This window comes from Vigna unguiculata, chromosome 2, assembly GCF_004118075.2.
Source record: "Vigna unguiculata cultivar IT97K-499-35 chromosome 2, ASM411807v1, whole genome shotgun sequence".
In the NCBI taxonomy this organism is placed as follows: domain Eukaryota; kingdom Viridiplantae; phylum Streptophyta; class Magnoliopsida; order Fabales; family Fabaceae; genus Vigna; species Vigna unguiculata.
Window position 1 is genome coordinate 24,464,710 of NC_040280.1, and position 106,247 is coordinate 24,570,956.

General features: G+C 30.9%; 10 protein-coding genes and 1 pseudogene across 28 annotated transcripts in view; 9 read left to right on the forward strand and 2 right to left on the reverse strand.

The window, feature by feature from the left end:
- The window catches only part of LOC114174245 (phosphoenolpyruvate carboxykinase (ATP)-like), a 6,079-nt gene extending 4,617 nt beyond the window's left edge, over positions 1-1,462 (forward strand). Inside the window, exons 9-13 of the mRNA XM_028059044.1 lie at positions 1-7; positions 369-547; positions 639-808; positions 925-1,093; positions 1,178-1,462. The exon at positions 1-7 is cut by the window's left edge and continues 59 nt beyond it. Coding sequence (XP_027914845.1) covers positions 1-7; positions 369-547; positions 639-808; positions 925-1,093; positions 1,178-1,324 — 672 coding nt within the window. The 3' untranslated portion in view covers positions 1,325-1,462. The remainder of the gene's footprint in view (positions 8-368; positions 548-638; positions 809-924; positions 1,094-1,177) is intronic.
- A 3,337-nt stretch (positions 1,463-4,799) lies between these two features.
- LOC114173838 (protein spt2-like) lies at positions 4,800-10,422 on the forward strand. Of its 4 annotated transcripts, none has more exons than XM_028058482.1 (10): positions 4,800-5,107; positions 5,455-5,479; positions 5,593-5,816; positions 6,412-6,529; positions 7,456-7,533; positions 7,620-7,746; positions 7,847-8,343; positions 8,458-8,594; positions 9,133-9,219; positions 10,182-10,422. In XM_028058482.1, the coding sequence occupies exons 1-10, from the start codon at positions 4,821-4,823 to the stop codon at positions 10,288-10,290; spliced, it is 1,689 nt and encodes a 562-aa protein (XP_027914283.1). In that variant the 5' UTR covers positions 4,800-4,820; the 3' UTR covers positions 10,291-10,422. The 4 variants fall into 4 exon arrangements, with proteins under 4 accessions (XP_027914283.1, XP_027914284.1, XP_027914285.1 ...); XM_028058483.1 differs by having other exon boundaries at positions 7,623-7,746; XM_028058484.1 differs by having other exon boundaries at positions 4,800-4,966.
- An 8,473-nt stretch (positions 10,423-18,895) lies between these two features.
- On the forward strand, positions 18,896-26,950 carry LOC114167654 (probable starch synthase 4, chloroplastic/amyloplastic). 2 transcript variants are annotated; one of them, XM_028052769.1, is made up of 20 exons: positions 18,896-19,103; positions 19,315-19,350; positions 19,469-19,502; positions 19,625-19,694; positions 19,775-19,903; positions 20,661-20,865; positions 21,312-21,446; positions 21,642-21,746; positions 21,920-22,018; positions 23,269-23,398; positions 23,846-23,896; positions 24,060-24,170; positions 24,336-24,439; positions 24,671-24,839; positions 25,250-25,336; positions 25,651-25,722; positions 25,969-26,082; positions 26,256-26,317; positions 26,402-26,516; positions 26,619-26,950. In XM_028052769.1, exons 1-20 carry the CDS (start codon positions 19,009-19,011, stop codon positions 26,736-26,738), a joined length of 2,043 nt encoding a protein of 680 aa, XP_027908570.1. In that variant the 5' UTR covers positions 18,896-19,008; the 3' UTR covers positions 26,739-26,950. The 2 variants fall into 2 exon arrangements, with proteins under 2 accessions (XP_027908570.1, XP_027908578.1); XM_028052777.1 differs by lacking the exons at positions 18,896-19,103; positions 19,315-19,350; positions 19,469-19,502; positions 19,625-19,694 and having other exon boundaries at positions 19,775-19,910.
- Positions 26,951-28,704: 1,754 nt separating this feature from the next.
- LOC114173342 (probable sphingolipid transporter spinster homolog 2) lies at positions 28,705-40,513 on the forward strand. 3 transcript variants are annotated; one of them, XM_028057660.1, is made up of 16 exons: positions 28,706-29,000; positions 29,187-29,318; positions 29,403-29,504; positions 30,402-30,506; positions 30,615-30,690; positions 30,794-30,868; positions 32,265-32,367; positions 32,458-32,523; positions 33,646-33,706; positions 34,721-34,812; positions 35,018-35,094; positions 36,850-36,963; positions 37,597-37,716; positions 38,365-38,493; positions 39,462-39,540; positions 40,150-40,513. In XM_028057660.1, the coding sequence occupies exons 1-16, from the start codon at positions 28,948-28,950 to the stop codon at positions 40,269-40,271; spliced, it is 1,506 nt and encodes a 501-aa protein (XP_027913461.1). In that variant the 5' UTR covers positions 28,706-28,947; the 3' UTR covers positions 40,272-40,513. The 3 variants fall into 3 exon arrangements, with proteins under 3 accessions (XP_027913463.1, XP_027913461.1, XP_027913462.1); XM_028057661.1 differs by having other exon boundaries at positions 33,661-33,706; XM_028057662.1 differs by lacking the exons at positions 39,462-39,540; positions 40,150-40,513 and adding an exon at positions 38,864-39,442 and having other exon boundaries at positions 28,705-29,000.
- A 3,894-nt stretch (positions 40,514-44,407) lies between these two features.
- On the forward strand, positions 44,408-48,079 carry LOC114168759 (mitochondrial carnitine/acylcarnitine carrier-like protein). Of its 3 annotated transcripts, none has more exons than XM_028053683.1 (3): positions 44,408-44,494; positions 46,641-47,032; positions 47,393-48,079. In XM_028053683.1, the coding sequence occupies exons 2-3, from the start codon at positions 46,641-46,643 to the stop codon at positions 47,892-47,894; spliced, it is 894 nt and encodes a 297-aa protein (XP_027909484.1). In that variant the 5' UTR covers positions 44,408-44,494; the 3' UTR covers positions 47,895-48,079. The 3 variants fall into 3 exon arrangements, with proteins under 3 accessions (XP_027909484.1, XP_027909493.1, XP_027909502.1); XM_028053692.1 differs by lacking the exon at positions 44,408-44,494 and adding an exon at positions 44,519-44,812; XM_028053701.1 differs by lacking the exon at positions 44,408-44,494 and adding an exon at positions 44,636-44,823.
- A 1,160-nt stretch (positions 48,080-49,239) lies between these two features.
- Positions 49,240-53,955, forward strand: LOC114174663. Of its 2 annotated transcripts, XM_028059490.1 has the most exons (4): positions 49,240-49,629; positions 50,004-50,192; positions 50,960-51,138; positions 53,151-53,955. In XM_028059490.1, the coding sequence occupies exons 1-3, from the start codon at positions 49,483-49,485 to the stop codon at positions 51,122-51,124; spliced, it is 501 nt and encodes a 166-aa protein (XP_027915291.1). In that variant the 5' UTR covers positions 49,240-49,482; the 3' UTR covers positions 51,125-51,138; positions 53,151-53,955. The 2 variants fall into 2 exon arrangements, 1 of the variants encoding a protein (XP_027915291.1); XR_003602694.1 differs by lacking the exons at positions 49,240-49,629; positions 50,004-50,192 and adding an exon at positions 50,727-50,874.
- A 364-nt stretch (positions 53,956-54,319) lies between these two features.
- On the forward strand, positions 54,320-54,645 carry LOC114169760 (annotated as a pseudogene).
- A 7,826-nt stretch (positions 54,646-62,471) lies between these two features.
- Positions 62,472-63,828, forward strand: LOC114167390 (abscisic acid receptor PYR1). Its single transcript, XM_028052483.1, has one exon. It carries the CDS (start codon positions 62,635-62,637, stop codon positions 63,292-63,294), a length of 660 nt encoding a protein of 219 aa, XP_027908284.1. The 5' UTR covers positions 62,472-62,634; the 3' UTR covers positions 63,295-63,828.
- An 11,950-nt stretch (positions 63,829-75,778) lies between these two features.
- Positions 75,779-77,789, reverse strand: LOC114173948 (protein HAIKU1-like). The gene has a single exon (XM_028058647.1). The coding sequence runs from the start codon at positions 77,205-77,207 to the stop codon at positions 76,242-76,244; it is 966 nt and encodes a 321-aa protein (XP_027914448.1). The 5' UTR covers positions 77,208-77,789; the 3' UTR covers positions 75,779-76,241.
- Positions 77,790-82,008: 4,219 nt separating this feature from the next.
- LOC114173690 lies at positions 82,009-85,893 on the forward strand. Of its 10 annotated transcripts, none has more exons than XM_028058220.1 (5): positions 82,015-82,149; positions 82,596-82,709; positions 82,829-82,941; positions 84,105-84,324; positions 84,943-85,893. In XM_028058220.1, exon 5 carries the CDS (start codon positions 84,963-84,965, stop codon positions 85,455-85,457), a length of 495 nt encoding a protein of 164 aa, XP_027914021.1. In that variant the 5' UTR covers positions 82,015-82,149; positions 82,596-82,709; positions 82,829-82,941; positions 84,105-84,324; positions 84,943-84,962; the 3' UTR covers positions 85,458-85,893. The 10 variants fall into 10 exon arrangements, with proteins under 10 accessions (XP_027914024.1, XP_027914026.1, XP_027914019.1 ...); XM_028058222.1 differs by having other exon boundaries at positions 84,135-84,324; XM_028058219.1 differs by lacking the exon at positions 82,829-82,941.
- A 1,504-nt stretch (positions 85,894-87,397) lies between these two features.
- Positions 87,398-88,158, reverse strand: LOC114166390. Its single transcript, XM_028051118.1, has one exon. The coding sequence runs from the start codon at positions 88,024-88,026 to the stop codon at positions 87,637-87,639; it is 390 nt and encodes a 129-aa protein (XP_027906919.1). The 5' UTR covers positions 88,027-88,158; the 3' UTR covers positions 87,398-87,636.
- Positions 88,159-106,247: the final 18,089 nt, after the last annotated feature.

The following is a 106,247-nucleotide window of genomic DNA, read 5'->3' on the forward strand; positions in this document are numbered from 1 at the left end:
GTTACCGGTAAGATATTCTCTTTTTCTTGAGGTTGACTCCAATTAAATTATTTGCTGGATAGTTGACAGCAATAGCTGACAGCAATAGGACTCGCAAGATGTAATTGAGAAGCAACATCTATTCCTATTATATATAAGACCAGGTCACTTCTTAAAATTAACCTCCTCAAACACGGAACTGATATGGAAGAAGTTGAATAATGAAGTGACAAGCATATGACAGATATAAACAATTAAACATGAAAATTATTGCCTTTAATCAAGCAAGAGGACAAAACTTGATGGGGATTTTTGGGTGCTGCGTGTAGATTTATCTTATAATCATCCATTACAACACATAATCTCATTGCATTACAATTATTCTGCAGAAAATACTCGTGCTGCTTATCCCATTGAGTACATTCCAAATGCAAAGTTACCTTGTGTTGGTCCTCACCCAAAGAATGTCATTCTTTTGGCGTGTGATGCATTTGGTGTACTACCACCTGTGAGCAAACTGAACCTGGCCCAGACCATGTACCATTTCATCAGCGGATATACTGCTTTGGTAATGTTTCAAATAACTACCTATTCCTCCTACCATGTTGTTTCTTCTGTAACTCTAATTTCTAACCATGTTTTACTTGCGACAACCTCAGGTGGCTGGTACAGAGGACGGTATAAAGGAGCCACAGGCCACTTTCTCTGCTTGTTTTGGTGCAGCATTTATTATGCTGCACCCTACAAAATATGCAGCAATGCTTGCTGAAAAGATGCAGAAACATGGTGCTACTGGGTGGCTTGTTAACACTGGTTGGTCTGCTGGCAGGTGTGTAGTTATATTATAGCATTGAAATTGAATTTCTATCTGATCCTAAATAGTATTGCAATTTATACCCTACGAAATCTAGAACTCACCAAGCTTTTGAATACATCAAACTGCAGCTATGGTCAAGGGAGTCGTATTAAGCTCCAATACACAAGGAAAATCATTGATGCTATTCACTCCGGAAGTCTCCTGGATGCAGAGTACAAGAAGACTGAAATCTTTGGGCTTGAGATCCCCACCGAGGTGGAGGGTGTCCCTTCTGAAATCCTGGACCCAGTGAACACAGTTAGTGATCCTAGACCTATGTACCTTTTTATTCTATCCTTTGACACGGTCTTTTTCTAACGTTGGAGTCCTTTGTTATTGCAGTGGTCAAACAAAAAGGCGTACAAGGAGACTCTGCTGAAGCTGGCTGGATTGTTCAAGAACAATTTTGAAACCTTCACTAACCACAAGATTGGCAAGGGCAACAACAATCTGACAGAAGAGATTCTCGCAGCTGGTCCAATCTTTTGAGACAATTATGTGTGGATGGGAATGTAGGATGGTAGGAAAAAAAAATGTCGCTTTAGAATATTATGGTAGTTTCGGTTGGTTCAGATGAACATTTCATTCCAGTCTTTCTAAAAAATGCAGTTTACATTCAAGTCTTCATTCGCAATTTTCTTCATTTTTCCACCTCCTTAAGCTTTTAACATACTCTGTTGCAAACTGTTTCCTTCTTCATCACACCACCATACTCGTCGCCACTAGAATTATAATGCCTACCGGGCCTCGTCAACTTCGATCGATTCTGATGTCAATTAATTAACAATGGCTCAATTTTGGAATCTTAGAATCTAAATGGTTTTGGTTCAAGAACAAAGTGAAAGGAAAATGTTTATTCTGTTACACCTTCTCAACAAGCAAAAGATAAGGAACCAATGATGTCTTGTTTGAGGTAATACATCTCTGCTTGTGAACAAGATAACCCCATTTAACTGACTCAGACCACCACCACCAGGAAATTATATGTGAAAATCTGTTTACACAACTCAGTTAAAGTAATTTGCAAGATACCCTGCTTCGAAAGTTTTTTTTTTCTTTTAATTTTGAAATTAAATTTTCCGTTTCAGAGACTTATAAAATTGAACTTGATTAGTTTAACCTTTGTAGAAGCGTTTAGTAATGTATTTTAAAATAGTTTATTTTTATTAACACTTAACTAATAACTTACGTGCTGCTTTAACGAGTTTGTTTTTGTGAGTTTCTTACTTATTTATTTTTTTATTTTAATATCCTTCTGTATAGTTCTTCATTTATTATTATTATTATTATTATTATAATTATTATTATCTATTTTTAATTTTTCAATTACTGATATTGAATATTATTCTAATTTTGTAATAATTTTACTATTTGTTAGATATCTATCTATATATATATATAATTATTTAAATTTAAAAAGATTTAACATTATAAATTAAACTGATTGATGTTTTGTTACAATAAAGTTATATCCCATGAAAATTGTGAAAAAGAAATGCAATATAAGTATTTTAAACTAAGAAATAAAATAAATGTAAAATTATGAAAATAAATAAAAATTAAATGCAATTAATATTCATTGAATTCACTTATCTAAAAAAATGGCTTTCTCAATAGAAAATAGAAATACAAATTTTAAAATACAAATTAAAAGTATTAAAAGTTCAATAATAATTTACTTATTGTTGAAAAGAATTAAGATTATAATTACATAATATATTTTTTCCTATAAAACATAACTATTATTTATATAATAAAACTTATGTAGCTATGCTATTTTGTGTTATTTATATTTACTAGTTACCAAACATTTATAATTAATAAATTATCTTATTAATTCAAAACTTTTTAAGTTAAGAATTTATTTTAACTTATAATGTAGAAATTGACTAATAATTAGGAAGTACCTTTTTGGGCGAGGGAAATGTGAGATTCCAGGCATTTTGATAATTAGGAAAATATTCAAATATGGTTAAATATTTTAACTAAACGATGAAAGTGTTTATCAGTTACAATTTAAAATAAATATTTTATTTTAATGATTTTTTAAAATAATAAGACTTGATGAATAATTATTGAATTGGAAAAAAATTATTAGAAATTAATTTATATTTTTAGATATTTTCAAATTATTACAAATTAAAAGATATCTTGAGATATTGTTAGATATTTTTATATACGATTAGATATCTTGAGATATTAATATATATTTTTGTTATATAACAATAAGTATGAAGAAAATATTGTATTCTCTTAGAAATAGTATGCTTATAAACATAGGGGAAAAGGTATTCAAAGAGAGTTTTACTAGAATTGACAACAAGTGAAGGAAGAAACGAGGAAGTTTTAAAAGTTGAATTTTGAAAGGGATGATAGGAAAAGTGAAATGTAAAAGATAAGTGGAGCTTACATTATTTTTTTTAATGTTTTTTTGTTTGTATGTGATGTGGTATTTTATATGAGACTAAATTGTAGAATATGTGTTATTTAGAGTAATGAGAAGTGATACATGTATTGGTAAGTTACGTGTGAAAACTACAACCCAATTTCCTCACACTCCGTTCATGGGTGGTTGTATTATTTGTCACGATAGTATGTTTTGTGTGGTTGTGTGAAATGATCGATGTATTATATGGTGTTGTGAGACACATGACTATACAAGGTTTGTTATATTATGATTGATACTTTGATGTTTGTATGTTAGCTCACTTTTTTATTTTTGTAATTTTGGTTTCCACCCAAAATTATTGTATTTTATATGGGAGCATATGATAGTACATATTGGGGATGACAAAAATACCCGTGTTAGTGGGTATTCGTGGATAAAATCTACTACAGGTAGTCAGTGGATACTTCAAATATGGACCCGCAAGAATTGAATAACAAATAATTTAACACCTGTTTATAAACAATTCAGGTACGGTATCATACTACACTTTGTAGGTATCCATTATTCGTAAAAACTTAAAATTAGAATTTATTTTATATTTAATTTATATTATATTATATATATATATATATATATATATATATATATTGTAATTGATTTTAGATTTTATTTTAAAAATGTATAAATGATCTATTTTTAGACATGTGCATGTCATAGTCCGCAGAGTTTAATAACTAGTCTAAAATTTTTTGTTGTGGACCGGGGTAGTGGGTAGATACAATTTGTATTTGGCCGTTGAGATATTTTTGGACAGTCTTTTAATCTTAACTTTTTCCTTTTTATTAAAATTTATATTTGTAAAATAGTTTTTTTTGTAAGATTTCAAATAAGATATGAATAAAAATTTATTTTAATTATATTAATTTATCTATAACAGTATATAAAGGGGATTTCTCTTTTTTGTACACATTTCAAAATATCAATTTTACCCTTTAAATATAATAATTTATTAAATTTTTAAAAATTAACAGTTACTTTTACAAGGTTTTTATAAAATTGACCATCTCTGTTTTTTCTCTTCTTCTTTATTTATCAATGGTTATTCTTTTATCTGTTCTGATATATTTCACTTTATTTTTAATAAATATAATTTTAGTTTATATATTAACTTAATAACATTATAATATTATTATCTACTAATATAATATCACACATATTTAAAAAATATATACACATAGCATATGTTAATTATAGATTTTAGTAAGTGAAAACTTGGGATGTTACGCTCCTTTACATATTTCTTTATAGTTTTTCCTTCTTATTTTTAGATAGTCTATTATGCAATTCTATAAATGCTCTACCATTTATATTTTCAGAGAAATATTTTATGACTCTCTAAACTAATAAATAATTTTTAAATTAATTTTATTTAAAATTTAATTATAAATTTTAAAATATTTATATATTTTTTAATATAATATATATTTACTAAAAAAATACACAAAAAAAGTGCTTATCCACCCTAGATATTAAGCAAAAATAATTTCTGTTTACATAATTTGTTTCGTTATGGGTGGGCCAAGGTGGTGCGATGCGATGAGGATGGATGGGGGCGTGGAAGGAAATAGAAATTTCTGGAACCACAATGTGGAAGACCTTCCCCTCGCTTTCCCTCCCTTTCAAAATCGTCTGCATTTTGCGCTAATCAACAATTATCACAACACTCACCACTGCACAACAAGGCATGCTCCTTCTATTCCCTTCTCTTTTTCAAGTCTTCACCATTCAATTCCCTCTCTTACATCCATAACCTCAGTTTTTCATTCAACTATTCCAATTTATGCTTATGTTGCTTACCATCTCCCACCCAAATTCATATCAACGTAAGAATTGTTTTCGTTCATGCTTTTTTGGCTGCGTGAGTGTTCATATTGGTCAGTTGATCCTCCTCGTGTGTGCCAAGTTGGGGGGAACAATCAAGCGTATACTTTTTTGTTTATTGGGTTCTGGCAAATAATTTTTTCGTAACCCTAATTTCTGTAATTTTTGACGTTAAAGTACTGGGTTCGTTCATTTTGCTTATTATGTCCCTATTTTAACACTGTCACTTGCAGTGGCTGAGTATTTCAGTTTCGAATATTATCTCAATTTACATTCCTTCAATCATTCAATTTATGATTTTGATGTCGAATTGTTTTGTTGCACTTGGTTCTCACCCTTTTCATTAAAGTGCGATGAGGGGCTACGATAGAGATGTAAGTGCCTTTCTGGTTTGAGATTCCCACTATTCTGTTCCTCAGTTGAATCGGCGTGCTAGCTGTTTTATGAAGCGTTTTTATCTCCTAATTATTCTCTGCAAGAACCACAGGGTTACGATGATTACGAGGACGATGGACTGGAGGAAGGGGACGAATATGAAGAGGATGGCGAGGAAGAATACGTAGAGGAAGAGCCTCGTAAGCCAACAAAGGAAGAACAGGATTACCTTGAACTGAGGAAGAAGTTGAAAGAATCGATTAGAAAGCAGATGAAAAAGGAGAATAGTAATTCCCTTTTAGATTCTGCTAGAAAGAACAAACTTCCTTATGATAAGTGAGTACTCTTAACATCTGTTAGGCATATACATAGTCATAAATGCATAAGCAACATTAAATGAGAAGTTTTATGAGTTTCAATTCTGATAAATTACCCCATATTAATATTGATTAGAGATCTAGTTGAAAGAGTGCAATTTTTTGTGATAGCAAGTTTATTTGCAACCTTAATGTACCATAGTGTACGATTGCATTGGGGCATGCTAACATTTAGGTTCTTTTTTCTTGGTGGCAATTATACAAAGTTGGTTTCAAGAATATAAACCCCGATATCTTATGTGCCACATTTTTGAAACCTACTTTTGAGACAAATTTGTAAGCACTTATTTTTAATTTGTTTTATGAATATTTGCCTTTGTCTTTTTCTGCCTAGTTTTATTCTGTTCTATTAATATATGCATGTTATTTTCAAACCTGTAGCTTATAATTTTAAGGTGTTGTGTTAATCTTCTTACTCGCGTGGCAATTTGGCAAATAACTGTGCATGCTTGGTACTCTTCATCAATATGGCTGTGGTTGCTTAGCATTGATAACATTGTAAAAACAGGAGCACTTTCAAAATATTGTCTTCAATGTTCTTGTTGTTGCTGCAGTTATGGGTCCTTCTTTGGTCCTTCTCAACCAGTTATTGCTCAGAGAGTAATCCAAGAGAGCAAGTCATTGCTAGAAAACCAGCATTTATCATCTAGGCTTTCTAACTCGTCCGACATTGTATGTATTCAGTGCCTTTGATTTTTGTATTCCGTTTTAGTATTTTTTATGAAGTTCTGTATTACAGAGGCAATCTTCATTTTGAGCTGTTATGATTATTATATGTCAAGTGTTTTTAATGTGATTTCATGCATTGGCATATTGATTGTTTGGGGTCATTTGGCAACTGCACTTGTTTCCCATTCAGTAATGTAACCAAAAATTAAACCAATAAATAAAAAGAAATAAACAGTAACACTAAAAACTGCTAAGTTGAAATATAGCATTTGATTCTTACCTGCTCTTTCCTGCCATCACATGGTTAGACGAAGGTCTGAATGAGTTCTTGATGGGTCCTAAAAAAACAGCAAGAGAGGGAATGAAAAGGTAAAAAAGGTTCCTTCAAACAACTGAAATACATTTCTCATACAACATTTCTTAAATTCCCCTCACTTGCCTATTCATTTCTATCTAAAGGACCCCACTCATAATTGTTGTAATGTAACAACCGTAATAGTCACTTGCCCTTTTAACTGACTAATACAGGTCTTCTTCGGTATACTTCTAATATATGAGCCTCTTGGTTTCTAACAGTTTGGATGTTTTCAATATGTGTGTGTGTATTTTATTTCTTTTGACGTATATATTTATAACTCTGTTGATAAGCTCTTAGCCATTGTCATCCAATTGTGGAACTCCCCTAGAAGTTACTAGTGAAATGTGAGAATGGTCAAGAACTGGCATACTCTCCTTCTGTGAACGTAAAACTCAGTTTTTCTTTTTCTAATTTGTCCTGTATGTTCTTAGCGTTATTCGAATTGTAGCAGTGATGTGTTTGTTTGCTTAAAGCTTTTAGCTTCTTGTTTTTCCAATTACTGGGAATAAGTAGCTGCTAGGTGTTCTTTGATGTCTTTATTGTAGCTTTCTGATATTAATTCTGTTTTCAGAACAAAAGCTCAAATAAAGTATCTAATGGTGTATTGAACTCCTCAGTTCGTCATAATATTCGACCCAAAGTCAGTGAGGTATTGTGGCTGCTGTATAAAGCTTCTCTTGTAGCTTTTAATCTTATGATCTTCTGAAATGGTTGTGATGAATTGTTGTGTTCTAGCAGAAACAGGCTAAAGCCCAGAAACTCAAGGTTACTAGAGATTACTCATTTCTTTTGTCTGATGATGTGGAGCTTCCTGCTCCTAAGAAAGAGACCCCATCTCATAAAACACTTGTACATAATTCTGGTAATTTATTGCTTGATTATAATTTTATGTGGTATTAGGGGTGTTAGAACATACTATACTGTAATTGGGGAAACTTACAGGGTTTTTTCTGATGTTGAAGAACGGTCGGGTCAAGTTACTGGGAAGAGTGTCAGTGGTGGCAAGATTGTCCGTGGCAGTGATGAAAATCGAAAACATGTTTCTGGGCCTGGTCATTTGGCTCCGAAATCAGGATCCAATTATAAGATAAGTTCTATCAACAGGAACAGTAAGGCATCTGTGGATTCTAGAAAACAACTTAGTAGTAACAGTGGGAATGGACTGGGTCGGCCTTTAAAGATGCCTGTTAGTACCATTGGGAATAAATCATTAGCACCTGATATGAAAAATCCGGTAAATGGTGTCCACAAAGCACTCTCCTCAAAGTTGCATTCTGCAAGTGGTGCACAGAAGCCACTCTCTTCAAAGCTGCACTCTGTAAATGGTGTGCAGAAACCACTCTCTTCGAAGTTGCATTCGGTTTTGCCAAAGCAGAGTGTGGAACAAAGAAACAGCCTACGAGAACAGAATAAACCTAAAATGATATCAAAACAACCAGTAGCATCAACCAAAGTACAGGTGTAGTGTTATTATATAAATATTAACACACTCATAATGTTAAGGATTTTTGTTTCCTTTGAATTTGTTTCATAATTTTGCTTGTTAACATATTTATGTTCACTTGCTTGATAGATAAATAAGCCGCTTAAACAAATCCCCAAGCAATCTAATTTGCAAGATCAACGTCCTAAGAATAAGGTGAGGAAACGATTCGATGATGAGACAGAGGATGAAATGGATGTTAGTAGAATGATCAGATCAATGTTCAAGTAAGCTTTCTAAATTTTCTATTTATATTTAGATGTTAGCAACTTGTGTCTTCATTTCTATTACATGAGAAACAGTGAACTTATTTTCTCACATGCCTAAAGCTCGCTAGTTGCTGATGTAGGAATTCATAGGCAATATGCATGTTTCAATTGTTTGACTGGGGGGGGGGGGGACTGACCCAGATCGGAACAATGGGTTAGATCTATAGCTATAAAATAGTATCGTAAGATAAGAAGTTGCAGAGTCAAGTTTGTCTGAAACTTTTTGATTCACCTCGTTTTGACATGCTATTGACTCTTATTTGGGAATGTTTAAATGCCAATACCGAATGCTGTTTGACTAAATGGACTTGCTTGGGAATGTTTGTGCAATGTTTCTAATGTGTTGGTGATTTCTTTGGTTGTTGATGGTTGTTTTTCTATCACTTATTATTGGATTATTTCTTATCTAGTTGCTTGTTTTAATTACTGATAATGTTCCATTCTCAGTACTTATGATTTAGAATAGTGGATAATCATTTTGTTGCATTTTTTGCAGTTACAACCCCAATAAATTTGTTGATGAGGACGATGACGCTGATATGGAGGTGGGCTTTGATGAAATCATGAAGGAGGAAAAGAGGAGGTTGGTTTCTCTAAGACTAAACTTGAAGTCGGATAATTGCTACCATATTCAAATCATACTTTCAGTTGTTTATTTAGTTGAACGACCTAACTTGAAAAGAAAAACCTTTGGGGTGTTTTGAGTTGTCAAAACTGAAGCACAAACTTAAGTATTTAAATTTTCTACTCAATACGCCAGACAACTTTTTATGCAACATCGAACACCATCCAAAAAGAGAAAAAATATCCATTCTTTTCTTTTTCTTCTTGATAGTTTTTTTTTTTTCGGAAGTAATTTCTTTACCTCTTACCTCATCTTTTATTCTCTCCCAAAACTGTCGTGTTAGGCAATGAACATTAAACCACATCAGAAGTTGCGTTGGCTTAACTGCCTGAATGCGTAATTGTACTGCATGGTTCTGTTTTTTCCGCATTTCAATGTGAATTAAAGTTATTCTTCAATTTGCATTTTACTTTTTCTCTGTTGCTCGTCGCTCTACTTCGTAAGTATCTTTAATCCTTTTATACTTAATAAAAAGTCTTGAATGAGAAAAATATAGTTAAAATAACGGGAATGAAAAATATTCAGCACATTCGTTAGTAGTAGTTATTTGATCGGGACAATTATAGGACTTATTAATTAGGATATACCAACGAATACCCTTAAATATTAAGCAATACGTACTATCAAATATTTCCTTGCACACAAACGATGAATGGTTGTTGTGTTTTCAGGGTAATAAAATATTATTTTCTTTAAATACCTTTTTACTCTTGTTTCTTTAACTAATGTTCTGAAGTCACTTGTTAGGATTCTTATAATCTGCTGCAGCGTAGAACTGTCTTTTCATAGTTTTGTTTTGTTGCCTTATAAGTGCCGGTGATGTGATTATTTGTGTTTAGTTAAATTTCTGGTTGTCATTTTTTGGTTTAGGAAGGTTATCTTTTAGAGGGTTAATGAGTTTGTGTAATATGCTGTCGCAGTGCCAAAATCGCCAGAGAGGAGGATGAGGAGCAACTTAGGTTGATACAAGAGGAAGAGGAAAGAGAGCGGAGACGACTATTGGCCAAGAGGCGTAAGCTTGGCCATTAGCTTTCTATTATCACTAGCGTAAACACAGGCGCTATCGTATTTGTATGTACGCAATTTTTGAATTATATTAATAATTGATGATATTGTAATGTTATTAAGTTAATGAACAAAATAAAAGTATATTTATAAAAATTAAAGTGAAATATATGGAGAAAATATGAGAAAAATAAATGTTGATGGATAGTAGGAGAAAAAAGAAAGAGATAAGTAAATAGTTTTATAAAAACTTGTAAAAGTAACCATTAATTTTTAAAAATTTAATAAATAATTAAATTATAAAGGGTAAAATTGAAATTATGAAATGTGAACACAAAAGAGAGAATTCCCTTTATATATAGTTATATAGTTATAGATAATCAAATTTCCATCATTAGATTTTCATGTAGTCAATGCTTCCATGTTGATTAAATAATTTTTCTTTTGGAAGTGATGTTATCAAAAGGATTATGCTAATTGTATAATTTTTTTTAATGATATTAATCATACAAATTACAGGGAATTTTCTAAAGCGATGATTAAAAATGAGAGCAGCTCGAATTGAATTTGTTCTTGATTTAAATTTTCACAATTTTCTGGTATAAATGATAGTGCGACATGTGGTATACTACATAAGAAAACCCAAGTTACTTTTACACAGATGGGTTTGATTTGAAGCAATTTAAATCAGTGTTCATACGTAGAATGACATTCAAATTTAATTGTCATATTGAAAAAAAAAATTATACATATTTAAATTTATCTATAACTTCTCTATTATATAAATATATCTTCTCTTTTAGTTTACATATTCTATTTTCAACTTTATTTTTTAAATATATTTTTAAATCAAAAAAATTATTTTAACAAATTTATTTAATCTTAAGAAGTAGAATAACGAAAATCAGTAGGAAGCCATTTTATTATATTAAAATAAATATTTTTTAATGGGCATAATATGGGTGACAAATCTCTAACGTGTCATCCAGACAACATTTATGCTGCGTTTGATTCAAGAGACAGATTTGTATATACGGATGCAAAACTAAGAAATGGAGAAAAAACACGAAAAACGATAAATAAAAAAGTAGTTAAAAAAATGAAAACTGTTATAAAATAAAGGTAATAAGAGAGACAAAGGAGAGGAAGAATAGAGAATGAGAGAGTAGGGAGCAACTTCTGTTTTTATGTGTGTCTCATTACTGATAGGACGAGTCCTATTTATAGGTACAATATGGTAACCCAGAAAGGATATAAAATCAAATAGTAAATACAAAATATTACATCATAAAGAGTAATGAATAATATGATTATCAATCATATGAGTAATTGTATAAATCAATGGACGACCATTAATTCATAACACTCCCCCTTGGGTGTCCATTGATAAAAGAATGTGCCTCGTTAAAACCTTACTAGGAAAAACCCTTTGGGATAAAAACCTAGTGAAGGAAAAAGAGTACATCATTCTATATAATATTGTTCTTTGCATCTTCTAATTTCTCCCCCTCATGTAAACTTACATCATTAAGATGGCGGAGTCCAATCCTATGAACCAATTGCTCAAAAGTTCTCCTTGGCAAAGACTTTGTAAATAAATCTGCTAGATTTTCACATGAGCGAATCTTTTGGATCTCTACATCACCATTTCTTTGAAGATCATGAGTGAAAAAGAATTTTGGAAGAATATGTTTTGTTCTGTCTCCTTTAATATATCCTTCTTTCAATTGAGCAATGCATGCACTATTGTCTTCATATATCGTTGTTGGTTTCATTTTTCCCAAGGATAAACCACAAGTTTGTCGCACATGTTGAATTATAGACCTTAACCAAACACATTCACGACTTGCCTCATGTAATGCTAAAATTTCTGCATGATTTGACGATGTTGCTGTTATTGTTTGTTTCACAGATCGCCATGAAATCGCTGTGCCACCACATGTGAACAAATATCCTGTTTGTGATCGACCATTATGAGGATCTGATAAATAACCTGCATCTGCATAACCCATTAGATCTAATTTTGAATCATTTGGGTAAAACAAGCCCATATTCATAGTGCCTTTAAGGTAACGGAGTATTTGTTTTACTCCATTCCAATGTCTTCTTGTAGGTGAAGAACTATATCTTGCTAACAAATTTACAGCAAATGCTATATCGGGTCGAGTATAATTAGCAAGATACATTAGTGCTCCTATAGCACTAAGATATGGTACTTCAGGACCAAGTAGTTCTTCATCTTTTTCTTGAGGTCTAAAAGGGTCTTTATCAACATCTAATGACCTCACCACCATTGGAGTGCATAGTGAATGTGATTTGTCCATATAGAACTTTTTAAGCACTTTCGTTATATAAGCTTCTTGATGTACAAGAACACCTTTGTTTAAATACTCAATTTGTAATCCCAAACAAAACTTTGTCCTTCCAAGATCCTTCATCTCAAATTCTTTCTTTAAACAATCAATTGCCTTTGTGAGCTCATTAGGAGTTCCAACTATGTTTATGTCATCTACATAAACAGCAATTATGGCAAATTCATTCTCGGATCTTTTCATATAAATACAAGGACAAATAGGGTCATTTTTATACCCTTCCTTTAATAAGTACTCACTTAGACGGTTATACCACATACGTCCTGATTGTTTCAATCCATAAAGGGACTTATTCAATTTTATTGAATAATCCTTTTTAGAATTTGCTTTGTTGGGCACATTAAATCCTTCAGGGAGTTTCATATAAATATCATTTTCCAAAGAGCCATACAAATAGGCTGTAACAACATCCATGAGGTGCAAATTCAAACCTTCTTGTGCAACAAGGCTAATTAAATATCTAAATGTTGTTGCATCCAATACTGGAGAATATGTCTCCTCAAAATCAATACCAGGTCTTTGTGAAAAACCTTGAGCAACTAACCGTGCTTTGTATCTAACAATTTCACCATTCTCATTTCGTTTTTGTACAAAAACCCATCTGTACCCAATAGGTTTTACACCCTCAGGTGTGCGAACTACAGGTCCAAAAACCTTTCGTTTAGCAAGCGAATCTAATTCTGCTTGGATTGCATCTTTCCATTTTGGCCAATCATTTCTTTGCCGACAATCTTCAATTGTCATTGGTTCTTGATCATCATTGTCACTTATGACATCCTTTGCTACATTATATGCAAAAACCTCGTCAATATTGACTTTATTTCGATTCCATATTTTATGATTCATGACATAATTTATTGAGATCTCATCATTTTCAACAATTTCAGGTACCTGAGGTTCTTCTGGAACCGAATCATTGATTATGTCAAAAGAATCTTTTGGGACTTTTACCCCCTCGATTAGGCCATCTTGCCTTTTTTCCCTTTTTCTCACACGAGGATTTTTATCTTTGGAACCCAAAGGCCTACCACGCTTTAGGCGTGTTTGAGATTCATTTGCTATATTAGATTGTCCAACAGGAATATCAATTCTGATTGGAGTATTAGCAGCGGGTATATGCGACTTAGTTACCCTTTTTGTGTCAGTAAAAGCATCTGGTAATTGGTTGGCCAATTTTTGTAAATGAATTATCCGTTGAACTTCTAGTTCACACTCTTTTGTACGAGGATCAAGATGAGATAATGATAATTCATTCCAACCAATATCTTTTTCCAGTTTCTTTCTTTCTCCCCCTAACGTTGGAAAAATTGATTCATCAAAATGACTATCAGCAAATCGAGCTGTAAATAAGTCACCTGTTGATGGTTCAAGATATTTTATTATCGATGGAGAATCATATCCAACATATATTCCCAAACGTCTTTGAGGACCCATCATAGTCCTTTTTGGTGGGGAAATTGGGACATATACAGCACACCCAAAAATTCTTAAATGAGAAATATTTGGTTGTTGACCAAAAACCAACTGTAAAGGAGAGTATTTGTGATAACTTGTTGGTCTGATGCGAATCAATACTGCAGCATGCAGAATTGCATATCCCCAAGTAGTCATTGGAAGATTAGCTTTCATAAGTAAAGGTCGTGCAATCAATTTTAGACGTTTTATCAATGATTCTGCAAGTCCATTTTGAGTATGAACATGTGCTACTGGATGTTCAACTTCAATTCCAATTGACATACAATACTCATTAAAAGCATGAGATGTAAATTCACCAGCATTATCAAGACGAATTTTCTTAATTGGATAATCTGGGAAGTGGGCTCTTAACTTGATCAATTGTGCTAATAACTTAGCAAATGCTTGATTTCGAGTTGATAGTAAACAAATATGTGACCATCTAGTGGACGCATCAATTAATACCATGAAATATCTAAATGATCCACATGGTGGGTGTATTGGACCACAAATATCACCTTGTATTCGTTCTAAAAATGAGATTGACTCATTTCTAATTTTTTCTGGTGATGGTCTTATTATCAATTTTCCCTGCGAACATGCAGTACATGAGAAATCATTGGACTGAAGAAGCTTTTGACTTTTAAGTGGATGTCCACATGAGTTTTTCAGCTATTTTTCGCATCATGATATATCTAGGATGACCCAACCGATCATGCCAAACAAGAAATTCATTCTTATTTGTAAGCTTCTGGCTTACAATAACATGCGTCTCAATCGCATTAATATATGTGTAGTACAAGCCATAAGAGAAGGCTGATAATTTCTCCAATACACATTTTTTATTTGACTCAATTTGAGTGATATAAAGATATTCAACATCTCCTTCATTATTTGTCTCAATATGATATCCATTTAGACGAATATCCTTGAAACTTAATAAGTTTCTATTGGACTTAGGAGAATAAAATGCATTTTTAATATGCAATCTTGTACCTCTTGGCAGAAGTACTGTAGCTCTTCCAGAGCCTTCAATTATATTTGTAGTACCAGAAATAGTACTAACATTGACTTCTCGCATTACCAAAGTAGAGAAAAATTTATTACTCTTGAGAATTGTATGAGTTGTTGCACTATCAGCAAGGCACAGATCCTCATCATTGGTGTTAATGCCAATATTCATTCTTCATATAAACATAAATATCAATATTAGAGATTACTTTGTAAGAGGAGAGAAAGAAAAAAAAAATAAAATAGAGGATTTTATTCATAAAAACATAAAAACTTGTACATATAAAAGCAACATGAATTAAATATAAAACATTGTCTTAAAAATTAATCATAAAATAAAACTATTTTCTAACACTCCCATCACCAATAAGGTGATCAATGCTTCCATCGGGTTTAGAAAAGAAATCACCAATATCAAGATGAGTAGTATCCATATGACCATAATCAGAATCACCATCTTCATAAGCAAAGTGTGTTTCTACATTCTTCTTTTTAAGTGATTCTTGGTAGAGTTCAACAAGATGCTTTGGTGTATAACAGGCACGGGTCCAATGACCTTTACTACCACAACGGTAACATATATTTTCAGCCTTTTTGCCATTATTTTCACCCCTTTCTTTTTCCTTTTTCGCATTCTTGTTCCACTTCTGTTGATGAAGTTTCTCTTTGAAAATTTCCTTTATAACCATGTCAACGACCATGATTAATAGCACGACCACGACCACGACCATGGCTACGACCACGGCCAAAATTACGACCACGATTATTATTATGGTCTTGACCTCGTCCATGATTATATGGATCAGATGTTGCTGCATTCACTTCTGGGAATGGAGCAGAACCAGTTGGTCGGGCCTCATGATTTTTCATCAAGAGCTCATTATTTTGTTCAGCCACAAGAAGGCATGAAATCAATTCATAATATTGATTGCTCCATTCACTTCTGGGAATGGAGCAGATTAGGCGGATCTCATGATTTTTCATCAAAAGCTTTATTGCTTTGTCCAGCCAGCCATGCATAGGCATGAAATAAATTCACAATATTTGTGAAGTCTCTTTTCACAATATTTTTGTTATGAGCAAATTAGTTGCTTTATTTCTTTATTTAATGGTATCCCAATATCCATTGCATCTAAATATATTTCAACATTTAAAATCCAATATAAGGAATTCTTCCTTACAATATCAAGGGTCACAAATCCAAATTTTGCAACGTTTCGCGTGTTTAAAACTAACACATAAAATAATAATATTAATAATAATCATCATCATCAAAATAATAATATTAATAATAATCATCGTCATAATAAAAATATTATGACAGAGAATTTTGCAACGTTTCGCGTGTTTAAAACTAGCACATAAAATATTAATATAATCAAATTTCATGTATGAAATTATTAAAATCAAATAATAATAATAATAATAATATGACAGAGAAAAATAAATCAAACAATTATCATTACACAAAAAAAAGAAAATGAGATAAAGTTTGTGAATGAGAAAAAGATTAGAAAGAACCTCGGTTAAGGAATATAGAGCGTTGTTCTTAGGGAGAAAAAAAAAAAATATGCCTTCACGCTCAGTTGGATAACCCTCGTGCTGATAACGTGTTATAAAATAAAGGTAATAAGAGAGACAAAGGAGAGGAAGAATAGAGAATGAGAGAGTAGGGAGCAACTTCTGTTTTTATGTGTGTCTCATTACTGATAGGACGAGTCCTATTTATAGGTACAATATGGTAACCCAGAAAGGATATAAAATCAAATAGTAAATACAAAATATTACATCATAAAGAGTAATGAATAATATGATTATCAATCATATGAGTAATTGTATAAATCAATGGACGACCATTAATTCATAACAAAAACAATGTAGAACTTATTTTGTTAATTTTTTTCACAAAATAACAAAGATTTGCAAAGAAAATTACTGAAATATAATAAAATATTAATGAAAAATTTTTAATTACCATATTTCTTCTTTATACACAATTCAATAAATTTAATTCATATAATATCAATAAATATAAATAATAATATAATATAATATAATAAAATATAAAATAATTATTATTATTTACATAATAATAATAATAATAATATAATTAAAAGAACAACAAAATAGAAATAACCAATTACAATTTTATAAATTTAAATAATAACTTAAATATTATTGTAACATAATATATATAAAAAACGAATCAAACTAATTGATTCATTTAATATTTATATATATAACATTAATTCGTTTCTTATATATTATTCAGTTATTATATATATATATACAATTTTTATTTTTTAATTAATAATAATAATATTATTATTATTAGTATTAGTAAGAAACACAAAATAAAATATTATGGTTTTGTAATATGTTATATGTAATTTTTTAAAATGAATTAATTATATAAAAAGAAATAAATTTAAATAAAAGTAGAGATATTTTTGTTTGTTAAATTAAATAGTATATTATAAATTATTTCAAGTTATTATTGAAAATATTAATAAATTATTTCAAGTTATTAATGATGTTATTAATAAGCTATATTATTTTAAATAATAATTTTATTTTTATTTTAACATTATTTTTCTTATTTACATTATATTTATTATTATTGGTAAAGTAGTAATCATATAATTTAGTTTAGTAAAAATAAAAATTTATTAAATTTTATTAATCAAATCATATACAACTTCTCACAAACTTTCCACTTAAATCATAATGTATTTCTTTTAGTCCAAACACACTCATCTTTATCTACAAATCAATTCAAATCAACGCAAATCCATTTCGTCAAATCCACACCACAATCCAAACACAACATCATGTGTGTGTTTTTGAATAAATTGATTTGGGAAAGAGGGAGGGGAAGAGATTGAAAGAATTAGAGAATAAAATTAGTGTTGTTTTTTTAAAAGATTTGTAGATGATCTTTGAGTGGATTAAGGAGTGAAATTTGCGAGTGGTTTAATTGAAGTGATAGATAACAAAATTTAATAGATAAAAAATAAAATTAACTGAATTGTCCTTTGTTGTTAAAATATGAAATAAATTTTAGATGAGTTAATTTTTGTAACATTATTATTTATTAAATTTGAAAAAAAAATAATTTTAAATAATTCCTTTATTTTTTGAAAAGAAAAATTAAATATTTAGATATTAATGATTATTGTAAAGAAAAAGTTATTTTTTATTGACATAATTAATATTTAATTTAAAAATATTTTTTATCTTTTAAATCAGTGTATCTTTTTAAAAGCATAACCTTCAACCGCTATTCTCTTTACATGATGGAACATGCAAAAGAATTGATCTACATTTCCACTCCTTTTCTCACCCGAAAATCAATTAAAAAAAGAGGAGAAAGCCTTTAAATTCGCTTATTTCTTTCAAGCATTAAATCTGTTTAAATCTGTTTAAAAGAATATGATCTTAGTTAAAATATATCATCAAACTTTAACTTTATGATGAATTATTAATACATATTTAATAATTAAAAATAATTTTAAATAAATAACTAATACTAATTCACAAATAGATATGATAACATTGTCCAAAATTTAGCAGAAGAATTTCCATTGACATAGCAAATTGAGAGAGAGGTAAGTGATGCTGTACCAGTCAGTTCACTCTTTAGTTCAGACTTGATGATTGAATTGTACTTTAAGTAATTAGTCTTTATGTTAAGCGACACATTAAGGGGCGATCAAATTCAAAGGCGGTACATGAGTGGACACGTGTTTCCTAGTTGGCACATTGTCTTTGTGTCTACGGTTGTAGTTTCAAAATGCAACAATGATTTGGATGAGAGACACAGTTACATTATCATGGACACGGGTGTGAGTGGCGCAATATCACTCATTGCCTCCATCTCTGAACCTCAATCTCGAATCAGAATATGGGGACATTGTTTTTCTTCCATCCACCGATTCCTCGTCTTCCACTCCCTTCCGTGTCAAAACCCATTGCATTCCCTCCTATTTCTTGCCTCAGGTCAGACTTTTACTCCACTTTCCCACCCTCTCTATCTTCGCAATATTTTATGTTTTACTATGATTTTCTTACTAGGGTGTCCTCAAAATCCAACTTTGATGCTTCAAACACTGAAAACTTGTCCCTTTTGCTTTGATAATTCATAAATTTATATAATTCATCTCAGGGATTATTCATGCTTAACCTCTTTGCACGGCTTATGTGTTTTCAGGAATAATGGAGATGTCACTGGCTTTCATGAGCACAAGTAACATCTTTTATTCTTTAAAGTTTTTTTTTTCAATTTTAAATAAACATTTTACCATGTTTGTTAGCCGATTCATATACCAGTGTAGTCGGAACTGACTTGAGAATTTGTATCTTAGGTCAGAGGGTAATAAAAATGTGGACATGTCCCAGGTATATTGCTTTTGTTTCAAAATTGTTGTGTTTTTCACGTGTACCCTTTAATCTTCGTTATCTGTTTCTGCATAGATTTCATTGCCTTCTTAGTTCTTACTGTTTTCCCCACTTTATGTTAGACAATATCCAATGATGGCCGGAATGTGAAACAAGATAATATTTGGCAATTGTTCAAGGAAGCTCAACATAGTTAGTTCTTTCACCTTATTCACCCTGGGGCTCTGTACAAGAGAGTTAAATAACTTCTGGTTTATTTTCCCGTTATGTAGACATACTGTACTTGAACGAACAACGTCTTGGGGCCATTGAGGAACTTGAGAAAACCAACAGAGAAAAGCACTCGCTACTCAAAAAGATAAAGAAATTGGAAGCAGAAAAGCAGGCTGGTGCTGGTAAAGGTAAAAGGTGATGGTTTAAATGTTTAATAGCATCACCATGTGCTTCTGTAGTACCTCATAATGCATACTTTTGGTTAAATAAATGCATGTCATTTGTTGTTGGCAGCCTCTAGGTTATCTTCTGTCGTACTACTGAAACATGATTCCACCACACACACATGTTTGATTGCATTTGGTTTCTTCCCTTTGCTTAAAGGACTAGTTTTTTTCACCTATCCCGTAGGTCTACTATATATAATGTAGTTGGAAAGTCAAGATCTTATAAAACCCATTCGAAATTCCCATTCTTTTCATTGTGGGAGAAATTCCCATACTTTGCAATTGAATCCTTTCTTCTTACCGTGCTCTGCAGCCCTGGCGTCCATGCAAAACTCTCATTCCCTTTGACTAGTTCTAGTGGAATGCCGGTGACCACCTGTGTCACTCCTTTGCAGCTAAGGGATGCAATGGATGGCTTTGATACCAAATGGTAAGAGCCTTTGGAGAACCACACCACAAAATCTATCTGTCATAGTTCGGGAACACAAGGCCTTGTAAACCCACACTAGAATCCCTTAATAATGAGACTCAAGTGCTCAGCTTGCTGTTGAATCTTAACATTTTGGCTTGCAGATATTTGTGCTAACATTGTTGAATTGTATACAGTTTTTCAAATCTATGATAAAAATATCTATTATTGATACAATTTATCAACAATAGATTTGTCTTTGAAGCTCTGGATGATTAATTGAACTTTATGTTTCTGTTTGTAACCCAGATAACTTATCAACTTGTTCAGAGTTGCTGCTTCGGATAGATGCCATGGTCCTTAGCAGCATGATTAGCCCTGGAGAAGCATCTGAATTAAGAGGTTTGGTGATTAACCACAAAGTGAGTCTGGCGGATGTTTTTAATGTCATCTCACGCAAAAAAGATCCCGAACTTCTAGGACAACTTCGTCACTTTTCACATGGACACAAAAAGTAAATCCTGGCTGCATTTGGTTATCTTCCTCCTTCATAATTACAGCAGTCAATGGGTTATCCTATTTTTGTTGCCTTATCTGCCAACTGAAACATCTGGAAACATTTCAAAATTCTCAGCAATTTTATTTTACTGTGGTAATGGCACACAGCGTGTAGCATACCCAAATTACTGAGAGAAGTAACAGAGCATGAAGAGAGGCATAAGCCTATAAATGAGCAAATGTATAAGTACTTAAACATGTATTTAATAGGATATTGAGTCAACTAGGGTTTTTGCTGGAATTATAATTGATCATTAAAATATTCTGGATCTTTTTCATGTTAGTTTTTTTTGTTTTGTTTAATAAGGCTAATAATTAGGTACTATTTCCCTTTTTTACTTTTCCTTTCTCAGGTGAAGTTTTTAAAATCTGATTGTCCTTTATTGTATCAATTTCATTCAGGAATGGTTTTCATATTGTTCACATTTGCACAGAAATGACGCCAATGGTCCCTAGAGGATCGGTAGCTTCATATGTGACTGGCATATCTCGTGCACTTCAAAGAAAGGGTCACTTGGTGGAGGTTATATTGCCAAAGTAAGATACATACTTCCTTCTATTTTGTTTGCTATTTATGTTATTCATCCAATTAATATGAGCATGGAACTTTGGAGTCTATTTTGTGCTTTGTATCTATACATTTGATGTCTATTTTATATGGCTAAATTAGTCTAGTTAATAGTTCCTTGATGTTTATAATTTCTGAATTTGGCTGTATCTAATTCCATGTAGGTATGCAAGTTTAAACCTCAATGAAGTGCAAGGATTGCGTGAAGTTAATGTAGAGGCTTACTCATATTTTAATGGTCAATTGCATGGAAATAGAATTTGGACTGGGTTAGTTTGGCTTTCTTTGTCTATTTATTTACTGCAAGTCTCCATATAAAATGAATGTCAAATAATTTTACTGCTTCTTATTAAGTATAGTAGAAGTACTATTTCAAAAAATTTTCCTTGTTTAAAATCTGCTGATTTTCGTGTATTCTATACTTACTCTTAGCATGTGACAGTGTTGTTTATGGCATTGGAGTCACTTTGATTGAGCCAAAGTACTTTTCATCATTTTTCAATCGCGAGATGATATATGGCTATCCAGATGATTTTGAAAGGTGAGTGAAATGATATTTGTATTGATTGGTTCATCTAGTTTCCATTTGTTATTGTTTAAAAGCAAAGAAAAATTTGCACTTTGAAGTTCATATAAGAAGCCCATCAGATAATTTTGAAGTGTTTTGTTTCATGGGGAAATTGATAATGAAAAATCCAGACTAGAAAGCTGGATGTATTTTTTGCATGCAAGTTTTTCGGTTTGACTATATAGTTCAAGTGCCACTACTGTTGCAAGAGAACCACAGATGAGTTAATTCACAAACTGTAAAGCTCAAAAGAATAGAATAGAACTCCAGTAGTGTTTTGATGGATGATTTTTAGAGGGTAATTCACTTTCACAGAAAATTTGAAATGTTTTATGACAAAATATATTGTTTGGATAGGAAATTATAGAAGAAATTGAAGTTCTAGGAATTTATAAGACTAATTTGATTACTTAAAAGTAGAGTATTTCAAATTCTACCTAAAGAAAGTAAGAATTTGAAATTCGCAATACTCTTTCTTCTTTGAAATCCATGTCTCTTTTTTTCATGTTCTTTCTTCGACTCAATTGGAGCATTGTCAAGTTGACATGGTTTTTTCGTCGACGATGGGTTTATTTAGGTTAAATGGGTTTATAGTTATTTTTTGGTCATCATTGCCAAAGGTTTATTTTTTTTTTTTTTCATATGGTCATTGTTGTTTTTCAATTAGAGTCAAACAATCTGAAATAAAAGCAATACAAATTCAGTGTTTTTGAATTTCCTGGAAATTGTAAATTTTCCTATCCAAATAAAGGGTAAAGGAGAAGTGTTTTATAGTTTTTGCATACCAACATACTCCCTTTATAACTTGTCATGACTGACTCTTTGTGCACTCAAACTATCTTCAAAGAGTGAAATAAAAGAGATACTCTGATAATTGCTATCTCATATGCGTCTTAGTTTCTTGTTATAGGTGACAGGAAAGTAAAATCTGATCTAATTAAGTTTTCTCTTGAAAGAGAACTGAATTGTGTGTTATTTTTATGAAAAATGTACAGCAGTCGGTATAACACACATATAGCTATGAAAATCAGATGGAATAAATGCTACTCTGAAGATTTTAAGCTGCAAATTTGTGCATAATAATAAAAGAGGAATTAAGAAAACTAATCCCGATTAAAACTAGGGAATACTCTAATCTACACGTAATTGCATGCGACAACATTTTCCTTTTACTCTGGTATACTTAATTGTCAATAATCTTAATATGATTTCTTCACCATCAGGTTCTCCTACTTTTGTCGAGCATCATTGGATTATATTGTAAAATGTGGGAAGCAGCCTGATGTATTACATCTTCATAATTGGGAGACTGCCATAGTTGGGCCCCTTTTCTGGGATATATTTGTTCAACAGGTGTCTATTCTTAATTTTGTGCTCTTTTGAACTACAGTAATTCTGTGATTTAGTGTAAATTAGGACAGATTTTCAGGAAAACAATTAATGTAGTGGAGCCTTGTAAAATTCAATGATGAGCAAACTTTTGTAGTTTTGTTTCAAGTGATCCCTTTCTTTTTCCCTTAGGAAGTGGAGAGCATATCTCTACTTCCTCTATCCTGTGGCTGATTGGAAACTGCACTGTGTCTTGTGTTATAATCATCTTTATCCTTTCTGACCCTTAAATTGTTTTCTCTTTTTAAAAAAATGTGCATAGGTTTTCTTGCTATGTACGAGAGTGATTTAATTATGGAATAATATATTGCTTTGTTGCATAATCTTTTATGGAGACTTATTCATTTTGTTTCTGGTTCTTTACATAGAAAAGGATCCTCTGTAATGTTCTTAATGATTTGTTTTGTTTAGGGACTTGGAGGAACCAAAATATTATTTACATGCCATGGCTTCAATTCACAGGTTAGTCACCGATCTTGGCCTGCTGGATATGCACTTTGTGTTGAATTTCTGAGCTTGACATTTCTTTCAGCAGAAATTTTCAAGAAAAATTACATATCGTTTGTTATGGATATTACATTTGGTCTTGTCAGTCTTGCAATTATTGGATGTGCTGTGTACGTAGGGTATTGAGCAACCAGATAAATTAGCCTTATGCGGGCTTGATCCTTTAAGACTTCATCGCCCTGATCGTTTACAAGACAACACTAACACACAACTTGTCAATATTTTAAAGGTGTGCTAGTCATATAAACACTTGACTTCGTTTTTTGTGTTATATCCCTCAAACTGTGATATTTAATCATTGAATAACATATTGTGTGCCACAATCTCTCTTTTCTTTTTGAAGACTGTATTTTCTTATGACCGAACAACATTGAGTTTTCTATGAAATTTACAGGGTGGAATTATCTATTCAAATAAAGTTGTAATAATGTCTTCTATCTATCCAAAGCACATAGTTATTCGTAATCTGAGTCTGGAACCTACTTTAAATGAGCATAGGTAAGTATGCTGTCATAGCATAATTTCAATCTTGTTTAGTGTTTGATGAGGTGTTATTTTTTCTTCCTTGCAAATCAATATTATCTTGAAATAGTTAACATAGTGAATGATCTGGTTGATAAATATATTGGTTAGTTTTTTAAAATTAGTGCCCCTTCTGTAGTTTGATAATGTGTTTTCACCTCTGTCTTTCTCATTGTATTCAACAAGGAAAATTACATTTGGTTGCAGGGACAAGTTGGTCATTGCTCCTTATGGATTAGACAGATCAACTTGGGATCCTTCAATAGACTATCTTCTTCCAGAAAATTTCAATGCTGAAAATATCAATGGAAAAGCTGTTTGCAAAGTTTCATTGCTGCAGCAGCTGGGGTTATCTGAACATTCTTCTAGTATTCTTGTAAGTGGGTCACCCCTTCTTATTTATTTATGTGCCACTGTAAATATATCCAAGGAGAAAAATTTGTGACATAGTACAAACAGTGTGAATGTGATAACTCTGTAATAGAGATTAAATGATGTTCAAGACAAGCTTAATGACAAACAAATTTGAAATACTACCGGGGTTAAGTGAACTGCAAACATCTTTTTATTTTGTTAAAAAGAAGTACTTCAACAATATGGAAAAGTGAACAGCTTTTGCCTGTCCCTTCCCTTTGCTTGTTCTTGGAGATTTCTTCATCATTCTTGTTGAAATTATTCGTTTATTTACTTAATTTATTTTGATTTGGTGAAAACTGGTATACAATGTTACAAATTAGGTACATGTGGTTTTTCTTGGTTTTTCTGCTCACAGTTTAAATTTAACAGGTTGGATTCATTTTTCCGGAAGGACGAGACCCGGATGTGAAAAGGCTGAAGGAAGTTATCTTGAATGCCAAGCAACAGGATGTCCAGGTTGCCATCTCCGTGGACTTTATACTTTTCATGTTTTTTTTATTTTTTATTTTTCAAAAAAGTACATTCTCATTGTTTCTAAGATTTTTTCATTAACTGATATTGAAAAGGAAGCTCCAAACATAGCAGTATGCCTATGAATTTTTGTCTGTTTCTTACAGGAGAAACAATCTCTGTTGTTCCTTGTGTTTTCATATTGAAGATAAACTAATAAACCTTATGCAATTCAACCTTCTATGAAACGAATCAGGCTATGGAAAATTCTTGTTTCAGAATTTGCTGTTTTAATTAGTTTGGAATAATTATTCTTGCAGTTCGTATTTTTGGGGACCAGTGAAAGATCAGTCGTGAATCAGACCCTTGAATCACTTCAGAAGGAACTCAAGGTAGTTCCCCACGCTGTCTTGTTTTTATTTTTTATAATTCCTTGTAGCTAATTGCTTTTTATTGCAAGTTTACAAATATAGTAAATCAATGTTTGTGTGTGGAACATAAAAAAGTAATGCATTTATTGGGAATGATATTATTTTAGGAAAATTGTTTCAGTAACATGTTTATCTATGTGATAAAGTTAATAATACTTTTTTCCTTTTCTGCTACTAATGATTTGCCATTCCATTCAAAATGTTCAGGATGATAATCTTAAACTTTTTCCTACTTACGATGAAGCTCTGTTGCATTTAGTCTTTGCTGGATCCGACATCATCTTGTGCCAATCTTTGGTTGATCCTACTGACGAAATCCCTGTAAGACCACCATCAACTTTAGTGGTGATTTTTTTTTTCTCCACTGCTGTAGCACCTCAAGTAAAACATGCAGTATGAAATTAAATAATGCAATCTGTAAGCAAATTTGGTTTCGGGTGGAGAGTGTTTTGTATAAACTGATTCTTACAATTTTTTGTAACCTGAATGTGTAGCTCATAGCATTAAGGTATGGAGCAGCTCCAATAGCACTTACCTCTGATGCAAGCACAAACAGGTAATCCATAAATATAACCTGTGATAGATGAAATCTTTTCTCCATTCTTGTTTAACACTCATTTCATTTGTATCTATCTGCAAGGGTGATACCTTTTGAAAGGAACTTCATAAACCAAGACCATGAGGCTACCATGTACTCAAAATTGATCAACTCTAGCTTTATAAACATGTCTCTCAGCCTTGCTGTTGATGAAATTGTATGTAGTTTCTAGTGGTTTCTCCTTAGTAAGTTTTACTATTTCTGGAAAATAACAATCCATGTAGTTATGATCCATTAAATTGCTTTCATTTTTCTGTAGAGGACTAATCCTGCAGTGTGGAAACGAAAAATAATGCAAGCAATGGCACATGACTTATCATGGGATGGTGAATGCTACGATCTTCATTTTGCAGCTTACTCTGCTATAAAGAATATGTGAAGTATATGTAAACATTTTTTTTTGTTTAGTAACTTGAGATATGGCAGAATAGTATTCATTATTGTAGGTCAATAATGAATTAGGGTATAGGGTGAGAAAAGAAAATCCGTCACAATGAGAGTGATGAAGGGGTTGGAATGGAAGCATAATATTACCCTGTTAAGGGGCAGAATAATGAAATCTGGGTTGAATAAATTGAGTGAGTTTTGAAATTGTGTTCTTGTATTTGTTTTCTTGTTATTCCTGAAAAGTCTCAATAATTATTCTGATATGATACTTTTATCTGTGTTAAAATAGAAGTCAATGAATCTTGTGTGGTTGAGAAAAACGACTTCTCTAAAACTTAGAAGTTAGGTTTTTGCATAAATGCTAAATGGTAATTAAGTTGATGGATACTAAAATGACATTATTAAAGTGAGTTAATTTTATAGTTAAATAAAAAATTTTATATTATAAATAAATTTTTTATTATTTAATTTTCATTTTTGAAGCTTTTAATTTATGGTTAACCTTTTTTTATTTTTATTTTTAATTACGGCCATATATAAAATTATCAAACGGTCTTTTGTTTTATTGTCTAACTTCAAAATATATATTTAAGAGTTTTTGTAATAAAAGATATTATTTAAAAGAAATTCAAACAAACACCGATGCCTATTTTTTCGAATATTCGAGTTGCCAAAAGCTTCAAGTACACGTTAACGAAAAAAATAAATTTAATATGCAAGAAGATTACACAAGGTTATCAATTTCAATACTTTTCATTTAGAAGATTAAAAAGTTATATAATTTTAATTAATTTAACTATTAAAATATAAAATGTGCGATATATATTGTTTTGGTAAAAAAGGGAGTCCGAGGTGCATACTGGTCGCCACTCGGCCTCTTTGTCAGAAACTCGATAATATCTCTCTTTTTTCTTTCAAAAAACCTCTGTCTCTCCTTGGGGTATGGTGCCTGCTTTATATCGATCCTTCCTCATCCTCTGTTTGGTTAGTGTGGTGGTGGCATGTTGTTGGGACTGCCGAAACATAGGGGAACATGGTCATGCCCCCTATCAAGAGGGAAAGTGGAGCGGTTTTGGAAATATCCCTTATAAGACGGTCGTAGATCGGCCTAGTACTCAAGTCCACTTGAGGTCGTGCTAGTATGTGGATCGGTTCAAGATTGGCCCATAGATAGCTTGCTCATGTAATGATCCAAATCGTGTATTAACCCAGCCCATAGATTGGTCGTCTGCTGGTCCAACATCATGGTCGGCCTCAAATCGGTCCGAAACAGGATGACCATGTGACCAACCTGGCTCGGCTCGACACAATGAATGACATTAACTAAGTCAGGCGGAGACTGGTCGCCAGGGCGTACATATATATATATATATATATATATATATATATATATATATATATATATATATATATATATATATATATATATATATAAAGTTTTGAAGAAAAAAAGTAAACTTTTACTTATATAAGTAAAATGTCACGAAATTCTGAATTAATATAACTTGTTAGGCATAATTGATACAAGTTAAACTTTTAATACAACTCCATGCGTAGAAATAAGTTTTTTCACTAAAATTTATTATATAACCCAATAATTTATGTAAATTAGACTAATATAATATTAGAAAACAAATTTTAGATGCGATTGATTGAGAAGTAAAAGGACCTTCCCTTCCCTTGTAATACTAAACTAAGATTTTTATTATATATTTTTTTTTGTATTCAAAATACCCACGATATTTCAGTGAGTTGTTTGTTATATGCGAAAATCACGACGACTTTCCTGAAAATCAAGATCCAAAAAATAAACATTGAAGACTTATATAAATATATAGTGGATTACTATGTATTAGATGATAAACATTGATGATAGTCGTTATAAATAAAAATGTAATAAATTCTAATAAAAATCATGTGGATGTTAAACAAATATTATAATTTTATTGGATCCTGTATTTTATATTTTTGTCAGAACGTGAATGAAACGTTATGTATTATTTATAAGGGAATAGAAGGATCATAGGGCGGTTGAGTTTGGAGGAACGATTACGCAAATGAAATGAAAGGAAACTCGAGTGTAGACTTACTTCAACTATTATTGTAGACTAACTAACTACGTTTATTTTATTTCATTTCTCAATTGCAAAAATCTATAATCAAAGAGAAGGAGAAGAGGGTGCGAGCAGAGCGAAGCAAAAATGGCATCGGAATCGGGTCAAAGTCCTAATCCTTCTTGGTTTTCGCCTAAAAGGTCCTTCTTCTCATTGTTTCTATTTTGGTTTTCGTTGTTTTTATTTTGCAACTCGAAATTCGGAACAATACATGATTCACTGATTGATATTTTGCAATTCAAAAGTGTTTTGTGCTTGGTGTGTTAATGAACTACAAGAGGCTAATTAATTAGGTAAAAAGTTAATTAATTAATACATGATTGCAGGCTTCTCATGATATTTTGTATCATTAACATGCTAAACTATGTGGACCGAGGAGCTATTGCCAGTAACGGTGTAAATGGAAGTCTTGCAACGTGTACTGAGTCCGGTATTTGTACAGGTGGCAGTGGAATTCAGTAAGCTCTGTTTCTGCTAAACTCTATTTTACTACTGATTGTTGTTGTTGTCGTCTTATTGTAGCACGATGTTCCACATTTCAGGGGGGATTTTAACTTGAACAATTTTCAAGATGGTATTCTGTCATCTGCATTTATGGTGGGGCTTCTAATTGCTTCTCCAATATTTGCTTCTCTGGCCAAAAGGTAAATTTCTTCTTGTTGCATGAGCTTTTGCCTGCTTCTCATGTTATTTATGCTTATGGATTAACTATGACATCAAGCTCATCACGTCACAATGATTAGTTGTTGTAACTTTATATGGTGTGGATGTAGTAGTAATAGTTGTAGTTATTGCATTCTTATTAGCATGAGCTGAGGGCTAGCTTATAAATTCAACAGCAAAAATAAAATATCAGAATATCCTTCTCATCATCTTGGGGTTGTTTTTGTGACTCTATTCACAGACCTCTTGCTGCTTATCTACACTTGTGTAGCTTGTCTTCTCCTTTCTTGCTCTTTTGAAGTACATGACTGAACACAAGCCTGTCTTGTCAACTAAATGGTTCAAATCCTCCTAGAAATGTACAGGGCAATAGAAATTTCACTTCTCACTTCCAGTTTGGTTGATGCAAAACACAAATGCAGGAGAGTTCTATGGTCATTTCTATTTATTATAAGCAAATTAACACCATTTTGGTAATCTTGTTGGAGATCCCACTTCGGTTAGGAATTAAGCCAAATTATAAGATAGTATCAAAACCATTCAGTGCCTATCATAGTCAAGTTCTTAGGGACTATTATGAGTAAGGTCAGATTATAATATATAAGTCAGGTATAATCCTTATCTTACCCACCTATCAATTGAGGTCCAAGATTCGTCACTGTTGAAATCTATAAATTAAAGTGGAACTAAATGATGCCAGATTTCAGCATGTTTACATTGTTAAGAAGTTATATTAAAAATGCATAAAAAATGGGAAACTGATAATTTGAATCATGTTCTTCAAAAAGGCTTAGGTAGCTCAAAGTAGGATTAAATATTTGCAATCTCCATGTTTCCCCTTTCGTTGCGTGATGATTAATGCATTTTCATGTTTGCAGTCACAATCCATTTCGGCTTATTGGTGTTGGATTGTCTGTTTGGACATTTGCGATAGCTGGATGTGGTTGTTCGTTTGATTTTTGGTCTATTGCAATATGCCGAATGTAAGGGAATGTTTCGGTGCTTTCAACATTATAAAGCCTTGAGCCTTGATAATTCACCAATTTCTCATGTCATGTTTTGATTTGAGACTCACAGCAGTTTTTTTGCAGGCTAGTTGGGGTAGGTGAGGCTTCCTTCATAAGTCTTGCAGCACCATTCATAGATGATCATGCCCCTGCTGCACAGGTTTGACCTATTTCTTTATTTCCACTTCAGTTCCTTCATAATTAGTTGAAACTTTTCCTTCATGAATACAGTGTTGCTGATTAAGTGTTTTTATTGATGACAGAAAACAGCATGGCTTGCTACGTTTTATATGTGCATACCAGCTGGGACTGCTCTGGGCTATGTTTATGGTGGATTTGTAAGACTACATACTTCCATTGTCTAGCTGTCTTAAGATAACTTGTGGCTTTTTGATTGTTCATGTTAATTGTGTTGTGTCATTTTCTTGGACTGCTATATATTTTAATAGGACTAATAATTGTTGGAATTTTTATTTGTTTAGGTTGAGTTTGGCTTTTATTTATTTATATATGTATAGGGAGATAAAAGAGGAACACATTAAATAAGAACATTACTGTGAGATCTAAATAAGAACATTACTGTGAGATCAGAGGATAAGAGATTTCGTCATAGAAGAAAATTCAACAAAAGAGATAAAAAGAATTAATGAAGCCAAGTTACCCTGCCTTCTAACTAAACATATCCTCAAGGGAAGCCCCTCCCAAAAGACCATGAGCTTTGTCAACTAGAAGCCAAACACCTAATTCTATCTCAAAGAAGCTGTTCACTCATTGAACTCTTCTTTAAGATAAAAGAATTGTGTTCCAATCACATGTACCAAAGAACGGTATAAATAGCACATTGCCACGTTAGCATCCCACAGTTCTAATTTTAGTCACACTAAACAATGCACAACTTATTGTGAAAGGGAACAAGATTCTCAAGGAAACTGCATTCTGTTTCCTTTCCAAGGCAACGTTCTTTGAAATCAACTTGCTAAGAACCGAGCTGCCTTCTTTCTTAGGATGACTACATATCCACAAGTTCACCAAGTTGTCATGTTTCATATCGGCGGTACCTAACCCCAGAAAAAACTTTTGACCTGGCCTGCAAAACAAAAATAGGTAGTACAGAGGAATCCTGCATTGATAGACTTGAATGGGAATAATCCATACCTGGAGAAAAGTAAGCACCTTTTCAGATCTCAGGGTTCTTATAGATTTTCTTCATATTGGGTGGATTACCTGCTGACTAAACACCCAAATATTAAGAGGCCGCTTCAAGGTCTGGCAATCTGCTAGTGATACTAAGGTGGAATTACTTTTATAGTCTACATTAACACCAGCCAAACTACTGATTGTCATCAATCAAACCTTGAAGAAATTTCAAAAAGATTGAAAATGAAAGGATTCAGAAAGCTTCTTCATTCTTTTCTGAAAACAAAATGGTATCGTTAGTTGCATTCTTTTCAACACAAGGGAGAAAGATAGTTTGATCCTCGCAAACGATAGTTGAATGTGAAGGATTGAGTATATTTGATGGACTTCTTCTGGGGAACTAATAATGTATATTAGCCATATTCTCAAACTAAATAGCCATATTTTCTGGAAAAACATTTTTTGTCTTGTTATACCTTTATCTGGGGTACTTGCAAGCTTAAAACTTGTGCTCAGCTTTCATATTTATTATTTAATTGTCTTTGTTCAATGATAATTTTAAAATCAATCAGCTTCAAGTTTTCAAATAACGTGTAGGTCGGAAGCCAATTTAACTGGCGTGTAGCATTCTGGGTTGAGGCAATTTTGATGCTTCCTTTTCCCATTTTGGGTTTTCTAACGAAGCCTTTGCAATTGGAAGGTCGCCATTTTCTTCTCTTTGATGTGTTTAAGAATATCCTTAATTTTTTAATCCCTGTCACATTAATATAGTATTTAACTTTCAATGTAGGTTTTGCACCCTTGGAACCCAAACACACACCAAAGTCTATTGAAACAAATGATTCTGAAACTGGAGGTATTCCTGATTCTTTTAGCTATTACTTTGTAATTTATTATCTATATTTCCTTATAATCTTTTTGAAATTTATGGGAAAATATTATCTTCCAATATTGTTTTCATATTAGCAGGTATGGAGAGAATTAGAAGACTGGACAAATTTCATAATGAGAAAAAATTTTTGGAAAAACATCAATGCTAATGAATATTATAGAATGGGATGTCTTTACTTCATATTAAGTGAATAAGCATCTTATGTTTTTTTTTTTTCTGGTATGTCTCTAAGCTATGTGGTTGTAACAAAATTGAACACACTTTAAGTCACTATTTTGCAATATGTCCAGTTCAGTTAAAAGCTGTGCTGTGATGAATTATTTATTTTAGAGAAGGGAGAATTGCAGTAGTACAACAACAAAACCTTATTACACCAATGTAGGTTGAGTACTTGGAATGTATAGCTCAGATATTCTATGTTTAATCACCTTTTCTCATAATTTCATATTATTCTTAAATATTGGGACCAAAATGCTCCTCCATACACTTGACATTTTCGGAGATATCAAAATTCTGTTAAATAGCTTAGTGAGCCAAGCAATATCTTGTTCACTTACACACTTCCAAACTTCAACAGGATTACCATTATCTATTTTTTTAAGGTTTTCCTCTACCTCTTCAACATGTGTTCTACTGTAATAAGCCAAATTTGTTCCTTCCTCTGGGATTTCTAGCTCTTCCATGCTACACCTTGATCTTTATCCATTACTGAAAAACTTGATACAATAATTCTTCAAATCACTTTGATATCATGATCTGTAATATAAACTTTTTCTTCTTCAACCTTGATACATGATTCAAATCTAATCTTTTCCTTTCTCCATTTTTCTGGGCTTATATATCTTATGTTCTTCATTCTTTATTAGGAATCATCTTTTGAAATTTTTAACTTTATTATCCATTTTCAATTCAATTTGTCATTTCAAGGAAGAAGCCATGTGTATCATTCATATTATGACAAGTGTTAGTCATATTTGTAGTATTTAGAACTTTGTCTGACTTTGCAGTTCCCTTCATATCTGCGTTCCATTTATATAGGATATTTGCATTTTTGGTGTCGTAAATAATTTCTGTGGTCATTGTTAGAGGTTTCTGTTATAGGTGATGACATGCTTGCTGAAGATCAAGCCTTGCTAAGAGGATCCAAGTAAGTATTGCTTTTGATTTTCTGAATTTTGAATCCCTTCTCTCTTTGGTATTTGTTGTTTAGTTTTTCTTTGTTTTCCTATTTCTAATGCCAAGCTGAAGAAAATTTAGAAGTTAGTCTTAGAACTCAACTCTCAACTCCACTAAATCATTTTGTAAGGTTAAGAGTCTCCAAACTTTATAAGCTCCATTTGAAACATACATGCCAACGTGAGACCAAATCGCCATCCTTGAGGTTGCACTTAAGGCAACTTAAGGTTGCACTTGAGGTTAACTTTGGTGAACTAGGGGTGACTCGAATTAAGGCAATTTTCCAACAAAAATCCAAAGTCTAAGCATTAAATTTGCCTTATGTACATTAAAGAGAGCAAGAAAAATGAAGTTGGAGACAAAATTCAACTACCATTTACGATAGATTGTCTGAGCAGTTGGAAGAGCAGACAGTGTCACTTGAAGCAATCATCAAACTTCTTGTTCTATTTAATCTGCTGTCAATGGTCAATACTCTAAATGGTAATCCTTTCAGTTCATGCAAAGCAGTTTTGGTACTATTACAGATGGACAGTCTTGCCAAGAATCAGGGTGGTAGAATGACAAAGATAGAATGCAAACAGATAGAAAAGCAGAGACAAAAACATACTAGCCCGTGGACTATACATAATGGAATACGAGAAATGCCATTCCTGTACTTGGTGTCTTGTTTCCTTTTTCTAAAGTCACAATACTTTGTTCATAATATAACTAAAGAAGAGAGAAGAAAATCATCATTAAATATTATTACACTCCTGCTCCTACTTTGAAGGAAGCTTTCTTTTAAACTTTATACACGCATACATATATTATGGTGAAAAGGTAATTTTCCACTCACATAATAGATATTACAGTTACCCAACTAAGGTTCTTCTACATTTGAGATTCCCTTATGATTATGCTCATAATAGATTGCTAAAGTTGTTGCTTCACCTGATATCTGATATTTGAATAAAACATTACTTTTATTTCTTATGATTATCAGGTCAACATCCAAATTGTGGGATCAATTCACCATCTTTTTAAAAGATATACAGGAGCTCTTGCATGACCAAGTGTATGTTGTAAATGTTCTAGGTACTTCTTTTCCCTCCTGCAGACAAATACTTTTCTTTCATTGTTTCCTGACTGTGGCTGTTTAAGAAAATTGGAACATTTTTATAATTGTTCAATGTAATGCACAATAAATATAATGAATTTCTGTTTTGAGAATTTGATATTTGTATTTTCAATTCCGAACTATGGTATTTGTTTTTTTACTTGAGAATTTAAATATTGCCAGGGTACATATCATACAATTTTGTTATTGGAGCTTATTCATATTGGGGACCAAAGGCAGGATACAACATTTATCATATGGTATTCTCATATATTACCCAATAAATTTATGACTTCTTCATACTAAATCCAAAGGCATTATTTGAAGATTTTATTGAAAAGTTGGTTTTTAAAACAGCCTTGTGCTGTTGATTGATGAACCTCACCTATTGGGACAAACTTGGTTGTTGTTGTTGCTGTTGCTATATTATAGAAACTGGATCAAAGAGTGAAAGAAGAGGAAGTTTACAAAGATAAAAGAGACAACACCGTATATTTCTTTCAAAGGAAAGTCTTACAGAAAACAATAACTCTGGCTCTTCAAGGGTCCAGTGTCCTCCCACATATATTTTCTTTTTCCCCCCTTATTCTCTAGACCCCAAAAGTATTTATACAAACTTCTCTTATTCATTAACTAGCTCTATTGTCATGGTAACTGACTCCCAATTACTTGTAATTACATCAAATAGCTCTATTCCCATTTTCCGTATTTCTTCTCCCATAGAGCTTTGTAATAGGAGGTTGTATTCTATCACTATACTTATTATTTGGGATTGGTTTTAACTCCACCCTACAAAAATAACTTGTAGGTCACTTACATACAATATTTTAGTCGTAAAATTAGCAATGTAGGATCTTCAATATTCCATCATGTTGAAAATCTACCGTGTAAAGTTTGCAAGGTTGGACATTTGTGTGTGGTTCGATAATGAATTGATAGTGGGTGACCTATGAAACCTAACAACCATGTCTATGATACCTTTTTAGTTTTGTTATATCACTACACTTGTCAATGTGGGATCCCTAAACCCTTTCATTGAGGTGGTCCAATAAGGATTCGATAGTGAGTAGTCCCTAGTTGATTTAGGATCTCCATTGCTTATTGTTGGAAAGCAACCTTAAGTGTCGTCACTTTTAGCTCTTCTTAATTGCAGCCTCTTTCGAAATTACCTTAATTTCAACCGCAAGGATGGTGGTTCACATTGACTAGAGATATGGTTTAAGAGAGCTTATAATAAAGCTTGGTTAATTCTCATCTTATAATCAGATTCTGTGGGATTGAGTTAGACCCTAAACTCAATCTCTAAGATGCCGCAAGAGTCTATCCTACATGCATTGTTGGATCATTTGCATTTGTCACATCATATTCCATGCCAAAAGCCTAGGGTGCGAGGGAGAGTATTGGAAAATTGCTTCTAGGGTTGTGGTTTAGTCTCTCGTTGACTAGAGATATGACAAAGAGAAATTGTAAAGTTTGGACAACCCTCACCTTACAACCTGGTTTTTTGTGAGTTAGGTCCTAAATCTAAATTCTAAGACTTATTGTTAAGAACTGGACTTTAAGCCTAACTCAACTTCACAAAACCGGTTTGTAAGGTGAGGTTTGCACCCACTTATATACTATGAAATTGCCTTATCCCTAGTTGATGTAAGACTTCCAACACACCCCCTTGTGCCAAGGAATATACATCTTATGCGTGGGACTAGACATTAATAGGTGGTCCGATAACAGCCCAATAGCGGGTAAAACTATATGCCCAATAAACACAAATCTCGCTAAGACAGGCTTTAAACTATGACTCTAATACCATGTTAAGAAATGAATTTTAAGCCTAACTCAACCCCACAAAATGGATTTGTAAGATGAGGTTGGCACCTACTTATATACTATGAAATTGCTTTATCTCTAATCGATGTGGAATTTTCAACACTTATAATATAAACATTATTTGTGTTACATATTGCACTTGTGTCCTTTGTGGAAATGTGCTTCTTTGACCTGCTTTTTCTTTATAGAGTAATGCTGACTTGTTGTTTGGAGGCATGACAATTGTTTGTGGAATTTTCGGGACATTAGCTGGAGGCTTGTTTCTTGACAGGATATCTTCAACCATCTCTAATTCTTTCAAGGTATACTCAGTTGATTTACATTTATTTATAGTGTGAAATGAGTCAAATGATTCATAATTCCATTTGTTGTACACTTTTGACTGGAAAACGTATCTTTAAGGTGTTGGATTTCTTGGATTTGGATGAAAGCTTGACCTAGGTGCTAGAGATTCAGTTTCATTAGTAATAACAGCATAAATAGTCTAGAATTTGAAGGTTATTTGTTACTCAGCCACTGACTACATGTATGTATGGAAAACAGAATACATGATTGCCCGAATTTCATATAACTGTTTTAGTATGTTCTTTTACGGTATGCATGAGTCTTTGGCACCCATTTTGTACAGATATGAATATTAAAATTGGATCAGAGATCATAACAAGTTTGTATTCCTGTTTTCTGTATGGACAGGTTCAAGATTTATATATCTTTCATGAGAAATTTTATTTTATTATTGATCTATTCTCAAATCTATAATGGTTCAATTCTATTTTATATAGAAGTGGTTAAGAATTTAACAGTTGCATGTTCTGGTCTTTTCCTTTGTCTTGAATTTGACTCTGTTCTGTCTTTGTAAGGGTGTGTCTACACTTTATGAAATTTTTTTGATGTGTTATTTCATTTCTTATGTGTTCCCTGGGTTGCCATTGCAGCTTCTTTCTGGAGCAACATTTCTCGGTGCAATCTTCTGTTTCATTGCTTTCCTTTTCAAGAGCTTGTCTGGTTTCATTGTCTTCTTCTCTATGGGTGAACTATTGATTTTTGTCACTCAGGTAATTTTGTGAATCACTCAGAAGATTAAATTCTCCTCTCTTAAAAGTAGGAATGGCAATTGGATCTATTTATCCACTAACCATCCAAATTTAATGGCTTGAATCACCATTTGTTAATTGATATCTTTTGAACCACCCAACATATTTTGGCAATCTATTAGGTCAAGAGTCCAAAATCAGTGGTTTGAAGAATTTAAGGGACGAGTTTTGGACTTAAATAGTATTTGGGTGTTAGAATGTTTAAATAAAGAACTTTCTTTTATAGAAATATTTTTCTTTTAAAAAAATATAACACACTTTAAATGGATGGATTGGATATCTATTCATGAAAAGTAGTTAATGGGTTGATGGTTTTTTAAATTAAATAAGTTATGGATGGACTGATTTATAGTGTTTGGTTTGTAAATGTTTAGTTTCCATTTTCTGTTGAAATTATGGGAACTAAACATTTTCAAACTGAACATTCTAACTGATTCAATATGACATTTCCAGATTTCCTTCATTGATAAAATGTTTTTGGAGAGAAATCTGATCATTTAAAATAGTCTCAATTTGTTTTCTTTAATTGTATTCTTATTTATTAATATAGTCTCAATTTTTTGGCGTCACTGGTTTAATATTTGGTTGGTTATGGTACTATATTTGTAGGCTCCTGTAAATTATGTCTCTCTCCGATGTGTAAAACCTAGTTTGAGGCCACTGTCTATGGCCATATCTACAGTTTCAATCCATGTCTTTGGTGATGTGCCTTCCTCACCACTTGTTGGAGTCCTGCAGGTAACACCACCTAAGATTTTCGTGATGTTTTATAGCTGTGCTTTGGTTTACTCTTATGACTGGATATTGTTATAAATTTTATTATATGATTATTTGCTCCATGAAAGTAGTGTACTAGTTAAGTTCATCTTATGCACTTTGGTCTTTCCCAGTAAGCTGGCTATGATCTGTTACAAAAAGTAAGTTTGTATTATCAGTCAACTTAGATTCTGGGAGAAAATATTTTTGACTGGCTGAAAATGCTCCAGTGAAACCAGCGCTCTGCAGAATAATACTGATACAAAAGCTAATTATATAGATAATGATTACTGAAGACAATTCACAGGATAAAAATAATGGGCTAACGTTTTTAATCCTATTTCCTGTACAGGCTTCTCGGAGAAAATATTTTAGACTGGCTGAAAATGCTCCTGTGAAACGTGCACTCTGCAGAATAATATTTATACACGAGCTGATTATATAGATAATGATTACTGAAGACAATTCACAAGATAAAAATAATGGGCTAAAGTTTTTAATCCTATTTCCTGTGTTACAATGCATCTAGCCTTCTTTGTTAGTGGGATAATCATTCAAGTATGTAGTTCTCATCAAATCACAAGAATGTTGTATGTTCACTTGATTTATTTATTATGTGACACTTTTTTTTAACTGTCTTAGTGGTGAGTACACCCTCCCCAGTCCTCACATGATGAGAATTTCATTTGGGTTACCCTTTGTTCATTTTAGCTGCCCCTTTCCCAACTTGCCTCTCCTTGTTGATGTGAAGGGGCTTCTAGTTTTCATCTGTTAGAGACAAGTATGCCACTTCATTGTCGTTTTCAAAAGTGTAGTGAGAACACATTCATGTTTTACTCTACTGTCCGGATATGCTGACTTTATATTCTTGGCATATTTAGCGTTGTTCATGCATATAATTTAGTTTAAAGCGTTGTTTTGACTCTAAGCAAATTGGTTTTCCTGGGCAGGATCATATTAACGACTGGAGGAAGACATCACTTTGTTTAACATCCATTTTCTTTCTTGCGGCTGTCATATGGTTCATAGGTAAATGGCATGCTGCTATGGTTGCAATTTGCTATTCTTAATACTTTCTGGTATCCATTTAAGTTAGAATAGTTTTGGATTAATTTCTTCAGAATACATGAAGAACACGTAGATGTTGTGCATGTGTATTTGTCTGTTTGTCTTTCTCATTGAAAATAAAATGATAATATCAAGTAGGAAGATGCAGAAAATTCTCAACCACAACCTCTAGTCCTCTACATTCTCAAGGACCAGTAGAATTAATCATTCCTTTTCTTTTAGCATTTGGAGAACTATAAATCATAAATGAAAATAAATGCCAAATTTAGTTTTTTTTATGCTGCAATTAACCTGAAGTGTTAATTTTAATTAGCATGTTGCAGTAAAGATTCATGGTGATGGAAATTATCTGAGCGAGTGATTATTCTGGTTGATACACTTCGTGGATATATAAATTTATGTTTGAGTGATGATGCCTAAGAATTGTTAGTTGACCACCAACGCTCCAATTATTTAACAATAACATCAGGAAAATTGATTTGAATAGCTTGAAGAAAAGGAAAGTTATGCTGTTGAAAGTAGACACATGGCTGAACTATATAAATTAATCAATCCTATTAAATATTACAGGAATCTTTATGAAAAGTGTCGATGTATATGAGAAAGATGATGAGGACCGATCTGCCACATCTAGAAGAGGGAAACTGACACCATTGATTGAAGGGAGCAGAGATGCATCGAGTGAAATCTAATTTCTCTTTCAGTGGTACTAATAGTGTGCTTCAAGTGTATATTAACTTCAATTGTGAAAAGGGTAAAACTCGGTAGCATCTTTACTACAAAAGGATTTTGGACTTACTTCATGTTTGAAAAGACTCTGTTGATTCTTTCACGGATCAATTTGTTGCTTTTTGTAAATTTGTAATTATTCAATAAACCAACGGATATTTTGTTCTGGGAGTGTTTACTAAAGCAGGTTATGTTTCGTGGTTTTTATGCTGTTCCTCTAAATTGAAGGAAGGTGAGTTATCAGTTTCAAATTCTACAGACATATACTTTTCTTTTTTTTCTTTTTTTTTTCTCTATTTCTTGGGTACCTAGGGACGATATTTAAAGATCCATGAAATTCAATAATGGAGACAAAAGCAAAAGATTGGAACGAATTTGACAGAAAATGGAATTTGTAACCGAGAAATTTCGTTACAGACAATGGCCACCGCCTAACTCTAAAGAATGTTCGCCAGATTTTTACCTTTCGTTATAAATTTCCTAAATTAAAGTTTATATCGGCTTATTATTGTTAGTGTTACACATCCTCCAATGAGAAAGGATAATCATAGCGATGAAATCAGGAAAATTGTGGAAAGACCATTCTCAAATGGTGTGATCTGCCATTCAAAAATCTTCATACAAATTAAATTAAAAAATATTTTTCTTATAATTTCTTTTGTCCTGACCTTTTCCGAAAGAACCATTATTGACTTTTACGAAACCCAACTTAATTCAGGTTACTAACCATTATTGAATGTAATAACCTGAAAATAGTTAAATATTAATGAAATAATTACACTATAATCAAAACATAAACATTGTTGATTTTTGCTATTTTCATGTCTTTCTTTTTATTTATTTTTAAATGTATTTTTTTACACTTGTGACTTAAAACAAGCAAATGAGCGTCATTCTTTTTGCTGCCCTCACTCCAAACAACACAAAAGATAAATAAAACAAATATGTCTTTTTCATTGTTCAACTTATCACATATTTAATCAATAGTAAGATATTTAAAACCACGCCTACTTTGAAAGCCTAATTAAAATATCTGCCATTTGAAATATGAGTTCAAGTTTTAACGCTAGTAAGAATAAGTTGGCTGAGTGTTTGGAATTTCATTTGCTCCTGAAGAATTATTAAAGAGAAATAGATTGGCCAACAATTGGAATGAAGAGGCATAAGGTTTGTGAATGCAGTTTATAAACTTGATATTAACAAACATTGACATGACCTGACTTTGAAAATTTTGTGTTTAAGTGTTGAATAAGTTTCATTTATTTAATATGCACATTTATAGTTTCTGTATCAAAGAAACAAACATAAGATTTTGAACTTGAATTTGTTTCTTCAAAAAGTTGAGAGATCAAAATTTTATAACACTTTTTTTTTTTTAAATTGTGTATTTGGAATGATGGTTCAACATATTTCCTACATGAAAAATTATAATTTAGAAAGTATTTTATGTACACCTCATAGATAAAAGAATATAAGTTTATAGAAAAGTTAAACATATTTTTCATCCATAAATTATTCATTAAAATTGTATTACGTCCTTGTTTTAAAGTATTAACCGATTTAGTGAATCTGCAATGAGGGAGAAGGTTTGAGGGGAGTTTGATGAGGTGAGGCGAAGGAAGGAGATAGGAGGGAGCATGTGGCAGCTGAGACACAAAAGAGAGTGCGGAGAGGTTTTCTTTTTTTTATAGGTGGATGGGAATGGAGAGGAAAGAGAAAGACATCCAAGAGGTGATGGAATTATGAACGAAAGATTTTTTTTTTTTTCTTTTTAAGGAGAAGATCGACCACCATTACCAACCTCTAGAACCATTATGAGGATCGTCCCATTACCACCAGAAAGAGAGTTAAATTGAGGATATATGGTTTAAATTAAACTACTTATAAATAGAAAGACACACCTAAAGCTTAGGGACCGAGATACTTTTTTGAAGCTTTATTAACTTTTAATCAAATTATTCATTCTCTATATTTGTTTTTCGATTAATGACACACATTTGAATAGAAACAACTACAAATACATTATTTTAAAGTACTCATAAAATACATATTTAATAAATAATTTAAAAATAAAAAACATATTTAACCTTATATAAAAATATAAAAATATATTATGAAGTATGAAATGATAAATAAAAGGAAAATATAATAAATATATGTATATAATTAGACATGATGCAATATTATATTTATAAACTGATTATTCGTTTGATTTACTAAAGTTGTCGTTTCATTTTAAGAACAATTAAATTCCTTAAATTAACTCTATTGGTATTAGTTTTTTAATTAACTTTAATTGAAGTTATTTTAGTTATACATTAATATATACATATACATCTTAATAACCAAAAGAAAACACCAGTCGAATAGTTTAATAACAAATTTGTTTTGTGATATTAACAATATTAATATCATTAAATAAAAATATTTCGATTTTAATATTTTTCAACTTTTTACAAGCACTTATTTATTTCTCCTTAAAATATGTCTGACATATATGATTATTTTTAATTTAATTCTAAAATAGAATTGAGAAAATATGAAATAAAATAAATATGATAAAATTTTAATTTCTTATGCCGAGATATCATACAAAAATTAAACTTTGACTTCTTTTTTTCTTTTTTACTAGCGAAAACTTGAGTATGAATATTTATATTTTTATTACATTAAAATAATATAATTTTAGATATATATATATATATATATATATATAAATTTATAAAATTAATTAAAAATAGAATATAAATTCTAGTTACAAGTTATATACAAATTTTAAATTGAGACCATGAATTTTCATATTTAATTAAATAAATAAATTATTTTAATTTATAAATTAAAAATGATAAAAGAAGTTGAAAAATTATGATTGCTGTTACCTCATTAAATAGTCCTAGAGGGTCCAGATATTATGTCATTCCCTACACAGATACTATCTGGGATTTGGACAGAAAAGAGTACACATTCACTTCTATTATTTTTATTATTATTTTCTGAACTTCTGATGGTTGCATCTTATCTTATGTATGGTTGGTGACATTCATATTTGTCTAGGAACATTTTAAAAAAGATACTTGCACCAATAGGAATATTTTAGTTATTTACTTACTAATGGAAGATTACTTTTATCATGATACTTATGCTACCAATATTTGTTATTATAATTTCTTTAAAATAAACTGATTAAAATAGTGTTATTGATGAAAAAAATATTAATTATTAAAAACTTGTTAAAATTTTAATTTTATAAATTTATGTTTTTTATTTAGACTTATAGAGTTAAAGTTCTTTTTAATTAAATTAATTTTAGTTAAATTTGTAATTTTCTCAGAGTTTATTTGAATTTATTTTTTAAAACATTTTTCATTTTTATGTTTTTATTTCAATTATAGTTTTCAATGCAAGTTTTTTTTGAATTTACATTTTTAAACAATGATTTTTACAAATTTGATGTGTAGCAAAGAATTTTTTTTATCAGAAAGACAAGAGTCTGTATTTGCTTAACTTAACAGTTGTCATTCCAATTTCCAACTAATAAATATATTATACACTGATATTTTAAATATTTTTATTTTATTCTTTCTTAATTTATTATAAAGTTACAATATCTAAAGTCAAAATCATAAATATGCATGCAAGACTACAAAGAAATTTATAATATATAATAAAATTCTTTCATCAAAACACATGAGGACCAGCATGTGTGTCCACTGTTTTGAATGATAATAAAAGCTAATAAATATTAATAATTTTTACAATTTTATTATAAATAATTATTTTAATTTAAAATAATTAAATTTTGAAAATTAAATAAAAATATCAATTTTATAAAAAAGATTATTTAGACAATAAAATTGACAAAATAATATTTTAAGTTAGAAAAATAATTATTAAAAAAAAGACGTGCATATCAAGAATCTAATATAATAAATATAATTATAATAATGAAAAAAATTAAATATGCTGTGAAAAGTAAAATATAATTATAAACTAAAAAATAATAAAATAAACTAGTTTTAACTTTATTAGGAATTACTCTGGTATGAAAATAAATAAATAAATCATATAAATTGAATTTCCATGTTTCTCTCCTGCATAAGTTCATATCATCTATTCATTGGAGTCGGAGACACAGAGACAGAGCGGGTTTCTGAGACATCCTGTGTTATCATCTGAAAAAACTCTGGTTTGTACATTGCACATCTCTCTCAAAATTTCTTTCTGGTGTGGTTCTGTAACTCTAATATTCTGTTGTTACCTAAAATTTGTCGTGTGTTTCACATTTGGATTAGTATCTGTCACCTTCAGAAACAACCCACTTCACAGATTCACCTAACACTCCTCTCTTATTTTGAACCGCTCTCATTTCTATCAATACTATCATTTCTTCTTTCATTTCATCCCTTTTATTCTACATACAATACTGTTGTTTTCTTCACTCTGCACTCCTAACAAGAGTGTTGGTTCAACTTCATTCTTATTTCATCTATTTATTTGGGAACAGGTGAAAGCACAGTAATATTCTGACCTTGTTCAAAAGTGTTTTGTTTTACAAGGATAAATGCATGCAAACATCAGCGATCCGATTTCTAATTTCTTATACTCATACTCTATGTATCCTATCCTTCTTTCTTTAGACGTTTGATTCCCACAATAGTCTCTCTCTTTATCTCTGGGATCTAAATTAGTTGGAGTTATTTTTCTGGAATTTGTCTCTGTGAATTCGTGGGTACTTTGTTAAATCAGAAAGAGAGAGAGAGAGAGGTTATTTATTTAATTTAATCTGTGAAGCAAAAAGAGTGGAAGATGGAGTTTTAATATCCTTAACCCGTTTCAATTTGAACCACTTTTGGTTTCTGTTTTTGTTGTATCTGGATACTGTTTCGATTTGAACCACTTTTGGTTTTTGTTTTTGTTGTATCTGGATATCCTTTGAGAGTTAATTAAGATGGATCACAAAGGGACGGAAATGTCTTACATGCCTTAGAATGAGTTTGATCTTCATAGCTGTGGCATTTTCCTCTTCCTTTCCTTTTCTTCCAACCCTTACATAATGACACTGTTAAAAGTTGTTTGGATTTATTTCTGGCCTCATGTCGTTTAGGATTAAGTTAAGAAAATAATGCAGAACAGTTTTGAGCTAGTTAGCAAACAACACTCTCATTATACCTTCGTGTCAAGCCTGGGAAGCTCTAAAGTTGTAGAATTTAAACTTAACCTTTAAGCAGCTTAATGATAAGTAGAGATTTTTTTCACCAGTTAGAAAGTTTATGACTGTACCTTTTTGTGGAATTGTATGAGTTTTAGGCACCTCTAGAGGATCCATGCACTAATTACAAGACTGGTTGGGTCAATTCAGTTGTCTGATCTCTACTGCCTAAAGGATAATTTCTCAGGGATGTGATAGTACTATGTCCTGCAGCAGCAATTAATTCATTGTTACCTTTGAAATTTTTCTAGGTCTTAATATGTTTTCTTTTTTCTTATTTTACACAAGATAGTGATTAGGACATCTGCATTGGTCAGTAGAGTCATCATGAGGGCATTGGGTTGTATGTTCTTTTATATTTTAGCCTTGGGTGGAGGGTGGACAAGAAGAACACCGGAGGAAATTATCGGAGGAAATTATTAAACACGGTCAATAATATCCCAAGAAATTTAGTTTTTTAACTGAGATTAGTAGGTTTTGTTATTCATGCATCCCACCTCACCTAGTGAGATAAAGCTGTTGATGTTATTGTTATTGATTTTGTAATTACTACATCTTATAAATATTTTCCGAAGTAGCACAGGATATGAAGCAAATTAAAGAATTTATTTTATTATTACTTTCCAACATCTGCATTTTGACATAATTGGTGTTGAATATGCTTCTCTAATGAAATTACCACTATAGAATTAAAAAAAGTGGAAATCCTCATTCTAGTCCTTTAACTTGTAAATTGTCAGTCACATAAATCCTTGATACTTTGATCCCTGACATTGGGGAAAGTTATTTTCGATTTGGTTCTCTACAGGTTTTTTCCGGCCAAGTAGACTAATAATGACATCTATAAAGTCATGGCCTACAGTTTCATACATGAATTTTCAAACACTAGGATGAGGGTTTACTCTAATGAAGTTTAGTTCTCTTCTTAGCTCTAGTTTTATCCTGAAAAATATCATATATACCTTGAACTTGTGTCACATTTTCACTTGAACAGCAGAAATTAAAGGGAAAGAAACACCAAGGAGTCGTGTTTTTGAAACAAACAATCCTGTTCTCTATCCTTCACATGTTCAAGTTACTTGTCATATCCTCAGTTTTCATTCTTGGAATTTTTATTTTTCAGATGGGAGATGTGGCAAAGGACCTAACTGCTGGGACTATTGGAGGGGTGGCGCAACTAATAGTTGGCCACCCATTTGACACCATAAAGGTCAAGCTCCAAAGCCAGCCTACACCCCTCCCGGGCCAGCTTCCGAGATATTCTGGTGCAATTGATGCTGTCAAGCAGACGGTGGCAGCTGAAGGTCCAAGGGGTTTATACAAGGGTATGGGAGCCCCACTTGCCACAGTAGCAGCCTTCAATGCTGTTCTGTTTTCAGTTAGGGGGCAAATGGAAACATTACTGAGGTCGCATCCTGGTGCTACTCTCACAGTAAATCAGCAGATTGTTTGTGGAGCTGGAGCTGGAATTGCTGTTTCCTTTCTAGCTTGCCCTACTGAATTGATCAAATGCAGGTCAGAGGTTATTGATGATGATTTAATAATGCTCATGGTTTCGTTACATTTCCTGTATATTCTTTCTATCAACATCTATATCTACTGTTTCTTTTTTCTCCTTCTAAAACTTTTCATAGATTTTGACCTCTTTGATAGCAATAACTTTTCTGTGAACCATCCCTTGTTGTAGTGTTCACTTTAGACAAATCCAATCATGTATTTTGTGGTTGACATGAAATCAGATAGTCATGAGAATAAGCTGAGTGAATTGAGCTGCAGTTAACTTTTCCTGAATTCGTTTTTCATATAATCATTTAAACAGAAGTACTTAGACAATGTATTGATCTTCTAACTGTTTTGTTTCATGGTGAATATCAGATTGCAAGCACAAAGTGCATTAGCTGGCACTGGAGCAGCAACCATGGCAGTGAAATATGGGGGACCCGTGGATGTGGCCAGGCAAGTTCTCAGGTCAGAAGGGGGCATAAGAGGTCTGTTCAAGGGCATGGTTCCCACCATGGCTCGTGAAGTACCTGGAAATGCTGCATTGTTTGGTGTATATGAAGCACTAAAGCAATTACTTGCTGGTGGCACTGATACCTCAGGACTGGATAGAGGTTCTCTGTTGCTTGCTGGAGGCTTGGCTGGAGGTGCTTACTGGCTCGCAGTTTACCCAACTGATGTTATTAAGAGTGTGATTCAAATAGATGATTACAAAAACCCCAAGTTCTCTGGTTCAATTGATGCTTTCAGAAGAATTTCAGCTACTGAGGGGTTCAAAGGCCTGTATAAGGGTTTTGGTCCAGCAATGGCCCGAAGTGTTCCTGCTAATGCAGCTTGCTTCTTGGCATATGAGATGACAAGATCAGCTCTTGCATAATTAATTCATACAGAACCACTGATAGCAGCAGTGCCATTGAGTGACCATGTTTCTTTTTCTTTTAAATTCCTAAAACATTTTCATTTCACGCATTTCAATTGCAATATGCCCACAAAAGGCTTAACTTGTTATTGCTTCAGGGAATCGTTCTTTCATCCGGGGTTATACAGCAGCACTTTATTTCAGGGTTAAGTGTTTTCCTTTATGCTTGAAATATTTTTAGATCACAAACAACGTCCTAGAAAACAATTTCAGAGTTAAGATACAATGGTAAATCTAATTCTTGCAATTTCAAATGTATCTTAATAGTACAGTGTGAACTTGAGGTTTGTGATCAAGATAGGATGCAATCATTTGAACTTGCAAGAATTGGATCAATTGTATCTTAACTTTTTTTGGTGGGCACACTGTATCTTATGTAAACTAACTTAAGTTCGTTTTTTAGATTTCATGATGCACCTTAGTCCAAACCTGACAGTAAATACTACAGAAATTGTTGTAAGGAAATAATGCACTCTTGTCAATTAAGATTATTCTACCGTTTCCTGAGATGTCAATGGACAGAATTTATTCAGAAAGTAGATTATATGATTGCCGGAAGTATGAAGTAATCGCTAGATTTTGTCACTGTTAGAATTCTGTTCCAGAATCAGGTTTGCACCCTATCAAATTTCTTCTTGCACCTCCATTAATATGTGAATTTCTGAAATTTACTTTCTGCAACATACTTGACCAAATCCGAAAATAATTTTTCCAAAGACACTCACCAATTTTGGAAATATCTTTTCGGAAAAACCACTCACGCCTGTTCAGAATCAAAATTTTCGGAAGTTTCTATTTCGGTGTGATGGGGTGCAGAAAAGAATTTGATAGGTATCGGAAGAAAGTGCCAAAGATTTATGATATAAGGGATAGCCCATGAAGACAATCTGATATGCAAGGCCCAATCCAGTTCACTTAGGAGTAGTGGCTAACTATCATGAAATCATATTTACACCACGTTATCTTTCAAACGGCAAAAGATTGTAACAAAAGAACCCCAAAATTTACAAATTTAATATGAAAAATGATAACAAGAAAAACGCCAGAAAATAAAACATTCATAAGACCCAGTCGTTGTATTCAGTGTAACGAAGTGAGAAAAAAATGGTTAGTGGCACGTGACATAACAAACTAATGTATGACCAATCTGGGTCCAAGGAAAAGGTGCGAACGATTAAATGTCGCAGTTGAATGGTGAGTTGATTTTCTCCTCTTGTTTGTTATGTCTCTGTTGAGTGCGAGCAGTGAGTGTGATAATATATAACACATCATTCTTATTTTATCGAAACACAGAACACTGGAACGTGCCAAAAATGGATGACCCCAAACTACCCTCTCATCACTCATCCATCTCTCTCATTGCTAGGCTGGATCATTTGGAGTTCATTGTGACCTTTTCACTTCCCTAATAACCTTCTTCTTATTTGTCACAATCACGTCAATTTTCTCACATATCTTTCTTAGAATCTTAGCCTTTCAAACATTTGTTTATCCTTGTGAGCCTCGGTTTTTCCTTATACATGTGTGTTTATGGTTGTCATGACAGATGAAATACTTAGAAAGAAAACAAAGATATGGCAGCAATGTCCCTGCTGACAAAGCCAAACAATCTTTGGATTTGTCCACCAAAGAGGATCTCTTTAAAGGCACAATGTTGGATCGAGTTGCCTCTCTTGAACACAGACTTTTTAAGGTTAAACATTAAATTCGCTCTACTTTTGTCTGTAGAATAAAAAATTATGATAGATATTTACTTCAAAACAATTATGCAAAAATGAACAAACTTTTTATGTATGTTCAAATCGTGATTCAACCGTAGCATAAAAAATTCTTTACATAAATGAGATTTTTATTCTTTTACTGTCATCTACATGCCTATGAAAATGACATCCTTTCATAAGCATCCATTACTGAGCAACATATACCATACAGTCACACTCACTTCTATGTTGGAGAGAATCATCACTGTTTGGTGCATCAACACTGTCATTACATGAATTTAATTATTTTAAAGTGTAAACATATTAATTATCTACCATGTAAATTAACCCAATGATGTGTTTTTAGCTTTATGTAGAGATTGATTCAAGCGGAAATTCTGTACCGTTGTCCCGTGATTCCACACAAATTTCTGGGGAGTGTTCTACCAGCCAGGGATCCAAGACAGAAATATGTCGCTCGTTTCCAACTTTCAACAATCTCTCAGATAATACTGAGAGAGGATTAGTGCCTATTAAGACAAATGAAATATCCCAGGTAAAAAAAAAACAACATTACTGAAATAGAACAGTTAATTATTTCTACTAAATTATTGATTGTTGAAGAGTCAAATGTTTACATTATAGTTTACAGGTTTACAACTAACCCCTGTAAATTTTTTATTCACTGTCACCATCCAAGAGTCAATTAAACTAAATTTCATACAATTTTTTCTTCTTAATTCTTGTGCTACAATCAGTGCTTAGAGTTTCGGTTTCGGTCCTAGATCACAATACTTCCTGTTATAGCAAGAATAAAGAATACAATGGTAACCTCTAGATATGAGAAAAAATATATTAACATTATGTCTCTTTCACCCTTAAAAAATGTACCCAAATCCAGTTAGATTAGAATATAAGGCATACCTAACATGAAAATTTGTAAGGACCACAAATAATTATGCATCTGTTTGTTAAACAGTGTGTGTGTGTGTGTGTTCATACAGATAAAAGAAAGAAATCATGCGCGTCACGAATTAATGGAGCTTATATTTTTTTTCTTTCTGGTTGTCATGTATCTAAATAAACTAAGCAGTAAAGTCCAAAGAGCCAGCAAATTAGGTTACGATGGGAAAATGTAAATGAATTGCCAGCAACATCATAGGCAGTGTGTACTACATAACCTTTTTGTTTTATATTATTGTTACCTTGGCATTGGCAACACCTTCAGCAACATAGAAGTAATTTACAAGATGTTTCTGCTGGTTGCAGAATCCTATGCTATTATTGGAATGAATCTCAGAATCAACCTTTAACATGTTGCAGGAAAAATGTGAGAGTGAGAAGGAACAAATCAAAAACTCGTGCCCTCCTAAGCAACAGGTGCAGGTGGTGAAGAATAGACCTAAGAAGAAGGAAAAGAAAGGCCAAGTTGAGAAGAAACGAGTATCTACTGTTAGTTGGCCACATTTAAAACTACTAGGTTGCTGATCCTCATAACATTGGTTAGTTTCTTTTATTTCTTTTACCCTACCATGAATTTTCTGGTATTAAAGAAGTATGAGATTAGATTTGGATGAGATAAATCTAGGATAGTTATTTATCAGAAATCAAAGACTATTTTTTAAAATATAAAGAATTAATCTCTTTTAATAGATTTTGTTTTCTCATCTGATATATTACACCAAATTATATACTCAAGAACAAAATTGTTTGGGACTTGTATGAATGTTAAACAAAAGTATACAATTGTTTGCACTGGAGTACTTGGGGAAATGAAGCATCGCAGTTTTTAAGGGACCATGTGAAATCATGAACTGTAATAACACTATCTTAGATTCCAGGTTCAGACAAAACCCAATACTTCTAATTATTTAAGTCGAATTATTGGAAAAGAGATGCCATCGATCTCGTTGTTTGGACGGACCTAGAGTTTTTAAATGATTATTTCACATAACATAACATAACTAAGGATGTGTTTAGGGAATAAGCAACAAATTTGACATACTAATATCACATGTCATATTTTTCAGACAGAGCCAAAACGTTATAAATTTGAGGAAATACATTAGTTTTTAAAGTCTATAAATCGTAGTGAGCCGTCAGAGGCAAAGAAGGTGTAATTGAAAAATGATTTGTTAAGGTGTTGGAATCAGATACACCCACTAACGAAAGGTCTAAAGAGAATTTCATGTTCATGCCATAACAATGGCATATACATACTTATTTTAAAAATAAAAACCAAAAGAAATGGAATATCTGGCATTGTGCTTATTACTTTTCATGGTATCAATTGAAAACAGCAGGGCCTGCTCTTATTGGCCGGCTGAGAGATGTTCTCATGACCACCAAATTTAAAATGCTAAACACTTATTTGTGGCCATTATGATTCGTGAATCTTGCAGCAATGAAAATGAAATGGATATTCTGGCTGGCGTTGAAATTATACTAATAAATGTTACATAATTGTTGTGTATTAGATAGTAACAGTGTATAGATTTGTTCGAAGAGAGAAAACTGTGGTGAGCTGGAAAATCCGTGGAATGATGCAGACATCCATTTTTAAGTTTTGGAACTAATCTGTCTGGTTCAGATGACCTCATAATACAGCCACAGCAATGTTTTTAGTGTAATTATCGGTAAGCAAAATAAAATTGTAAAAGCAGAGACTTCACTTCATAATAATGGAATCAAATGGTGGCTACAAGCAGACAGTTTCTAGTTGTGCAATGACCATCATCTTTTGGATGCCACCAACCAATGAAATTATTTCTCTGTCTGCAAAGTTTTATTATTTTAACACCATTATTAATACAGACAACAATCATAATCCTGAACTCTCATCAATTCATCCAATTATATATTCCCTTAATCATTTCACCTTTTTATTTTCCCATTAAATATTGTCATCAGATTCTTCTAGAATTGTGCTCTACCACATTAATCTACTTGCTTTCACATAACCCGGAGTCTGAAAATAACTGCATCAATTGGTCAACTTAATTTCACTTTGATTTTGAATGCATGAAATATTCTAATCCATGATTATAGCTACTAAGCCATCGATGTCACATCCGATTATTATACATGAGTGATGTTGTACATCACCCTTTTACATACGCAACAGAAATAAGAAGAGAGAATACATAAAGATATGTGATGAAGTAGGTGATGATATAATGAGATGAGATAAAAGAAAAGCAAATAGATGGAGAAGATAGGTAGAAATTATTGTATGAATAATACTTAATGTTGATATTATATTTATAGTGAATTAGAGAGAAATGTGAACACATAAATGGTTGGAGAAGTGGGTAGCTTCTGCAAGTTGCTGTTGACATAACGCAACACTGTGTGGAGTTGGAAACCTCTTGTGGGCCATTTATCTCTTACACATCCCTAGGGACCAAACACAATTAATTATGACCCTCAACTAAATATAAAATATTATTATTATTATTATTTCCTATACAGTTATTAAAATGATTAAATTATTGATATTATTATTGTTATGCAGGTTTTGCATAAGAAGTTTGGAGAAGAGGTGGTAATGGTGCATTGAGAAACAGAGGAAGTTCCAGTGACTTGGGATGCTTCGCGTAACATCCCATATTTTATTAAAGTTGTCGTGAAGGAATCTTAATTGCCCCCTTTGACCCGAAACCATGACATGAATGCATTGTATAATCACAATGTGGGATACTACCATCTTTAATATTCCTCTTTTGCTATAAATGGCTCATGCTATGTACCTGTAATTGCAAAACCAAATAATTACTTATTTCCTTCATTTTCTTCTAGTACATCATTTTCGTTTAATTTATTCTAGACAGAAATATTGTTCTGAGTTTCTTTCTATTCTTCGCATGTTAAAGGACATGTTATTTCAGGTTGCAAACTGTTATTAGAATTGACTTTGTTCATCATTTGCATGTGATTCATATACTTATCATTTAGTTGGTTCTAGTATAAGTTACTATAAATAATAGTGGTTGACTTGCTCTAATCTAAGTTTGTTAACTGTGAAAAAAGAAGTCCCACATCGATGGGAACTTACTTTGGGGATTACTTTTAATGTTATAAAAGGAGTCCAGTGTTTCCTTAGGAAATTATCCCAAAGTCTCTCCCTTTCTATTCCTTTTACTTTACTTGCTTGAGAGAAGAATTAAAAGAGAATATTAGTTTCTCCTCTAAGAGAGAAGGTTAGTTTCTCCTTTAAGGTTCTCCTTGTATTAGTTTTTCCTATTTCCAAGAGAGGGGTTGTCATTGTTTTCTCCTTGGAATTAGAGAGAATGATATGTAATTTTTCCTTTTCTTGAATAAATTATATTCGTTGCCTATTATCTATTTTTGTTCCTTTATTTTCATCTTGTATTTTAGTTGTGAGTACTTGTGCTGGTACTCTGATACCCAACAGTGGTATCAGAGCTGTTGGTTCGTTTGTGTGATTATCTTCCGCTGCTATTGTCATTAGAATAGTGATGTGATAGTGGATAAAGTGTGGTAGTGTGAAAGTGCATGTCTAGGAAAGTTCTGGCTAGGAAAGACTTGGTACTTAAGCGTGTCCATTAGTGACCCACCTCTCTTTCCTGGGAATTACCTGGTGCACTGGTTCACGGTCTGCTTCCATTGTTCCAGTAGACAGTACTATTCATAGTGAGAAGTGCATAAGTCGGTTTTAAGGCCATGACAGCAAGATACGAGATAGAGAGGTTCAATGGGAAAAATTTCTCATTGTGGAAACTGAAGATGAAGGCAATTTTGAGAAAAGACAATTGTCTAGAAGCAATTGAAGAAAAACCTGTCGGCATTACAGATAAAAAGTGGAAGGAAATAGATAACAATGCTATAGCAAATTTGCACTTAGCATTGGCAGATGCGGTTTTATCCAGCATTGGGGAGAAGACTATAGCGAAGGAGATTTGGGATACTCTCACAAGCCTGTACGAGGTTAAGTCACTTCACACAAGAATATTCTTGAAGAGAAAACTCTATACTCTTCGAATGAGTGAGTCCACATCGGTAACAGACCACATCAACAATCTAAATACGTTGTTTGCCCAACTTTCAGCGACAGATTTCAACATAATTGAAAATGAACGTGCGGAGCTTCTACTACAAAGTTTACCTGATTCATATGATCAGCTTGTCATCAACATTACAAATTACAACGTTGCTGACCTCCTACACTTTGAGGATGTTGCCGGAGCTCTTCTTGAAGAAGAATCCAGACGAAAGAACAAAGAGGATATGGTGGAAAGTGCAAGGCAAATAGAAGCTTTGGTGATGACGAGAGGTAGATCAACAGAACGTGGATCTAGTGGGAGTCAGTCTCATGATAGATATCAAAGTAAGAAGCATCTCAAATGCTACCATTGTGGCAAAAGAGGGCATGTGAAGAAAGATTGTTGGCATTTGAAGAATGGAGGAAAGAACTCTGAGGCATCAACCTCACAAGGTTGTATGGCAAATACCTCGGAGGACGAAGATATTCTGTGATGAAGAGGAGAGATCTGGTAAGTCATGAAAGCTCAGAAGATCATGGCAGATGTGTATGTGCTTTTGGAGATACGTTGCAGGATGCTAATGCAATGATTGCATCGACAAGTCAAGAAGAAGCGGTGTTGACGTGACATCGTAAACTTGGGTATAAGTTAGAGCGAAGTTTGCAAATCCAGGCAGAACGTAATCTCTTACTCGGGCTCAAGAAGGTTGTTTTACCTCTACGCGAGCATTGTGTGGTAAGCCAACAAACATAGTCATAGATCGCAGATGGTTAGTTTGACTACCAGGAAAAAAGAAAACACAAGAAGACTTGATTTATTATGATGTAAGGGAATCACCAGAGTTATCACTAGGAGAATCAAAGTTTACTCCAGGAGATTGTGGGTGTACTACATTAAGAGGAAGTCAAATGTGTTGTTGCCAGTTCAAGGAATTCAAAGCACGAGTAGAGCTTGAAACTGGGGAAAATTAAGTGTTTGGGCTATGCTAACAATGTGAAGGGGTACCACCTGTGGGTCCCACTACCCACAAGGTTATTGTTAAGCAGAAATGAAATGATGCTCCAACCAGAAGGCGTTAAAGAACAAGAAAACTTGGTTTGCATGGTTGAACAAATCTCAGTACGGTTTAAAGAGAGCTCAGGTATTCGTACCAGAGATCTGATTCCTTCATAAGCCTCGGTTACAACAGACTGGGTGTTTAGACCATTGATGTTGTATGTGGATGACATGTTGGAGGTAGGCCCCAACAAAGTTCAAATCCAAGAATTGAAGGCGTAATTGGCTAGGAAGTATGAGAAGAAGGACTTGGAACCAGCAAACAAGGATTTCAGGGATGCAAATACACCGAGACAAAAAAGATAGGAAGGTTTGGCTTTCTCAGAAGAAATACTTACTGATAATCTTGCGACGCTTCAACATGCAAGATTGCAAGCCAATTTCAACCCCACTTTCTATCAATTGTTCCTCACGTATGAGTCCTAGCAGTGAAGCGGAGAGGATGGAGAAGTCTTGAGTACCGAGTGCATCGGTGGTGGACAACTTTATGAATGCTATGATGTGTACAAGACCAGACATTGCACAAGCAGTGGGAGTGGTTAGTAGGTTCATGGCGGGTTTGGTGGAGAGCAGTGAAGTATTAACAAGAGGTCCTTAGGAGGAACCTCAGGTGTTGCATTGCGTTTTGGAGGATCAGAATTATGTGTCAATGAAGTCTACGTGGATTCGATCCTACTGAAGTCTACCAGAAGAACAAGCAACATGAAGGCAGAGAATAAAGCATGGTGTGAAGATTTGATTAATTTCATCAAAATCTTCAAGTGGGAGATTGTGAGAAAAGAAGTCCCACATCGATGGGAACTTACTTTGGAGATTACTTTTAATGTTATAAAAGGAGTCCAGTGTTTCCTTAGGAAATTATCCCAAAGTCTCTCCCTTTCTATTCCTTTTACTTTACTTGCTTGAGAGAAGAATTAAAAGAGAATATTAGTTTCTCCTCTAAGAGAGAAGGTTAGTTTCTCCTTTAAGGTTCTCCTTGTATTAGTTTTTCCTATTTCCAAGAGAGGGGTTGTCATTGTTTTCTCCTTGGGATTAGAGAGAATGATATGTAATTTTTCCTTTTCTTGAATAAATTATATTCGTTGCCTATTATCTATTTTTGTTCCTTTATTTTCATCTTGTATTTTAGTTGTGAGTACTTGTGCTGGTACTCTGATACCCAACATTAATTGTGTACGAATTATTGAAGAGTATATGTGGATAATTTTAAAACTAATCACATGACATGTTTTGGAACCGAGATAATTTGACCAACATAACTAGTTTAAATTTGGTTAGTTGGAAGTGATTTTAATTGGGAAAAATGTTATTAAAGCATCGTAAAATATCGTCAAATTCACACACGGATGCAAGCAGGCAAGTGTGCATATACCGCACTCAGACGCGACATGCATATAAATATGAACCGATCTGTCTAAATGGGATGGATCACGCCCGTCAACCAATCCAAATAGGACGGATTAGGTTAAAAATTTCAACCTGTGGATTAGGTTAAAAAATTTAACCCGTTTTGAAGTGATCCATTTAGTCCAACTTGATCATTTGGTCTTTTTTTTTTAAATTAAACATTAAAGTAAAAAGTCATTTTAAAAAATAAATTTTTATATTAATTTGTTTTAAAATGTAAATGTATAATAGTATTATAATTTAAATTATTAACATCTAAAAATTAAATTTTTATTATTTGTTATAATAAAATAATTTAATTTGTAAATATAATAATTATTTTATTTTATTTAATCAATTAAAAGTTTAGAAAATATTTTATATGATTAATCATGCTTTTGATCAATTAAATAGTTTAGAAAAATTGAAAACAAATTAAAAATATTTAAAAAAAATAAAGTTATGGACTAGTCTGACCAGACCTGACAGTTATCCTATGTGGGACAAGTAATTACACGTGATCCATTTCTATTTAATGAATCAGTTTGACCCAACCTATTTTTGACAGGTCAATGATGAGTCATTAAAACAAGTCGAACAATGGATTTGTGACTCATAATTCTTATAATTCTTACTTTTCATATGAAAATATATCATCTCATTCTCATATATGTATTTGATGTGTGAAGGTTACTTCTCACATTTTATAAGTCCTAGGTCAAGACAAAAAAGGAAATCCTTTTAAACATGATTTTTATTGCAAAACATATAAATATATATATATATATATATATATATATATATATATATATATATATATATATATTATTATATACGACAAATAAAATAGTTTTGCAAGTATGAAGCTGTATGTCATTTTTTTTTGTGTTTTTATCATTATTAAATATATTTTTGTTTATCACCTATAAAACAAAATATATTAATTATCACACACAAAAAGAAAACCTCAAACATTCTTTAATGAAGATGGCTAATGATGACCTCGATATTAACCCTGTTTTGCTTTTAAAAATAATGATAAATGGATTTATGTTAATAAAAATAAAAAGGTAAAATCTTACTTTCAATTAATATTTTTATATTTCACTCCTTTTGTCTAAAGTTTTTAAAGCTAAGATTCTTTAACAAAATCTACCACTCGAAAAAACTGTGTGACATTATTTATGTAATTATGTTTATTTAAAAAAACATGATTTGGGTAAGAAGAAATAGAAAAATGAAATATTTTAACTATCAATATTAAGTAATTATCAAACTTCAAAAAATTAAGTTAAGAAGTTATTTTTTAATAAATTTAATATTATAGTAATTTATATATAGAATATTTAAATATGTATTGTCATATTATTTAACTATTCTAAGATAGTTATTACAAAAAAATAGCAAAATTAATGTACATACATTTGTAATTGAATAATATGAAAATGTTTTACATCCAACGATATTTTCAATAACTAACAATACATGAATAATTTTTTTTTACAGATAATATACTAAAATTATGTGTCAATTAATAGTACTTAAAGGTAACAATGGTATAGTATGTGAGCTTGGTTAGTATTATCGTACTAAAGCGAGCCCTTGTTAATTAGTTGCATATAAATTATTAGTTGTTCTAATTAATCAGATAGTTTATTGTTAAGTTGTTATAAATAATTGTTGATTATATATAAACACGTACATTCTATTCTATCGTGTAGTTAGTAACTAGATTTCAGATTTTGTTTCTCATTCCCTCTCGATTCTGTCTCTGTGACTCTTCTCATGTTTTCTCAATATCATAACAAATATTATTATACATGATTCTTTGTCAATGCAATTCAACTAGTCTTTTAATAAATTGAAAACCCGAATAGATGCAATATACAAATTATAGCTTAAACAAATAAACATATTTCTCCATAAAACCAAACTTAGATAAAATAATATAAACATTACCATTTTTAAAATCTTATTTAAAATATTTTTATCAATAATAATTTTCATATTAATGTAATTTCTCGTTGTAAATATCTTTTGGTTTGTTTTTTCCCCTCAAAATTCTAGACATAGAATCTAGAATGTATACATTTCAGTTAAAAAATTAATATTGTTGATCGTGTCGTTAATTATTGACCAATAGTTGGTTAAAACAATTATGTGGCGAAATTTTTCTAAGCCCAGACATGTGTGGCGAAAACATTTTTACAAACAAAAAAAATAAAAATGGTTGGCGTACCTAAACCAAACCAACCTCAACAATATTTAAAATAACACCAGGAATTAATCTACGGATTGCAAAAATAATATGACTCGTTACTGTTGCCAAACTCTAATAACAATACCTGATTTTTTTTATTAAATTCAAATGTGATGTGATGTTAATATTTTACCTTCAAAAATCAAAGATTTTGGAGCTCTAATTCCACAATGAGACAAGAGAAAAACACTTAGTATACATGGAAGAATGGTCATTGAAAAAATAAACCATTTATAACAGTCTAAACATGTTTTTGTAAGATATACGTTTTTTTTTTCAATTTGAAAAGTTGTTTAAGGCAAGAGAGAGAAAAAAAAACAGAACATAAGTAAAAATTTAGTAATAGACTTTTTATTTCAAATTTTATTTAGACAACAATATTATTTTTTTCTATAGACATTTCTAAGCAAAACACATTATTTAATAACTATAGTTTATTCATAACCTATGTCTTTGAAATATTGAAATTACTTCAAAGTTAATTTAAGAGTAATTACTCGTCTTACAACAATTATTTGGAATATCATATTGTATGAATCATTATAAGTTTAATGTACTTTAAATTCAAATAATATTTTTATAAAAATAAATTTTTACATCAATTGTTCTAGAACATTTATATTCATGATTTAGTCAATATAAATATTATGTATTTATATCTAAGTGCTTTGTTTTCTTTTTACCGCTCATACTTCTTTTTTATTATTGAGATCTTCTACTCTAAACTATATAATACCTTAATATTTTTTTGTCATTTTTTTATCACACGTCTTGGTGAATCTTTTAAGAGAAAAATTCATTGAAGATAGAATATGAACGAGACCTTAATCTAAATTACATAAGAATTATATCATTCTAAATTCAAAATTTTGAGACAATAAGTTTATGTGTTATTCATCTTTATATGTTGATTAACTTTTTAATTTCTACTCAATATAAGACTTAGACTAACACTTGAATTATCAACAATATCTCTTAAGGGAAAGTCTCTTCCATATTTATATACTCTTTCTCAAGTGGAAACATTTTTAACCATAAATATCTCTTTATCTGATCATCTTAATAAAACAATATATTTATGGATTTTCATCTTATATATTGTTTAATTTTCTCATTTTTAATAAATGTTAGACTTAAATTTTTAACATGTTCCGATTCACTTACCTTCCTAGTTGTCTTCAGTTCTAATTTCTAATTTCTCGATTACCACAATCTTAATCTTAACCTAAATGTAATTTTATATTGATGTTAATCATAAGAAAATATACATCTCATGAAATTGACGGTGTTACATATAGATTTTATATTGCTCTTTAATTTACACAATATATATATATATATAACGAAATTTTTATTTTTGTGTTCTTATTTCTTTTTCAATACCCTTAAAAATATATATATATATATATTTAAATTAAAATAATTATTATATTAATTTTACTTTTTTAAATAATTGTTTCTTTAAATTTAATATTTTTTTCAATATGTCCATTATTAATTATAAAATTACGGACAAAATATATAAAAATGATTTACAATAAAGTTACAAAAAATATTTTAATTTTATAATTATAATAATAACATAATAATAATAATTTTATTATTTTTTATTATAATAAAAAAATTTAAAAACACATGTCATTTGTTTTCATATATATATATATATATATATATATATATAATATTATATGTATATTCATACACGTCTGTATGTGGAAGTATTATTACATTCCTTATAACAACAGCTTATTGTTCAATGACGTATTTAAAATTATGTAATACAATGTTTTTCTACCTTTTCCCTTTATTTGTAACCAATATAATATATATCACGTTTATACAAATATCATCATTTTTTCTCTTAGTAATCACTAAAAAAGAATGAAAATTTCTCACGGATAAAATCCGTATTAAAATAAGTAGATTATTACTAGTTTTATTTTTTTGGTTGTAAACAACTTCTGGTTGAACAATGCAGTTTAAATGATATAAATATTTTTTCCATTTTGTCACACTTTGAATAATTTTGTCACTACACTTATCATATAATACACCATAAATAGTAATAGATAAGATATTTCAAATATATTAATACTTTAATTTAAATTTTAAAGACAATAATTCTAAATAACATACTCGAGTTGCGGGTATAAATAGTTTGCCATATTTCCACATACTAAACCCATTTAATTTTCGAAGTAAAACAAGAATCCCATCCAAAAAGAAAGTCAAGAATTAAAAGTCCCTAGACACATAAACTACAAATTATAATAAAGGCAGCACACAAGCTTAAACCTAGATACCCACCTTTAATAATTACTACACATCCACATATTAATAATATAAACTAATTGATCTATTCGTAAATGATTCAAATTTATTAACTATTGAATTGATTTTTTCTTTAATAAATAAGATAAGTTCAAACTTAATTTATTACATAACTCAAACTTATTTATTTTACTACAATGTAAGAAGAGTAAAGTGTTTTTTTTTTTAATTTTACATTGATAAAAAAATATTTAATAACTTTATTCATAATTAATATGTGTCGATTAATATTATTGATACTTTGTAATAAACTATTTCCCGAAATAAAATAAGTTAGATATTAAAAACTTGTAAGTACTCAAGTGTATAAAAGGTGAAAAAAAAAAAAAACTATTTTATTTAAAAACACTGTATCTTCAAATCTTTTGGTAACTATTTCACTTCGTTAAAAGAAAAATTTCAAGCGGGTTGAATTTTAAACGTTCACCAGAATTACAAATTCTCACAAATTCTATTAAAATACTTTCAAATTAATCAGTAACAAAATTCTTACACTAGCAAAAAAAGAAATTAATTGGAGGTCAATTTTCGACAAGTGAATAAACTTTGTTTGACTTTTTATATTATTGTTTATAATTAAACTCGGACAAGTACTAATCAGTGTTTTAATTAAATAAGAAATCGAAAGCAATATTTTATTAAGGTCCGTAAAAATTGATTTTGATGTTTATTTAATCCTTTAACCTAAGCTTAGCAAGACACTTAAACTCAAGCTCCATATTTTCTTCGCAAGTGTGGTTTGAACTTCAAAAAAAAAAAGTATAATTTGAAGTTTAAGTGAGCAGTGATTTTTGGTGGAGTTGCATATATTAGCAAGTGGGAGAGAAAGAAAACAGAGTTTAGAGGGAATTCCCAGGAATACCCCTAACCGTTCCTCAAAGTCTCGTTCCGCAAGCGCCAACAGCGTCTCTTACACACTCTCTCCTTCTCACGCTCTCTCTCTTTCTCTCACTCTCTCCGCCATGGAGAAAGGTGAGAGCTCCGCCTCCACATCGGAGCCAGACTCCGACGACAACCACCGCATCCCGACCAACCACCACCTCAACCCTCCCTCCGGCCTCACACCGCACGAGTTCAGCTCCCTCGTCCCCTCCATCACGGAGCACCACACCTACCTCGTCGGCCCCGGCCAATGCTCCTCCCTTCTGGCCCAGCGCGTCCAGGCTCCACCGGAAGCCGTCTGGTCCGTCGTCCGCCGCTTCGACAAGCCCCAGACCTACAAGCACTTCATCAAGAGCTGTGCCGTCAAAGACCCCTTCCACATGGCCGTCGGCGTCACACGCGACGTCAATGTCATATCCGGCCTCCCCGCCGCCACCAGCACCGAGCGGCTCGACCTCCTCGACGACGACCGCCGCGTGACCGGTTTCAGCATCATCGGCGGCGAACACCGCCTCAGCAACTACCGCTCCGTCACCAGCGTCCACGCCTTCGACTCCGACGCAGACGCTAAGATCTACACCGTCGTCCTCGAATCCTACATCGTCGATGTCCCCGACGGCAACACCGAAGAGGACACGCGTCTCTTCGCCGACACCGTCGTCAAGCTCAACCTTCAGAAGCTCGCCACCGTCACCGAAGGAACAAACCGCGACGGTGACCATAAGCCACACTCACGGTGAAGCAAACCAAACCAGCACTACGCAAATCTCAATAAAAACAAAAAAAAAATTAAACAAAAGAAGGGATTGGAATTTGAAACAATCGCTCCCTCGCTTACCAATTCATAAAAAGAGAGAAACAAGTTTTTCTCTGTTTTCTTTTCTTTATTTTTTTTTCTTTGGAAATTCATTTAGTTTTCCTTTATTTTTTTTTGGGTAAGACTCTGGTTTTGTGTTTTTGATGATTTTGTTTGGCGGTAGCTAGCATGTCCTCCTTGGTGATCCGTTGAATTTTGTTATTACAATGGGTGAGGGCATTTTGGTCAATGCAGGTGTACAGGAAATGTTGACTTGTGATGTTTGTTCTTCATGGTGTCTTTCAAACCGTTCTGTGAATATCATCATTTGCTTTTCCCCTGGATTTGATTCCGTGTACATACATATCTTCCCCTTTTTTCTCCCATGAGTGCAAGCCTACTTAAAGAAGATGCTTCCTTCTGTAGATTGAAGATGCTTATGGTATTATTGCACGAATCAAATATGTTTACTGTTAAATTTTGTTGGCAAGGTGGTAGAAATGCAGTTATGGCTATACCATGTGATGTTTTTCAATCATCAAAAAGCTTTGATTTGCATGTGCCTATAGAGTGTTTTTAATGTAGAAAGTCAAATTAGGGGTTCAGAAACAGAAATGGGAATATAAAGTAGCGGAGAGCATAGTCATAAGAGTCTCTTTCCCTCCCACAATCAAGGTGTCACCAATGCTGGAATCAATTCTTTTTGTCTTTTACATTCAACACCATAACATAACAGTAGAACTGGTTTCGATGGGTGGGAATAAAATTAAACAAAATTCACTCATCAACTTCGTTCAAGAAAGACCAACTTTAAATGCAATTTTATTTCTTCCTTTGTAATACTTGCCCAATTTGTGTTCTTATCTCTTAATTTTTAGATAGCAACAAGTTACAAATTAGTATTTTCTATATGGAACTATTATAAGTATGGCAAAGTTGTGCATAAGTTATGTGAAAAATTCACATAATCTCTAGTATGTTTTGCATAAATCATTTTATGTCTAATGTTGCTTGCCAGAAAAAGATGGCTCGTGTGAACCAATTTTGTTAGTATTTTGGAAGTAGGAAATAAAATTATATGAAATTAATTTTATTTATTTTTTATTATTACTACTTCATCTACTTCTTTACTGTGAATCATCTGCCATTTCATTTTACTTTCATTGTCATGAAATATCCGAATACACTTTGGGAGTTGTGTTAGATATTTATGCTATACTAACCCATGTCGATGATCATATACCTAAAAATACCAACCGTATGCTTTTAAATACATTTTGTTTCCACACACTAATGTTGGTTAAAATGTAAGAGAACATATGAAAACGAAAAAGGAATTCTATTCCTTAATAAAATTTAATTAATAATAAAAATGTGTATATATTTAAAAATATAATTAGAAGCATATCAATAACCATTTTAACGTGATGTTGGCCTAATTCTGATGAACTTTAAAAGATGTAAGTTGGTATAATCTTGAGGAATAATGTACATTGCATTGAGCGGTTATATTCTTCAATTTGATAAGAATATTAGGTGGACTCACATCACAAAAGAGTTCAAAATCCTTGTAAATCTTACACCAATATTTACATTTCCAATACAAGACCTTATTTGTAATCGGACTTTAACACATCATACAATACTGTTACAAACAAATTCAGATTCTCTATCACAATGTTGCCATGTCAACAACTTAACCAGATACTTAAGGATAAGCTTTCTATCAACAAATATGAGTTGTTCAATAAAAAAAACACCCAATTTTACAGTAAATAAATAGATGGAACACAGATCAAGTTGATAATATAAAAGGCCAAAAAAATCTCACTATAATAAGAAATTAGACAGGACAAGAAATCATGTCTTTAAGGTCCACCCAACGGCCAACACTCACTGTCAAAAAAAAAAAGTTTGAATTGAAGAAATTCTAAAGTTAAGCTAACCTATACATTATCGGAATGGTAAATGGGTGAGATTGTGCAACCCCATTAGGAAGGTATAATCAGAAGGTGAAGCCACCTACCACCAGACAGGTTTGGTTCATAGTCTTGTTGTTTCTCACATAGTAGTAGATGGAGGGAAGTGAGAAAATTTGGGAGTAAATAATTGTGTCAGATGCTACCATCTTTCTCCGAATTGCAGTGTGGAAAAGGGGAATTTGTAAGAAAGGTTTTCTGAGAGGTTTTTGTAGCGTAGTTTTGGTTCTTCCATTTGCAGCTTTGGGTTAAATAAAAAAGGTGGCTCTTGGTAGCCAATAAGGGCATTTCTAATAATCGAAATCTTCTAGTTAGTTGGATTTTTCTTAACCGTTGGTTGAGAATTTCTGGGGCCCCATGGTTTGCCTGCAAGTTCTGGTCGCTGTTATGATGATATGGATGCCTGGTTGAACGTGTTGGTAGCAGAGGTATGTATTAATGTGGTGCCACTTTTTGTTTCTCCAAATCTATATGTATGTATGTATGTGCAGGGTTTTTCCTGTGTCTATAAGCTGGCAATGTAGGGTTTTACTTTTGAGGATTATATTTATTGATTATACAAATAATAATAATAATAATAATACGAGTATTGTTGAGGCACTTTTAGGTTGTCACTGTTGAAGATACTGATAGCGTCAACGTCTCCATGTTAGGTTACTGATTTTCCAGATTGGAACGTATCACAATGGATTTGTTAGGCAACATACATACGTATACTGACATGGACAATCCTATGGATCACATTTTTTCATCTAATAACTTGCATTCTTCTCTTCTCTTTTGTTTTCTTCTAATAAGTTAAAAGTTTACGATTAGATATAAAATAATTTCATAATATAAATTTTAATTTACAAATTAATTTTATGAGGTTAAATAAAATTTCAAGTCAAAAGTGTCACTAATAATAAACCGTCAATTGCTGATCTTATTTTTTTATTTCATTTTTAATATTTTTTACGAATAATAACAAGTGCTGCGATTAAAAGAATTTGTTTCCGAAAGTTCTGTGCGAGCACGGTCCAAAAGCAATTGAACACCGTGAATGGAGCAAGGTGACTCTTTCTGATGAATTCGTTTCACTTTATGCACCACGAATAGTACATATATCACTTTGTTTTTGATTAAAAACATTTGCAACTTTAGTAATATATGATGATAGAACATTGATTGTATAGTATGTGTAAAACGGTTTTCACTCTCCCTCATGCATGAACAAAATGGTTTTGCACTACAATGATATAAAGAAGTTCTCATCTAATTTGGTGACAGCATAATTTTTTTTTTTTACATCGAAGTTGCCATTTAAAAGATAACTTCAAATTTTTCTTCAAGTCATCACATTCTTTTTTTTAAAAAAAAAAAACTTAGACAAACGGTCATACATGATGATATGATTTCTACCATTTCATCAAAATATTGCTTTTGTGTATTCAACAATTTTGTTTACTTAATTTAAAATATTTACTATAATTTATTTTAATTTTCATATAATCTTTTAAATTACGTAAACAAAAACCCGCTTCAATAACCAACCGAATCTTAAATAAATAAAAAATTGCTTAAAATGTATCACATAAAAAAACACCTATCTTTTCAAAATATTGAATACCTAAATATTTTAAAAAATGATAATAATAGTTAGACAACTAAATTTTTACATCTTTTCCTCATAATAAGACGTGACATTTTTAAATAATTTTAAAATATAAAAAAAGAATGAAAAAAGAAAAAATGGAAAGTCACCTAAAAAATATTAATAATTGTAAAAGAAAATTGTGAAAATTTATTTATTAACAAATTATTTTCCATAAAAAAAATACTATCATAATTAAACAAGTGTTATTCATAAAAGTTTTAATTAATTATACCAACAATTTTAATCTATATATTTATAACTAGTTTAGGTAAACATTTATTAAACTATAAGTAAATTATACATTTATAAATAATAATAATAATAATAATAATAATAAAATACATTAAAAATAAAATAATTATTATTTAAGCAACATTTTTTTAAATGAATAAATTCGTCACTCATCCAAATCCTTACAATGAAATCACCCGCCTACTAATCCAAATCTTTAAACTATTTATTAAAAATATATATATATATATATATATATATATATATATATATATATATATATATTGATTTCAATAAGTTTAAGATAAAGTTGTACCATTTTAATAGAAAATATGAAGACAACATACTATGATACTATGTTGTGGTGTTCTACATAGGTTGCATTTTAAATGTCATATATATATATATATATATATATATATGTGTGTGTGATGGGATGAAATGTGGTAGTTAAATGGAAAGGAAGAAAAGGAAAAATGGTTGAACATAAAATGTGAGAAAAACACAGAAAAGGAATAAACTATATAGATTCCATTGTTATTCCATAGTTTTGGGGAATGTTATATAGAAAGAAAGAGTTTCGCAAATTTGACTCTATCAGTCTTCAATTGATTTACTTCCTTTTATGAATTATTAGTGTATCTGTATGAACAACTTGCGTGGAAGTGCACAAATTCAATCAAACTTCTTTTCTTTCCAACTTAGTTTTTAGTCAATTATTTGTCGCAAAACATGCTTTATTGCTCCACCACAGAATTATCATCATCAATGTGTTTTCTTAATAATGCAATTTATCATTAAATCACATTTTACGGTCATTAATTATTGAATAAGCAGATAACACAGTTGAATGGTAAAAAGTATCCACAATCCTCATTTTCCATCGCTTCCACGGTTGTTCTTGTGCCACTTCACATGCCTCCATCATATCACTTCGGTAACAATAATTACTGAAACTATTTTTTTTTCTCTAAACTTTAGAAGAAAAAGAAAATGGCATTTTCTATGCATTTTTTAATAAATTTCAACAAATAATAATATATTAAAAAGTAAAAGTATGCTTATGGGAGATTAAGCAAGTGGGGGCACATCTTTTTTTTTCTCTCTTTGCTTGTGGCGGTTTTGAGAATGATGGCACTGAAACACCAGTACCTTATTTGTGGGGGAGAGAAACATGCACCGATTGAATCAAATTATAATTTTCAATACTTTTATAGTTTTTAAGGTAATTACCATAAAAAATTATTAAATTTTTTAAGCAGAATATTTTGAATTGAACAAGAGTCTAAAATTGTGTAGTGTTCTATCAATTAGGTCGAGTAACATTTTAAAGTATTTAGTAAAATTCATAGCTCACTTAGATTTTGTCATTGAAAGATTATGTTTCATATTTTGATACAATCAGTCAGTTATACAAAATTAATGTTTTATTATGTTTTTAGTCTTTTAGATTAATATATTCTCATTTTTTCTAATGTGTGTATTTAATTTTCTTAACAAAATTAACAAAATTTTGTTAAGTTTATTTAATATTTAGATGTGTTCCTCAACTATCAATGAAGTGAAAATGTGTCAAATAGCATAAACATTCAAATATTATCATAAAATGTATTTGAAACGTAAAAAAAAATAAATAAAATTTGATTAAAATGATTAAAATCATACATTTTTAAAATTGGAGAACTAAATTAAAAAAATTAAAAATAATACTAATTTTTAATTTTTACTAAAAATAAAAAACAAAAATATATTTAACCCGAAAATTAAAACGAAGAAAAAATAAATTTGTGTGGTTTTGTGGGGCCAGTGGAGCTGAAAAGCAACTTTTGAAACAGTAGAGGATGAGGAGTGGAACAGTTATTTTCCTGGGAAAGTTATGCAAGAAGATGTGTGAAAAGTGAATGTATTGCATTGTCCAACGTGCGAGACCAAAACAACAGGTATATCCAAATTATCCAATACTCTTTTTATTCATCCATTCACCATATATTGCAATCTCCTTTAAATCATGCCCACGCATTAATTTGGACTACACAACACAAATCTCATCATCAACTTTACAAATGTATAAGCATCTTATTAGTGAGTGGGTTGAAGGAAACTCGGTAAACAAAAATTAAAAAAGAAAGCGCACTTTTTTTATACATTTATATGAATTTAAGTATGTTTTAATTGGAAGTGCAGTAGTTAGAAGTATGGTTTGTTTTTAGTGTGTAGTCGAAAAGGGTTTGGAAAGAATTTGAAAAAGAAGATGGTTATGAATTATTGTGGATTTGAAGTTGAAAAAGATGTTTAAAGAATATTTGATCCTTTTTTAAGCACATATGGTTTGAGTAAACATAGCACGTGAAGAGCACTATAAGAAAGGCGAAAGAAAGCGACACTGAGATACAAGTTGGCAAGTTGATACTAAAGAAAGGAGGAATAGAAGCTACAAACACTAACTTTAGAGGACTCAAATGCTTCAATGCTTAAATGCTTTCTGTGTCTCAACATTTTTTTCCTATATTTTCAACCAATTTCCCTTTTTTTCTTTTCTTTTCATTTTTCTACTTAATTATTGCCTCTTCTTCTCTCTCACCAAAAAAGTAGTGGCCACAATCACAACCAAAGGCCCTCCTAAACCCAATCAAATCAGAGTATTTTTTTAGGGCCAAAAATATAAAATCAACTCCAATCATATTTCCTTCCTGTTTGTAGATGCTCCTATTACAATTCTCCAAAAGCTTTTCTCTCTTTTATTTTAAACATATTTTTCATAATAGTAACAAAAGAAAAATATGATCACACATAATACCATTATTATACACTGTCTTAATTATTCAACGTTTGAGAAAATTCTATTTTAGAAATTTCATATCAATTATAAATAAGATGAATTAATGGTACATAAATTATTACAAACCTTTGTGAATTTTGTTAAATTTAATTCGGTCTTAAAGTGATGTCAGAGTGTTTGAATTCTATCTTAGCAATATTTATTGTTTGTTAGAATTATTGTATCATCTCATTATTGAACCGTTTTGAGACCTTGGCTTGAGGGGTGTTAGAAATTTACATTAATTAAAAATAAGATAAATTTATAATATATAAATAAGTATAAACTCTAATTTACAAGTTGATTTTGTAAGATTGAATAATGAGTTGTTTCAAGTGCTTCAAAATATATATTTTGACGTGATAGAATATGTTATAAATCTTACATAAAAACACAAGTTAAATTTATAATATATAAATTAACGTAAATCTTGACATATAATATAGTTTTGTAAAAGTAAGATATACTTTATATCCATTTGTTAAACGATAATAAGAAAGATAAGTCGTAAAATTTGAATTAGCCTTCAATTTTTTAATAGTAAAATATAAAAGAAATAAATTGATGTTAAATAATTTTTATTATTAGTTATATGCGATAGGCCATAAATGTTTAGAAGTAAAGTATATGATGTAAGGGGGGGCCTTATGTCGGGAGTTAAGACTTATGAGGATGAATGAAGAGAGATTGTACGCAACTATGGGCCATCTATTATTTATGCTAATTTTTGTTGTTGTTAACCTACCACAACTTCAATTCATATCTCCCAAATCAATTTACCTCTTATCAAATTTAATTCAATTCGATAACAAAATGATTAATTCATTTTATAATACTAAATACATTTTTATTTTATTCAAATTTTTAATGTCAAATCTCTCACCAACAATCTCAAGTAGGAACTGCTTGTTTCATTCTAAATAGCGTGCTTTCATTTTTTGACCACAAAATTTGCATCTCCTTTATAATATTATTATTATTTAATAAAGAATAGAGAACAAAATAAGTTTCGTAATATATAATGAAAGCACAGTTATTAGGTTGGTTTGCAGCATTACTGTTTATATTTTCCATTTGTTTCTTCAGAAATCAAGCGTGTCAGATGCTCTCTCTTTCTTCGTTCTTTACAAATCTGGACTTGCAGGCACAAGCATTGAGAAAAGAATGTAATAAATAAAACTAAAACTAAAGTAAAAATAAGTGAAAATAGAGATAAAATATTGTAAAAGTTGTCTAATTCAATTGATTGGATAAAATAATAATATAAATTCACAAAATAAGTTATAATAATAAAATATATATATCCTAAACTGGTAGCATTATTTCTTCTAATACCTTCCTACTTCTGAAACAAGTGGGGAAAAAAGAAGAGACGTGGGGAAGAGTTTGAAATTTGTAACGAGTTTAGGTTTTAGGGTTCATTTGTTCTCAAGTAGCTGAAGAAAAACGCTAAACAAGCAACGGGAGACTTTTCTTTATTTTCTTCCCTCCATTTTACAAACTCACAGGTTTTTATTCATTAATAAATAATTGCATGATACTAAAACTGTCAATTTATTTCTTTTTAACCCAGCATACTAAGTTTTTTTTTTTACCTTTTATTCTTCTTTCATTTTTTACACTCTCTATTTCGTTCCTTCCCCAATAAACATATTATAAAAGTTTGGGGTTGTGAATATTTAGATTTTTTTTTGGATAATAATTTGTACATGATAAAAGATGATTTACTATTAAATAAAGAAATGATTAAGATAAAAATTAAAACTTGGATTAAGATAAAGAATATGATGCACATATTTTTGCATGATAATAAAAACAATAAATCTAATTAAAAAATTAATATAACTATTATTAAAAAACAATCATCAGAACATAAATAGTAAACTCTTGATAAAATATATAAAAAAAGTTTATAAGTGTGATAAAATTTCTATTAATTATTAGAATTCCAGATGATGTAAGGCCCCATTCTATTCCTGCCCTAAAAGTTAGTGGGCTGCCATACAGTATTGGGCCTAAAGGCCGACCCATAGGATAAAAACCTGTTTCAGTTGCCTTAACACACACACTTTCTTCATTCTCAGATTCGCAGCCACCTCCTTCCCTGTTTCCGCACTAGAGCTCTGCTAGGGTTTCGACGTTCTTCTGATTCACGTTCCATCTTGGTTTTGTTCTGCTCACGTAAGTACTCTTTCACCTTATCGCCTCTGTCTAGTGTAGTTTCGTAGTCACAGTGGGAAACTCTATAATGACTCGTTTAGCTTGCTGTTCCAGTTTGCGAGTTGGGTTCTAGAGCTGTTGTGCTCCCTATTTCAGTGTAGAAGTCCCGTGCAAACCCATTTCCAGGTAAGGGAAGCTAGAACCATTCGGTTTGTTTGGCACGAGTTTGCTATTTTATGCGGTTGGTGATCTCTTTATGTTTGCCTGTTGATATGGATGTATGATACGGTTGGATTGTTGCTTGTGGTACGTATTTGCGTCTGTTGCAGGTGAAAACAGTGGCGGGCACTGATAAACTCGCCCAAGCGAGCTAGTCTCGCCTAGGCGAGATTAACAGAGGCTCGCCTAAGCCTTTTTCTCCACGAATGGTCGCCCAGGCGACCCGCTGTGACTTTTGAGCGAGCAGGCAACTCGCTCAGGCGAGAGGGATCTCGCTTAAGCGAGATCCCGCGTTGCTCATGCTCTTGTTCTTGTGCCCTCGCCTAGGCGGAGGGGGGGCTCGCCTGAGCGAGACCCCTCAGCCTGAGCGAGGTGCTGAGCGAGACAGTGCTGTGATTAAATGTCCGTTTGTTCCTGAATGATCTGTTTTGGTTGAGTATGATTGTATGATGAATGACATGTATATAATGGAGCATGAGGTATGTTTGGCATGTTTCATGAATTGCGTATGATGGGTCGGGTATGTTATTGGCATGTGGAATGAATGAGTGGTTTGGACCTAACGGAACACGTGATTAGTATGAGATGAGGCCCTAGATTCATGGGGTGGTGATGATCAGAGGTATGGATTCGAAATATGATGCGTATGAGGAATTGATCTCAGGGGTTGGTTTGGAAATGTAAATATGATTTTATGTTCATTTATTGCTGAGCTATGAATGTTGGTCCGTGTCAGCGTATAAATTCCTTGGGGTCTCTAGGTGAGACCTCTGGGGTCGCGCTTCAGTGGTCGGGACGTAATTCCATGGCCCCTATTAGTGGGTGTCCATGGTGGTGCCCCATCTGTATAACTAGGTAAGGATTCAAGGTAAGGACTGCATCCTGACACTCTAAGGGGCCAATTAGTCTCACTTAGAGCGGACTGACCCCTGTGGTGAGAGTAGCAGGAGGCTTGAAATTCATTAAGGGCTAACCTTGTGGTGAGGGAAATTTGTTTCATCGTAACACTTGTAACACATAGCTCGGAGATGAGCAGCTCAGGGTCGAGCAGAGATATCCACCACAAGTGCAAGCATCCGCTGAATTCGACCAAGTTATACGTATCCGGATGAGTCGAGTCGTAGTGTATTGAAGGGAGAGTCATAACATGTTTGGTTGTTATATGGATATGAGATGATGAATATATATATTTGACTGTATGATGAATATGTGTTGGCTCTAGCTTACCCGTTTTATTGCATGGTTGTGTTGTATGTGGTTGTTCTTCCTTGCGATGATCATCAACTTGGTTGATGGGAGCAGATGGGCGCGGTTCTCGTGGTCAGCAAGGGAATGGCGATTCCGCTATTTAGTCATCGGGGTTGTATCTTATACTTCTTTCCGTCATGTTTCTTCAGGGCTATGGCCCCTGTATTGTGGTTATTTAGTTCATAAACTTTTAGTTAAATAGTTATTCTGCTTTTGTTGGCATCATGGTGTGTCTAGTTTTGTAGGGGTGATGTTGGGAACCCCAGGACTGCGTTGTTATACTATCTTATGTGTGACGTTTTCTTAAATTGCGTTTATAAATTAAATGGGACGTTACAAATGACAAATTCCATCTTTTATTAAAAAAATACTAACATAATTATTTTAATTTAAATATGTTATTATTTAAAGAATAAAAGAAGAAAGAAAATATATAAAAATATAGATAAAACAAACAATTAAAATAGTATTATTAAAAGCAAATTACAATAAATATATTTAACTTTTTATTATTTTCGCTCATCACTCTGTCCAAATAATTTTTATTTTCATTCTTTTACTTTTCATCTCTTTACTTCTTCTTTTTTATCTCTAAACTCTATCCAAATAAAGCAGAATGGATTAAGTGTGATGGGAGATGAGAAGGCATAAATTTTCTATAAATGTGGGCGTTGATTTGATCGTGATGATTGATTTGAGGTGGTTATGGCTTCATGCTGATCTTCCATTATTTTTCTATTTCTATATTGGACTGTATAAATATCAGGAAAGGAAACTGACAGTGACAGGAAGGTAGTAGGGAAAATAATTGGAGATACTCCAGTAAAAATTGAAGCATATTTATAACAATTATAACATTTTTTCTGCTTTGCATATCAGGTCTTATTTTGTCCATTGAAAATGTTCCAATTGTTTAACACGATACTATCTGCACAGCTGCAGTAAAAGGGGTTTTCTACTATATCATTCATAACTCATTTATAGAGTATTTGCATGTGTTGGGAAAATAAAAATCATAGTTTAAGCAAAAGAAACAAGAAAAACTTTTCCACTGAAAATCCAGAAAATGCCATCAGTCTCTTGTTTCATCGGGCATGGAACTCCTCCAGAAAAACTCATATAAACTTGATTTGGATTACCAAATTATCAGCCTGTGTTAACATGTAGACATCATGAATTCAACACATGCACCTTAGTTTTTCATTATATAATTTCCTATTTTAGAGGAAACAAATCCTCTATTTTGGACGAATAAAACCCTCGTGCATATAAAGTAAAGTTGGTACATTCAGATGCTGAAATAAACTTTACAATGCACACCCATGAAAGAATCTAACTTAATATTTTGAATTACTCAATAAAAGCAATTATAAAGCCAGACTAATTTTAAAGTAGTTTCACTTAAGCAATGATAGGACATTAGTTAACGAATTAAAAAATGAAGTCTGAGTTTAGACCCTAATGCAACCTAGAACGAATGCATGATGGTGAGAAGACAGTAAACAAACCAATCCATATCAGATAGAGGAAAGACGTTAACAATCAAAAGCCTGTTAGGCCACAAAGCTAACTAATGCTTCTTCTCAACGCATGACACAGAACTGAGTAACCTACTTTCAGGCTCATGTTCTTGATATTATGCACATGCCCCCATGAGTTTGCAGGGGAGAAGCATATTCTGAGGTAGATAAAAGTTAACTTAATAAGAAAAAGAATGAGAACATAATCAGGGTCTCCAATGAATGATCAAGTGTAGATGATAATATGCCTAGTGGTTAAGTTACATCTAGTGATCTCCAAATGCTTAACAAAAGAAGAAACAACAAAATTAACCTAAATGATTCAGTCATGTAGTCAGCCATATTATTCTCTCCCTACATATTCCCTCTAAAGGAAGAACCCAGATTAAAAATGTACTCCTTTATACTGAATAACATATGGGTAAAGCATAAACAGTCAATCCCAAGGAAAATCATTTTACCTGAAAACAAGTCCAAAGAACGATGAATCAATCTAGTATAATTTTTCTTGGGCCTTTAGTGTGGCTCCTTTGTCCCCCAAAAGAGGCAGCTAAAGATATATCCACCAGCATGCCATTAAATCAAATGAGGAACTACTTTACATAAGAACAGTAAAATATGCTGCAGAAGTAAAATATATTTATAGCAAATCACATGGTAATAACCATAAGATCGTACTTCAAAACACCTTACATAGAAAAGATGAAATTAGCTATGAACTTTGAGATGTAAACCACTATATTACAAAAGAAGATGACATACACAACAAATATTGTCTGTAATCCTACTTCCTTTTGAGCTACAGATCAGTCTTCCATCTTACAGCTCCTGTCCAACTGCCCAATTGAGTTGTCTGATCTTCAATATGTATTGCCTAATGTAAAACTTGTCAAAGTAAAAGGATTGCAACCATTACGGTTGTCAACAAAAGAGAAACAAAGAAATGAGAAATGAACACTACAGATAGCCAAAAAGAGCTCTTACAACCTGATTGTACATCACATGCCAAAGAACAAGCCTAGGACCTCTTCAGTTAGAAAGAAGCAAACCCAATTAAACTTGTAACAAGAATTCAGAAGACTAGTGGTCTCTCCACCTGGGACTTGATATGGGAAAAAAGCCTGAAGGTGATAACGGAAACACAAGGCCAGGAGAAGGAGGAGGTTGTGGGCCAGGACCTAAAATCCCTGATTGCCCCGTGGACGAGAACGGAAAATTTGGTGTAAGCGGAGATGGGAACTGAATGCCAGGTGACAAAAGTGGATAAGGTGAGCGAGGAGATAGCAAATTCATGTAACCAGTTGGAGAAGGCAGGAGGAATTGAGAGGTTGGAGAAAGTAAAGGGGGAGGAGGACCATTTGCTTGTGGTGAAGGAAGAAGAGTAGGCATGGGAGTGTTAGTAGCATTCATGGGTGGAATAGGACCATTAAATCTCGGGGAAGGGAAGGTGGGCATGGGAGGATTAGGAAACACAGCAGACGAGGGAGGGGGATAAGGCTGCACATTGCCGGGTACTTGAGGTTGAGGGTACGGATGTGGTTGAGGCTGAACTTGGTTACCCCTTGAATTTGGATCCATTATTGAATTCTGAAGGTAACGCATGTAAGCAGATATGGGTGACTCGGTCGTATTAGACCATATATCCCCAGGACTAGGCAATGGTTGTCCATACTGAGCAGGTCTTGGCATGACATTATTGTGAGGAACTGGATGAGGGGGGGCGGCAGCAGGCACCGGCATTGGCGGCGGCATGCGAGGCCGATTGATTGGCGTTAACGGGGGAGGTCTAATTTTCTGCAGTCGCATGCTCTGTGGCTTCGGTGGATTGTGTGGAGGTCTAGGTGGATGATCCTGGGAGGGTGATCCAGTAAGCTGCTGAACAATATCCCGAAATTCGTTCTTGCTAATGTTGTAAACCTGAGGCTGAGGCTGTTGTCTAGCAGCGTTGTTACCAAAATTGGGCTGATGTAAAGGGCTCTTCCTTATATTTTTCCCCATCTTGTTAACACCCAGACTATCATTATGCCTGTTTTTGGAGTTGTCCATTTCCAAATCAAACCTTACTACACTGAGAAATCACCACTTGTTTTCCCCTTCAAGCAAACCAAACCAACGACACCCGCAACTTCAAAATCCAAACCTAAAGAACCCGGAGAATTTCGACAATTCTAATACACTACTTGAACAAAACCAAGCATGAGCTGTAATCTAAGCATCCTGAACTCCCAATCGACACCCAAGATTCCCAATTTCTTTCATTCCAAATAAAAACCAATCTCACCATCAGCATCAAAGTTAACCCTAGAGCCGAAGTAAGAAGCAGAAAACATACCCTTTTCGGAGCTTCGTCCGAAATTTGAAGGATTGGAAGAGCAGCTTCGGAAAATTCACGGGATCAGATCGAAACTGGGAGCAGAGAATAAAAGGAAAATGGGTTAACGGAAAAGATAATACCCGAAAAGGGTTGCTGAGTAAAAATACGAAGCTTTAGAGGGAGCAAGACTAATTCTTGGAGATGAATGTTAAGTGTGAAAAAGAGGAAATAGAAGAAGAAGCAGAGAAAACCCTAAGGATGGCGAATAGAAGGAGTTGGGTGAGAGGTCAATGGGGGAATGAATGAATGGATGGCAAGGGTATTTTAGGTATATCATATAAATTGCAATTTCGTGCTGATGTGACTTCCTCGATCCACATAACACAAGCCTGTACAGACACATACAGAGCAACTGCATTTAAATATAATAAAGTTAACATAAAAGGTAAATATATATATAATGTAATTACATTATATATATAATACATGTTAATGTATTTTTTCTTTGTCTTATTAGATTTAAAGGTTGATAATGAGTTTAGAAGATTAATCTTTTGACAGAGGTCATAAAAGTAACTAAAGTCTCTATTTTTATATGAATAAATACATAAGGATTTTAGGTAACTTTTTTAGTGATTAGAATAAATATAGGTATAGTTAAATATGTACTTTTTCCCTTGTTAAAAATCAAATAGAGTGTTGGACACCCGAGAATACACTATATTAGTGCATATTTGTTACTCTTGAAAAAAAAAGGTTAATTGACAGTTATAACACAACTTTTCTTTTGTTTTAACTCAAGAGTTCAGCATTCTAAGTTTTATGATTTAACTATAGCTTGATTTATTGAACTTTTATACAGGATAATTAATATTACATGTAATAATTTTAACATTAATAATTGTTTTAATGAAAATTAAATTTGTGACCTTAACTTATTGGATCGAATATTTATCATTAAGTCAAAATCTATAGTTAATAATTAACATATGACTTTTTATACTTCAAAACATAAATTTCTATGAGATAGTTAGGTAGTATAGGTACTTAATAATATAGTTTTTAATAGAGATCTTGTGTTCACTTATAAGAGATGACTTGTATAGTTCAACACATCAAGTCAACTAAAATCATCCTCTTTGGGTTTTATATATATATAATAATTTCAATCTTTCCTAATAAAAATAAGAATAATAATTTTGGTGATGAAAATTTATTACAATAATATTTTAAGAAAAAAGTAAATGCAGTTCCTTTACATAAATAAATACTAACCATGTCATAATATATGATTTTATGTGAGTAAAATAACATCATCATTGATTAAAAAATAATATTCCATAACTAAATTATTGAAATAAAATTAAATGATGATAGCAGTGGAAGAAAAAACATGTAATAAAAAAATATCCTAAAACCTAATATCGATGAGAGAGAAATGGTGAATATAAAATTATAAACTTTTAAATTTTAATATTATAAAACTACAAATTACTATTTATAAAATTTAAAAATAATAAAATTATATGTGGCGACAAATTAACAAGTAACATAAGAAAATAACCATCCAGTCATTTAACACATCACTAAGTTAATAAAAAATGCAAAAGAATGTTAAAAGTGATAGAAAATTAAAGTTATGGAAGACTCGAAATTTATTAGAAATACAAATAAAAGTCTTCAAATTTATCAGGTGACTTCCAGCATAATTAAACTAGGGTTAAATATGTTTTTGTCCCTCAAGTTTGAGCGAAAATTGGGTTTAGTCCTCATCAAAACTTTTGATCAATTTAGTCTTTCATCTTCTAAAATGCGTGAATTTAGTTCTTTTAACCAAATTTTATTAAGTTTATCTGACATTTCAAGCGCATTTCATGATAGTATTTAAATTATTTATACTGTTTAACACATTTTTGCTTCAATGTTAACTTAAATACTATCATGAAATGCGCTTGAAACGTTAGATAAACTTAACAAAATTTGGTTAAAAGGACTAAATTCACGCATTTTGAAAGATGAAGGACTAAATTGGTCAAAAGTTTTGATGAGGGACTAATTCCAAATTTCGCTGAAACTTGAGGGACCAAAAACATATTTAACCCATTAAACTATTACGTATAATTCTAGATTAGTATAGTATTATCATCAACATTGATTAAAAATATATATTTAATAATCAAATTATTGAAATAAAATTAGAAAATGATAATAATAGTGGAAGAAAAAACATGTAATAGAAAAATATTGTTGAAATTTATAATGGAAATAACAAAGAAATGATGAATATAAAATACCCCACCAAGTGAAAGTTTGAATAATTGATTATGAATATCATTAATATCTCTATAAGTAGTGAATCTTTTTTCATTCAGCTTGTTTCCTATAATATTTCACTCCTTCGAGTTTAAGTTATTTATGCTATCTAAATTGACATTAATGTTATTATTGGCTTCATTAACTATAATGTTAAACAATAAATTTGTTCTCTTCTTTAATGAATGATCTCTTCGAACGATTTCTCAGTTATGATTACTGCCAAGTCTTTTGGTCTATTTATAAGAAACATATAACAATTTCTTGCAAAAAGATAAAACTTAAAAAGATCTTAAAAATAAAATCACAGTTTAAATATTTTCTATTAATATTTAGATAATCAATAAAGATAGAAAAATACTTTCTAAATATTTAGATAATAAACAACGGTTAATATAATAAAAAATATATTAAGATGATAAGTCTAGATACTAATTTTTAAAATAAATAAATATTTGATTTTAACTTTTTTTTATGTGAATTTTCTTAAAAACAATTTTAGCTATTAAAATTGACTTATAGATATATTATTTATCTCAATATTCCAAAAACATTAAATTCAATTAAATTTAAATTATATACATTTTATCTTATTTTAAATTTTCAAATCCCACATTCTATATCTTATTTTAAATTCTACATCCCACATTCTTATAAACAGGTACAAAAATATTTTGTAGTATTTATTTTATTTTAAACTACTTATATAAAAAAATTACTGCAATTATTATTCTCTAACATATATAAAATTTTGAACATAAAAATAATTACGATATATCTATAATTCTCTATAGTGGTAGAAAATCACTAAAACCATGTGTTATAAAATAAGACTTTAATTAATATAGTTTTACTTTTTTTTTTATTAATTAGTGTCTCATTTGAACTGAGAGGTTGGATTAAAAATTATTGTTTCTTGCATTTTGTTTTTATGAAATTATGAAAATTTTTAAATTTACGGAGAGAAAAGATGTCAAAATCCCAAGAAATATGAAACCGCTATTTATAAATAAAATATTTTAGTTTTACAAAATATACTTAGTTAAAAATAGCTACTATTTAGTATTATTATATATTAAATCATGCGTGACAGAAAATATATTACTTTTAATTATTACATTTAACTTATATATTTTTATTTTAATTATATTAGCCATTCAAAAATAATTATTGAGAAAACTGAAATTTTATATATGTTTTGTTGGATATAGAATGAGCAACGAACTTGTGAATTAGATAATTATTAGCTGTGATTGTTTTTTTTAATGTGATTTTTGAAACCTTTGGAACTTGTGTAAAACATGAGATGTATCATTAGTATGGTTAACATGGGTATTTTGTAGGTTTGTATTATTTGCACATCAATTTTGTTTGTTAATCAATTCCACTCTACTTGTAATTTGTTACCTAAAAATCGTGTTATCTGCAAGAAATTGGTTTTGACAACCAATTTGAGTTTGTTGGTAATTGATTATTAGTCGGAGAGTTGAGTTTTTCTATTTTTAATACTCTACAGATCTTATTTTAAAAATAAAATTTTCTTTGGTATCTTGAAAGGTTTATGGTTGCATTAATTTGTGAAATAATAGCCTCTACTTTTAAAGACTTATTATTGTTGTAAATTAATTGTGAAATAAAGTTGTTCCGAAGTTGACCAGGGCTTCAATGAAAAGTTTTGTAGGTAACATTGTGTAATTCATTTATGGGTTTTTCTATAGACAAAAATGTCAACAATCCTTTCAGTGTGGAAATATTGTTGTTTGATGGTAAGTAAAATCATTATATTTGAAAAATTAGTATTGTATCTATGAATTTTTGTTAAATACTTTTTTTCTGTACTTTCTACCTGACAGTATGAAAAATATTCATATATGTGTGAGGATACTTTTAATTCCAAAGTTTTTAGAGCTTGCTCGAAAAATGATATATTAAACATGCTATATTCTTTAAAGGAAAACTTTCTGTTTTGGTAGTTTTTTATTCGTCATAATAACAATGATAAATTTTACAAAGTATATGTTTATAAAAAAATGAAAAAAGAATTGGGGTGAGAGAGGCTCGAACTCTCGACCTCAGGATCACTCAGAATCTATGAGACCTACGCGCTAGCCAACTGCGCCACCACCCCGTTTTGTTACTTGGAAAGAATCTTTATACTAATTAATTTATTAATTTGAACAGTGATTTCTGTTCCGAAAACTCTGTAACCTGAACAAGACCAACTTTGTGTGTTCAGTCATCTTTTCTTCTGTCTTTGACGAACCTAACTACTCATTCATCACTGTTTCCAACACTTATTCTTCTGCTGTCGTTTCGGCGGTTTCTTTATCTGTGGATTGGTGTGGATCTTTACCCACCAAGGTAATTAACACAACTTTTTTCTCTTCTGCATTTTCTTCCACCTTTCAGCCACTCTTTAAATACACATCTATAGCCATTTCACCTAGGAATCTCAAAGATCAAAGCTTCTATGTTTCAGAGCCACCTGTGCCAAACCTGTGTTTGTGTGTTTTAAAATCTATTCTATAATCAAATTCGAGGATGACACCCATGTCACTTTAACCCCTCTGGATGACTAAATTTAGAGGGTTCAATTGCAATCTATTTAGCTGAATGACCCCATGACTGCAACGCTGTTGTCACTAATTAAAGTTCCTATTTTTCTTTAGTGGTTTATTACCGGTGCCACATTATACTGTTACTGGGGTAATTTATAGTTCACATAATTTGACTCAGATTCTTTGTTTTTTTTTTCTCTGTGATCTGGGTTTCTGTGACAGTTTACTTGTTGATTACTGAAATTGCAGGGAATGCATTCTGTGTTTTTTTTTTCATAAAAAAAAACTGACTTGCAGGAGCTGCATCTCAATTTGCACTGCGTCTTGGGAATTGTACTGTCCAAATCTCATTGGAAAGTTTTGGTCTGTACTTTAGTTAACTCTCACTGTCCCTCCATATAAGAACTTGTAAACCTCCTTTGAAGGTTTTATTTAATTGTGGTGGTTGTCATAGTCGTTATATTGTAATCCCTGACATGCAGAAATTTGCGCACAAATGCAGCGGATGTGGCTGCAATTACAGTCATAAACGGTTAATTTGAAACCTTGCCTCCTTTATAACTGGAAAAGGGGGAAATCTTAAAATTGGTCGACGGTATGTTTGCAGGTGGTCGTATTTACTTGTTCAAGTGTGCCTTGTTTTTTGGTTTTTTTATTTTCCTGTTCAGAAGGGAATACAAAATGGCAGCTACTTGCACATATGTGATAAAGTATTTGGATGGATTTATATTCAAATGCTTGTTTATTTGTTTTTTTTTTTTTTGTATATTTATGTCGAATGAAAACCTCTATGGGTAAGATGAGTGGTTGATGAGATATGAAGATCTCATGTCAGTTGAGTGTATGACCAATGTTGTCCTTGAGCTGTTATTTGTGGCTGAATTAGGTCTATTCCTTTCTCATCTAATACAATCTTTTGAAAGTATTTCAATTTTGCCATAGTTAACAAATGTTTGGTTAAGAAGAAATATTGTGGAGGGAGAGGAAATGAGGGAAGAGTGACAAGCAGCAAAATTGGAGCTGTTTGGTAGCGTGAAAAGGGCAATGAAATACTAACAAGCAGTGGATCCCGCAGTTTTGAAGTTCCATGATTTGCATGCAATCTTTGGTGTAATTCTCATTCGACAAAACTGGCACTGCACGAGTTGCTACTGGAGCTCAGCGGCACTGCTGGTGGTCGTCATCTTTGTGGAGTCAATTTTCAATGTTTTTGGTTGAAGGCATAATCCATTATGGTGCCACCTCATCAATTATACGTTCAACAAAAATTGGTTATGAAATAGTTGTTGGGTTTCTTGAGAGAAGATCACCGGAGAGATACAACAATGAGACATTAGTCCAATCCATACATAAAGGATTGACACCATCTTTAAACCAAAACCTTAAGACAATGGGTTTTCATCCTTATATGGTGTTAAACTTTCTTATTTTTACTCAACTTGAGACTTAGACGTACACTTAGATTTCCAACCGTACTATACCAATAGATTCCTACCATAATGTTAGCTACATGTTGGATCTTGGTTAAGTTTGATTTGTTTCATTTTCTTTTTTATTTTACCTGTCAATAAGTTTCAATTCTTTAAATCATGCATTTCATTCGATTCTGATTTTTCATTCCTTGTAAATTAAATGACACTAAGAAACATTAGGTCTATCCTTTCTACAACTTTAATTGGTAATTTCACTTATCTACAAAGTCAGTGGACTCAGGATGCATACTTGTTAAGAGCCTAAGTGATTGTTATGAAATTGCAGTTCCAGATTCTGATATTAATCTTCCATCAGATACACATACGATCAGACGAGAGGTGGTCAAAGGCAGAAGCACCCTTAAGGCACTGGAGGGGTTTTAAAACCTTGAAGCAAGGCGTGTTAGAAAGTACATGCCATACCAAAGAAAGGCATATTAACATTAGAAAAAGAAAACAGAAAAATATCTTACTGTTTCAGTATTCAGCATTGGTTTTCATAAAAGGTAATTACCAAGCATAAAATTCGTTGTAAAAATAGTTCTTTTACAAACGGTGTAAGTTCTAAGTTAGAAAGTCAGGTGGCTAGTTCTAAGTTCTTTTAATATTCTGGTTATTTGCACCTTTTAGCATCACAATTAGCCAGTTAGAGATGCTTCCAAAGTTATTTCTTGCATGAACTAGAAAGGCTGTGACTCTTTTGGTGCTGTGTGCCTTTTCATGCCTTTAACTACCCTTTTATGGTGTTAGGAAAGTTACATAAAAAAGAGGGATGAAAGACATTAAAGAGGACAGAACCATGAGTTTAGGCAGGATAGTTTGTGCATTTGTTTTCTAATTTTATGCTTGTTTACTTAGTTTTGTTTTTGTTTTATTCCATGTCTCAAATAAACAAATCTGTTATTGACATTTCTCTGGCATTTATAACTTGGCACATTTATTTAAAATTTCACCATATCCATTTTTCTTGAGGTTATTGATGATGCTCTGCCAGGAAAGAGGCCTTTCAGTGAAGTACAGAAACAGACTAAAAGGCTTGCTCACTCTAACAAAAGTATCACATGCATGCATCACAAGAAGAGTGATTTTCTAGATTCCTTTCTAACCTGAAATGAATACTGCAGATGCTAGTCCTAATCTGAAAATGGAAAACGATCAGAGAGCTGGTGGTACACAAGATAGTTCAATAATGAAATCTGTTGATCAAAGAGTGCGCTCTAAGGGGCGCAATGACATAATGACTCGCCGGCTGAAGAATCGAGAGAGGCAACGAAGGTACAGGGCACGGAAGCGGCTAGAAGCTGAAACAAAGAAGTCATTTGTTGTCGAAGAGACACCAACTGTGAAAGTTGAACAACCACCAAATGGGAACCACAACAACAACTTCATGACCCGAATATATTGCAAACGAGATTGGAAGAAGGATGCTAGACGTGCCCATGTGTTAAAACATCAACAAATGAATACCATAACTGGCATGCCTGAGATGTCTTGCTTAGCCATTGGAAATAAGTCAGAAACAGTGCCAGAGAAGAAGGAAATTCAGTCTGAATCTTCTAGTGTTGTTAGTACTGAAACTCCTAGAGTGGTGTTGAGTCGAAGAAATTGGAAAGCAGAAGCTAGAAGAAAGAAAAACTAGTTGACTCTTCATTTCGCGTTTTGAAAAGAGTACTTATCCTATTGGACTTTCTGTTCTATGATAGACATTATTATATAATGCTAGAATGCTGGATAACCACTGTTTCATTAATGGCAGGCTTTGAAATTATCAGCACTGGAGAAAATCTGCTTCATTTTCTACGTTATTCATTCATATATTTCATCACAGACGTAGAAAGGCCATTAAAGAAGATACCTGGCTGAGTCTATCTCATTGCTTGATCTTTGTCACAGAGTTAATCAGAAGATCATCTCCACAGTGAAACGGATTTTTTATGACACGTTGAGTATGCAGGTAGAGTTTTCAACTTTAGTGCAATGTATGCTTGAGAAACAAACTATCAATCCTATTTATGAATTTGTAATATATAAATCTTGATTTACGAAATAAGATGCTCTTAGAAGTCAATCTCATACTTTTTGTCTCTTACCATTCTCACTCACTCATCTTTACAGATAATGCGTTGTTGCCTTTCCATCTTTTTTTCATAGCCATTGAAACTAAGGAACCAATGGATTGTTAAAGGAACTGGTTGAGTATCGTACCATTTTTGCAATTTATGTTATTATTGTCACAATGACATCAACACTCTAATATTACACCCTATGAATAGAAATCGATGTTGAACAGACAATAAAACATAATCTAAACTCATTCTTTCTCAGATGAAATTAACAAGGTTCATTTCAACGATTCCCACTCATTTTAAATGACAATGCCAGCTCCTAGATCATAAGACATAAAAAATTTATAGATCATAAATCAAGAGAAGTATATCCAAATTACTAAAAGCTCATTACACATTGACTGTTTTTCCTTTTGCAAGCATGTTGGCTTATCCTTTAATAACTTTTCAATTGCATTCCTCTGGCCTTTGTTTTGACTTCAAACAAAATAGTATTCATAACATTTACTAAAGTTAAACACTATTTTTAGAAAACTGTGTAAAAAACTGAGATAACATCCAGACAAATTTTTAGACGCTATTTCGAGTCATATCCTTATTCTGCACATTTTTTAAATTCTAAGTCTATTAAATTTATGAAATTTACAAATATGGAAAATAAAGTTACTTTTGCGACTCAAGTTGTAATATTGTTATACCTACTATAATATTTGAAAAAGGTGTAAAGTGAATATTAAAAAAGGAAAACTTTTGTCTTTAAAAATTTGATTAAACTTATATTGATATTAAATTCCTCACAGACCACGGGTCTTTTAGTCGATTGGGTCTATTATCACTAGGGGTGGCAAAACGGGCTGGGCCCAACGGGCCAGCCCGTCAGCCCGTGCTAAAAGGAACGGGCTGGGTTGAAGATTTCAACCCGTCAGCCCGTTCTGGCCCGTCCCGTCCAGTCCGTCAACTTGACGGGCCAAAGTACGGGCTGGCCTGTCCTGGCCCGTTGGCCCGTTTTAAAAAAATAAAATAAAATAAAAATAATTAAAAAGATTAACTTTTTAGATTATATATTTTAAATGTAGAAATATATAATAGTATTGTAATTTAAATCATTAACACCTACAAATTAAGTTTGAATTATTAGTTATAATTGAATAATTTAATATGTAAATTTAATAATTATTTTACCTTATCTAATTAAAAACATTAACTAATCAATTAAAATTTAAAATAATATTTTATTTGATTAAATATGACTTTAATAATAATTTATATGTATATATAAACAAATTTAAAAAATAAAACAAATTAAAAAATTTGAAAACTAATTAAAAAAATTAAAAAAAAAAAACTAGACGGGCCAGCCCGGCCCGGCCCGTTAGCCCGTCCTATACGGGACGGGTTGTGATTATTGGCCCGTTTCTATTTGACGGGCTGGCCCGTCCCGGCCCGTTTTTTGACGGGCCACATACAAGCCGGGCCAAAACGGGCCGGGCTGGCCCGTTTGCCACCCCTAATTATCACTTTCGGCTAGAACAAATATAAAATGTGATAAATAAATAAATAGAACCAGGAATTACAAAGAATTCATTGGAGAAAATGTAAATAAAAAGAGTACAAGGGATGTGAATCATCATTCTTTAATAATGTATGGCCCTTGTACAATCTTTACAACATTCCTCACAAAGAATGTATAGAAAAGGCAGAAAAGTGGGAAATGCATAGAAAAGGAGACATAGAAGAATGATGTGAAGAATCTCAGCGGAACCTCACACTATGCTCTGGTTTTTCAGCCAGATCTTCAAAAGTCCAGTTTCTTCTCATTCCACTGCTCCTCATCAGCTTTGGCCCTGAGGTTCCAGGAGGATAAGGAACATCTCCTGTACTATAATTGCGGCGGTGATCACCCTTAAGCTTGGCCACAGCACCAACTTTTGGTAGCTCATGTTTTGGTAGCTCACGTTTTGGTGATGATGGTAACTTCTTGTTTGACCAGCTTCTATCAACCTCTTTGCATGTTTCCTTGGATTCCTTGTGTTCCTTGTATTCCTTGTATTCCTTTTCTGGAAAGAACTTTTCTGGAAATAACTCGTCAAATGAGTCTGTCCTTTGAAGAAACTGGCTGCAGGTAAGGCAGTTGAGACTCATTGTGTTGGTAGTTTCTTGAGTCTCAAGCAACCAAAACCTGCTTTGCCTGTGTTGGTAGGAATATTGGTGCAATGAAGTGGGAAGAAGGTGAGTTTATTATATAGATTAGGCCAGAGGGAATGAACTGGGATGAAGACATGGTGTAGGGTTGCATGGTTGGATTTGACAATGGAATTCATTAGTACAAGCTGTTTTTGCTCTATTTTGGCATGGATTCTCACCAATTTTTGTTTCTAATTGTGGCGTTTGTTGTTGCATGAGCTATTCACCAATGAATAATCACTCATTGATTCCGAAAGCTTTTTACTGCAAGGGAGTTATTCTGGCATTTATGACATGTCAAATGTATGATTATTCATTTTTATCTTTTTTTTTTTATCTTTCATCATGATTTTCCGACTAATTTTATATTTTTAGCAAAAAAGAAGTTTGGAATTGTTGTCACCAACTCAATAATGCTCTATAGAATTGGCGTCTGTTGTGTTATTGTTACCCTTAAAATGGAACTATGTTTTTGTTCTCTGTTTTAACTGGTTTTAACACTAACAATGTTTGTAGCATATGGCAGTTTTTTAATATAAGAATGATGAAATTAAGTGTCTGTTCTAAACGTATATTTTACTTAAGTAAAAAAAAATATATTTTGATACCGATTATTTAAAATATTGTAAAGCAGACACTTCTCATGATTATCGCATAATTTATACTGAAAACAAATTTATTCAAATGTAAGATTGGCCACTATCTTCGGCCTGTAGTGTTGAACTACGAGGTTCCGACAATTTCTTTCTAAACTTCTATAATTTCAATATGCATCGTCGTAAGTTTATGTATTTTGGATGATAAAATTTAAAGTATATTTTGTATTTTAAAATATACAATTTAAAATATATTTTTTATTTTGTATTTTAAAGTTATTTTTTATATTGAATATATAATTCAAAATATTAAAAATTGTATTTTTGATTGTATTACAAAATTTTTTGAAAATGCATGTTGAAATTATGGAGGTACAAGTGGATATTATGGAAGTATAGGAAGAAATGACCAAAGCTTGGTCCTCATTGTTTTTCACGGTTAATAGATGGTCAAAACTATTTCTACCCAACTTGACATAATTTCATCTTACACTCCCACAACTTCTTCGTCACACCTAATAAATTTTAAACTTTTCACTTTCTCATTTAATTTTTAAACGAGAATAAAGCTTTCATTGCTCCATTTTTATTCCTTCTTTCTTCATTGAAATTGTTGGAAGTGTTTGAGATCAACATTTCGGCCCGTTAATTAACTGACGATCAATATATTATGAAGTTTAAAGGTGATTAACTCTTTGAGTAAGCATATTATGATTATATTTTAAATTTTTGAACATAATCGAGTTTCTAGGTTGATTTTTTTTTCTGATTTTTTAGATTGAGTAATCTGTAAGAGGAAAAAGCAAATTAACGGTTTTCTTTCAAATTATTCAATCAAAAATTTGAAAACAATATTATAAATTACATAATGTGGAATACTAATCTGACTTTTGAATTGTATTGTAATTGCATAATCTGTAACACAGATTTGAAATTTCATATTACGTAATTCGGAAGTCAAAACTATTATTGGACATAAGTGATTCAGTGTTAATGCTAATTACTTTTTACAAAAGTGGATTCCAGATTTTGGAGTGAAATATTACATGAAGTTTTGAGTGAAATATTTGTTGTTCGGAAAATGATTTTTTTTATACCACTTATACCGGTTGACAATTCATTTTTAGAAGTATTGTGGATATTAAATAATTTATTTTTTGTATTTGTAAAAAAATTAAAAGATAAAATAATATATGTAAAATATGTGTAAAGATTTGTTTAGTGTCAAAATAATACTACCATGGATAACAGGGCTAAGGGTAATTTTACATGCAAGAGAAGGAAAAAGGGACTGAATTTAGCATGTACGGAGTTTAGTAACAGCCCAAAATACACCTTTTTCTATTTATAAAATATAAGCGAATTTCTCTTTGCAACACCTTTTCTAATTATTCCCACCCCCATTATTTTTTTTTCTTAAAAAGCACTCAGAAATTGAATCTGGGTATATAAAGGTTGCAATTAGCGCCTTCTCCATGCACCTTCAAAGACTTTCTTTTGTACCCCCAACTTTTTTTCGAATTAACTTACCTACTCTCTCCAATCTCTTATTTAATTCCTTTTAACATACCTCACATAGACATGTCAAAGTGAGTCAACTTGACTCATATGGGTTGGCTCACCACGAGCTGGGTTAAAATTGAGTGAACCCAACCCGATTCATTTTATGGTGAGTCAAAAATTTTACAACCTGACTCAATCCACCACAGTTTGGTGGGTTAGGTGGGTTGGCTCATCATCCCACATAAAAATAGTTTTTTTTTTAAATATTTAAATGTTTAAATAATTTTTTAAGCAATCCATGAGATGACAATCACAATAAAGTCAAATGTCTTTATCATGCTTACCACCAATATGGTATGAATTGTTTCCAAAAAAAAAATGTCCATATAGTTCAAGAAAATATGGCTAATATTACACACTTTCTGTTATGCTATTCAACAAAATATAAATAAAAAAACTACACATTTTTGTCATGCTGATTTATAAAAATTTGTTTGTAAAACAGTTGTTTGAGTAATTTACTATAAAGATTATAGTTAAATATTAAAGTATCAACGTGTATAACTTGACAATCAAATTAATTAAATATTCAAACTATTTAAATATTATTGAGAAACATTTTAGCATTTAAAAATATGAAATTGTGAGCCTATATAATTAGGAGTAGTAAATAATTATTAAAAAAATTAAAAAAATGTTGGTGGGTTAAGTGGGTCAACCCACCTTCAACTCAACTCGAACCCGTTTAACTCGTAGGTTAAGTGAGCCGGGTTGAAATCAACCCACATTTGAAAAATCTAAAATTTTCTCAACCCAACCCGGCTCGAACCCATGGTGAGTCGGGTTGGCTCACGGGTTGAAACCCATTTTGACATCTCTACATATTAGAGATGTCAAAATGGGTTCCAATCTATGAGCCAATCCGACTCACCACAAGTTCAAACGGGGTTGGATTGAGAAAAATTCAGTTTTTTCAAAAGTGGGTTGAACTCAACCCAACTCATTTAACTCACGGATTAAATGAGTTCGAGTTGGGTTGAAATTGGGTTGACTCACTTAATCTTGAATAGCTTGAATGTTTAATTAATTTGATTGTCAAGTTATTTACGTTGATACTTGAATCTTTAACTATAATCTTTATAGTAAATTTTACTCAAATAATCGTCTTATAAACAATTTTTTCTAAATTAGCATGACAAAAATGTATTGTTTTTTCATTTATATTTTGTTGAATAGCATGACAGAAAATGTGTAATATTAGTCATGCTTTATTAGACTATATGGACACTTTCTTGGAAATAATTCATCATATATTAACGATGAACATGATGAAGATATTGATTATTGATTTTACTGTGATTATCATCTCATGCTTAAAAAATTATTTAAATATTTGAATACTTAAAAATAAATAAATAAATAATTTTTTTATGTGAGTTAGTGAGTCAATTCATTTAATCCACTAACCCATAGTGAATTGAACCAGATTATAAATTTTGTAGCTCATCATAAAGTGAGTCGAGTTAGACTCATTTATTTTTAACTCAACTTGTGATGATGAGCCACAGTCTAATTTATAAGGTTATTGATTTTGAAGTCTAACATTACCGATAAACATATTTCACAGTAATTATCGAATTCTGAAATCTATTGACAACCATTTTCTTTATGTATACCAGATTTTTAAATTTTATTAACATTTTTATTGAATTTTCAAAATCTGGTTATGTAGTTTATGTCGACATGTAGTTAATTTTATTTATATTTTAACTTTTTTTAAATCTTACATAAAATAAAAATAAAAATAAGAAATTATTTATATATATATATATATATATAAACAAGCAAAATAATTATGTATTAAAAAAAATTAGAATTAAAAGAGATAATTAAAAACTCAAACGTTCATCCTTTCAAATCCTAATCCTTAAAAATCGGGGGAGTGGGTGAGATAGACAAAAAGAGAGATTAAATAAATTATATTTTAACTGGTCAGTGGGGTCAGACTGGGAATTCGAAAAAAAGTTGGGGTAGAAGAAGTTTTTGGAGGCGGTGGGAGAAGGCCCTTCTGATTATTCAGTGTTGTGTCCAAAAACGAAAAGAGAGTCTGTCTCATGTTATAAGCAAGATGCAAGCAGTGAAAAAAAATAAATGAAATATGAAATTTATAGAGAAAAATACAGAAATTTATATCGTTGCAAAACACTTCCAAAAGTAGATAGATAATAAGTTCAATTCAACACAACTCATCTTCAAAACACTCACGAAATAAAGAAAGAGACGGCAGTAATAAAAATTAAGTTTATCTTTTTGTGAAATTAATTTCTAGACATACTATAAATTTTAGTTTCACAATTTAATTTCATGAAATATGTAAACTTTTCGTATTTTAAAATTTAAGGTTCAAAGTTATACTAATCATCATGTTAATAAATACATTATTTAGGCTTTAAAAAAAAATCTAGCAACATGTTTGAACTTGAATTTCACGGCTTCTCTTATTACCCAAGCTAGAAAAAAGAATGCATATTATATGCGATATCAATTTTTTATTTTATTTTATATTTAAAAGTAAAAAAAAATCAATGTAGTAAAATAATTAATTGTTAAATTATTACACCTAAACATTTATGATCTTTGTGCATTGAATAAAGGATTAAATATGTTTTTGTCTTTAAAGTTTCAATAAATTTTGAAATTAGTCTCTCTTTAAAATTTTATACTAATTTAGTTATTTATTTTTAAAAGTGCGTAAATTTAGTATTTCTTACCAAATTTTGTTAAGTTTATTTGAGATTTTAAACGTGTTTTATGATAATATTTAAATTAACATTGAAGCGAAAATATGTCAGACGGTGTAAACAATTTAAATACTATCATAAAATGTGTTTGAGACGTTAAATAAACTTAACATGATTTGGTTAAAAAGACTAAATTCACATATTTTGAAAGATTTTGATTAAATTAATTAAATTTTTTTAAAAAAACTAATTCTAAAATTCACTAAATCTTAAATGATAAAAAACATATTTAACCTTTAAATAAATTATCACGTACTAATTTCAATATTGCAAACTATAACTATTATACTTATTTGAGAATTTTATGTTAAAGTAAATTTAATAAAGCAACACATAGTCTGCAATAAGTATAAACTGATGAGTGTAGATCAGACGCAGCCCAAAAACATAACTGTATGGAATCCAAACAATCCTCCATAAATGAAGAATTTAATTAGCATTAACTACAAGCTTTTTATACTCTTATGTAGTATATGGCTATTAATTTTTAAATAATTATTTTACATGTACATAGAATGATTTTTAATTAATTAATTAATAATGTCAAAGTTTATACTTACAATTTCTGAAAATTAAAATAATTGATCAGTGGCGGATCTTCACCAAAAATTTTGGGGGAGCCAAAATAATATACTCAAAATTTATATATTTAATATTATTGTGACTAATTCAATAAAAATGAATACATAATCTAGTACATATATAATTATCAAAGAAATTACACAATCTAAAAAAATGTCTATCGTTTTTTCATATTTTTGAACTCATGGAAATTGAATTATAATTACATTTCTCAGTTAACTTTTTTCAATGTAAATAATCATATTATCTGCAAAATATTTATCTTCCGTTTTATTAACATACATTTGATTCAAAAAATATTCACAAGCTTTCATTTCATTATGCGATAAATAACCATATTATCATGTTTTCATCTTCACCAGTAGTTTCTCTATCAATTTTAAAAAATAAATTTATTATTTTGTTTTTCATTAATATACCTATTTAAAAAATAAGTTTAAGACTAAAAAATAATTTATCATAATCTAATCAAAAGTTAAGAGACATAATTACTAAAAAAAACTATGATAATTAAGTTACAATTAAAAATTGACTATGAAAAATCACATAGTACACTGTTTCTTCTTCTATATTAATAAAAAATTAATATACAAAAAGGTCATGAGATAAAAAATAATACTAAATGTTAAGCAAATAATTCACTATCAAGTGAGACAAGAGAAAGTTACCTTATTTATTTATTTAACAATGAAAGAGAAAATATAAAAAGATGAGGATAGAAATATTGAGTTTATGCCTAACTTTTTTTAGTAACAAAAGAAAATAAATAAACATAAAAGAAGAATACAACATATGAAAAACTCAAAAGATAATAAAAGAGAAAATAAAAAATATCTTAATAATTTTGTTTTCTTATATATTTAATTTTATATTTTATTATTTATTATTGTACTTTATAAAATAAATAAAAAAATACTTAATTTAATTTTTATTAATTTTAAATATAATATTATTTAATTTAAAAAAATTAAAAAATTTTAAAAAAATAAATGAAAAAGAATGAAAAAAAAGAATTGGGGGAGGGTGGCACCCGCCTGCCCCTTGCATCCTCCGCCACTGGATACGTCGATATGTTTATTTTTAAAATAATAGGATACGATACGTGATAGATACGTTATATATGAATAATGAAAAGTGTACAATAATTCTTACAAACATAGTAAATATACGATTGTTAATGTGTGAATCAAATTTTCTAATTAGAAACCAATTATTTTGGTAGTCAAAACCTTGTAGCTAATGTTAGTGACCAATTTAAAAACCAATTTATCATTAAAACTATTTTAATTATCAATTTAGAGACCAATTATAATTTTTTTAAACTATTTTAGTTGTCAATTTGGTTACTATATAGTGACTAATTATTTTTTGTCACTAAAATTGGTCACTATTCAAAGATTTTATTGTAGTGCAGTACTACTTTGTAAATTAGATACTTCATTGATAAATATCGTTAAGGTATCCTAAAGTATCGGACACGATATGTGTCAGATACGGATACGTGACCCAAATTGAAGTATCAGTGCATCATAGGTTATGAACATTATAAATAATTTAATGTTTTACTTCGTTTATTTATTTAAAAAATCATAATAAATATTATAGCTTGTCTATAAATTTATCATAAATTTAATATGATCTATCATATTTTGTATTTTTGTATTTTTAGTTTTAAGTTTTAAAATTTTATATAATAGTAAATTATTGATGAATTTTGGAGTACCAAGTTGACATTTTAAAGTTGATGGTGATGTTTAATGTGATAAGAATGTATAAAAAGATTTAATTTATAAAATTTAGTATATATATATATATATATATATATATATATATATATATATATATATATATATATATATATATATATAAAGAATGATTCAAACTTTCAAAGAAAAAAAGCATTCCTTATTGAAATATTTATAGGATTATATTTATTTCGAAGATTTACTAAAAGCAACATATTAAAAGAATTTTTTAGACAACATAATTAATTATGCAGTATTGAAAGCACACGGTTGACAAGTTGGTGTAAATATTTATGAATAATATTTTTGCATTTTATGTTCCTAAAGTTTTTCTTATCAAAATAACTCGTCTAAACAACTCTTCTTTCTTCTGTATATTCTTTGAAAATATACTCTTCCATGTTTCTTCTTTTTCATGCCTTCCATATGAAGGCTAAGTAAAATGTTCAGTAAACAATTTTATTTTATTTTATCGAAAGTGCTGAAACTGATTTAGCATATTTGTGTCCAGGACCAGCGTATTTCGACAATAACTTCAACTTTACTCCCTTAAAACTCAGTCTTTATATTTGTCAACTCTCATTCTTAATACATGCATCATAAAAAAACGCTGTGTAGGTTTCATTATTTAGAGATGATTATTTTTCATTATAACATTCTAACTACAAGAGTCTTAATCAATATTTTAAATTTAAGATGGTTGAAATGTATTAATAAAATAGTTAATAACCACATTCAATGTCTGTATTAAGGATCGGACTTTTGCTACCGTTTTGTTTTTAAAATACTTTTGAAATAATTAAATGAAAGAGAGAGAAAAGCGTATTTAAATTATTCATAATTAATATAAGATTAATGTATACAAAATAAATAAATAAAAATATTTTATATTAACATGTATATAATTATTAGAAAAAATAAACATAAATTTATACCCATCATGTTCTTTCTCTCTAAAGTAATAAAATTCTATTGACTTTTTGTATATATAAGTGTGTAGCCTCCTTTTATAAGTTTGTTGCGTTTGGACATGACAAGTTCTCCTATAATACTAATGTTTAGTGCTTCTAAAGTTATAATCACACATCAGAGTCCATACTAACTAAAACAAAAAGAAAAAGGTTATGCTAATTGCACGCACATTTCAATCGTGTTTAGACAGCCATCGTGCTTAATGTTTTTTTAGCAGATAACTAATATTATTTATACATCATCACAAGTACTTATTTAATATTTATTTAAAAAAAATGGCTTATACGAATGTTATTATATTAGTATTACTTATTTAACTATTTATTTTAAAAAATATTGGCTTATACGAATGTTATTATATTAGTATTATTGTTATTACAAAAAAAAAATTAGTTGTGTATAAAATAAAATTGTGAAAACAACATTTTTTATCATATTTTCTTTTTCTAAAATTTGACAACAGATCATATTAGGATAACTACTAATAAAAATTCCACTCTTTTGAATTGAGGTTATCGATTTGTGATTCAAAATTAAAATTCAAGATTTTATTTAGGAATGTATTATTTGATTCGTTTTTAATTTTAAATTTTAAAACACATATAACACAAAAGAATAAAAAAAAAATCTCTACTCACTTAAGACTTAAAGTTAAAAAAAAAAATCAAAAGTTAATTTTTTAGTCAACTTCAACCCTGCTCTTATATAAGTCTAGCCTGGAAATTGAATTTTCATAGCACCAAAACCACATTTTAAAAATTTGAATCGAATTTGTTTAATGTGTTCAAAGTAAAATATTTTAAGGAAAAAATTAAATTTAAAATTACTTTAGCAATAACCATCATATTTTATAATAAAATAAATATTTTAATATTAATTTATTTTCTATATTTAAATATATGATTAACTTTGTTTCTTTTTATTATTTTATTAAGTCTTAATATTTGTTAAATAAAATTATTCTTTTTAAAATTAATATCAACGATTATCTAAAAGGGTCAGTTGTCAAAATTTGAATTATCTTTTACCTTAAAAACTTTTTATTTAATTTTTTCTCCTTCTACCTTAATTCATCTCTATATATACACCTTCCTCCACCCTAATCACTTTCCTTTATCTTCCTCCAGTTTTCATAAAAGTTTTATGTTGAAAATGTATGCTTTTTTGTGTGTTTTATGGTCAATTCTTACATGGAGTGAAAATTTCGGATGAAGAATATTTAGAATCTTGAATGAGAAAAACAAAATAATATTTTGATGTGGTGGTGTTAATTGTAAATAAATATTTTATGGCAAATGGAGGGAGTGGATGAAGGTGAAAGGAGGTGGAGAAAGGTAAAGAGAAAAAAAATAATAGAAAGTTCTAAAATAAACTAAACTTAATTTAACAAATATAAACTTAATTAAGTAAAAAAAATAGAAATCTCATTTGAATTAAATTATTTATAAATTTGGTCTCTTTTTATGAGTCCTAATCCCAAACTAACAAGTTAAATGTTTGTTAGAAGTAGACTTTAAGCCTAACTCAACCCTACAAAATTGGCTTATAAGGTGAAGTTTGCACCTCACTTATATATTATGAATTGGCCTTATCTCTGATCGATGTGAGACTTTCAACAATGTTAGCTTCCACTTTGCTTTTGGAACAACAATTAAATAAGAACAATTTTTAATTAAACCATGATTAAGTCCGGAAAAAGTCCCCCGTATATCCAAGTTTGTACCTTATGTTGGAAACCTAAGCTAAATATGATTTTTTTTTACTAACTTTCTATTAATTAACTCGATATCATATCATTGAACAAATCAAATGCATACCTAGAACTTAAAAAAAATAAAGTTAAACATTTTTTGAGATGAAAGCTTTTGGAACATAATTATATATTATCCCTTTTGATGCGGTGTTCGTTTAAGGATCTTCAAATTCACTCGTTTGTGTGGATAGATAGTTAATTTTTGTCAAGTTCTTCTGCAATAATTTAAGAGAAAATGAAGAATGAATTTGTGAAATAGTATACAAAATCCATTCCTCATAAACTGCGAAGATTTACAATAATAAACAATGTTTTTACAGTTATAACCTCATCCTCTCTGTACTTTACTACTATTCACGATGTTTCAAATATTCATCATAATATACATTTTTTTTCTTTTCTTCAAATATTTATATATATTATTAAAAATTATATATTATATATTATTATTATTATTTTATTTTAATTTTATAGTAACCGGTTACATAACAGTATAATCATTAATAATAATAACATATACAATACAATAATTAATAATAATAGTATGTAATAATTAATTATGTATATAATTATTATTTTTAATATATATATATATATATATATAATGATAATAAATAATATATAGTAATTAGACATAATAATAAATAATAATAAAATTTATCTATATAATAATTATTAATAATAAAATAAATTATTAATAATTATTATAAGTAATATATTTTTTATAAAAATAATAATACTAATTTAATATAAATTAAATTTTATTAAATTTTTAAAATTTATCAAATAATAGTTTTTAAATTTTTAAATTTTGACTAATTTAAAAATTACTTCATATATTTATAAGAGTATTTTAGTAATTTTTAATTTTGATCTATTATAATTTTTTATTTTATCTATCATATTACTCAAATCATTCACCAACTCTCATAAAATTCATTATTAAATTCATTCACTTTATCTTCTAAATCCACAAAAAAAACACACATATCTATTCGCACAAATTCATCCTCATTCTCTCTCCCAGATCAAAGCCTGAAAGTGTAATAAATCATATAACAATATAGTCATTTTTTGTCATAAATATAATTTTCATAAAAAATAATTAGTTTCTTTTAGACATAAACTACCCGACTGTTCATAAAACATCAATGGTGAATGTTACCTATTTATAGATAATTACTTATCAAATTCTAACAAAAATAATAGATTACAAATATTATTATTGATAAAACAATTTAATGTATCTTTAGAATTTAAAAAATGAGAGATTTTAAATTTATTTCTAATAATTTTTTGAAGGCAATGATCATGTAATTTTATTTATCATGACATGAAAAGTAATAAAGATGAGTGTTGATTGAGCGAAGGAGAGATTTTCAACAAATATTTTAAGAGTATCAAAATACAGATGTATAAAATTTTAGAGATATCAAATATATTAAAAATATATTTAAATTAAAAAATAATTTAAATTATATACTAATTTATATAAATATATATAATTAGGGGATAAGGTCTTCATGTGTCATTATGAAAGTTGATCTCTTGATTAAACGCTTACCATCAGATAAAAACTATCAATTAGGATACAATTGTTTTTAGATTAAATTATTTTATTAGTCTCCATTTTTCGTAAAAAAATTTCAAATAGGTTTCATTTTTTTGTCTCAATTAGGTCCATGTTTTAAAAAATTTGTTACAATTAGGTTATTTTCATTAATAGATTAACTACGTTAATTATGTGTCACATATCAGCACGTGATTTTTTTATTTTTTTTTCTTTTAATTACCTCGAATTTTTCCAAAATAGAAAGCTAATGGAGAAAAAAAAAATAAAGAGACTTACTTTATATATTTTTTTTAAAAAAATTGAGACAAATAAAATAATTTATTTATTTTTATTTAAAAGCTTAACTGTTCAAATTCGATTGTAATTCTATTCATTTAACTTCCACCACATGAATATTGATGTCTCATGTAACAATAGAGGATAGTTATTTTATAGCCAACTCCGAAATCATCATATTATTAAAAAAATGTGGCTAAAACTTGATTTTGATATTAAAGAATATAAGTGGAATGTAGCAGGAAGACAAGAACAGGTATGAATCAGTTTTCCATGGGTCCATGGGATGTCAGCACTGTAATGACAAAACCAACTTGTTTGTGGATTTTATTGAGCTGTTGTTAAAACAAATACTTAATTAAGTGCCACATTTGGTGGCATGTCATATGCTCTGCTCCACTTCTTTAATTTAGAATCAATTCTTCTCCAATAAACGGTTTCTTTCAAATCAATCATTCATTATACAAAACTAATTTTTGATGTGATGTAAATTACACAGGTTCAATGTTTTAATTCTCCGGTTAAAAAAGTTATTTTCAGTCCACTTTTTTAAATTTGCTCAAAATTCACGTGTTATCATGGAAATTTTAAATTATTTGCGGAGATTCTTAGATAGTCTTTGATGTATTTTGAAGTATAATACAAGTAAAATGTTATATAGCACAAGTATAATACAACTTGAAGTAATCTATTCACGATATAAATTTTTAGGGTTAAATATGTTTTTGTCCCTTAACTCTGAATTTTGAAATTAGTTTGTTTTAAAATTTTAGACAAATTTAGTCTTTTTTCTTTCGAAATACGTGAATTTAGTTTTTTTAATTAAACTTTGTTAGTTTTATTTGATGTTTCGTACGCACTTCACGATTGTATTTGAGTTGTTTATACTATTTGACACATTTTTGTTTTAATGTTAAGTCAAATACTAATATGAAACACGCTTAAAATGTCAAATAAACTTAGCAAAATTTGATTAAAATGACTAAATTTGCGTATTTCAAAAAATGAAAACTAAATTGGTTTAAAGTTTTGAAATGGATTAATTCTAAAATTTACTGAAAATCAAGGGATAAAAACATATTTAACCCTAAATTTTAACATATCATAAGAATGAAGATGTAAATATATAATAATTATTAACCAATATTAAAGTAACTTATTTGATATCTAATTATAACAAATATATAATAAAATATATAATTGAAAAACTATTTAACGCTTATGTAATCTATAAAAAAAAAATACAATTACAGTTCTCTTAATAATTGTGGGTATGTCTTACCGGGACATTATATTACACTCTATTTTTTATCATTTTTATAAATAGTCAATATGATACACACAACATAAATTAATGTTTCACGCTAATATAAAAAATCTAAAAATTATTATCATTACTTAAATTAAAAATTACCATTATTATTTTCTTAATAATGGAATTCTCCAATCTCTCCTTAAATTATAAGTCAAGTAACCAAATATCAATATTTGATTGAATGTAAATATGTAAAAATATAAATGATTTTAATTACTTTAATCTTCTGCTCTTTTGAGTTTCAAGTTTATTAATACAGAAGTCTCTAAACTTATTTATGATGTGTATCCATAGACTTATTTAAAACATCAAAATGAAATATATTTTTAAATAGACTAAGTGGGTGTTTAGAATTTTGATGAACGTGTCATATAAATCATTAGGTATAGTTTTCGCAAATATCATATAAAACTTTATATGAATTTTAGTGTGAATTATTTCCAAGCACGCTAAATATGCCGTGACAAACTTAAACAAAAGCCTAACTAATTTGGCCAACTTCCATAGGAAATTAGCTATACACACATTAATTAGATTTAGACTTATTAATTGTTCTCTGAATATTTATAGAGGATTTGATAAAATCGATCGACACTTTTGACCATTAATTATAATATTATGTATAAAAAAATCAGGTTGTCTATCATACGGAAAAATATTAAGATTTCTATTTTTCAATTTATTGTTTATTTACCTTATTAATCTTTTTTATTTTACATGAGATTGTTTTTTAATCCTTCATGTTTATTATTCTATCAAATGTGTACTCATAGACTAGATTTGGATTTAATATGAATGTAAAGGGTAGTCATTTGAATTCTTGTCGGTTGTTCTTCTTTTTGTGCTTTGTCATCTACACTCTACAGTCCATCATTTAGTGATTTTATTTAAATAATTAAGGTTTCTCAAAATTTTATTCACATTAAACATTGAACAACTCTTATTACGTACTAGTTATTAAAGAGCCATGTGTTGATGCTTTCAACACATGGAAGCACCTAACCAGAAATTCAAGTTATGTATCACACATGAAGAATGTATATAATTATATAACCCTATTTTCGCAATACAATTTCTCCTATGAGAATTTATTTGGTCTACTAAATTGCAACTGAAGTCTTATTCTTTGTTCCATGTATTTAATTTTGAAAATAGTGAGACTTGTACAGAAATTTCAATTTCAATTAAGAATAAAGAGTGTATATTAAAAATAGTTAATTTGAAAGTATAAGCATTCCTTTAATAATAAATATCTAATCATTTAATAAATGTCTTATTAGTTGTTGTGGTAGTCTCATATCCAACTTGTTTTAGTCTAACTAATTTGTGTTAGATTGCAACAGATAGGATTTTTTAAGAAATTGATTAAAAAGAGTTTACTTAACCTAATTTGTTTTCTAAAACTAATTGATTGATTTTTCTTTTTGGAAAGTGAAATTACCAAATTTGGAGTTGATAAGTTGTTTATATTTATAGATATATTAACATTGTCTCTCTCATCTAATCTATTGTTTCTTAATTACTTTTTATATATTTTTTAACTAAAGAAACTCATTTAAATTATTAATTGAACTCGAGGATTTAATTTACTAGAAAAAGTAAATAGATGGGTTCATAACTATTAGTACTAATTTGATTCATTTAAATATTTTAATTTAGTCATATTTGTATTTAATGTGAGATGTTTAATATATTTTCTTCTTACATTCAGGACATCAAGCGTGAAAATAAAAATAATCTAATAAGAGACAAAACGGTAAATCCAACGAACTTAGTTAAGATAAACTTGTTGTAAAATCTGACAAGAAGACGAATTATATGATTTTTTGATATGTGTAGAATCATCGCCCTTAAAGATTTACCTGCGTTGTATGTGCAAATTCTTCGGGATATAACAGAAACTTTTTAGATATTTCCAAGGATTCAGAATTGGCAAGAAGGATCCCAATCTTTAGCAATGAATAACCCCCTTCATTCATAGACAAATATTTGTTGTGGGGTGAACAAGTCAAAGGATGGTCACTTTTTGAAAACAAGCAAATGCACAGTTTAAACTCACTCCTAAAATGTGGGGTACCTTTAACTTTGAAATACAATAATTTACAACAACCCCCACATATATCAAAAAGTTAAAGGATAGAAAGAATAAAAGTAGAAAATTTCTGGGTCTCATAAAATATGTAATGCATTAGAGTTGGTATAACAAGTTATATGAATCAATCATATATTGATAAACTTAACACACATAATAGTTTATGTAAATGGTTATATGAACCAAAGAAACTTTATGTGTGTTAGTGGTTTATCAATCGAAATACACCCCCCCCCCCCCAATTCTTGTTCGTATTGTTATGTTGTGCTTATTAGGTTATGCACATGAGTGCTTACAAATCATGTCAAAATCTTATACAAACAACCTCTCTCGACACTCATATAAATGATTTCATCAAGTGTATGCTACAAATCATACACCACCCGTAAGTGATATGAAAATCACAAAAAACTTTGTTTAAACTAAAATCATCACCCTAAATAGAATTCTAATTACAAAGTTTAACCTCTCAATAATGCAGTCTCTAGTACTTTCACATACACACACTATAAAAATGGACTTAGTTGATTTAAAATAAATTTAGTGTTATTAGAACTAACAAGTGACTTATTTTTAACCATATAAACTTTATTCACATAATCTCCACTCACTAAGGTGGGATTATCATCACTCATTTGTTTCCAAATGACTTAAGTCTCATTTCCTTCGATGTTTCTAAGATCATGTTTCTTATCTTATCAATAATTCAATCAATCATTAGATCTATCAGTGATAAGATCGGTCTTTGAATCTATAACCACACAACTCCAAATTTTAGCGTTAAGAAGCATGAGACTTTGTAATTCAGCCATATTATATTCCACCGGTAATCAAATGGACCATTGTGCCTATCACACAATTTGCTATTCGACTCCAAATTCAGAATAGTCGGAATGTTAATTTGCATTATTGTGGTGTACGTTGCAAATGCCTACCAGATTATCACATAACTTCTATTCTTTATAATAATTAGTCACTGGACACTTTTTCTAGCTTTGTGTTTGCTCACATGTGATAATCAACTTTATAATAATTGTGGTGGCACTACCCATTGATTGCATGCACTCGATAATCTTAAAAGTGGTATTGGGACAATTCTCATCAAGTCATTACACTTGAAAGATTTCCTGGTGATGTAATCCGACATTAGTCTTTGTGCAAATGCCTCCGATTGGAGAAGACCATGATAAACACAGAAAACAATAATGTACCTGAATTTTTATCTTGGTCATTTTCTGTCCTACTTGTAATGTTATATTTTATGGTCACTGTGTTTATAATATTAACATATTGTAACCTGCTCTTACCAGTTCAACTAACTTTAATCATTCAGCTTGGATCAACACAAACCAAATTGAACCCCACATAAATTAAATATGATACACCTCAATCTCATCATATTAAATGAACAAAAAAGGGAAAAAACGAAGCACCTCAATTTTCTCCGGAACACGCAATCTTTTGCATCAGCTAATGAAAATTTCCCTTGCTTGACAATGGCATCTATTCATTTATAATCCTGAAAGATAAATTAATTTAGTAATCAAATGGTGAGAACATTTGTATTTTTGTGTGTATTTCACTGAACATTGATGAGGATAGCTTATCTTTCCATTTTTCTGCAGACAGCTACCACTATCTACTTCCCATCCTCCCCTAGCATATCTCTACATTCTACTCCTTCAATTTTAATATATAATGTTTTAAAATTAATAATTTTTTTTTATATACCTAATTCCAAAATTTGTCACTAGGAAACTTACTAATGGGAAAAATGATACAAAATGTACACTAGTTTTTTTAAAATATTTGGTATGATAGGAGTGGCTTAAATTGAAACCCTAGAAGTTTGGTAGAACTCATGATGATTTAAGAAATTTTGGAAAATTAATTATTAGAAGGAAGAAACATAAAGGAACCCATTGCTGAGTTGTTATTCCAACCCTTCAAAACCAACTGTACAATTCCAATGATAGACGTATAGCGGTTCGGTTGTTGAGTATCCATACGGAATTGTATCATGCATCTTGTCTCTGTTTGGTTTTGTCAAAGCCAGATGGATAACTTTTTGCTTCAACGTTTTGTACACTTGTGTTCAAAAAGCATTTATCACTTTTTTTCCCTTTTCTAGGTCATCAAAAGGAAATCCTGGATTTTACAACTATTCCAATATCATTACCAAAGAACTGTAAAATTTACAGTTGTGAAGTGTGTTTTAAGTTAAGTTGGGATGGATTTATTTGCTTGTTTAAGTTGAGAATTCCATAATTACTACACATACAATTCAATTGAATGGAACAATAACTTATAACAGTTAAAGCTTCTCGGATGTTTAGAAGTAGTAAGTTTTACTTAAAAATATATTTTTATCCAATTCTGCTTGTATCCCATGATTCCTGAAATGCCAAAAAGTTGAACTGTGCACAAGTACATACCCATACTGCTATAAACCCCATTTATAACCATTTAAGTTTAACATAGCAAAAATAGTTGCTAAATGAAACAAATTCCATGTTTTTTAATGCAGCTTAAGAGAAAGAGTCATTCATTTGGGTCTCTTTCTAAGGGTGAACTTCTGGCTATTCCCGTGCATTAGCACCGATTCAGATTCCACAAACACATATATGTCATAGCCTCGTACACAGACAACTTGGGACTAAAGTAGCATTCGATACCCATTTATTCCCCTCGATTCTACCATGCATGTCGGTAGACATTTTCATTGTCAAAGTTGGTAGTAGGGTCAGAACATTAGTTAGCAGAATACCTGATCAGGAAAATCGCTAACCAGATGGAAAAAAATAAGAGAGGATCTAATACAGCGCGAGCAAGTCAAAAACTTCAAAACGTAGCATAGATGTAGACGCTCAAAAAGAAAAGACAGAGAAGCACGACCTTATTTCTGTTGGTATGCATTTTTCACATGGCTTAAAGGAACATCAACTCAAAGCTGCAGGGAAATTTTGGTTCC

Bases quoted from the DNA above. Each gene is read 5' to 3' on its own strand.
- LOC114173838 (XM_028058482.1), top strand. From the start codon at position 4,821: ATGAGGATGGATGGGGGCGTGGAAGGAAATAGAAATTTCTGGAACCAC. The intron at 6,530-7,455 runs GTATGTATTCAG...TTCTGTTTTCAG, and splicing joins TTTCTAACTCGTCCGACATT to AACAAAAGCTCAAATAAAGT. The intron at 8,344-8,457 runs GTGTAGTGTTAT...CTTGCTTGATAG, and splicing joins TAGCATCAACCAAAGTACAG to ATAAATAAGCCGCTTAAACA.
- LOC114167654 (XM_028052769.1), top strand. From the start codon at position 19,009: ATGGGGACATTGTTTTTCTTCCATCCACCGATTCCTCGTCTTCCACTC. The intron at 19,351-19,468 runs GTAACATCTTTT...TTTGTATCTTAG, and splicing joins ACTGGCTTTCATGAGCACAA to GTCAGAGGGTAATAAAAATG. The intron at 26,318-26,401 runs GTAATCCATAAA...TCTATCTGCAAG, and splicing joins TCTGATGCAAGCACAAACAG to GGTGATACCTTTTGAAAGGA.
- LOC114173342 (XM_028057660.1), top strand. From the start codon at position 28,948: ATGGCATCGGAATCGGGTCAAAGTCCTAATCCTTCTTGGTTTTCGCCT. The intron at 29,505-30,401 runs GTAAATTTCTTC...TCATGTTTGCAG, and splicing joins TTTGCTTCTCTGGCCAAAAG to TCACAATCCATTTCGGCTTA. The intron at 30,869-32,264 runs GTAAGACTACAT...AATAACGTGTAG, and splicing joins GCTATGTTTATGGTGGATTT to GTCGGAAGCCAATTTAACTG.
- LOC114168759 (XM_028053683.1), top strand. From the start codon at position 46,641: ATGGGAGATGTGGCAAAGGACCTAACTGCTGGGACTATTGGAGGGGTG. The intron at 47,033-47,392 runs GTCAGAGGTTAT...GGTGAATATCAG, and splicing joins ACTGAATTGATCAAATGCAG to ATTGCAAGCACAAAGTGCAT.
- LOC114174663 (XM_028059490.1), top strand. From the start codon at position 49,483: ATGAAATACTTAGAAAGAAAACAAAGATATGGCAGCAATGTCCCTGCT. The intron at 49,630-50,003 runs GTTAAACATTAA...ATGTGTTTTTAG, and splicing joins TTGAACACAGACTTTTTAAG to CTTTATGTAGAGATTGATTC. The intron at 50,193-50,959 runs GTAAAAAAAAAA...AACATGTTGCAG, and splicing joins AGACAAATGAAATATCCCAG to GAAAAATGTGAGAGTGAGAA.
- LOC114167390 (XM_028052483.1), top strand. From the start codon at position 62,635: ATGGAGAAAGGTGAGAGCTCCGCCTCCACATCGGAGCCAGACTCCGAC.
- LOC114173948 (XM_028058647.1), bottom strand. From the start codon at position 77,207: ATGGACAACTCCAAAAACAGGCATAATGATAGTCTGGGTGTTAACAAG.
- LOC114173690 (XM_028058217.1), top strand. From the start codon at position 84,093: ATGAAATTGCAGTTCCAGATTCTGATATTAATCTTCCATCAGATACAC. The intron at 84,325-84,942 runs GTAATTACCAAG...TGAATACTGCAG, and splicing joins AGCATTGGTTTTCATAAAAG to ATGCTAGTCCTAATCTGAAA.
- LOC114166390 (XM_028051118.1), bottom strand. From the start codon at position 88,026: ATGAGTCTCAACTGCCTTACCTGCAGCCAGTTTCTTCAAAGGACAGAC.